At 41.5% G+C, this 122,889-nt stretch overlaps 4 protein-coding genes across 6 annotated transcripts; 1 reads left to right on the top strand and 3 right to left on the bottom strand.

The window, feature by feature from the left end:
• Nucleotides 1-25,849: 25,849 nt before the first annotated feature.
• Nucleotides 25,850-32,739, bottom strand: prdm14 (PR domain containing 14). The gene is made up of 9 exons (XM_061064760.1): nucleotides 31,637-32,739; nucleotides 30,010-30,676; nucleotides 29,749-29,802; nucleotides 29,483-29,643; nucleotides 29,126-29,396; nucleotides 28,821-29,023; nucleotides 28,316-28,417; nucleotides 27,043-27,265; nucleotides 25,850-26,620 (listed from the first exon to the last, which is right to left on the bottom strand). The coding sequence occupies exons 2-9, from the start codon at nucleotides 30,626-30,628 to the stop codon at nucleotides 26,469-26,471; spliced, it is 1,785 nt and encodes a 594-aa protein (XP_060920743.1). The 5' UTR covers nucleotides 30,629-30,676; nucleotides 31,637-32,739; the 3' UTR covers nucleotides 25,850-26,468.
• A 125-nt stretch (nucleotides 32,740-32,864) lies between these two features.
• On the bottom strand, nucleotides 32,865-94,690 carry ncoa2 (nuclear receptor coactivator 2). 3 transcript variants are annotated; one of them, XM_061064757.1, is made up of 22 exons: nucleotides 94,492-94,690; nucleotides 81,337-81,422; nucleotides 69,616-69,723; nucleotides 68,204-68,376; nucleotides 64,612-64,715; nucleotides 61,009-61,186; nucleotides 59,357-59,545; nucleotides 56,982-57,083; nucleotides 55,730-55,870; nucleotides 55,161-55,308; nucleotides 53,544-54,897; nucleotides 48,119-48,317; nucleotides 47,809-48,015; nucleotides 46,110-46,313; nucleotides 45,506-45,635; nucleotides 45,192-45,357; nucleotides 44,764-45,057; nucleotides 43,543-43,620; nucleotides 42,853-43,318; nucleotides 41,801-41,978; nucleotides 38,594-38,798; nucleotides 32,865-36,200 (listed from the first exon to the last, which is right to left on the bottom strand). In XM_061064757.1, exons 3-22 carry the CDS (start codon nucleotides 69,702-69,704, stop codon nucleotides 36,189-36,191), a joined length of 4,617 nt encoding a protein of 1,538 aa, XP_060920740.1. In that variant the 5' UTR covers nucleotides 69,705-69,723; nucleotides 81,337-81,422; nucleotides 94,492-94,690; the 3' UTR covers nucleotides 32,865-36,188. The 3 variants fall into 3 exon arrangements, with proteins under 3 accessions (XP_060920740.1, XP_060920742.1, XP_060920741.1); XM_061064759.1 differs by having other exon boundaries at nucleotides 43,096-43,318; XM_061064758.1 differs by having other exon boundaries at nucleotides 81,337-81,419.
• Nucleotides 94,691-96,226: 1,536 nt separating this feature from the next.
• On the bottom strand, nucleotides 96,227-102,744 carry tram1 (translocation associated membrane protein 1). Its single transcript, XM_061064194.1, has 11 exons — nucleotides 102,536-102,744; nucleotides 100,950-101,013; nucleotides 99,898-100,019; nucleotides 99,690-99,806; nucleotides 99,532-99,590; nucleotides 99,113-99,197; nucleotides 98,833-98,903; nucleotides 98,610-98,714; nucleotides 98,370-98,513; nucleotides 97,775-97,926; nucleotides 96,227-97,507 (listed from the first exon to the last, which is right to left on the bottom strand). The coding sequence occupies exons 1-11, from the start codon at nucleotides 102,656-102,658 to the stop codon at nucleotides 97,437-97,439; spliced, it is 1,113 nt and encodes a 370-aa protein (XP_060920177.1). The 5' UTR covers nucleotides 102,659-102,744; the 3' UTR covers nucleotides 96,227-97,436.
• Nucleotides 102,745-104,265: 1,521 nt separating this feature from the next.
• On the top strand, nucleotides 104,266-107,206 carry xkr9 (XK, Kell blood group complex subunit-related family, member 9). Its single transcript, XM_061064608.1, has 5 exons — nucleotides 104,266-104,399; nucleotides 104,771-104,871; nucleotides 104,957-105,404; nucleotides 106,236-106,450; nucleotides 106,535-107,206. Exons 3-5 carry the CDS (start codon nucleotides 105,088-105,090, stop codon nucleotides 107,161-107,163), a joined length of 1,161 nt encoding a protein of 386 aa, XP_060920591.1. The 5' UTR covers nucleotides 104,266-104,399; nucleotides 104,771-104,871; nucleotides 104,957-105,087; the 3' UTR covers nucleotides 107,164-107,206.
• Nucleotides 107,207-122,889: the final 15,683 nt, after the last annotated feature.

Raw genomic sequence — 122,889 nt, 5'->3', positions numbered from 1 at the left:
CACGTTGAACTCCTCTGGGAACACTAATATGTTCACATTTCATTTCAGTTAATTTCGCTTTCTCGTTACCCAAGGACTTCATGTACCAGCATGCTTGTCAGTTTATATGGTCGCTTGTTCAGTGCCCTACGTCATCCTGACAGCTGGGACCCTTGCTGACCCAGCAGTGATTGACTGGTCACAGGCTCACATAGACAATGGGCTCTGTGCCTAGTAGGCTCTCAGACGCAATAAATAGAAAACATAAATGTCTTAAACGTGTATTCATTTCAAAGAACACTATACCACTCAGCCATTGCTAAACAATTAAATCAAGTGGTACATAACAAGTAGAAACCCTGCTGAATCAACCCTATCTAAGAGTGATAGCCTATAGTAAGGTCTACTCATTTCTAAAACTATGAAATAAAATCGCATTATATGTCAACATGACTTAATCTAAACTATATAAAGACTTGTCATCTTGTCCATTCTTTTTTCTAATGGCTATCGCAACACCCCAGAAGACACAAGATTTTAAAAAAAAACTACAAATATGTAAAAAGGTCAATTGTATTTTAACTCTGTACATGTTCACTTAAATGAGAACAACTGGAAGACATCATCTCTGACAGAGAATACCATGTAGGCTACCTATTGTGTGAGGGTTGACTCCCAGTGCCTGTCATAGGGATGGATGACTTTCCCCAAGGTCATTAATTCATTTCCTGGACTACGAAGGCTTGGTGATCAATCCCGCTCCTCCTCCTCCTCTTCCTATTCATTCTAGTTCCTCCTTGGAGAAACATCATCTGAATGAAGCCTGAATGTCAATTCTCAGCTTCACTGCCCAAGAACATTTGTGCGAAGTCTATTAAATACATTTTTTTAAGGCAACACACAGACTGTGCTTTAACCCGCACAGTGCAGCCTGAATCACGCCCATCATCTCTTCTGTGTCTAAAAGAGAATGTCTGTATCTCAATTAATCAGAGGGACCAATGAGAAGCATCCCGGTCCATCATATTGGCCTCTGTGGCCTCTGTTTAGGACTCTTTTTTAAAATCTCTCTCTGACTATCAGCAAAGTGCTGGCTGATCAATAGCACAAACCACCATGAGTACACAGCAGCATAGAGTGGGGAGAGGTATTATGAAGCGGATAGTGGAACTGAATCATAATGGCAGGGATTTCATGGTACCTCTGCAAGTAGGAATTGTATATCATAACATCAACATTTTAGCTTTGATTTATTCTAAGATTTCAATGTATTTTGTTAATATTGTAAAACACAATATTATGTATGTAATAGATGTATGTCCCCTTAGCCTACAGTATATAATACAATATATATATTTTCATTTACAAATCAGAACCCCTTAATACCCTTTCAATCATTTTATGAAAGATATTTTGCAAATTTTTATATTCACAGAACAGCTTTGCATCATCCAGTTCATGTGATCTTATAGTAGAAATATTCACATCAATCAGTCATTGCAAACATTTAAATATGACACATGTCAGACATAATAAATAGAAATCGTGTAACAGATATGTGTCTATCTATTTCCTATTCTGTATTCCTAGATGGTTTGTTTTTCTGAGTTGAGGAGCTAGTGACAGAAGTTATCACAAAATTTCAGAAAATGGTTCACTCTCAGAATAATTGAACCTCGTAAAAGTCAACCACATATTGACTTTTACACTATAGGATCCAAAAAAAGACAAGACATTGGAGTGGTGCCTTATTTAAGAGACAATTCCATTATTGGAGGTTTAATAATACACAGACATTGAGGTAAAAATGTGCTTTGTTCTTCAATTTGTAGACTAAATCTGTGATAGGTTTCATGTGAATGACAGTATGGTGCATATTACCAAACACTGCATTTTCAGCCAGGATCGACCCATCCTACACTGATGTAATTAGTGAACTGTGGCGCTGTGTGACACAAATAAATATACATCTGAAAGTTGATTTAGAAGTTACTGAGTAAGCACATGATGTCCGCCCATGACCTTCTTGAAACCGAGAGAGAGTTTGTGGGGCCATAGACCTCACAGAAGACAAGAGCAGATATGTCCAAAGTTTATTTTTTAATGCCCCCTCTGATACAATTTCAATGGAGTACAATGCAGCTTTAGAAGTCTCTGCAATTGCACAAACAAAAAACAAGTGTTGGTAGAGCAGAAAAAACACTCTGAGAACCTCCCATGTGAACGATTGAACCAGTACAATAGAGACTGAACAAGCATGCCTGCATTTTTAAAAGAGGGGGTTGCTACAGAGCCTTGCTTCAGATTTTCCCACAACCACTGCCTGCCGTCATTGCTGTATTGTATTTCTCATATACACAGCAATAAAAATACACAGTCTTATTAGAACAACTGTAAAAATATGTTTATCACTCACAGGGGTGCAGAAATCAAAGCCATTTAAAAATATCAATACTTGTGGGTAATATACTGAGAATACAGTGCTCTGCAGATAACAGTGATAACTGTGCCAATAACAATGAAACTGTAAACTCCATTGAATAGCGGGATACACTTTGTTTAATGTTACCCTGTAAGTGATATAATTATAGTGATGGAGCAATTTACTGATTTAAAAGTTGATTCCAAAAAGGGGAGACATACAACAACGCCCTCTAGTGCACAATCAATTGCAATAACATCAGTGTCTGCAGTGGGCATGTGGTTCTTAAGATGACCACTAGATGGTGCGTTCGACTTATTAATGTGTGCAATTAACAGGAGAGCTGTGTAAAAACACTTCGTGCAGGTCAGTGGGAGTAATTGATCTTTATCTGATCATACAGAGAGAGACTGCACTAAAGGATTCCTATTAAACCTTGCAAATTGCTGAAGTTTCTATACATTTTAAGTTGTTCTATCGTTTTATTTCTGATTTTTTATCTATCATATAACATTTCATGAAGCTGTATTATCTGATTGTAAACCCAGTGATCAGTTTATTGTACTTGGAGTGCTGGTATTTGGCTCTGGAGAGAGCTGTCTTTAAAAAAAAAAAAGCTGAATGATTTCTCGGTCATATTGAAGCTTGAGTTCATATTTTATATTGAAGATTAAGGCTTTTATTTTCTATAAAAAAAAGCACTGCAATAGAATTTGATGGAAAGAAGTCGAAATTACATGTATAACCAAGGTTTTTGCTTGATTATTTATTTAGCTTTTGGAGCTTTTATCCTACTAGAGATTGAGTGGATTGGCTCTGCAATACAAATGTCAATTGTGACCTTTGATTTGAAAGTCTGTCTATAACATGTTATGACAATTTGTATGAATTATTTTGGTTATATTTTTTAGGAGGATTTTCTAATTTCAGGTGGATTTAGAGTGCAATCACATCCAAAAAAACTGCTTTGTGCTTTTGTACCACTTTTTTTTATTGTTTAAACATATTAGAAGTATAGACATAGTTGAACTACTTGTTTCATTTTTGCCCTTGATTCTGGCTTTCAATTCGTCTTCTTTTGTCTTTCTTTTCCTGCAATCCACATCAGGTATAATCTTCGGTATAAAAAGACGCCAGTGAGTTCTCCTCCTGTCAGCTCATGAGTGATGACATCATCCTCATCATCTGCAGCCTGCTCCAACACTTCCCATGGCCTTGAGTCTGTCTCCCCCTGCTCCATCCCTCCCACACTCTTCCTGTTAACCATCCCGACCTTATTGACATTACAGGAATCACTAATGAAACGGCGTCTGTTTCTCAGTACACGGTAGAGCTGTTAAAGGGACTTACATACAAAATCACACAGACATGCATGTTCATAAATAAACTGTCTGTTCCCATCCCCCACTGTGTACATTTAGCAGCTTTTTTTTTCTATGTAGCCTTGGCTTTCAGTATCCACCAAGTTACATACGGGAAATTGCAATAATGACAGCTGCTGAGGTGTTGGCATCTGTAACTGGAAGTCAGGAGTGCTGCTTGGACTTCCAGGATACCTGCTTCATGAGAAAGCAACATTATCATTATCATCGGTTACATTATCAGGGGACTCTTTATTTCAGGGGAATTTTTTGTGTCTTAAAAAAGATGAAGGAAACAAGTCAATCGTCTCTGACCGTTGCGCAATTTCATCAGCTAATGGTTTTACAGCAGCACTCAGACATATAGAAGGACTCTATGCTTGAACTATAACCCTCTGTGGTACAAATTTACCACATTCGGCTTCTTGGACAGGCATCCTTTTAAATTAGTGGCCCTCTTTGTGCTGCTTTCTAAGGTCAACATTCCTGTGTTGCAGACAGCCTCCGTGCTCTGTAGTCAGGACTACTCCCCAAATTAGTTTAACCATTCAGAAGGAGCCTGCAACTGGAAACTGCAGCCCAGTGAGCGACTGATACATATGAATACGAGCAGCAGATCAGGACAGAAGGGTGGTGTTGTAATTGTGTTAAAAAGTGCAAGGCCCCCCCTCCCCAAAATAAAGACCCCCAGTATAAGCCTGTGGAGGGCCCCTCACCGGGCAGAGCAATCCCAGCAGATTGGGGCCCATGCTTATGCAAAAGTCCTAACCCCCTTTCGCTCTATAGATCCCTCACCCTCGGCCCTAGCATCACCAGGACAGGTCACCCAGTGAGTATACTACACAGGTCCCTCCATGACAAAAGCTCGCTGAATGGTCCTTCCCTAATAAATCACAAGGACATTAACAAATATGTTGCTAGCTAAGAAAAGCACAACAGCTCCCTTCCCTGTAGGGATCTTTAACGCTGATAACACACAGATTCGATTGGCAGAGATCTTCCCTGCTGAGGGACCATTGGAAAACATTTGACTGATTATGGATTACTGTTATGCTAATAATTTACAACATTAATATTTACATCAGGAAAAGCTTAAATAATCATGAAAAGCAATGTCAGAAAATTAAGCCCCTGAAATTCTCTGAGACAATTGTCAAGAAACAATCTTAGGTTTACTGTTTGTCTATATGTAGGAACATTTTTGACGCAGTTCCTAGAAATGACTGATTCATTCATTTATTGATTGATATCATTATTTAGAAGACGTAATAAAAAGAGGAGTAGATATCAAAAATGAACAAGGAATGTGAAATCAAAATGAAGAATAAACTTCTATAGCATACGCAATGGCACATGTCTCAATTGAAACAGCATTCAAAGCATGCAACACACATCTGCTAACTGATAGAATTCCATATATATAATAATTTTAACAAATACAAACCTATACGAACCTTGATTGAGAAGATATGGTCGTCTGTAGTACCTTAAACATAATATTGAAAACAATAAGGCTTTTTTTTTCGGTGTAAAACTTTTTGTCAGAAAATAATAACATCAGCAATGATAGCTTAACTTAACACTAATTAATGGTCAAAGGTACTCCTTTTGAATCAAAGCATCATTTCATTAACCAAAATAAGTCAATATTAGAATGAAATATACACCAGAAACACATATATCAAGCATTTATTTGAGTTAAACAGGACTATGCATGCTGTTACATAATAAGATCAACACATGCTGTTTAATAGACAATCGAGCTGATGAGTGAATGTGTGGGACAGGGCTTCAGGTTTGAGTAGGAAAAGGCAGAAGGGACCCTGAGTTTACTGTAAACAGGAGGGCTGTTTCAAGCCCTCCTCAGTCCCCCCTAACACAAATGGAAATGGGCCATACCTTCAGGGCTTTGTCCTCCTCCAAGAGTATCCACACAGGACTCACAATGTTAAAGGAGGGACTGGCAAACATTTCATATTCATGGAGCACAATTACCTCCATATGAATGGAATAATTGGCTCTTTAGAGGCTTAACTGAAGTATGTGTGCATTTTTCAGGCCCTTAGGCTAAGGTTATCAGCAATCTAAGCACGCAGGGTCTGCTCTATCAGCTGTTAGGAGAGAGGATAATGTACCTGCTGTGTGAATAAGAACATAACATGGGTCCTATAGGCTAATATACCGTGTGTGCATGTGTGAAGGATTCCTCTATCTCTGCATACAGATAATAAGATTGATCAGATTCAACTCAGTGCTAACTTAAATACATGCTAAATTTAAACTGATAATTTGTTTGTTTTTGTTTTTAAAGGGAAGCATGATTGCCAAAGATAGCAGCTAAAGAAGTTAATTTCCATTATCGACTGATATAAGCTGCAACAAGGACTTTTAGGATGCAGGAACAGGACTCATCTGTTTTCAGGAACTTAATTTATAAAATCTAGCATGTTTTTATGAAGAATAGCAAATACAACTTTAAGAGAAAATCTAGGTTTTGGGACTGCTTTTCATTATGAAATGCTGTATGCACTCTAACATAAATCATTAAGTTTCGGTGCCCCTCTTCTCCTCAACATTTAGTCCCTGCATGCATAAATCTAAAGGGAAATCCCATCTTTGCTGTTGTCATACCACCCTGACACACAGCAGCCCTTCAGAAGCCAGAGGTAGGCCTACTTGAGCGTGTGCCTATCCCCTGAAGAGGATCCTTCTGCACGGTTCATCCCACTAATTACCTTCCAGCCATACTGTAAAAGGGCCACTCCGGATAATCAGCCTAAGCTGGGAGGAAGGCTGGGTAGAACGCAGACAGAAGGAGACATAGGTGGATAAGGGATGAAAGGAACAGGGACTGTTCAATGAAATTGATTGGCTTGTGCCAGAGGGTTTAGTTTGACAAGTTGTAAAGTTTTGATGATGTCATCACTGATGTATATGCTGGCTTTAGATCAACTCCGCAAGCAGCAAGTTCAGGTTTTTTTTTTTTTTCCGATTAAAGAGTCAGAAAATTAACTTCTGCATGTCTTGACATGTACTTCCCCCTCTCCAGAGAGACATATTTTAAAATTTCACAGAAACTTCAAGCATTAATTTCAGGTGCAATCATAGGGAGATTTGTCTGTAGTTGGAACTGTGTGGCGCTGAAGGTTTTCCAAAACCTACATTAAATGTATGTTATCAACTGTGACTGTGAATATCAAGCCATATCCGTCCTTTTCCTTTGTTCCATAGAGCATTACCCATTCAAAGTCCAACACGATGAACATGGGTCCTGCCATTTATTTTGCCATAGTTCATGTACTGTAAAGACTCACTTTTTATGCCAAATCTGCAGTAAATAAATAGTTCCCAACTAAAACACTATTTACCCCTATTTGACAATTACTACAATTTACAATGGACAACTCTTATAGTTGTTTTGGGTTTGTTTAGCCATTTTAAAGAATTAATCAGGGAATTTATTTTCTTTTTTAACAAAACAATGATAAGGATTTGGTTGCTTGGTTTTGTTTTTGTTTGTGACAATTAAACTGGTGTAGAACATCACCTGTTGTATCTTTCTTTTAGTCTCTATTATTCTGTATAGTCTTAATTTTCTGGGGTTCTTTTTATAGTAAGCAAAAAACCTGCAGGTCTGACCCCACACACACATCCTCCTCTTACAGTAGTCAGGCCCTTGAAACACAGCTGCTAATAGAGCAATGCCTTCGGCCCCCGATCCTCACTTCACCTCAGCACACACACACACACACACACACACACACACACACACACACACACACACACACACACACACACACGCGCATACACAATACAGCGGTGTTTGCACTGTAATTACTGCAACACTGTCTTTGTCTGCACGATAATCCCTAGGATCCATTGTTGGCCATACGTGCTTGCTCCTTCATTATAACCAACACTCACCCTCCTACTCGCCCCCCAAACTAACCCCATATACCCTCCAAAAGGCCGTTTCTCTTTCACCCCTCCGCCCCACACACAACAGAAGTGTGCTGCACCACAAAGGGGACTAAAAAGAAGCACAATTAGCCCTGTGACAGTGAGCCTCGGTGTGGGCCAGGAAGCATGCCACACAATGGGCACAAACTTTTATACGACACTTTAATGCAAACAGTGAAGAGTGCTGTCTCGTGCCGGGCCACTCCAATCTCAGGCCTTTGTGAGCGAGAAACAGGCGGTGATTTGTTTCATTTATTAGTTAGTCATTAATCGGAGGGGCACATGGCTGCTAAAGAGAAAAAATCAGTGGGCTGGGCCTTTAATTGAATCCCATGGTAGTCAGTGATTGCCCTGTCAATGATTACATGAGAGTCAGTACACTGAGGGCAATTTGTATTTGATATGATTGTTTTATTCTTCTCGATACTGGTTCTGATACCCAGGCTGATATGGAGTACCATTCCAAAATCAGAATGAATACACATATTACGCATGGAAAAAACAGTTGAAAGCCTGCACCCTGCTGTTTTGAAAGCTTCTACTCAAATTAGACTCCTTACTAGCACAGCTTGTTATTTAAGGTCATATAAGATCATCTTTATTGATCCCCCATTGGGGGAAATTAGCATGTTACAACAGCTTGATTTTAACGACCACAAGATCATTGACCATTATTAGGCCAGATCTTGGTATCAGCTTTGGTATCTGTATCTTTTTCAGTATCATTACTGGTAAAGGTATAGGTTTAGGTATTGTATCAGTGGTGGTATTGCTATAAGTATTGGTATTGGTATAAGTAAGGGTATAATTTGTATCTGTATTGTATTGTCTTGGTGTTGTTTGGGTATTAATATCGGGCTTGGTATCAATAATGGAAGCATATCAAATGATGCTACTTGAATCAGTATTATGACACACTAGAACAAAGCTCCCTTGTTTGCAGCGTAGAGCACACACAGCTGTAAAGATATTGTTTGCAAAGCTTGCAATCATGAAGCACACACACACACACACACACACACACAAACACCTTGTTTGTGCTGCTAAGCTGTGCTGGAGCACTTCAACAGGTTTCCACTACTGCTGCAGGACTCACTTTAATGATCAGCGGAGTTAAAGAAACCCTCCGAGGTTGTTCTTTATCGATCAGCTGATCTGGCTATCAGATATGCTAACAGATCTATGAAGGACTTGTGCTGTAATTGAGTTGCTCTAGGGGAGTGTGTGCCTCTGTTTAAGAACATGTGTTTGGTACATTGTATATGGTAAGCTCCTAGAGGATTATCAGCACACTTTAGGCACATGGTGTTGCTTTTTTATTTTGTGGTGTTTTTTATACCAATGACCCAACTGGGAGATGTGATCCCTGTGCTAATTATGAGTTGTAAAGCAGATCGTGATTGCGGTTGTGGGTTTGAGTCCCTGAGGGGGATCAGTATTCAGTCTGTCCAGTGTGCTGCGTGATTAGAGAGACAGAGGGAGAGCAGAAGGGTTAAGTTTAGGTTATGCCACATTTTTTATTGTAACAACTAAAATATCAGGAGTAAAATATCTTAATACATTTTTTTACTTGACTGTAGAACATATACGCTTCCTCATATAAGCCTTACAATAAATGTGACTTGTGTCTCTATGATGTCATTGATTTTATACAGATAATTTATAATCAATTGAAAAAATGACAAAAGAAATAAAAGAAAAGATATGTTTTTGGGGCAATTCCTATACTAATAAGAAACTGAACAAGTAAACTGATTACCTAAATCTTGGTCAAGTGAAAATGAGAGCATAAAAAGTTGTACTAGTCTGAGTACGACATGAAAAAAGTTTGCTTTGTAAAAGGTTGTCTTGGCTGCCAGACTTGTTTAAATCTTAACAAAACTGAAGACAGAAAAGCAAAGGAATAAAAGTGGAAAGGACTTTCTGGGTGAACAAACTGATATAAACAACAGAAATGTGTGCTGACATCGGAGGGAACACTAATACAGCTGAAAAGAAGCGGTGACTGCCATAAACAGTTTTAATATGTGTGTCGTGTCTGTATGCCATGCCTCTGTGATCACCTGTGATGTTAATGTTACCTGTCAGCTCCCTCACCACAGCAGCCGTACAAGAGACATACTGTACACGGACAAACTCATTTATTTCAGGGGAGTTGAGGGGACAGGCTAATGGTCAGGTTTAAGGCTAATAGGACACTCGGGGATACGAGCACCATTCAGAGCTGCACATTACAGACACACACACAATTACATGGAGAGACATTAAGTGACTGTTTTATTGAAACAGAAAAGAATATCTGGCTATAAGGTAAACATACTCTAAAGACTCAGTCCGTTATACTGTACATAGAGGTATTTACAATGCATGGCTTGGTTTTTATCTCTAAGTGTTTTATTATTTTTTGGTAGGAGGCAGTAGTCCTCCAATTTAAAAAAAAAAAAGCCTACTGAGATTTCTTTGAATGGATCTGTTAAATAAAACTCCAAACAACAAATAGTATATTCAGTCTTAAGGGGGGGCTATAGGATGGTCTGTAGATATGTAATTTTGGGCAAACTGGCCCTTTAAATAATTTTTTTAAGCTATGTATGGGCCTTTTGACTTTAATTGATATGACCGCTGAGAGAGACCAGAAATGTTGGCAGGAGAGAGTTGGGGATGACATTCAGCGAAGAGCTGAAGTTGGATTCCAACCCACGGCCACTGCGATGAGGACTATTGCCTCTGTACATGGGGCGCCCGACATAACCACGAGGCTATCCAGCGCCTCCTGGCACTTGAAATTCAAAATATGAGAATCCCATCCCATAACAGTTGCTACGGTCCTCAACACAGCTTGGACAAGGTCGCCCACTTGCTGCATGTAATTTCTTACAATGACTCACGATGAGAAAGGAGCTCTTAATGACCACTTTATTTTGTAGGAACTAATGTATGAAATAAAAACGGTAAAAAGTAGAACATTTCCCTCAGACAAACTTAAAAAAGAAAACACATTAAATCACTTTCAAAAGCAGGATGCCTTTAACATTTACATGACCCTGACCTTACAGAGACTCTCCAGTTTGCATAACTCACAACCACAGTTAGATCTGTGGCAAAAATGAGAATCCACATCTCAACCTCTAAATCAGGCCATGTTGCCCTTTATGTTTCCCCGTACAGCCAGCCTCCCCTCTGCTGCTGACAGGACTGATGGCTTTTGTTTGCAGAGGAGCATCATCGCTCACAGCTGCTGCTGTAAATCTGCACTCATCCATCCACCAAGAAAGCCAAATGAGCTCATCCCTTTGGCCTGTGTTACAGTGGTGAAATATTGAAGATGATGATGATGATGATGATGATGATGGTGGTGATTATTGGTGATTTCCTCAGCTGTGCGTGTGATTATAGAGTGGTTGTTGTTCTTTGTCTTGTTTATGTGTAAGGGGTCTCCTCGTGGTGGGACAAATTGTCTGTCCTCAGGTCACTGTTTGGATCACCTGGCTGATTGTATTTCAGCTGTTCATTAACTAAGAATAGATTAATGTGAGCTACAAATTTGTAAAAGAGTTATTGCTTTTCTTACGTCATTCCTCTGTGCTTTATAAATGGAGCTGAGAGGTTCTCTATCTCTTTCCAAGGCGAGCCCTATAGACCCCCCGCTCTTCCTCTCTCCACTTCTCCTTGTTCCCTCTTCCTTTAATTACTGTCTTCATGCTTGACGGGCACTGATGACTTGATTAAGCCTGCCGTGTGCAGTTCCAGTCTCTACCCTGCTGATGAATGAGGCTAAAGCTTATTAACTTACTCATTCTGATCAATAAGGCGCTGGGCCTGAACACTGCAAGGACAGAGAGGAAGCTGCGGTGCTGCTGGACTCAGTGAAGACAGAAGGGCTGAAACCTGCACACATGATTAGTCTGTGTAACGAATCCTGCTGCTCTGAGGAGAGAGGAGCACAGGTGGATTGATTTTCTGGATTACTTTCAGTGGCAGAGGCTTTGGAGCTTTCTCTCAGCAACTTTCATGACAAAGAGTCCTGTTTTCATTCCAATTGGTTTTTGATAACTGACCATAAGATATATTTTTTCCACTTCACATTGAGCGAAACTGATGAGGAATCAAAAATCGCACTGACCTAAACTAGATTTAAGGCAATATATGACAAAAAAAACCAAAACTATTTCAGGTGCCAATTTGGCTCTGACTTAACCTTGGAATCCTTCCTGATAACAAACAAGTTCATAAATTGATTTATCTTTTAAGCTTTTTTCTTCTAATCCCTGCAAAAACTTTGTTTGGTATCCTGAAAAAGCTAGTTGTGAAAGCTAAATCCTCATATTGTGAGCAATAGAGAGTGAGTGTTAAGTTATTATTGCAAAACTTAGACTTATTACAGAAAGAAATATGAGAAAATTGACATTATTTGCAAGAAATTTAAATTTTCTTTATATAGATTATAGTGTGTTTCAAAGTGTGTATGTTCATATGTTGTGTAGATTGAAATAAACAGCTAGAGGTCTGTGAAGTCAATCCCTGTTGAAAGGATAATTTAAGTTAAATAAATCAAAGCACATTATGCTTCTTTAGTCTTGGGGATTTTTCTTCGTACCAGGTAGTTTCAAGTAAGAGCACATTTTTCACAATGAAAAAATAAACTTTAAGTGAAGTTTTATCTCTGGTTCGAGGTAACTTAGTTTTTAAAACTTGAATTATTAAATTGTCATCAGCACTGACAAACTGCTTTGTCAAATTCCAAATGTATTCTTCCAAGCCTTATCCCATTTTCATTGGAATTTTATTAAAAAAAAACATCTTTTTAATGATATATCATTTATTTCTTTTAAAATACAGATCAAAGATGATATATTTTTACTATCTCGGGAGCACAGAGTAAACCTGTAAAAAATGTTCAACATTTTGAGGAAAGATGTTGTGATTGTTGGTAATTTTTTCTGTGACTCACTCAAATGTCTGTCCGCACTAGATTTAAAACGATTTAAAACGATTTTTAAGGTTACTTGACAAAGATATTAAAAAATAAGTATAACATTTCTTCCTAGTTTATTCTATTTGACTTTGTGCAGGAAGCTCTGCATGTTGCAAAACCTGAACAGCCAACAAAGCCCATCATGCACTGATTCTATCACTGTTGATATCACCTGCAGAGAATATGTCTAATAGATTAGTCGGTCTGCCACTACTCCTTTATCCTCAGGAGGCCTTCTGACACCATCCAGGAGGCAGAGGATGAAGGAGAGTTACATCTTAACCTTATTCCCCTGAGGAGGCCTTTCAGCTCCACCAGGGCCTTTGAAACAAGAGGCTCATCATTGAAGCTAATGTGACCTCCAATGGAAGCAGTCAGCGTGTGTGTGGCCTATACAGAGATTGTTGGAAGGTGACATCTTAACTGTTAATCCTTGAAATGGGAGATTATGAGAAAATGAGGAAGGTGCCATGTGTCTGTCTGCAGCCCGGAGCCCCAGGAAAAAAAACTTTCCTCTTTTAAAATTCCTGATATCGATCATTTTTTGTGTGCTGCAGATTCAGTCTTTATGGTTAAAGGTGCCAGTATTGATGTATTGTGGTCACTGATACACACGCAAGCCCACACACACAGACACACACACACACACACCACAAGAGCTGAAAGGTGTTTGATTCATTTTTCATGTCCGGAAAGCAGAGACTTCCTGTTTCAGAGAAGAAGCTGATCCCATATCCCTCCCCTACACACCCTAGTGTCTGAGGACTGTTTCTTGTCTGCCGGGTCCTTAATGAACTAGACTTTGTAATATTAGCCTTTAGCTATTAGCAGCCCTGGCTAGGCTAAACAAGTCTTGGTGCAGGATAGTGTGTATTGACCTTTGTTTCCCCTCTCCTGGCTGCTCTATTTGGAGCATGTGTGCATGTTAAGGACTTCTGGGAACAGCCCTTTAAGAAGCTGCACACCGTTAATGTGACTGTAGGTCGGCTCCATTTCAGAGGCATTGATCTGCTGCTGGAGCTCAAACACTGGAGCGCTGTGGCAGCAAAGCAGAGAAGGACTCTGTGGATCTAAAAAAAGAGAATTTTAGTGACTTTAACCTCTTGTTCAGTTGTTCTAAAGAAAAAAAGAGTTTTGCATTCCCAGAAGATAAAATGACAATCTCATTGTGTTTTGGTTCTGAACATGGGGTAATTAATTGGCTCTATTTCTTTATGCTGTTGAGGATCTACACTAGTAAGTTATCTGGTCCACTTGAAGTTAATATTCAATGGAAACATTCAACATTAGAGGCTGTACTACATGTCATGTTTTTTTTTAAAGTAAGTTACATATTTTAACATAAAATATTTTGCTTTTTTATTCCCACAACTGCTCTACTTACTGTGCTTTCTTCACAGTTAGCATGTCTGGTATTGATGTTTGACAAGTGGACTTGGCACAAAGTGCGAAAATGTTTGATGCAGATGCAGATGCTTTCGAAGACCAGCGGCATTGATTTGTAAAATAAATTTAAGAGGAAAATAACAGACAGATGTAGCATCTAATCAAAAACTTGTTTTAACATAACAAATGTAGGGTGTGTAGCTGAGGCTTATTTTTGAACAGAATCCTCGGGGAGGCTTTAAAACTTATGCAAAAGCAAATTAAATGTGCAGTAATTCTTCACCACAAAAAAATACTTGTATTTATTTATATTGGTTTAGATGCTTAAGGAATCACTTAACATGTTGTGAAAAGTTAAAGAGAAGGAGATTGGCATCTATTTGATGAAATCCATTAAAAAAGCTAAGGATATATAATAGACATAGACCCAGACTCCAGGCACTCAGCAGGAACCAATAATTCCTGAAGTGAAGAAAATTCTTGCCAAGGTCAGCAGTTTTCCTCTGATGAATCTGTACATTATCACAAATATAGACTGACTCTTACCGTATCTTGAGTCTGAGCCATCTACTGTGACTTCTATTACCCCAGCACATTAGACCGTAGTCAATAAAGCAGTCTGGGAAGTATAGTTTGTAATAATTGAGGGTTAGTGTTTTTTTTCCCAGTATGGCATAATTAGTTAAAATAAGAGAAACTGCTCTATTGTATCAGGCTGTAATCATGAGGTTGAATTATTGAAATTACAACTACCACAGGTTTACTGATATCGCTTCCATAATGGTTGACTGCAAAAAAGAATGATTGCCACCACTAATTAATAGCTCTGGTGTTACCAGATGAATCAATGGCCATCAGAAGATTGTCTGCGGCTGAGATGAATCTCATGTGTTGGAGATTGTTAAAAAAGCACAAACAGATCAATGGAGCTCCACTTTTAAGGCTTGGATATGGCTTTAGATATCTGTTCCGCTGCATGTTGTAGTGTGTGAGTGTGTGAGTGTGTGTGTGTGGTGTGTGTAACGGCCCGCCTGGTAACCAGAGTCGTAACACAAGCCCATTTAGCATATGGCTTCTTTTTTTTCATTTTACCACGGAGAGGTAAACACAGTGGGGAGGCCAGAGGAATAGAAAAACACCCTGCTCAGGACGGATCTCCCTGTGGACACACACAGGGTGGACACACACAGAGGGCACAGTGTCCAGTTCCAATGACAAACTGAGGTCACTCTGCTCAATACAGGAAACACTTTGTGTCTTTCTTTAAATTCAGCCTTTTTTTGTGACTTTAATTTGCATAAACTCTCTATAAAAGTTTATACTTTAACTATTGTAACATTGACTGAAAAATCAATTTGGGTCTCCTGCCTGGCTCTTGCTTTGTCAAAGATTTATGTTTTCAAAAGAACAAAGCACGTGGTCCCTATAATTATACAATATGTTAGTTTTAATGTGAGATATGGTGTACCTCAGAGCTCTTATCTTGGTCCGCCTGTTTTTTTCTCTGTATTTTTTTTTCCTGTTTAAGTTCTCTGCACTTTGTCCAAAAGTTTTTCATCAGCAGTCCTTCCCTTCGATCAAACAACCTTTTTTTTTACATTTGCCCTTTGGGTCATTTGAACGTGTCACAACACCGAAGGATGTTGATATCAACTGTCAAACCTTAAACCCTAATGGGGCTTTTTTAAAGTGACAATCTTAACAGATCAATGCACATGCATTGGAGTCAGATTACAAAGGCTGTCAATGACCACACGTGAAGAAAAGAAGGAGACAAAAAGACACTGGAAACACAGGACAAAGTCAGCCATTCTAAAAGACAGCAGAGATACATGTTCATCAGTGTGACCACATACCTGCAACTTTGTTTGAAGCATGTCTTAAGGTTGTGGTTCTGCAGCCATCCTTTGTCTGTGTGACCAGTCGACTTCTGCCTTGTGTTGGTCAAATGATGCCTTGACAATAGGATCTCTTTATGGATGATCAGAGTTGATTCTGATTGAGGCAGAGAAAGAGAAACTCTGTGTTAGTTTACTGTTACTCCTCATCCATAGGAAAATCATAGAAAAGGGTGAATTTGGCCAGACAAACCCTAAATTGCATTTGCAGTAAAGGATACCTAATTACTTGATTAGTCTGATTGTATTTCACTGTAGGCATTGTTTTTAGTTTCTAAAGAAATAGAACTGAGAGATAATCTTTATGATTTTTTTTGTAAAGATTTTTTGGGGGCTTTTTGTGCATTTAATGGACAGTGGATAGAGTCAGAAATCATGGAGAGGGAGAGAGAGTGGGGAATGACATGCGGGAAAGAAGCCACAGGCTGGATTCGAACCTGGGCCGCCTACATGGAAGACTATAGCCTCCATACATGGGGCACGCGCCCCTACCTTTATGATTTTTAATAGGTTCATCTCTGTCTTCTTGTAATTTTGGCTGTTATTGTGTTGCTATCAGAACTGTTGGTTAATTGTTATTTCCGTTATTAACTTTTTCAATTTTGCCTTTGTACCCCAGGAAGAGTGGTTACTGCTTTGGTTTTATAGCTATTTGGGATCTAAATAAATAAATAATGACCACAGCGTGAAACACAACTTTCATTGTTATTCCGCAGCTAACTCCAGGTCCTAAAGAAATGGAATAAGCGAACACAATGTTACTTATCCTAGCTCGCCATACCATCGTTTGCAAAAAAACATAATCAAAAGATTATGAAAAAATAAGAGGATGGACTCAGATAATTATTTTTCCTTGCAGTGAAATGCACCATTAGCAGGTAGAGGTGTTTCATTAATACCAAAAAATACAGTAAAAGATAAAGATACATTTAACACTGTTACATCCGCACAGAAAAACTCACCAGGGCGTTGCCTCTCCAACGAAACTGCTGAAAGGGCTTAAAAAAAAGGGGAGATGCAGGCGGGGTGTTAGGAAGTTAGATGCCGGGAAGAAGCACTAAGGTGGTGCTAGGCTAGAGACAAGCCATAAAGAAAGGCCTGTTAGGGTACATTAGGTGGAGGAGAGGGTCATAAGGCTTCATGAATGTTTCAGCAGGAGAGGGGGCATTTGTCTTCCAGCTCTGCTGTCAAAAAGCCATCATGACTCAGTGTTGGGGGTGGAGTGGGGGGGTTGCTGCTGGAGGACCAAGACACTCTATTTTCCTGCGGCAGAGCACTTGTACACAATCACAGACCTGGATGGCCAATACACCAAGAAACACTCATGACAAACCAACAGAAGTACATATACTCTTAGCTGTGGTAGTGCACTCACTGCCCGCCTCATCTGTCACTCTTTTCATCTCCATCACTGTCAGCACACTTGAAGTTGAATCACTGCCTCCCGTCTCCTGGATGAGCAGGTTTAAGACCTCTCAGCTTCTACCCTTGCTAATGTTTGGCACCATTGCAAAGCATCAGGTGCTTAAACAGTCATCCAGGCCTCAGGCATAACTGCTAAACATCCACACCCTAGGGTCTTTCAGCCTTTGCTCCCCTTTGACCCTGCAGGCCTCTGGGAGCTGCCTGAGGTCACGGTCAATTGTCCCGTTAACAATAGAAATGTAGCAGTGATAGCATCAGAGAGTAGATAACTGGGTGGTTAACCTGTTTTTTTTTTAAGCGGTGGAAGGAAAGAGTGGACCCTGAGAGAGGAGGATGTTGACTCTTACATTAAAGTTTTGTAGATAAAAGTGACACAACTACCTTCATCATGAGCCGCGGGTGTGTTCCTTTGTCCTTCCATGCAGGACAAAAGCAACGTTTTGAAACCAAGTAACCTCTGAGCTGCATCATCAAATTTATATAGCATACGATATTAGCCACAATTAAGCTGATGCGGACAGGAGGTTAATTAACGTCAAGACATCTTCATGTCTTAAGAAATGGTTCTCTGTCGCAAAACAGTGGATTACTCCCTCCAGTGCAGCAGTGGTTTGGGCATGGTACAGGGAGCTGAGCATTTTTAAGGAGGCTTTCTGGGCATACAGTATTTAACTGGAGGAAACTATACCATAGACCCTGCACGAGCCTGAGGGACCATCAAGAACCCCAAGGAGTAACCTAAATACATCTTACTTATTTATTTGATCAATTCGTATTTATATTTGCATATACCTACTTGCCAATTTTTGCCTACTTGCTTATTGTGTTAGTGTTGCTGAAACACCTCTGAGGATCATCTTATATTAAAAGTTACTAAAGAGAGAGAGATGTTTTGAGATGATTGCGCTCGCGACTGATCTGCAGACAGCCGATTCTTCCTTTATGAGGATGTTTTGCCTTAGTTTTCAAAATGATTATTTAAACTACTTTAAAACTTTGTGGTCTCCCTCTTTGTCCAGCTCACTGAGCTTCAGTTGTGACAGTAGAAAGCAACAGTAGACATCAGCATATCTGAGGTTTTAGGCATGTTCTGAGAGGTTCAATCCAATGTTTTCAGACTAAAAAAACAGCTTCCAGGCTTAATCCTCTGCAGACTCAGACACCTACTACTCTTATATGCTGTTGGCTCACAAAAATCGACAGTGATTAGCGCAGTGATTAGAGGACGTGAGGAGGAGCAGAGGAGGTGATAAGAGGAGGAGAAGGAGGAGGAGGAGGAGGAGGAGGAAGAGGGGTGAAGTAACTGATAAAGAAGTTGTCCTCCCTTGTCTCTGTGCTGTGATCTTTGTTAAATGTGACTGACAGGTATTGATGGATATGTAGCTGACCTGCCCCCTCTGTCCATCTCTTCCTGTGCGTGTGTGTTTCTACACATGGAGCTTTGTTTTTCTGAGTGTGTGTAGATTTTTGTGCATTTGCTCCACTTAATGAACACTTGTTGTATACTCATAAAATGTTTTTTGTGTGCATGTTATGGCTTGGTTTGCAGGACTATAGTGCAGTGTGTGGCTCGCTTGTGTACCCTCATGATGATCCATGGGGAAATCAATCATCAGTTGTCCAGTGTGGCTGGTGACCATACATTCTCCAGGTTGAAGAGATGACATGAACAAAGTGAAAAAAAAAGTCTTGAGTGCCAATTAGCTTCTCCACTTTGAAAAGGTTGAAATAAGCCTCTCCCTTCATTATAATTACTTGTTCTCAAAGTGTTCATACCAGAGTAATAAAACATACAATACAAGTAGAAAAAATATTTTCATAAGAATAACTGAAAAAAAAACCTTTCCTGTCCCTCTACAACAGTAACCGAGAAGGCAAACAGATCCTTATTTGTCAAGATGGTGCAGAGTCGATGTCTGCCATACGTGTGTTGTGTTCGTCTAAATGGACAGCTTAGTTAGGATTAGTTGGACCAACAGCAAACGTCTTTAGAGGCAGGGAGGTCACCTCATCTGTGCGTGTGGAAGGAGTACAGTGTCCATATGTTGTAAATCCTTCCCTTAGGCACAACACATGCAGCCCTTTCTTATACCAGCAGACACCAAATGTTTTTTGAAATACAAATCTGGAAACCACAACTATTTCGACTGCTCTACTGAACTCTTCCTGAGGTACTTGACATGTTCCCCACAGTGGGAGGTTTTCCCTGTCGAACGGGTGGTGTTGGTGGAGCTGGGGTCTCAGAAGAATACATGACCTAAAAAAGACCAAAAAGAGTCCACTATGATGACAGTTTATGCCTTAATATCAATGTACTACATACTGGCAAGGAGAAAATGCAGGATGTGCAGGATATTAACATCATCACCCATGCAGTGAATATTCTTGGGCTTACATTTCATGAATTATCACCTAAACCTAAACTGACTGCAGAAAACTGCCACTAGATTTGAAATGTTTAATTTTAAGCTCTTGGAGATACTTCCTGAACTGTAACATCAGTGGATGTACAGCATGCTTTTCTCTGGCCAATAGAGTCCTATCAGTAAGTGCTCATATGGTACTAAGGTATCTCGGGGACTATTACCGCCATTACCCCCTATGAGGACCATCGCTTGAGAAAAGACCCTGACCCAACAGGGGGGGGGGGGGGGGGGGGAACCAAAACCATGAGGCAACTGTCACATGGGAATGACATGGTCGCAGTCTATCAGACCACAACATGTTAAGAATTTGCATTTGGTTGGTAAGGCAGCAACTTCTGGTAATTCATTAAACAATTTACAAACACACACACACACACACACACACACACACACACACACACACACACACACACACAGATGGAGAAATGATTGTGGGGTGAAACAGAAGTGTGGGTTAGAGGGAGGGAGGTAGAGAGTACTGTAACAGTAGCCTCTCCACTCACTGCTAGCTTCACATTACCCACAGGAATAACAGTTTGGGTACATACAAAAGCCTCGCGAATAAAGACACACAGCTAGCACACAGAGAACTATTGTAAAGCGTGACGCATGGGGAGAAGAACCCTATCGCACTTTCTAACATCCCGAATGACAAAGCTAGATGTCAACCTACAAGCAGCTTTACTCCATTCAGCACTGTTACATATGAATTGGTCCAAGAGAAGAGCCCTGCAGTCCATCTGGGCTTAAATATTTCAAATTCAGCAAGGAAACATATTTTTACAAGATAGATATAGCTAGCTTACTGTAATAGCGGGGTGATAACGAGATAGCTACAAGATTCATAGCAAGATTTTCAGAAAGCTAGCTATATCAAAGCTATAGTTAGCTATAAACCGATCTGATAATAGTTCAGTTTTAAATATATAGATATTTTAGTGCTGTTTTTGGGTACCATGTGGGTGTGTGTGTGTGTGTTGGGGGGCAGTAGGACAAAATATGTTGCCCCACGGGACACAGTGGATCCTCACACCAGCCCCCACAGAGAAGGATAAGGCCATCTGCCTCCTCACACATCAATCCTACCTAAAAGACACACACACACACACACACACACACACACACACACACACACACACACACACACTGAGTGCAGGGCAGGGCAACAATATGGAGAGGCTTTGCAGACAGTGTTTGATCTGCCTTTCATCCATCCAGCAGCAAGCAGGCTGCTGAGCCTCTGTGTGTTTGTCTCCTGCTGTACTGTCCACTGTCCCTGTGGAAATCAGCAGCCGATAACAACAGATCCAACCTGAGGACTGAATGGCAGAACACAAGCTGATCAGCCTCATCTCTGAACACAGGGAACAGGAGGGGGCACAGCACAGTGGACCCATTCAAACCTAAATGACTTAACAGGAATGATTCTTTAAAGGCAGAAGTCACACATATCACATGCCAATGTGACGTCAGGGACTTTAACTTAAATCAAAAGTAAAAGCAGGCCTTCAAAAACAGCAGAGCTGCACCAGAAGAAAAGATGTTGTAAAAGCAATTCTGCCTTTAGAATGACTTTATTTTTAGTCTCCTTTACTGTAAACAAGTTGAAATCTAAAAAATATAGGAAATAAAGGAGAAAGAAATTCATACCAGCATCTCTGAAAACAAGGTAAAAGTGAAAATTACAGAGTAAATTACAATCGCAATTTAATTAATTGTTTAGCAATTAAATCAAACATTTTACAAATGAGCAGATATCAAAAGTTCCAGTTATTTTTCTCCAATTTAGTGAATGAAATTAAAATCTGAGCTCTAATCGAAGAAAATAATAATGAAATATGTAACAATAATAAACCAAAATGACAAAGATGGTATATTCAACATAATTCTTTTGGGTGAAAAAAGTGTTAGATCATTAATTTGGAGAAAGGGCATTATTACTAACTCCCGTTTAGAATTTTTAACATTCCTGCATAGTTCTCATTTAGGTTATTCATAGACAACTACATTGAAGAAGTGATTGGAAAGTGCTTTTAGTGGATAAGAGGTAAATTACAAAAACAAATATGAGGGAATAAAACGATGAAAAACTCAGGACCTGAGCCCCGAAACATTAATAGACTATGTTTAAAGAGGGTATGTCAAATGACGTCAAGCCTAATGCACCAAAACTGCTTCTATGTATGAAAAGAGGAAGAGTTAATTTCAGAAAAAGTGTTTCATCATCGTCATCATCACTGAGTTGTTAATGTGGTCTGAGGCAGACTGAGGTCCAGATGGACAGAGAGCTGCTGGGGTTTGACTTTATGAGTCCACTCAGCTGAGAGTCTGAGGCCAGTCTGAAAACAGAGGCTAGCCTCAACATCAGCCAGACAACAGTACACACACACACACACACACACGCACACACACACACACACACACACACACACGCGCACACACACACACACACACACGCACACACACACACACACACACACACACACACACACACACACACACACACACACACACACACACACACACACACACACACACACACACACACCGCTGACAGCTATTAGGCAATCAATAGCAGCTAATACATGAGAGTATTTGACCACTCAGCTCGACTAGCTTAGCAGATAGAGAGTAAGAGAAAGGGAGGAGAGTGGAAATAAGAAAAAAAAAAGGGTTAAGGGAAGTGAAGAAAATAAGAGTAGAAGAAAAAGTGGAAGAGAATAGAAGAAAGGACAGAAGAAAGGAGAAAGAATGGAAGATAAGATGAGATATGGAGAGTAAAAAGACAAAAAAAAGAGCAAAGAAGAGAAAATGTTAAATTAAAAGAAGAGGAGAGTTTAGAAGAGAAAAAGGGAAGACAAGAAGAGAAATGATAGAGAAGACGGGAAGAGAAGAGAAGAGGAGAGGAGAGGAGAGGAGAAGAAGAGAAGAGAAGAGGAGAGGAGAAGAGAAGAGAAGAGAAGAGGAGAGAAGAGAAGAGAAGAGACGAGGAGAGAAGAGAAGAGAAGAGACGAGGAGAGGAGAGAAGAGAAGAGGAGAAGAGAAGAGAAAATAAGAGAAGAGAAGAGGAGAGAGAAGAGAGAAGAGAAGAGAAAATAAGAGAAGAGGAGAGGAGAGGAGAGGAGAAGAGAAGAGAAGAGAGAAGAGAAAATAAGAGAAGAGGAGAGGAGAAGAGAAGAGAGCAGAGAAGAGAAGAGAAAATAAGAGAAGAGAAAATAAGAGAAGAGAAAATAAGAGAAGAGAAAATAAGAGAAGAGAAGAAAAAATAGGAAGAGAGGGTTGAAAAAAGGAAAGAGAACTCTATTAATCATGCCATATTGGTGTATTATATCCATGCATCTGATCGTCTTTATATCAATAAACATTTCTTAATAATCACATCGTCTAATCCAGTTGTGGCTGAATTCATAATGTGAGTGTTATAAAACATACAACAACATCAATTGTTTGGAGAGAGTTATGGTCTTGTGCTTCAACCTCAGAGGGAATAAACCTCAGCACAGCAATAAAACCCCAGCACTCTTATCATTAATATCACATTAATAAATAGATTATTCTGATGGATCGCCCTCCAGAGGCCCGGTTAAGTCATCAGGAGGTTAAGTGTGAAATCAATCCCTATAACGACCCGGATAAAAGTTCTCCCATGCCGGAGAGTTTGAGTCTTAAATCAACCAATCACAGAGGTGCTAGTAAAACCAGTCTTATAGCGCGGCTCGCTAACAATCTCAGTATTTCAGCTCTGGCAGCTCATTCTCCTTGTTTCTCCTTCTGTCTTTCTTTTCCGCCTTTTGTGTCTTGTCCTACCCCTCTCCTCCGCCTCCTCCACCCCTCTGCTCCTCGAAGGCCACGGAGGGGAGTATCCTCTCCATTCACTGCAGAGCCCCGGTGGAGGATCGGGGGTTGTATACATGGGAGGTGAGGGTGATCTACACTTGTTCAAGTATCTATATTTCAGCTGTTTGAAGGGAAAGGGAGGTTGTTAAACAGTCAGTAAGGAGGCGACCCCTGACCCTGAAGGCTGCTGTCCATCCGGTGCACAAGATGAAAAAGAGAGTCTGGACAGTGATACTGACTTCACTGCTCTTTTCTTTGCAGACATATCTGAAAAAAGAAATACCAATGAGAGGAGATCCTACACCCTTAATGTGATGGAAAAAAGTTTCAGATCTGCATCATGTTGGTCATGCCTCTTCAAACAGGCCTGCAGTTCAGATACAGCCCTTTTAAATTTTTCAGTATTCAGAAAGAGGCTGCATACATATGAGACTATAATCTGTCTGCCTGCTGTATGATAGATATTGCAAAGTGCTGAGCTATTTGGATGAGTCTCGACTGTCGAATTTGATGAAGAAGCGTAATACAAATGTCCTATATGCTGCGATTGGCTCCAACAGGATTCCCCCTGCACCTGCCATTTCCTTGGAAAGGCTTCACTTTTATATATGGCTGGAAGCAGCAGCAGTACCATAGCACCCAAGTGGCAACTTTTTTTGTTGAAAAATTAAGCCAATTTTGCCACGTAAGGTATCCATCAGTATGAACTAATCCCATACATGCACGTTTACATGCTGCGGGAGCAACTTGGTGTTAAGTGTCTTGCTCAAGGACACATTGACATGTGGCTGCAGAAGCTGGGGATCAAACTCCTGATTTAGCTTACTTTAGCTTACATGTTTTCCATTTGGTAATACTACCATCAGGACCTCACGGTGGGTTATTTCTGTTACAAAGTCTTTGACCTGACAAGGAAGGCCCCAGATGCCAAATGGCAATTCCAGTCATCTACACAGTAATAAGCTAGAAATATGTAACTGTAAAATGAAGGCCATCAAGTACTGTTACTTGTACTTTTTAATTAATGTCATGTTTACAGTTTGTGTTACCTACAAACCAAAGTGATATTAGTTAAAAAAAAAAGATGCCGCTATAATTGCTATAAAAGATGAATGATCCTGATGTAACCTGAAAAATCTTTTCTATTTCTCCACTCCCAATGCTTGAATTTGTGGCACCCACTTAGCGCTGTTGCAGTGTTGTTGTGTCTGCCTGCATGCCCTCAGTGTGAAGATTGGTGACCCAGAGGTTAAAGGTGACATAACAGAGCAGTGGGACAAAGACAGAAGACTGTGTCATCTGTCAGACCCCATGCTGCAGCCACCATCAGTGCCAGTGGGGCTCTTTGAATTAACCATAAAACACACATACATGCACCCATGCACATCTCTCTCTCTCTCTATATATATATATATATATATCGCTCTATCTTTCTATCTCTCTCTCTATCCATCCATCTATCTCTCTATCTATCTATCCCTCTATCTATCTATCCATCTTTGAGGACAACATGTGGCACAGTTGGAGACAGTGTGAGGGCAGATGTCATTCTTTGTGTGAGGAGCAATAGACCACCTTACTGCTGCACTCTATTGTCATTCATTTGGTCCTCTGGGGTTTGTTCACTTTTTACTGTGAGCAGGACTACGGTCTCCAATTCATCACTGCTATAAATGAAGAAACAGGACAGTGGATGCACACAAAGGGATGCTTGCACTGTAAAATGCAGGTCAATACAAAAACACATCAACATAAACATGTGTGCAAGAGTCTCCAAAATGATGCCCATCGATGTAGCTTATCTGAGTGATTTGATAACTTTAAACTGTGTTTCAAAGGAAATAAAAATAGATAAAGGTAGAAGTAGCTGTTCTAGTAGAGTGTTGAAACATCTCAATTTCAGTCTTTTCTTGTTTCTCTTGTATTTAAATTTATATTCTCACATTTCTTTTAAAATAAGTGATATCTTAATTATTAACACTTTTTCTTTTACCTAAATCAGTGAATGTAGATATTTTAAAGTATTTTTTCATGCTAAAGTTGAGTACTGGAATTTTGTGTATTTTAGTGTGCTATGTTAAATACTGTTTGCCCAATATAATTATGCTTCTAAACTGAGATTTTGATGGATAAGTAGCTGAATATAAAAAAACAAATACAAATTAGCCATATTGCTTCCATGCGCTGATTTTTTATTATTTGTGAAAAAGGCATGATGCACATAGAGGACAAACCAAGGCAATTTTGATTGCTATGCAGCCTTACATTACAGTAGAAAATATGATAATAAATTAAGAGAATGTATAACATTTATTTGTACACAAACAGGCTCCAATCTACAATGATAAAACACAGGCTACCTTTGCTTTCCAAGCATTAGTCGATGCAAGAAAACCCAATGTAAAAATAATTATAATAATATAATAATAATAATAATAATAACAATAATAATAATTAATTACAGTAGGTTAAGACAATTGTTGCAGAGAGAAAGCTTTAAGCCACAAAACAACAGACAATGTATTCAAACACATTATAAATAGATGTAGACATATTTTTGTCAACAATTTAAATAAAGATGAGCCTATTTAAATAGATCCATAGAACAACCCTTTATCAAGCAGCATTTACATGAAGAAAAAAAACACAAGATCCTTGTAGCTCCTTGTTATATGTCTTCGATGACTTTACCACAGTGTTCCAGCTTTGAGTCTTTTTGAGATATTTGTTCCATACAATCTGCAGACCATTATACACGACTATACAGAATTTTCTGAGAACAGTTTAGCTCATAAAAGATTAGTTCCAGGGCCGATATTCCGGATTCAAAACTGTTAACCCGGAGTAAGGGCAGTTTTTCTGTGCTTTGGGATTGTCCTTCACTGCGAACACAGATCCCTCCTGTAATCCACTGCCCGCTGTAGACTGGAGAACGGTACTGTCCTGGATCTCTGCAGAGCGAGAAAAGACCCATATAAATGAACAGTCTTCAAGGCCGAGGCATGCCACATTTTTTTTTCATGGAATCAACAGAGAAAATCAAAGACTGCTAGAAAATAACACAGGCTATGAAAAAACAATGACAGAGTCTGTAGGCTATCAAATGGCACAACGAAACAGGCTATGCTGTCAAGAAACTGTTGTCATATCTGGACTAGACTATAACGCTTTGCACATATTTTAATAATTTTAATTGTGTGCTAGTAGGCCTATTTATTTAGACCTACATAGCGAAGCTCATTCCATTACAACATAATACATATTATTTACTCTAGGCGATATTATTAATCAATGTTGATAGGTAGCTTAGGCCTATACAAATAACAGGCCTGTAACATAGCCTATCATTTTTTTAAATGGCCACATTGCTTACTTTTGTGGTGGTTTTTCATGTGGTTCTGAAGCTCCTGCTCCTCTTGAAAACCAACCCCGCACAGCTCGCAGGGATGCGGCTTGTCCTTGGCGTGAGTCCGGCGGACGTGGCTGTCGTGGGCGGCGTGAGAGGCGAAGGCCTTCCCGCAGTGCTTACACTTGAAGGGCCGCTCTCCTGAGTGCTGCCGGATGTGTGTGCGGAGTATACTGGAGGCAGTGAAGGCCTGGAGGAAAAACAGCCAGTTATTAAGATATTTTCGTTTTTCCCCACAGTAGACATTTGTTAAATAAAAATTATTAATAAAGTTGTTTTAAACTGTAATAAAAATAACCTGCATTTTTAAAACTAGTCGCACCTGTTAGGCCTACAGTTTGTCCTACATCTCTTTTGTATGCGTAGGCATGTAACTGTTAATTGATAGTTATAAAGACTATTAATAAAATGAAATTGGTCAAACATATGTGTATAAGTCTTATTCGCCCTGAAAGTCGTTTTCCTCCAGCGTCCATTTAAAAGACTGTAAACCTCTGGTCTCGTGCCGTATCTTTAAGTGTCCAGATAAGGAGAAAGGGGATTATCTTCAACAAAACCCTCTCCGGGTGCATAAAAAGGGGAGGATATTGAGAGAAGAAAAGAACAAAAAAAAAAAACTTCTGCCCATTCCAGGACCGTAAATTAAAAGTAGAATCTCGGCAGACAAAAGGGTGGGCGTGCATCTGGCGATAATTAGCATGTAAGTGTCTCCGTGGAGCGTGCCCGGCTACAGAGACAATAATGAGGGGCTCATGCACCATGAAACGAGGAAGCAGTTAATGGATCCGGAATGCTGCAGGTTCAAAGCATGGAGGTACTCGTTTTAGGCAGAGAAGTGAGGAATACAAAGCAGACAGGTGTGGTACTTTTAGAAAACTAATTATATCCTGAAATATTTTAAAGCCTTTTCATATTTTCATCAGGGGGGATGTGAATGGAAAACCGAGAACATGCTTTCTAGAAATGGAAAATGCTCTTATCTTATTTCAAAAAACTTTATAAGGCTGTAGCCTATATTATGTAAGGTATCAAATAAAAACAATGGGTTAAATAAACATAATCTCCCTATTAAACTATAACAGTGAAGTATAACTCCTTGCTCCCCATAACTTCTGATGTTATACAAAGCCCCGGATGTTTAATAACCCACTACGCACTGTAGTTTATACATTGAGTCCATGCTTTGATATTTGTTAGTGGTAAGGTAGAAATAAAGTTTCAGGCAAAGAAGTCTTCTTACCTTATTACAGTAGACACACTTATACGGTCTCTCTCCAGAGTGCACACGCATGTGTTTGTTGAGACTAGAAGACTGGGAGAAACTCTTTCCACACACTGAGCACTGCAGACAAATAAAACACCATTCAGTCATTTTTTTGGGCCAATTTTAAATGTAACCTTTAACCATTTTAAGCCTATAATTTACCTAACACAACTTATTTCACAGAGACATTTTGCAGACTAATTTGGTGTTGCTGATAAAAAAAAAGACACAAGGTTTGTTTTCATTTTTTCTTTCGTTAATTTGTTCACTTCTAGCTGATACACTTTGCTTTTAACCAACTAGAGGTCTTACGGTAATTTGCCTTTTTTACAAGGCCCAATAAAAACCTCAAGCATCTGTTTGTAAGTGACGCTGCAGGGAGCTGTTCTATCAGCACCACGCACACTTCTGCACACACCATGTGCCTGAAACTCAAAGAATCCAAGCACAAAATACACGTGCATGCGCACTGTTTTTCTACCTTGTGAGGTCGGTGTTTCTCGTGCACATGTAAAATGTGGATCCTCAATCTGTCTCTCTTCTCGAAGGATCTGTTGCAGAGGTGACAGGGGAACTTCCTGTCGCCTTGGTCCACGCAGCGCGTGTACTTCAGGTGCTTGTCTCTGTAGTACTTGTAAGCAAACACTTTCCCACATCTGTCGCACTTGAAACCCTCACCAGAATCTGGGGAAAACATGGTGAAAATAGACATACATTATTAATATTTTCTTAAAAAAAAGGCGTGAAGTGACATTAAAGGTAAAAAGAAGAGGTTCAGATTCTGACCTTCAGCAGAAGAAACCACACTGTTCTCCTCTCTGGAGTCTTTCAGAGTAAGAGGGATGCCGAGGAACTGCATGTAGCAATCCCCATACCACACCAGCAGCTCCTGCCCGGGCCTGATCTCTTTGCAGGCCTCATAGAAGATCTGACCCTGCACCTGCACGGCGATCAGGTTCTGCTCGTCCGGAAAGCGAGCACACTTCACCAAAGACATCCAGTTTCCTGATCCTCCTCTGCCGTCAACAAAGTGACTCAACCGGCCGTTTTCAAACACCTTTAGAGGCAGAATGTTTAGAATTAAATCAGAGCTAAAACACCACAATTCATATGGTCATTTAAAGTGCAATTCCCACACATTACCTCCCACATTAAGGTGTTGTCGTCGTAGGTCTTAATCTCGCTGGTGTTGACCAGCTTCCCCTGGAAAGGTCCGAAGCGCGTGCCTTTTGGGATGCTGCTTTTATCCGTAAATATTCCACGACGCGTCACGTTTCCCCACGCTGCCTGGAGGATGGTTAACCCTAAAAAAAAAAAAAAATAGAAACAAACAAAGTTTAGGATCTTAGCCAAATTAAAGAAGTGGCAGAAGAACTTTTTTTTTAGGCTAATAGAAACTTGGCAGTTACCTTCTGGAAGTTCGAGCGCAACTTTATCCAGGGCGATAATGTGAGAGTCAGAAACTGGAACAGAAAACACACACATGATTAAATGACATTAGGAATAGGCCTATAACTCTGGTACGGGTTAAGTTATTATTATGCTACATTATCCTGATGAACAATGTCATATTGGACCAATCACATTTTGGACTTTTCGCTTGCAGGATTCTTGCAGAACAAACTCAGTCTTATCTTTCATACAAAAACAACCACAATCTGAAGTCTTACCTGACTTTTCCGGTAGAGCCAATCCGGATATGGCGTGACCCACGTTCCGATCATGGTTGCCAGAGTAACCGTACAGAACCATGAACAAGTCGTCCTCGCTGAAATTATAACACGTGCGCGTTTTTTCTGGCGACTTCTCTGCGCCCCGGAGCCGAAACAAAGTGTCTTTAGGCGGCGAGGCCGAGGGCACAGAGGAGGGGACAGAGGAGGACCTCTCGCTGGACGGGCTGCCGAAGTCTGAGGACAGCGGGCCGGCCGCGTGCTCCGTCACCACCGCGGCCAGCTCCTCCGGTTTGGAGTGCAGCGGGTGACCCGGTAACATCTGGCTCAGGTAGGGGATCCCGGAGGCGTTCAACATGTGCTCGTGCAGGACCGAGGCGTGGTAGGGGAACTGGGGGGCTCCGCCGTGCAGGCCGAGCGGCAAGGAACCCTGGGCGTCAGACACGAGGCGTCCGAGGGACTTGAGCGGGTGGAGGAGGCTGTGAGTCCGAGGGAAGAAGTCTATGTAAGGGTGGTGGGGGCTGTGGAAGAAGCCTCGGGCCGGACTGCCTTTAAGCATGCCGGCGTGGTGGCTCGAGTCCTTTAGCACTACAGGGATGCTGGACAGGGACACAGACATGATGGTGCGAGGGACGAGCAGAGGGTGAAATGGAAACGGTGGGGTTTCCTGTGGAAAGAGAGAGAGGGGAGAGGGAGAGAGTTAGAAAAGTTTAATGCAAGAAATCTAAAAAGGGAAACGTTAGGCTACATCAGGAAAGGTTGACCTAAGTAGACCTATGCCTCTATTTACTCCTAAATCAAGTAGTGTGTCTTCCCCTTAAAAAAACAGACTAGAAAAATTGTTGCGGTGAACTTGCCTTCAGTCCACATGAAAAAACTGATCCAAAAAATTCCGTAATTTGGCCGAAACCAGGGACAAGTCACATTTTCTCCAGGTAGGCCTATAAGAATATTTTAATGTTGCAGCCTAGCCTATAGAAAAGACAGAATTTCCCATTTATACCCGACCTTAATGTGGACTGTAGATGGGCAATTATTGTATTGTAATAAAAGCATTGCACAGTGAAATTGGACGGCCGAGTTTGCAATATTTCCAGCTGAGAGCACACACACAAGCAGACACACATCAACTGTTCATCAGCTGCTTTAAACGAGCAGCAGGAACACGGTGTGTTCTTTTAGTGGGAGCGTTCAGCAATCAGCCAGTAAATAGAGAGACAAATCAGGGTCATGACACTCATTACGGAACAGTCGGCCGGAGCAGAGGTCAACATTAATGAAGCTTTTTACGGACTTTACCGTAAGGCTAATCGTTGAAAATAAAGAGACATCAGCAGGAGAATTGTTGAGAGGAAAATGCTGAGGTAAAGAAAATATTGTCCTCATCATGAAACGAAAGTAACGATTTGTAAAAAAAAGAGTAGGTTTAGTAAAAGCACTAAAGATAGGTTGAAACGTTTCGTGCGTAATTTCAAACTAATGGAAAACTTGGAGCATCCAAATTATATAAAATAAGCCTACTCATATTAACATAAAATACATAATTATTTCAGTAAGTATACAATTCCCTTTCTATGAGAGGCAGCAATGTTGAGCTGCAGTGATTTTTGAAGATAAAAAAACTTACTTTGGTAGATGAAATTGGATGTTTCACAGTAAAGTTGTCTCTGTCATGTCCACGGGCTTCAGTTTGAACAACAACATCAAAAAACAGCACGCAAAATCTCCACAAAGTGTGCCGGGGGTGAAAAAAAAAAGCCCAAGCAGGTCTAAACTTCAGACTGAGCTGCAGGGACCTTTCTCTCTCTGTGTTGTTCTGTGGTCATCTGAGGGCAACCTTCACTGAACACGGTGGGGTCTGCAGGAGATGCTTCCTCGCTCCTTCTTCCTATTGGTCAGGAGTCAGCTCGTGTGCCTCATGCATCTCAATGCCCCTCAGGAATACATCTTCCCTGGGACAACCCACACCCTTAACTTCTCCACAGCAATCTGCTTTCTCTGCTATGAGGCGGATGGAGAGAGGGTTTCCCCTGCACAGCAAAACACTTGAAGCGATTTTATCTGACGGACCCTTGAAATAAAGATAATATCCTACTGATATGACCTGGATGTTGTGAGGAAGAGTTCTCTCTCACTGCAACAACAAGTCATTTAGAAAATGAATAACACTGAAGCGAGTCATTTCCATGAGTTCGTAAATGGGATCGTGCATGAAACAGCTTGTTTTGTTAAGTTATTAAATTCTTAGACCCACTAGCCGTATCTGCTGACATTTGTATTTTTTTCTGTGTGGTTTTGTGAAGCAGCAGTCACGGCCTTCAGCTGAAGGAGGTAATAAACTAGCTTTTATGTAGGCCTACCACTGGTAGCCTAAACATATATGTCAATATAAACATCAAATAAATAAATAAATACATTATAAAATGCATTAGTAGGCCTATGGCTCATTAATAGGGTATTGGCCTTTAAATGAAGTAGGCCTACATTTCCGCGTGTAGCCTATCCAAAAGGAAAGCTAAATGTAGCATTTAATCTGAAGGGATTAGTTTAATATTCATTTATACAATTTCTAAAACACTATTTTCACCTATAGCTTACTTTCGTGGTAATTATTTTAATAAAATGTTGGCTACTATTTATTAAGTGTATATAGACCATTTGTTACGTGTATGGGTAAATTAATTGAAAAGATCAGTGGAAAATTTAGCACTTCGTTATCGAGTATAAAGTATGCTAAACACTTTTCGTTGTTTATTCTTTTATATGTTAGAAAAATAAAGGAAGAACACTAAGGCCTTTTTATGCTCAGAAGAACTCTTCATTTCTTTGTATGAAATAAGACTCACCCGATTAAATACTGCAATAACAGAATTCTTTATTTACAAGGCAAATAGCATCAGCGAAGCCATATTAGTTCACAACTTGCATAACTGTGGTTTTAACTTCTCTTGTATATCTAATTTTGCATAAAACGCTCACACACACTTGGGATACAAAGATGGATGCGGGTATACAGTGTGATTCATGTGAACAATGCAGAAACAAATATCTCGGGAAAAACACAACGGTAGGCTTTCTATAGAAAGTCCATATAGTATTTTACATATTGCTTCAATATCCCTATGTATCATCTTTTCCATACAAACGGGGTGGGTTTGTGTGTGTGTGTGTGTGGGGGGGGGGGGTTGGGGGGGGGGGGGGGTTGGGGGGGAGGATAGCAAGAGTCTTCAACCCAACACAAAACAGCGAGCAATGATGAGGGACAGAGTCTCCAGCAACTGCGAAAAAAGTTGAACAATGATGCACCCATTCAATATTGTACACGAGTTATACAAATTTATACAGACAGCGGTGTAATGTACAAGAACGAGAAAGGACGAAATCTAAGGCATTATGCTAGGGTTTTTAGCATTTCAAGGTTGCATCTTAGCTCTAAGAAATTGGCAGACAATACAAAAGGGCATTTTCAGTTCTTCAAAACAATTGATTAAAGAGGAAAAACAAATGTTTAGTGGGTCCAAAAGCCTGGATATCTGTACGGGGCAAAATCATTGATTTGCTCCTGTCCTCATTATAAATGCTAAAAAATGCATTGCTACCACATGGCTTTAAATCTTTTTTTAAATGTTGACAATCTTTGGAAATTTTGCAAAGGGCTGTGAATCATTCTTCAAAATGGCTCAAAAAGTCTTGTTCTGCACGACTGTATGACACAATCAAAACAGCATTTATTTAAAAAAAAATGTGATATTCTGTCGGCCTGCAGCCAAACAGCTGCAGGACCTCTGAAATCATGTCAAATAAAAGCTGAATGCAGACTATCTTTGTCAAAAAGTTCACTTGCTACAGCTTCAATTTTCAAATAGAACTTAATGATAAAAAAAACTAAACAAAAAGAGAAGCAGCAATGGGCAACATCCTACCTAAATGCTGAGAAGAGCATGGTGTAACTGCACATCACCATGTTGTCAACAGGTTGACAAAACACACCATCAGTCACATGCTTAGGCCTTAAATGACAATACATTCAGAATGATTCTCTTCCTCTTAATGCTGCAACATCTACATTTGACCCTGATAAGTGACATCAAAAATGTATATATCTTTTTTTTTTCTTTGTGGGCCTATGAACATGCTAACCAACAGGTCTTCTCTCACTATGAAAATAAAAGCTGGTAGAATTCAGAAATCCAATTGAAAGGTGAGGATTATTTGGCTTGCTCCAAGTTTGTCCTGGGTTAAAATAGTCGATATAAAAAAGTTTTGTTTGAGGAAAAATGTATTTTTGAGGTTAGAGAGGATGACTTGCTTTGGATCTTGTGAAGGTCAAACCAAACCCCCTCCTGGGGCACAAGAATAGCAAGTCATTACCGAACACTTTATTCTGCCTGAGGTCATAAAATATGGCTAAGTGTCTGTCAGAGCAGGTCTGGTGAACCGTGCAGTCTTAACTCTGACCTCTGCGATAGAACAGTGGCTGCATAATCGAAACAGGAACGCTGTGTGTGGCTGCAGACTTTCTTGGTACAAACTGCAATAAAAAACGGTGTTTAATACTGCATCCAAACGTGGAGCAAAAATGTGTCCTTTTGTTTTCAGGAAACTGTACAAAAACAACAAAAACAAAAAAGACAAGAAAAGAAACAAACAACCCAAAGTGATTCTCAAGTAATCGTTATTGCTTGTTTACATCACACCAGAACAGTTTGCACCTAGCAGCTTGTATGAAGCACTTTTCACTCCAGACAACATAGAAAGCACACTTCTGTTAATTTTTTTTTTAATAATTGTATGGCTGTGTTGAAGTTGTCCTTATTTATTTTTTTTTTTTTCTGTGACGTTCTATGCTAAAGGCAGAGAAGCAAGCGATAATCTGTACACTGTATACACAGCACACCCCCTTACAAACCTTCCCTATACCTCCCACCCACACCCATTTCTGCATCGTACCAGAACGTGAAGGCTCCCACTCCACCACCCAAAAAGTAATAAAAGAAAAGAAAAAAACAAAAAGAAATACCTGCTCTGCTTCAAGAGGCAGTTGTGACCAGACAGGGAGGGGGAACCAAACCCTAAGGAATAAAATAAATAGGAAAGAAAATGTTTTTTCTTATCGGTATGTACAATCTCTGTAGTTCATTTTGAAACCATATATGATTTTGACATCTTCTTCTGAAACTCCAGGACCAAAGTATAATCCATAATTCAGGCTTAAAGAAGAATCTTCTCAGAAAGAATACAACCATTACTGTTAAAATGATAAAAAAGTGCCTCTTTCACACTTTGAGAAATCTTTTTTCTTGTTGCTACTAGGATAAAGAATCATCTACAATATTTAAAATGAATCTATACAGAAAAATAAAACTTAATTTAATACACTATATAAACCTCTTGACTAAATTAGTCTAATCATACAAATCTCCATTCCACTCAAACCATTCTTCTGCAGTGTTTTTCAAGATCAGTTTTTTCAACCATATCTTCATTCTACATCTTATTTCTCACAACAAGAAAAATAAAATAAACAACTAAAATAATAATAAAATAAAGATCAGCAAAAAGGCAAAACCGGCTAAGTGTTCCAGCTCCGTCCGTAGATTTGAACACAACTTGGGAGTCTTTGCTGCCATTTTGGAATTATGGGCAAATGTCCCAAATGAGTGAGAAAAAAGAAAATCAGTGTACGTCATTTTCTGAGATGAGATTGTAAATGGCCGCTGTCCACTGAGAGGAATACATTCATCAGAACAAGGGATCCCACCCACTGCTGCCCCCTTTAGGTCAGTGTCCCCCCCTGTTGAGGAGGCTTACAGTAAGTCACACTACGGTGAATGCAGCTGGACAGGCAGACAGACTGGCTCATCACAAGGCTCTCCTCCAGGAGGGTTAGGCAGGTTAGGACATAGATCCACAATCCCTCCCCCCCCCAGCCCTCTGCACACACTCTGGTGTCTGTTCGGGGGGCCGGGCTCCTCCGGGGGTCCGCCGAAGACACCCGGCCTGGGGGACAGACAGCAAACTCGGAGCTGGGGGTGACATCCGGGGGGCCGGGGTCCGGGGTCCGGGCCTGGCTGGTTCAAGGGGCCGTCAGATGGTTACATGTTTGTACAATTTTAAAGGGCCGACGTGCTCCTTGGACCAGCTGATCACTGAGGTTCAGGGTAAGAGCTCCATGAGGGTCAACAGTATTTCTGCAGAGAAACAACACATTGTAAGTCACAGCAATCTAATGAAAACACACATTGAGCAGCACAAGTGTTTCTGAACCCGCAGATCTTCTCCGCAGCAAACCAGCAGACTTAAACAATTAGAAACCGTCTTGGAGCACACCATAGAGGCTAAAAGAAATCCGTAAATCACAAAAGTGTGCACTAATGGCCAAACGGTAAATAATTGAAATTATCTAAGTGCCAATATATTTCTGTAATCCTGGAAGGAGGATAAATCTAGTGACAGATATACTGGTGTGTTACAACAGTCTGAAGTGCAGACAATCAAACAGCAGCTCCTTGGTTAAATATTCATGGGCCTTTATTGGGCTTAAAAGCATCACGGACATCAACAGTATATTCTACATACCAGGCTAACAATACCAGGGAGACAAAGGAAGAAGGATTAACTCCGTTATCACTTCATAATCACCAGAAATAAAGTGCTCAAAGTCTGACTTGTTTTCTCCGACTTGTTAAAGGCTGAATATGCGACTTTTCACACTTCAATGTAGCAGAAATCAAGTCTATCCTCTGAAAATAACTCTGTGAGTCATGACTGTCTACAGTGAGTGTGACACCCGAGTCCCACTGTCTGTGATGTTTTCCTAGCCGTAGCTTCACTTTGTTTACGTCGCCGGGACGGCCGGCTCCTCCCCTCGCGTATAAAAGTTGTTTAATTGAGGGACTAGAGAAAAGAAGAATAACATAAACCCTTTTCACCCATACGGAAATCTCCTTAAAAACTCCGGAGATTTCCAGGAGGAGCTGTATGTGTGAACGCAACAGCCGATATTTTTTACTCCGATATTACCCGGAGTTTATCCTGCCAGACCCCTAGTATTTTTTGCGCAGATAATCCGCAGGAGCTGATGTCTGAACGCGGCCGAATATACTCCGGAGATTTAAAATTGGAGCCAATGGGAAGAGAATGACATTTATATACAGTGACCGGCTAAAGTGTCTGCCCGCGACCACTACGATCTCCGTGCACGTAATTAAACGTCTGCATTATGTTTTCTGTTCGTCAGTATGTTGTTCTCCTCTCTTTTGTGGATGTTGTCATTCCATTGGATTACACATAGCATTGATATAAAGGCAAATATTCTCATTATAACGTCGTGTAGTGGACTCTGCTGCTTCCGCGTTGTTTATTTACGTCACGTCTTACGTCGGGAAATCCCCCGCCCCCCCCTCCCCTCTGACAGGTATAGTCCCCCGCTGTGAGGAGCATATGTGAACGGCTAGTTCGGGAGAATCTCCGGAGAAGTCCTCCTGTAAATATCTAGATATTATCCGGAGTGCATATGTGAAAACGGCAATACTGTACTCACTGCTTATTTGAATGTCACGTAAGCGTTTCTAGATCACGGTCACTTCGGGTAAATTTACATGCAGCGTGAAGATACGAGCATAATAAAGATTGGTAGCATTGCTAACACAACAATGCAGCGCAAGTTGTTTTGGTTTCATGCTGGTGCTCAAGGGCGACATCTGCTGGATCAAAATTTTTTTGCATATTCTGCCTTTAATGTCCGTTGAGAGTGTGTAAGTTTGACCCATCAGGTTTTTGTTGTTCAGTCAAGCAGCTGACTCGTCTTGAATCCAGACAGTAACATCATACAGTAACATCTATATAGTCTAAATGGTCTGGCTCTAAAGTGCCCGCTGCTAATTACATCATTGTCCAAGTTCAAGTGAAGCATCAGAACTCCAGCTGGAGGCCTGACGTAAACTGAGTAAATTATTCACTAGCACGCCGGTTCAATAAGTGTACCCAAACACTTAGGGTCTTACCATAACACAAACACAGAAGATAAGCAGCCCGGTGTGAGGAGAAAGAACGACGAACCTTTTAGTTTTTCTTGGTCCCTTGACTGCTTTGTAAAACTGGAAGGGGTCTGAGCTCCAAGGTTTAAACTCTAAAAGTGTCTGACTTCCTACAGAGTGCTTATTGAAAGGCACACACTGAGGATATTACCTTTTATTAGGCTAATTCTCGCTGCTACCATTCCAAAACTGTCTTATTTTCCATGTTCTTCAGACCAGTGGTTCTCAACCGGTGGGTCGGGACCCAAAAGTGGGTCGCAGAGCTTTTTTCAGTGGGTCGCAAATGTGTGCCTGGAAGAAAAATGCTGTCAAAAAGTCTATGAAGCCCTTTGTTTTTTTTTTAACAAGTTTGTTCCATTCAGTGTCTTTGTTCACGCTTTCTACCTTCTGAGGTCCAAACTATACAACTTTTCTTTAAATAAATTGGATTGATTGGAAAATATGAGAAATGTGGGTTGCGATTTTTCATGTAGTTGGTGGATCCTGAGGCTCGACCAGGTAAGAACCACTGATTTAGACTGTTGACGTTTCTGTCTTGTGTTTACCTGTTCTGTTCCCATGGAGGGCAAGCCGGGCGAGGGCCCCGAGGCCATGGACGTGACGCTCATCTGCCCGCCCATCTGGCCCATGCTGCTGGTAGCCATGTTGGCGGCCATGGAGACGTTGTTAAGGTTCATGCCATTGCCGTTGTACATGTTGCTGTTGTTCTGCTGAGTGAACTGCGGTGATGCCTGCTGCTGTGAGAACATACTGTGGAGAGGAGGAAGGGTAGAAAAATCATGAGGTTTTGGAGAAAACATTTAGCTCATCACCGTTCGATCAATGTACCGGTATAAACTGCTTACAAACGCGCTGGCATTACTGCGAGTGCAGCCACCGCATCACACATTGCAGGCGACCTGAAATAATTCCCCTTCATTCATTGTTGCTTGCGAGCTGTGAAGATACATAGCGAGGCAGAGCGCGCTGGCAGAACCACTTTTACTCCTTCATTACCTCAAAATTATTCATTTAACAAAAACGGTGTCATATTCTTGAGTAAACAAAGCCTGTGGAGTGCTGGACTGATTGAAAGACTCCTCAATTAAAGTCAATGAGCGACCAGTGAAGGTGGGCAGTGCGACTCGCGGGCTGATGGTACTTCAGAACGTTCACTGTAGGCTGAGAGCTCAGCTACCGTACTGCAGCTAGTAGGAAACTCCACAAAGCAAAAAACGATGGTACTAAAAGAGCCACAGAGCTGCACATAATATTCACTTTGTAGACTTTGCTGAGCGTAGTGTAAATTAGCACACAGGAAAACAGTTTAAACTTTTTTTCTCGCCGAGAGACCTCAAAGACAGACTCCGTCTTGTATACTGGTACGACTTATAGAACGTATTTTACGGTAAAATACTTTGATACTTTCTCATACCACATGTTTTTAAAACGATAAACTCTCTGTTCTTTAAATGTTTGATAGTATCGAAAAGTTCCAAAGCTTATAAAAACTAAAGATCTTCAGTATTATTTTGAATCCACAGCTGCTGAAATAGAGAAAAAGAGAGAGCAAGAGAGAGAGAGACACAGAGAGAGCAAGAGAGAGAGAGAGACACAGAGAGAGAGACACAGAGAGAGCAAGAGAGAGAGAGAGAGACAGAGAGAGACACAGAGAGACACAGAGAGAGAGAGAGAGAGAGAGAGACACAGAGAGAGAGACACAGAGAGACACAGAGAGAGCAAGAGAGAGAGAGAGAGACACAGAGAGAGCAAGAGAGAGAGAGAGAGAGACAGAGAGAGCCAGAGAGAGAGAGAGACACAGAGAGAGCAAGAGAGAGAGACACAGAGAGAGCAAGAGAGAGAGAGAGAGACACAGAGAGAGCGAGAGAGAGACACAGAGAGAGCAAGAGAGAGAGAGACAGAGAGAGTGAGAGACACAGAGAGCGAGAGAGAGACAGAGAGAGAGACACAGAGAGAGCGAGAGAGAGACACAGAGAGAGCAAGAGAGAGAGAGCAAGAGAGAGAGAGAGAGACACAGAGAGAGAGAGAGAGACAGAGAGAGCCAGAGAGAGAGAGACACAGAGAGAGCAAGAGAGAGAGAGAGAGACACAGAGAGAGCGAGAGAGAGACACAGAGAGAGACAGAGAGAGAGACACAGAGAGAGCAAGAGAGACAGAGAGAGCGAGAGAGACACAGAGAGAGCGAGAGAGAGACCGAGAGAGAGAGAGACAGAGAGAGCGAGCGAGAGAGAGACACACAGAGAGAGACACAGAGAGAGAGAGAGACACAGAGAGAGACACAGAGAGAGAGAGAGAGAGACACAGAGAGAGACACAGAGAGACACAGAGAGACACAGAGAGCGAGAGAGACACAGAGAGAGACACAGACAGAGAGAGAGAGAGACACAGAGAGAGACACAGAGAGAGAGCGAGAGAGACACAGAGAGAGCAAGAGAGAGAGAGACAGAGAGAGCGAGAGAGAGACACAGAGAGAGCGAGAGAGACACAGAGAGAGCGAGAGAGAGAGAGACACAGAGAGAGCAAGAGAGAGACAGAGAGAGAGCGAGAGAGAGAGAGACACAGAGAGAGCAAGAGAGATACAGAGAGAGAGAGACACAGAGAGAGCAAGAGAGCGAGACACAGAGAGAGACAGAGAGAGCGAGACACAGAGAGACACAGAGAGACACAGAGAGACACAGAGAGACACAGAGAGACACAGAGAGAGAGAGACACAGAGAGAGCAAGAGAGAGACAGAGAGAGAGCGAGAGAGAGAGAGACACAGAGAGAGCAAGAGAGCGAGACACAGAGAGAGACAGAGAGAGCGAGAGAGAGACAGAGAGAGCGAGACACAGAGAGACACAGAGAGACAGAGAGAGACAGAGAGAGCGAGAGCGAGCAGTGATCTGTATTAATTCACAAATCTTTATATCTTTATATCTTGATTATGATTGGCACTAAATGCATTGGCAACCTTTTGGTATCAAAACGTCATAACCATAAAACCAATAAACGGAGTCCAGGACTTCTATTTTTGTGGCCGTGGTATTAAACAGGTATTTACATAGTTTGAGTTTTAGAAGTATAGTATTGCAGTTCAGAATTCGGTGATTGTGACAACCTTAGTTGGAACATGGTCTTATACATGTTTTAAAATACAGCAGAAGTTTAGAGTTTAACTTAGAGTAACTGCTGGTGTAGCTTCAGCAGCAGTGATGGGCATTCAAAATAACTGCACAGAAAAACTCCATTTCCTAACATATGGATTGGTTTACTTTTCATAGCACATAGAGGCAAAAGTATTCTAGGAAATCTTTTTCATAACCAGTTTCATAACCTCCTCACAAAAAGCTTTATAGCAGTCAAGAAGAAAAAAGCAATTTGACCAAGCGTTAGCATAACTTTCTTTCCCCAAAATGTTCATTTCATGACCTGCTTGAGCCGTCACTTCAGTTTGGTTTCGTAAACAGGAAGTAAATATTTCAATGGAATCGATGGATAAGCTGCAGCTACATGAAGACTTCTTTATTATTGTGCCTATTTTTGATAACATTCTAGCAGATAAGGACTTCTTTATACACACAGTTCCTGTTGGCACTGACTTAACCAAGAGATAAAAAGTGGAAGGAGTATTGGGCAGGCTGTCCTGAGTCGTTTTTCTCATATAAATGAATGTACATTTATGACAACATCAGTGAAGTGTTATCTTTGCAAAGTGTAGTCATGACGTTTAAGAAATATATATCGAAGTTCTATATCTATCTATCTATGTCTACCTGTTTCCTCCAATGTTGCCTTGTGGCCAGCCGTTCATGTCAGGAGAGCCCTGGAAAGCAGCGTTTCCTTGGCCCTGCTGCATCATGGGGGACTGTGTGTGGGCCATGCGGGGAGAGAGCATGGGGCTCTGTGGCGTGCCAGGGCCTCCAAATCCTCCCTCTGCTTGTTGGTTCATACCTGTGATGGAGGCATTGAGACAGGTCAACCACAGTGGACCCGCAGAGGCTCCACAATGTAATTATTGAAGGCGTAAATGTGTGCATTCCATGTCTTTTTATACAATCATGCAACATGAAGACCGACAGTTTAGCAGAGAGTGAGCTACAGTGCAAGCATGATGATTAGCATGACAAATCCTGTTTGCATTCAGGATTATTCACAGGCAGTTCATTTTTCCTACATGCAGTAAACAGGCAAGGAATTAGGAAGACAGGGAATAAGGATAACAGGAAAGGAATTCAGAAAATAACAGGGAGAGGGAAGTAATGTCTAGTGGAAGTTATTGCTTTGTACAAACCCACGGGCCAGATTCAGATTAATGACTGGAAGTTAAATCAAATATGTCATTATACACAGTAAACCATTAGATTATCAGATCATTCTCAGATTACAAGCCGCGCCGTTACACTGACAGGTGGAGCTGTAATTATTGCTCCGCCTGCTCACAATCTTTGGAGTCCGGTGTCTCCAGAGTTAAATTTAAATAACTGAAGTTCTGGTGCCCTCTGGTGGAGAAACAGCGCATAGCTGGGAAACCATTTTGACAATACACAGAACAGAGATTATTCGACCACGTCCTGTTTACATCTCATTTGTTACGGAACTTGAAGGTCAATTATGAAGCAGGATTTGGATCATTCAATGTCAGCTGATCAATGCCGTCATCAGATGATTGTAGCTACTGAGAGCGTATGATGCTGTGCAACTAGAGTCACATTGACACATACACACAATGGCGAGCACATACACACACACAGGTTGTAGGGTGGAGTGTGTGTGAGGCTTGGGGGGTGGGGGTGGGGGGGGGGGGGGGGGATCATGGGAGTGGTACCTGAGTTGGGAAACTGAAAGGCACTGTGCTGCAATTGGGGGCTGAGTACGGCCCCGTACTGTCCGCCCATCATGTTTGTGTTTCCCATCATCATCTGTGAGGAGGAGGAGGAGGTGGAGGAAGAGGAGGAGGTGCCATGCAGGTGGAGCTGGGGGTTGGGAGGGAGAGAGGGCAGGCTGGGGGAGAGAGGGGAGGAGAAGGGGCTGGTGGAGGGAGGTGGCGAGGCCAGGCCTGTACTGGTACCGTAGCTGGGTGGGTAGGGGAACTGCTGGGGGTTGGCCTGGGGTATCCTGGGGTTACTCATGCCTCCGGCAGCCATGTTTGGAGGAAGGTTGAGGCCCTGGGCCCTCATGGCCATGCTGCGCTGCTGCTGGACCTGCTGGGCCTGCTGCTGCTGCCGCTGCCTCAGGTGATTACTCAGCAGCTCTCGCTGACGCTGCGCCAACATCTGAGCGTTGATGGTCCCCTGGGAGCGGGAGGAGAAACGTGTGAGAAAAGAACAACACAAAAAGAAAGGAAAAGCGTCAGTGATACTTATTATGCAAGTCTACCTGTGTGTCAGCAACTTAACAAACGCTGAAATTAAAGCCTTAAATAATAGCCGTCAGTCAAACTAAACACTACCTACACTCATACGCACATAAGAACATGTTTGAGCAGACAAATAGTGTGACGGAGGAGGTGACGTACCTGGTTTGGAGCACTGGCTCGAAGAGGTAGGTTCACATTCGACACACTACTCATCTGAGTCATCATTGGTTGACGGTTCTGGTGGGACAAGATGTAGAAAAATAGGTTTAGACAAACACTTCTTCAACACTTATATATATATAAAACACTTATATACTGTACATATATATGTTATATGTACAGTATATACAGATACATATAAAACTGTATATGTAAATATATAAAGAGAGAGTTATGAAAAAAATACAGAAAATGTTACCAGATAGAGGCTACATGCTATTTATATAAAAATATACATAAAAAATAAATAAAAATGAATAAATAAATAAAACAAATAAATAATTTGTCCACTTGAACCAATCAAATACTTGTGTTTGTGAGTTGCACTTGTACTATCCAAATATAATCTACCATTTCCAGAATGTTAAAAAAATGTGATCGTTTTTGCTAATTAGAAAATAAACACTTCTGGGCAAAGCTGAGGTCGTAAAAAAAAACTCTCCAAGCCAACAAACAAATAAATGTATCTATGTGCAGTTAGACCTGGATACTGTACATGTGTGTGCAGTTTACTGTGTGCTCTGGTGAAGGGCTGCACTAATGTATGTTTCACATATTGTTGAAGATGAGTAATGGAAAATGAGAATCTATGAAGTTTTCCTTTATATCAAGCAGCGTAAAACTGAAATATCGACGTGTTTCTTTAATTAGACATTGAACGTTCTGCAGTGTGATTATTGCACCAAATAAATCTTTCTTGTTGCCTTCACTTTTAAGCCTGTAAACTCAAAAGGAGCTATAAACTCCCTGAACAGCACATCAGTTTCATTCTTTGAATTGTTAAATGAAATGTTAAATTGTCCCTATTATAACAAAATAAATACAAAAACCTATCTAAAGGGTTAATATTGTCCACGGGACAAAAATGATTAAATTGTTTTTGATAAAAATAAATTAAACGACATTAACAACTATGATAAATCTTTTCCTTTTCAATGCAACTTTATGAGCTTTATTCAAGTTATTGAAATGACCAGCAGGTGGCAGGTAGACTTAATGTCCAGGCTGCTAGATGTTAATGTCCTCACCTGCTAAAAAGTTAACCTAAAGACAATCATGACAATCACAATATGTGTGTCCAATCACACAGTCGCTGATCAAATAAAGCAATGTTACATAATAAACACCAAAGAATCAGTACACAGTCTGTATCCTGTGTACCTGCTGTGACTGGAGCCGGTGCTGCAGCTGCAGCCGTAGTGTGTTGGGCTGGTTGGGGACGACTGCGGGCCTGAGTCCGGGCCTGGCCTGCATCCTCATCATGGGGTACCCAGGCCGTGGACCCATCTGGCCTGACATGGGGTGGAAGCCTTGCTCCTGCATGGGGGCACCAGGGTAGCCCCTCTGTGCCATGTGGGAAGGTGGGGGACCAAACTGCTGCGTGTACATGGGGGGCTTTTGGTCTAACATAATAGAGGGGTCCTGGGGGAACTGGTCCGGCTCCAGTGTTTGGCTCTGAAACAGGAAGTGGCAGAAACAAATGAAAGACATATCCAGTCCTAAAAAAATAATTGGAAAAAGTCTTAATGAAAAAATAACATTTTAGTATGAAAATGAGATTTAGGTCAGATAAATCTCACTTGTTTTACCAGAGCAGGGATCCCCAGAGCACGATCAATCTCCTCAAGGCCATCGAAATCTTTTAGTGCCGTGTACAGCTGGGACATCAGAGCTCCCTCATCTACTCCACTGCCTTCACCAGAGCTGTGCCCTGTACTGCACAGCAAATCATCCGGAGGAGCTGAGTGCACCGGCCTGGGAAGGGAGGAGACCGAGACGGCAATTAACATATTTTCTCGATCAGAACATTTTGTTCAGTATAAACTATAAATTACTCACAGACCATAGAGGCCATGTTTTGCATTATATTATATATAAAAGTTATTTTATTTGCAAGTCTTACCTGCTCTGGTTTACAAAAGCAGTCTGATCGATGGGCATCATGCTATCGGGCCAGGGTGCTGTCTGATTGGGTGGAGCCTGTTGTTGGGAGAAATGGTGTCCGGCTATGCCAATATCCATATCAGGTTGTGCTAAATACAGAAAAGAAGGAAAGCCGATGAAGTCAGGCTGCAGTTCTGGTTATCATGAAGAAAAAAACAATAGAAATCTAGCTATTGTTTTTTTTTCTCAAACCCAAACAACCAGGACACAGAGTCCTTAGTAAAATATTACATTCACTTCTTGAGTGTTATACCTCAGCAAACCACTAGGTGGCAACTTTTTACAGTTAATATTGTATGAGTGAGAGGAGGTCTTTTCATTTAGGTCTCACCACTCCCCATATCAGTGCAAGTTCTAAAAGACTGTGGCTGACAGTTCAGCAAAGGTGGCCTGCTTTATACTGACAGGTATTTATAATGTATGCCACCTTACTGAACGGCTTGAATGCACTTTTTATTATTAAAAGAGAAGGGGTTTCATTGTCAAGGGGAGCTACTTTATGTTGTCATACATCTGCATGTTAACTGTGTACCCAATGTGTGAAGGAAGCACTGAGCTCTCACCATTGGCCATCATCGGGGACTGGAGCATCTGTCGAGGCCCTGGTTGGCTGATGGGCCTCATTGGCGCTCCGTTGGGTCCCAACCTGCCCTGCATGGCGCCTTGCTGCCCAGGGCCGGATGCTCCCAGAGGGGGGGCAGAGGCCGAGCCCGCCCATCCCTCCTGCTGCTGCATGCCTGGCCGTGGACCCCCTGGAGCCATCAGTCCTGCAAGAGGCAACGCAGGTAAGAGAGAGGAGTTAGAAAAGCCCCAGTGGATCACCACTGTACCCATAATGCAATAGTGCTATAAAGGGTAAAAGCTAGGAATGCAACAATTCTCAACATAATATTGAACAGTTCGATTCGGCATCCACAGTTTAATATGCACTTGCGAATTAAGTTCATTTAGGGTTTTGCGTACAACGAGCTTCCATGCATTATATTTCTCTCTGACTTGGCTCTGTTTGTGTGTGCCTGTGAGTCCACGCGCTGGGATGAGGAAACTCCATTAATTTATCATGGTGAGGAGAGGCTGCAGAATGAGGAAACACCGCCGTCTTTTTAATTCAGTGGTGTGGGGACATTTCGGTTTCAGCATCGAGTATAATGACAAGGAAGAGAAAGTGGTAAACAAGAAAATGATGTCTGCAAACATGGCTCTTAACGCGTTACCTACTCAAATGTAACACTTATGGAGTTTGGCAAAAAAATTCACAGCAACAGCGTACATCAGGCTGTAACGTTAGCAGGTTGTCACGCAGACACCAGCTGATCCCTGCATGATGCAGACGAGTTGAGAGTGAAAATACTGAAATGTCTTCCCATGTGTACATTTCTTAATGGCACTACCGCCTTCTATTTGCTGAGATTTCACATCCTACACTAGGAATGTGGGTAAATGGAAACATCTATTTGCTTAAATAAATAGTTTGGGGAAAATAAAAAGAATGATTTTTTCCTTAACCCCTTGCTGTTTCCCTAAAATTTGCCAAAAACTCCAAAGAATGGAACACACGCCAATAACTGAACTGAAAACCAAAAACTGCGGTACATATTGAACCATGTGCTGACTGTATTTTTGCATCCCTACTCAATGCCATCTTTGTAGTGCAGGGGGGCTGTTAGAGGAATTCTAATATGTGGGAGTGACAGTGAGCAAAACTTTGTGCCAGAGTGACTAAATATTTCCTGTCACAGGAAGTGAGTCACTGTGCCATGACATGATATGTCACAGGCCGAGGCGACACAGCTAGAGTAAAAAAAAGGTTGTTCATTAGAATGTTGAGCGCAGCAACATGTGATATAACAAGGATGCAGAGATATGGTGTTTGCTCGAATATTTGTCAAAAAAAGTCAAAAATCAGAACTTGAGATTCCTTCTCTTTTGTGTCCTGTGAACGATCATCGGGAAGAAAAGAGGCTGGTAAAATCAGATTCAACTTTTAATCACTTAGAAAACCAAACTTTAATAAAAAGGCTTTAAAGGTAACTATCTTTGAGCATCCTTTACTCTGATGTATTTTAACATTTGAGCTCAAACATTATGTTTTAAGTTTTACTTTGCACATATTATTCTCTTTATTCAATCTTATTCAGAGATTGCGTGTAATTGTTTCAAACAGACTCGGGCTCAATTATTTATTTTTCTAATGGACAAGACATACAGTGCAACTAACTCACTACCATCCAAGATAAAAAATAATAAACCCTGAACACACACCTGTGCTAACCATACCAGACTGATTAGCCATCATGCCGTGATTTCCCACCAAGCCTTGCTGCTGTTGCTGCTGCATGAGAGTGTACGGGCTGTTGGCTCTTATGGGGTACTGTAATGAGGGCTGCTGGGGTGACACATTCATATCCAGGGACACACTCCTCACAGGCAGACCCCGGCCTGGCTGGCCTGGTCGGACACCCCCAAAATCTAAAAGAGAGGAATCAGCAAGTTTAGCCAATGATAAGTTAAGAAATAATACAATTACATCTGCTTCATAGCTTCATAAAAAGGATGATTTTGTGGGACTAACTTGTTGGGGCCATGTTAGCCCCCATGGCTCTGTGTTGCTGCTGTGCGGCCATGGCAGGATTGTTTTCAGACATCTGCAGGATGTCGTTGATAATGTTCTGTTTGTCCATGGGACTGGGCAACGAAACGGGCCGGGGTTCACAGAAGAGCTGCGGCTGAGCGTTCTGCAGGTCGTTCAGGATGTCGTCGAGCTCCGACGACTGGAGAGAACATCCAAAAGGAAAAAAAAAAAAGTGTGAATAACAAGAAACAGATGAGCCAACTTGGAAAACAATGTTGTCTCACCTGCACACATTTAGAGAGCAGACTTGACACTGTAAACACAACAACACGTGTAAGATCTAAGAGATGGTAACAGCAGGCTTGGCCTTGCTTATAATACAGCAGTAACCCCGGGATAAAACAGACCAATTTCATTGAATCTAGGCCACGCTTCACATTGACTTAGCTCGTCTGACACATACTCCTCTGTGCCTACTGGCTGGTGTTTTAAAAAAAAAAACCCAGACAATTGGGTCTGGTCTGCTTTTGAAAGTCCACAATTTTTAAGCACATTTTTAAGAATGTCATTAACTTCTTATGACTGTTTTTGTCCCCATTGAGAGAAAACATGTGGCTACAGAAGCTGCTTTCTGCTGAGTAACACGGGAGAGCGGTGTGCGGTGGCAGGAGTTTGGTTGGTGCCAAAGTTTGAACTGAATATATAAAACATAAACAAAAGTGACTGTAGAGCTTCTCTGTGAGGCCTGGGGGACTTCAGGTAAATAAGTTGCACTGTCTGGAAGTGGCCACAAGAGTGCAGCACACTTGGACAACACTGGCGGCTCCTGATCGTGACATACTGTACTGTACAGCAGGAAAACAGACACAGCGTTGTACCCTTAATGTTCCAGACAGTGACATGTATTAGTTTAGCAAGAAAATGATGCTAGAGATAGCCAGAAGCCTGCATTCTACTGTAAGACCTTTAATCCTCCACCTTAAGATACTCTGTAACATCTCCACACACACGCACAGCAGCAAACAGATAACCTCCCAATGCCGATCGCTACAAGCATACAGGATATGTAGGAGAGCTAGAGAGAGCAGCAGAGTGAGGGTGGGGGGCGGTGGTGGGAGAGAGAGAAAAGCCCTAATGAGGTCAGGAATGATGTAATGCTCCTGTACGCTCTCAGTTTGCTCTTTCCTCCTCCTCTCCAATTCTCTCTCTCCTCCCACTTTCTACTCTCTCGTCTTCTCTGGTTGCTTTTACCCTTAATGGGTCCTATTTCTATCAATCCCCGTTACTCTCTTTTCCCTCAATGCGTATCAGTGCATGTAGAGCAATCCACGTCCTTCCTCTCCGCATTACCGGAGGACACGCTGTAACTGAGACTCAAACTGCACAGATTTGTAAAGACAAAAATCACTCCTGAGCAATGCTACATTTGAGGATCATTTTTCAGGGTTTTGGTGTAAGAGTGTTAGTAACAATGGAGGAGCTGCAAGACAGACAATATATTACAAGATCCAGTTTGTTTCAGGGCAAACATGCATATTTAAAAGTCCTGTATGTTTTTTTGCCTCAGGCACTTGCTCTTTGTGAAACCCCACACCCAACGGACGAATGTAAATATCTGCAGAGTAAAGTAAAACTTAACTGTGTTTGGGTCTTTGTAATTGTGGTTACTTACTAGATATAAACAGTTATTAACAGTAAAATGTTCATGTTCTTTGACAACATATATATGTAGACACGTCGGATACAAAATAGGTACAACTTTACAAATGCTGTGTGCTTTGGAACAGTACAGGTTGACTGTCTCACACCAGGGAGGCAAAGAGGCGGAGCCAAATGTGTATTCTTACATTTTTTATATTGTTCTCAGTTTAAATTGATCAAAACTCTCAAAAAGAAAGTGTTGAAACACGTTGTATTTGATCCAAATGTTATGTATAGTACCCGCCCCGATGTCAAAGTGGAGCTAAGGTTAGGGAACAGTGTGCCACTCTGACCTGACGCAGGCTATTTCAAGGAAAGGGAACTGAGAAAAAGGGTGGGTAGAGCAAAACTGCTGCTGTTAAGTAAAGCAAAAAGGAAAAGTAATTTCACTTTGGTATTAGAATTAAATTTTGTCAGCAAAAACATTTTAATTAAAAAAAAACATGCTTTTGTAAAAATGTGTTCACTGACTGAAAAGCACTGCAATAATTTAAGTTTTACGTCCGGGTTGGGAGTGTTAGAAAGTGGGGAGTAAAACTGCTACCGATACTTAGTTTTCTGTGTTACATACAAAGGAGCAATATGTAAGGTATTAACTGAACTGAATCTAAAATGACCTTACTATATTATCAGACATTAAGGAAACATGCTACGTTAAAGTGCTGGCTTCTCTGACAACAGCGCAGCAGCCTGTATGTTCTCCTTCTAAGTTTAGGTTCTGGTTCGCTGTGGTTTGTATTTCTTTTGACCAGAGAAGATAAACAGTTTTAAGGCACCCCCACATGGTTGTTTTGGACGTCCCTTGGTTTGTCAGATATGACATTAGTTATCACGCAAACCAACAGGTGTTGCAGCGTTCAGATATAACTGATTCTACCCGACCTAAAAAGAGATTTTTCAAATAATCTCAAAGAGCAGAAACGTGGTAAAACTAGGATAAATACTAGAGATGCTTTGCTGATGCAGGGGTGGCTGAACACTGAAGCTTCCATGTCTATGACATGGCAACCTACGTGCACATTGACTGAAGGAAGGAGCGGGCCGAGGGAGACAGCTCTATCCAATGTTTTGAATTTAAACTGAAGTACGCAATTTAAACACTAGGTGCTCCTTTAAGGCTTTGAAGTACATTTAGAGTCACTTCAAACAGAATAGAACTTCACTTGCAACACTTTTTAGGATTATTTTTTAATGCAGGACAGGTAATAAGAATGAAAAAATATATATATTTAAACAATTAATTTTTTTTTGTGATGGCAGCAAAAACTTTCAAAGTTATGATGGAGGATCAATTATCCCAATAATATGTGTAATAATAAGTGATTCAGATGATAAATGGCTCACTGGTTTTGGAAAACTTTAACCTTTTTTTTTTTTCTTTTGTCCTGGGTGTTTCTGAAAATGTAGGTTATATTTGCCTGCGAGTGAGCACCAATGGAAACAGCAAGTATTGACATGCAGTCTGACATCATGCACTCTCTTAAAGTATATTAAGAAATGAGATACATTTCTGTATTTTCTTTAATGACTTTAGTTTTTCCGGTCATAGAGGGGAATATAGCCATTGTGTTAAATATCCAACACAATTCTTGTCAAACAAATACAATATATTTATAAGGTGAACTGCAGTGGTTTCCACATGGCGATGCAATGACCAACATACTACTGATGATTGCGTACTTCATTTGACAACATTACAAAAGGAAGATGTTTCGTAAAGGAGGATAGAAAGAGGATTATGCAGCCTCAGAAGGCGGTATGTTTCCATGGCACTGTTTGCGAATGAACACACACACACACACACACACACACACACACACACACACACACACACACACATATAAAACAGCGATCATCTTGCCTGCCATAGGGTCATGCGACTAAATGACCAAACCTGTACTTCCTTTAGCCATCAGCAAAGCCACTATTACTGTTGCTGTGCTCTGATTTCTCATTTAGCTCTGCTCCAGGCATCAATAATTCAGCCCTCAAACAATCATGAGGAGGAGAAAGACGGAGGGAGGGAGGGAGGGAGGGAGGGAGATACAGCGAGAACACAGTGGGTGAGGTTAGTACAGAGAGAAGGATGAGTGGACTTTTTAACTAGTACAGTCAGCTTTCACACATGGCTGAGCAGCAATTCACCAGTGGGGAAGAGAAATCCACTCACACACATGTAATGGCTCTAATGAAGTCATGGCTTTAGTACATCTAATAAATGCCCTTGTCCTGGCTTGGAAACCATAGGCACTGAAATGTGTAATCACCATCACTGTTAAACGCTCCGAGGGCTTTAATCACCACCTCTCTGTGAAGCGGATTTTCATTTTGCTTCGAACACTACTACTGCTGCTGCTTCCCTTAAAATGAAACATCCAGCGTCCAGACATACATATAAAGTCTCTCAATTTCTTCCTCCCTCTATTGTTTCTTGTGCGTTCCTTGTTCTGCAAACACACCACTCCCTCTCCCCCTCTATCTCCATGGTAGCAGAGAGGACATGCAGGAGCATATGGCTCATCATTTTCACTCCGCCTGCCGAGGCTGGGCTCTCCTGGGGGTATCTACACCTCTCTCATCTCTCCTTCTTTGTTCAGTTTCAACAGCAGCTCTTATTATCCGTCCAATCACCTTTTTCCCTCTTCTTAAAATGTACCTGAGCACACGCTGTACGTTATACACAGCTAGCAACATTGCCGTGCTAGCTGACATTGTGTACCACTGCACATCTGTCTGAACACTTAGGAATGTGCAACACAGAAGGTGGAAAACAATAAGACAGCAATGCCTTGAACATGCATCGCAACAGAAGATGTGACTTTTAATTTATGTTACTGACATTTAAATGGCGTGTATGTCATATGCAGACTTCTCTTTAAAAGAGAGGTTATGGGAGGACAAGGGACACTGAAGGTTGAAAGAGCATGTACGTAATTCTGTGTTTTGCCATTTTTGTGTGTGATAAATATGACATTTGCCAGACTTCTGTCATTAATATGTGTTAAGTAGAATGAATTGTACATGTTCTTGGTTATTCTTGTCCTTAAAATATACATTTCATTTCCAGTTTGAGCTAAAAATCCTGCTATGCTGAAATCTGTAGTTTTACCAGCAACACTCGCTCTGCTTTTTTCCTATTTTACTTTCTTCCTCTTCTCTCTTTCAGCGCCAGGCCTGACCCGAGCGCTGTGCCAAACCTGAGGACTCGGGCCAAATGCAACCAGGATCAAATAGCTGGAGAACCACAGGGGCTCCTTCCAAATGTCACAGTTGTTTGAAGCTGGGCAGACAGCTTCACTCAGATTGTGCTGCCAACACATCAGCAGTGAAAGGCCCAGATGTTTATATATGTGATTAAAAAAAAAAAGATGTCTTTAGAGCGTACAACAAAACTGTAAAAATGTGCATGTGACTGTATGTATGCCACAAATGCTACCTGACCTCTACTCTGCAGGACTGCGTTTAGCTGTAGCGTCCTGTGTGGACATGGGACTTGGGAGGAGACAACATCTGCCACCTAACCCAGATTAATACTCAGACAGAGAGAGAGAGGAGGCAAGTAGAGCAGTACAGGGCAGAAAAGTTTTGGATTTTTTGTTTGGCTACATGGAATGAGGTAAGAAAATAAGTTTTACAGCAGTTCTTTAGTCTTTTCATCGTTCAAAACACAGCAATGATGCAGTAAAAAAAAAAAAAAAAGGACAAAGAGGGTACTGAAACTGACCTGTTCTGCGCGGTCGTATCCTGCGTCTTGTTTCTCTGCCTTGACAAGCGGGTGTTTTCCACCTTCCACCTTCACCTCCCCAGGCTCCAGTTTAGGCACCTTGTCCTTAAGTACAGTGTCATCTTTATCCAGCAGGTAGCGTAGCAGGGCATTGTCTTTCTTCTTGGGGCTCAGGGGCTCCTGCTTCGGAGTAATTTCTGTCCCAGCAGCTGCACCGCCAGCCCCCGGGTTTTGGTCTTGGCCCAGCTCTTTGCCCGTGGCCTCTGCTGTGAGTTTGGCCAGGTCTACAGGAGACGTGCTGTTCTGAAGCAGCTGGTGGAGGATCTTGTGTTTTTCTTTAAGGGAAGTGGCATGCGTGTTCCCCCCAGCTTGGCCGGCCCGGACCCCCGTCCCGACCAGGTCCTTGCCCTCGCCTCCTGCGCCTGGAGAAAGGGGCATCTCCAGAGGCTCGGGCTTGGTGGTGAGCAGTTGCAGCAGCTTAGTGTTGCCCTTGTTGTCATGGGAACGGTTGTGAGCATCATGGCCATCAGTGGGCCCGTCTCTCTCCTCCTTGGGCTCAGCTAGGTTTCTCTCTGTCTGGCCCTGCGTGGGCCCCTGACCCCCCTCTGAATGAGGTCCAAATGAGTCTCCTGAACCACCAACAGGCCCCCCACTGCCTCCAAGTTTTGACATGAGATGAGAGTTCACCCCTGACCCGGTTGTTACCCCAGCTGGGGAGCCTATCTTTCGGTCCGGAGACCCGAGAGTGTGTGCGTGGGGGGGCCCGTGTCCCACGCCGTGACACTCGCTAAGAGCCTGCAGTGCTGACAGAGAGTTGCTAGTGTAGCTGTTAGCATGGGTGCTAGTTGTGTTGCTATTACCTGCACTCCCAGGTCCTCCTCCACACATCCCCACTGGAGAGGGGGAGTGCATGCCTCCTGCTACACGAGGACTGCCGGCCCCCCCAGGACTCCCTCGGTGTCTGGGCGACAGCATAGAGTTCTGCTGAGGTGGATGTGGTCCACCGGCAGGGCTGGGGCTAGCGCGAGATGGGCTGTTCATCCTCCAGTTAGTGCCCTGCTGTGGAGGCTGCATGCCCCCAGTGTGGTTGTGTGGTGGGGGGCAGCCGAAACGGTAGCCCTGCATATGGCCCCCCATTGCTGCAGGCTCTCTTGGGCCAGCTGGGCCTGGAGGGGAGAAAGGCGTGCTGTTGCTGCTGATGGTAGTGTCTTGGCCCTGAGGCCCCGAGCCTGGCAAAGAGCCTGGGGTTGGAGGAGTCATGGAGGGAGTGGAGGGGTTTATAAGTTTGGGAGCCATCCCTGTGGCCTGACCGCCAGGACCCATGTCCTGACCCATTCCACAAACTGTCTGCTCCCTGGAGATGTAAACACACAAGAACAGAAAGCACACTTAAACAGTTGAATAATAAAGTTCACGAGAAATTAGAAAGTAGTGAACATTAGTCAATTTGAAAAATAAGCGCAACTCAAACCATGAGCACATCTTAACCCACTGACACAGAACACATGAAGCCAGCGTGGTGTGCTGCAGGGCACTAACAGGCTAAAACACGAAACCATGTTCACGCTGCAAATGTGCCTCTGTCTTCCTGACACAGGTGTAGGTAGAGAGACATACCTCTGGAGAATGTGCAGGGACATGTAGAGCTGGGGTTCGTTGGTGGCAGGTGAGCGCACCAGTTTACTCTTGGTGTGGGCTGACACGATGGTTCCATCAGAGAGGGAGAAACGATAGATGGGGCTGAAAGCCTGTCCGTGGCGGAGCACTAAGGACACATACGTACTTATATTAGACGATGCAAACACAAAACGTGTCATAAAATTAATTAATTTGCAAACAAAAATGGATGACTCATGCTTGGCCGGCTATTTAGCTTTTGTACTAAGCCCTGTATTTACTTACATTGACACATATTGCTGATAGGTTGATTAATGCGCAACTTCCTAATACAATAAATTCAATTCAATTAATTTTTAATTAAGATTCTGTTTGCAGTTTTTATTTAGGGTCTAAAGTAGCAGCCTGTGAATCCATAAGCCTTTTTTTTTTTTTTTTTTTTTAAGAGGGGGCAAATTATCAAACCACCATTCTATAAATATGCAATTTTCTGTAAGCATTAAAAGGACCAAATTAAGTAACTCTCCATGAATCAAACATGATAGCCAATAGAAGGTAATTAGGATTACCTTCCTGCTGATGTCTCTTGGCAAAAGACATTTCCCCGTCGTTCTGCAGGTGGAACCTCTGGATGCAGCGCCTCACTAGATCCTCCCAGCCCGGCTTCATGGACGCCCGCAGGAGACTGGTATCCAGGGACGTTATCTTACCTAAACACAGAGGAGGGGGTTAAGTGGTCTTAGTCAGACATAGAGGTGAGCTTTTATAAACACATACACAAGCAAACACCAGCAGGGCTGCCGGGGATTCAATGTCTCTCAAACATAATTATGTAGAGCACCTTGTTGATAAGAAGATGCCCTTTACTTTGCCACTCTGCTGCATGACAGCTCTGTGGTATGATGTCTGTAGAAGTAGTAACCAGGATTTACTGGTTTAAACACACACGCACGCACGCACGCACGAGTGTAACAGTTGTTCCTCAGTGGGTTGTGATTTAAATGGAGGCAATGATGCATTTAACAGGCTGAAAGCAGACTGCTGCTTGAATGACAGCCAGAGGGACTGACTCAAGACTTGTCACAAACATTTACAACAGAAGCCATGATGATGCATAACATCATTATCATCTGATGAGCAAGTGAGGATCACAGAGGCAATATTTATTAACCATGAATATTTTCATAGAATAACGAGACCTAAATTAAAACTCTTACTCTCAAACAAGAAACAAAAAGCACAACCCTTAATATATCCAGGGACCTACAAAAAATGTAGCGAGATGAAGGCATGATTCTTGCTAGGTGGGGAAGTAAATTACTATACGCCAGTGAGTTAATGGGTGTGCTTTTGTGTGTTGTGTCTTTGTGTGTATGCCAAACACAAATGTTACAAGCACATCAAAGACCAGGTGAAATCCAGACATTTGTGTGCATCAAGGCAACGGAGTTCACAGATTTCTTTTTACCTCCCAGCGTGCAGACAGAGGTGGGCAGCAGGTTGAACTACCATGTTTCATCCTAAGGGCCTTTACTGAGGCTATAAAAATCTTTTAATACCTTAACCTGGTGTGAAGTGATTTATAGGCCGGTGACATGGGATGAAGAGTCAATGAGCGTGTGTCTGAGTAGAGACATGTTGTTTTGCAGAGCTTGGGAGAGGTATCTGTTTAGAGAATGTATTCGGAGTAAGTTATTATCATTCACTGGTCATTGTTTCTCTGAGGAACATGTGTCTATTGAAGAGAGTGGACTACGTTTTAGAGCTGTTCTATGCTTTATTAGTTTGTAAATCCAGGCTGGGTGAGCGGTTTGAGTGTACCTTGCAGGTCCTGGCGCGTTGTAAAGCTCTCATGCGTGGGAAGCATGGGTCTTTCCTTCATGGGCACCCTTCGTGCCACGCAGATCAGGCACGACTGAAAGTCTAAAAGGGGAGAGAGGAGAAGAGAGAGGGAGCAGAGGGGAGGTGTGCAGGAAAGAAGAGAGGAGGTAGAGGATGCAACAAAGAAGACGAGAGATGGAGGGGGAGGGGAGGGGAGGAAGAAGGCGTGAATGATGGAGACAGAGGGAGGGAAAGAAAATGAAATGCATGTTATTCCCAGGCAGCATAATTAATACAGTTATTAATGAGCATGGGGATCAGAGCTCCGCTGCTTTCATGAGGAGGAGCAGCGATCTCTGGCAAGGGAAATGATGAAGTGTGACCTTTGAAGGTGTGTGTGCACGTGTGCCTGCTGGATTGCGTTTCCGGTTAGTCTCCCCTACAGTGCCATCTAGCACCGGCGACACCTCCCCTGGCCCGACTTTAAAGATTGCCATCGCTCAATAATGACAGTAGCACACCGTTGATGACACTGCCAAGTTCAGGACTGGGGTGACCCCGAAAAGTCTGCCATCTGACTTCCCTGAGCCAGTAATACCCACAATCCCACATGTTTCAAGCAAAGGAATGCATGCCAGAGCGCGCACACACACACACACACACACACACACACACACACACACACACACACACACACACAGAGAGAGAGAGAGAGAGCTTCTTGGGTGGTCGGGCCCTGAGATCTGTGAATCTCTCCAAACTCTCTTGCTTTCCCTTCTCTTCCTTCTCAGTCTACGGCTGGACAAACTCCTCCTGCAACTTTACCCACTGATCCAGGTTTACCGCTAACACGAAGACACACACACACACACACACACTCTCACACACCTCTGGCCTGCGTCCTAGTCGGTGCATTTGCCAAAGTATGGCTGGCAAGCAGCTGGTGCACAAAGAAACCCGGAGAGGGGTGAAGTCAGGTTGGAGGAAAACATTTGCATTTTCACTCATTGTTCTAATCAACCACTGATCTAGACTTTTTATTCAGTTATGTTGGGAAATTAAGGTTGCTCATTTATGCAGTAGAGGTAATTGATTTGTTTTGAAAGCATTACGCAACTCCTTTTTCTTTGTGCAAAGTTCTTAATATCTTTCAAAAAAGGAAAGTCACTTGTGATGGAAATTTCCTTCAAACTACGGGATCTCGGGTTTCTTGCAGCTCTGCAATCCACAGGAAAAGTGCACTGCCCTCTCTGTGACTTACTGTAAGAAGAACAGAAGTAACACACAATTCAAATCATTTCCCAGGAAAGGTGAGCAGATGTCGACACCAGGAATGCAGCGCCTCACAGTTTTCTGCACACACAAGCTCTGATAAATGTTTTAAAATAGTTGATATGCTGTTGTTTTGAGACTTATTTGAAGGTTATCCAAAAAGGTTTTACTGATGCAATACACTTGTTCTAAACAGCTACATCCTGTACTTGCAGCCATAAGCTAGGGTTTGTGAGGGATGTACATGAATTATAGATGGGCTTTAATGACAGCTGCCCAGCCTCACGTCTCCCTCGTGTCACTTAACTTTTCATGGATGCAGGTTGAGTGGCACCGGCTTTGCTCTTCATCTGCTGCTTAAAGGACTTTTTTTTTTTTAAATGCCAGTAACAGGACTTAAAAAAAATTACTAAACCTTCTCTATTCAGAATCAGTCTAAATGCACACCATTAACCATTCTGCTGCGGTCAAATTCGGAGATTTCTTCGAACAAAGAAAGCCCATTAATTCCTGTTTTGTCTTGATCAAGGTTTTTGAGCTTCAACATGAGCAATCAACTCAGCTAGCAGACACCCTCTTCAAGCTCTTTAAGAAATCTGAATCAGCTGACTTTCATTCATTCACTGAACACAGAAGCAACCAGCCTGGTGTCACTTCAGGTAGAAATGCAAACGTTTTCTTCTTCTTCTAATTTAGTAGTTTAACTTGGAGTTTGTCCTCATTTATTTACATGTTAGACTTCAGCGTCACAGATGATCTTAGGCTAATTAATTTCTCCCTAAGGCAACCTTTCGTTCCTCAGTCATAAAAGTGTGCCTCTGTTCTGTCATGAGCTCACTCGTCATAATGAGCGCAGTGTTTAAGAAACTGTTCCACTAATGGCTTGTTTTTTCATCATTCATCATTCACAAGCTCAGAGAACCTTATCCTGTGAAATCCTACTTTTCTTGTCGTTTATTCACAAGTTTCCTAATCAGAAATGTATCCAACATGAGTCAAAATCTAATCATAAGAGAAATTCTGAGAAGTTCAAAAAAACTAATCTTGTCCAAGGTTGTTTTGATATCAAATAACACTCTTTCTCCCCCTCTCCCCCCGCGTACCGTCTCCTTCCTCCTTGATTGACTTGGGCTCGGAAACTGCGAAACACTGCATGGTCTCATATTTCTGTGGCTGGGGCTCGTGCTCGTGCTGCTCGTCCTGGTTCTCGCCGTGCGGGTTGACCAGCATTCGGCAGTTGAATGTGTGGCTGTTCCTCCTCGGACCCTCGCTGGACCACGGGACTCCGTTAACTGCGGAGAAGGGGCGAGAAGCAGCATTCTTCAGAGATTTACAATGTGGCTTCCATAGGGGAATACTTATTGGATGATTTTTTTTTTTTTTTTCACTGCAGCCAAAATAAGGGGAGACAGAGAGCCAAGAGAAGCTACCACACTGCGAGTGAAAGACATAATGAGAGCAAGACAGTCAGAATGAAGGCGGAAAAAAGTGTAAAAAAGGAGAGAGCAGTTGCTGGGTAGAGATCAGTCATGATAAGCAGTTGGAAGCCTGAGCCCTGTGCCATCTATCCACAGCAATGCATCACAGCCAGGCCTCCATATGCATGTCCTCTAAAACATCTCTGCCAATCTTTTTTTCTGCTCTCCAACACTTGCACAGGCGCGAGCAAACACGCATGTACACACACTTATAAAAGAACAGGAGAGATGTTCAGTCACATACACGCGCACACACACACAACTCATTTAACTCTAGCAAACTCCCATCACACTCCATCTGGTTTGTGATCTCATTCGGTGCATTGATAATCTCCCAGTATCTGGGACACAGCCCACTGATCGTTTCCAGGGTGCTCGGCTCTGCGCTGCTCCCCCACCCAGATGGCTGGGCACTCAGACCTCAATCCGAAGCACCAGGAGAGGAGAGGAGAGGAAGAGCAGAAGAGACTTAGAAAGAGCTCCTGACATACAATGCAAATCAGCTTTTATGAAGAGGAGATGGAGAGGGCGAGAAAAGGAAGAAGAGGGCAAAAAAAAAAAACGACAGAGAGAAAGAGAAACTCAAATGTCTGTCTTGCAAAAAATCCAACTGTTTTCATGATATGAGCAATGCTAGGAAGAAAAAAAAAAGAACATTGCTCTTCAGGGAGGATTCATAAAATGGATAAGTGAGAGAATTACAATGGGAACTTGACGAGGGTGAGAATAACACACAAAACGAAGAGAAGGGGAAGGAAGGGCATGAGAGGAGAATATAGGAAGGGAGCGATGCTGCTGACAGGGGAGAGATGCCGAAAAAGGAAGTTAATTAGCTGAAAAGGGAGGGAGGAGGAAGACGAAGAAGAGCGAGAGCTACTGTCTGAGCTGAGCATCAGCAAAAGAGAAAATGAAGAACTGATAGGTCTTACACACAAGACCAACCCTGTAGATTAACCATACCCAATTTTCCTTTGCAGCAGTTGAGACAAACATTTCATTTAAGCTCCATTATTATTAAAAACAGCCTCCTACAACATCGCCGTCTGAACATGGGGAAGAAAAGAGGTGAACAAAAGCAGACTGTGTAAAACACAGGAGTTGAGGTCAGGGTGTAGATGACAGAGAGTTATGAGCGGAGGTGGGATGATGCAACATGTAGGACATACATGCAGCATTAAGAAAACATAGCGAGAGAGAGACGTGGAGCACCGGAAACTGACAGGCGGGACAAAAAGCTGTGGAGCAAAGCGGGGAGAAAAGTAAGGCTGGAGGCTAACCCAGGGATTTGGGCAGCAGGTTCTTGATGAACTCCGCGTGATCCCCGACGTGCAGCACGCTGTAGACGCTGGTGTTCATCAGCTCCTCCTGGTTGTAGCGCAGGTACTGGGTTACGTTCTCAGACACGAACACGATGTTACCCTCCATGTTTACCACAAAGAAGAAGCCGTCCAGGGCCTGGAGAGGTGAGAGGGAGAAAGAAATAACAGGAAGTCAGAACAGATATTTGCTTTTTTTTTTACATTCTTGATGGAGCTATTGTCTTTGCACAAATCCGAACACATTTCCACAAATGGCAGATGGATTCACAAACGTGTACGCAGACCTGTGCAAGCATTTGTAGATCTGTTTGTGCATTTGCAAATAGTTTTGTACTGAAAATGACGTCTTAATTCAGCTGAAAGCAAATCTCAGCCGTGAAATCAATGCAGAATTAGGAGGGTAAGAATCTGTTTGACCACCTTCATTTCGCACTAATACCAGCTGCAAATTTTGGTGAGGTACTTTTGTGGGGTTGTGTAACACGCAGCACATCTACACCGTTTCTAAAGACAGTGGATCGGCACACTGAGTGCTGGATACATCAATCTCTGCTGCTGATGTTCAACATCGGCGTGGCTGATAGAAGACAGGATAAAAGCGTGTGCCTGCAGAGATTGGAGGATGTGCGAGAGGAGGGGCGCTTAATTGAAAGAATACAGCCCCAGGTCAGCCATTTACACACAAGATGGTGTCAATTAGGCCATCAAATCACATCTAGCTCTTTAAAAGGGGATTTCTGCTGGTTGTAAAGCTGCAAAATCTCGTGCCAAGAGAAGAAAGAACTGCCAAGGTATCTGCTCATCGCTTCTGCTAAAATAATCATACACACAGTTTACATTACATTCATGACACAAATCATGTGCTGTTTTTTTTTTTCTTTCTTAACAGTCCATGAATCAAAGTCTTGATACTGCATACCCATCTCGCGTTGCAACCGCTCTTGATAGAATACCTGTGTTCAACCAGCAGGCTTAATTTTCTGGGTGTAGCAACCTTCTCCATCCCACATCACACATGATCAAACTGAGAAGCTTTCCCTCGCCTGCATTACCACAGCACAAGCTGAAAATAGACTTTAAGGAGATCTCATCTATCACTGCATGAAGCCAAGCAGGTTTCCAAAATGCAACATGGGTTGTGCAAGTCTACCCCTGTGTGGAGAAAGACCATGTACTGGACAAGTAGGGCAAACAGAAAGAGAGCAAACACTCTTTTGGTGCCAACTATTGCCTTCTTGCAGACAATCTTGCGTAATACAGTTAGCCAATAGTTTCATTTACAATGCCCTGATTAAACATACACTGCTGCAGAGGGGAATACGAATGGCACAAATGAATATACTCTGAAATCAAATGTGCCATACTTTCCATCTTCAGGTTCCACTTTGCAGCTAGCCTGTTGTGTTAATATATGACTCTATATGGTTTTACCTCCACGGTAATAAATACACAGAAGGTAGTGAGTTGTGAAAGGAGGGAGTGAGCTCTGGGTCAGCTCTCCTCTTCCCTCACGGTGTTACTGTTATTTACGACAAGAGAGGGCTGCTCTGCACACAGGGTCTCTCCTCACATATATTTTATGCTAAACATGCTGCATAAACAGCACGACAGAGCATTGCTGTCCAGTTCAAACTGGCCACAGCGCAGGCCCATGTTGATTACAAATACTTACAATACTTTGTTGGTATTTCCAAATGTTTCCGTTTATATCTGGCTTCAAATGTTCAGTTGGATTTACACTCTTATTTTTTATGACAAGACTGCTGGTTGAATAACAAGTTGTTTAACGACTGAAGACTGTTTTCCATTATCTTAATGATATATTTTAGGATTGTGATGATTACTTTGCAAGGTTAAGGCAGTTTCATATTTTATTTATTACATCTAGCTAAATAAGTGAAAGATTTTTTAAACAAATTCAGACAGTTTTTCTATTTCTATTTTTAAGTCATATTAAGAGTTTAAAATATGATTTGAGTGTTTTATTTCTATTCTTGGGATAAATCGAGTGATTCAAATGATATTTTTGCTCATTGAAGAGAACTTTACTTTTTTTTTTTAAGATTCATTGTTATTTAAATAATAACTTTAGCCAGAATAATAAAGTTTGTCAATTTTGGTTGACATTTCTAATTCTTTCTGATTTCTGATTCTCAAATCATTTTGTCACCATTAGACAATTTTAATGTACATATGATTGATTTATTACCAGTGATTGACTGGTACTATTATATAATAATATAATAATGGAGATAATGGATGGATGATATAACATTGTTATTGAAATCATTAGACAAGACAATTTTTCATTTTTTTAAAGACAAATAAATATGTTGCCTTATTTAGAACGATTTAAGATTTTTGTTAAATTTAAGAGACTGTTTTTCCAAGACTTTATTATGATATATCTAATCAGCTAAACAATTATTTTCCCACTTTAAGACAGTTTAAATGTTGTAAATTAAATGTAATAATTAAAACAATAATTGTGTCAACTTAAGATAGTTTTACTGGTTTGTATCTGATCTTATTATTGAAATAAAAACTTGCCAATTTCTGACCGTTTTATACAAACAGATGATCAACAGGGTTTGTATAATGAAACAGGGGTTTAAAAGTTGAAGATAGTTATCAGGATTCAGATATCACTTGGTACTACACTAGATAAATTCCCAAACACACTCTGCCTTAGCCTCCAATTGATTCACTGATGATGTCATCATACCACACAGCAGAACCATACAGTGCAGTAATCCAGGAATGCAAACTGTACCACAGTCATGTGACAGAACAAGACTCGTTCCCAGGAGGTTATAACAACAGCATGCTAATGTTTTTTCATGGCCTTCTCTGCCTTCCTGCGCTTCAGGACAGTGAGCAGCAGGCAGCAGAGCAGCAGGGGGTCACAGGGCACGCGTGGGTGCATTTCCTGCTGATGGCCATTCTTCTCATAGCATCCTGTAATGAGCCCTTAGTGGCGGACGGGGACGTGGCCATTGCCGAGTGGGTGCGAATGGCCGATTGCTGTGTTTTGGGGCCGCTGACAGACGGGGCAGCATGCAGGCCGGGCTGGGCTATATTTAGCCGTGAGTTAGTATGTCGATTCGGTGACGCTGGACCAGGAGAGCTATAAATATTCCATGACAGGACAGATCTAGAGGCAAATGAAAAGAGGATAGGGAGGGAGAGAGAACTGAACAAGAAAAGAGAGAGAGAAAGGGAGGGAGGAACTGAGCGAGTGAGAGGACGGGCTCAATGGAGTGATTCATCGGCCAGGCTGTTGCTTTCTTTCCCATTATACGTAAGCACTTCAGTAGCCCTCCGCAGGACAACGAGGCCATTGCTCCGCTCGGTGATTTACAGCCAATCGGGGGCAGATACAAGACGCTGGCAGCTTAAACTCCACGCAGCGACACTCTCACACACAACTGTTCTCCGAGGATGGCACTCTTCATCATAGCAATCGTGATTTAAAGAGAGGAGTTGATCGTATGTGAGTGGGGATGTGAGTGTTCAGTGTGGGAAACTTGAGTGGGGCTATGATTAAGCAAGGAAACCCACCTCCAGCATCATTGGTCCCAAGGCATCTTTGTCAATCACACTTTGGCCTGTCGATGAGACATCAGCCTTCTGTACCTCCTCTTGATTTGCTGCTGCTGCTTTTTCTGTTAACAAGAAAGTCAAGACAAAAGTTTAGAGGTACAAATAACAAACAATGCTTCTACAAAGTAATGATCTTTTCTTTACAATTTCAACCCAAGTAGCCCATGTTGTACTTAAAAGTTGTTTTGTTGTCATGGAGAACAAAAAACATAACACCAAAACTTGAACATCGCAGTGGTTAGCAGAGAAAAATGATCCCCCCCCCCCCTCCTCCTTAAATTGACCCACATACTATAAGAGGTTGCTTGTTGACAAGACTTTAACAAGTTATTTTTCTGGCTACAAAGCAAACACATTTGTCCTTTTGTCAAAACATGTTGCCATGGCTCAAGCCAAAAGCAGTGAGCAGCAATCGGAGTGAAAGGTTGTTGTAAATGAGAGTGTCAGAGCACGCAGCTGCCACGCTGGTGGCAGCCACTGGATGGTTTGCATTGTCATCTGCAAAAAAAAAAAGAAAAAAAAAGGGGGGGCTATTATGGAAACACTGACAGTATGTAAACAACTTGTGCTCACACATAGAGAAACCAGTTGTAGATTTATGGTCAAGCAGCAAAACATTAACCATATTCCTCTTTTGTTTTAAACATTGAACATGTATCAACATGGTCGCTTGTTCATTCTCCCGTTTTTAAAGGTATTAATCAAATACCTTAATACAATTATAGTGAGCCAATTTTGAAAGCATTCATGAGAATAAAGAACACTAAATACCATCAAACTGAACTGGTACCTCTTAAAGCTGGTCTTATATTTGGTTACAGAACTTAAAGGATAGAGTAAACCTTTCATAATCTTGATTTTTCATCTCTTTTTATTTTGGAAAGCTCCTCAACATTGATACTCTTTAGCAGGGGTTGTCTCCCTTTTCATATGGATGCTTTTCTCATAACTTCTCTGGCACTGTCTCCTCCTCTTGAGCTTATATTCAAATTGGATTTCCCAGCATGGATATAGACAGTACAGCTTGTTACAGCTATATACCGTTCATATTTCCAAACTGGATCTTTGCAAAACAAACAATTTGACAGGTTTCAGACTGATGTTTCAAAATGAAAAACATAGCTTCTTTAGATCCACAGCTGAATTAAGTGCTCTAAATGTTATGCTCGTGCTTCTGGTTAACTAAGGAGTGGAAATCAGAGTATCCTGTATGCTTCTGTACCTGCACTATGGTGCTGTTCATTTGTCCATGTGAGTGATTGGGTTAATAATCATGCAGAGAAGCCTTATGTTCAGCGCGTAGGCTGCCCTACTTTTAGAGACGATGATGAGAGGCGGAATATGAGTGGGCTGTTGGGGGGGACACATTTAACTGTCGCACCATGCCAAAAAGAGGACTGACCATATGGTGAGAGAATGTTGTGGTGAAAAGCTTACAAAACCATGTCCTTCTTTTTTTTTTTTTTAGTTATTATTTTATTTTTATTTTGGGGTGGAGACGTGTAAAAACTGACACAACTGCAGCCCCCCCCCCCCCGCTCTGTGGGCTCGTGCAACACCTCACAGACGCACATTCATCTCTTTCAGCATTAATGATGTGTGCATCAGCAGGACCTCTGCAGGCCCAGCGGGCCCCAGTATACTAGCACAGCTGCCCTGGGTGCAGACCCATCACTCAATGTCAGAACAGCCCTCAGCGGCTCTCCCTCTGTCTGCAGAGCAGTGCCACAGATAGAGGGAGGATCTGCTTATTTAGAGAGGAGGAGTCTTAGAATAACTGCTACATAATCTGTAACCCTAAGAAGTATACTTAGACTTTCTTACTTATAATGAATGAAAACCTATGTATTAGAGGCTACTGTACATTACAGCCTCCACCAATAAGAGCGAGTCTCTGCTGTGTTGGCAGAAGTGAGCAGTTAAAGAGTGTAAAGGAAGCTATAAAACTCATGGCTATGCTATATTTTATAGACACTATAATAAAAGTCATCATTACTAAACATATGTCTATTTACATGCAACAAGCTGCAAAACTGAAGAAAAAAAAGCCAAGCTGTTCTGAGCACACCACTATTTCAATTAGCAGAATGTATGCAGACAGCATGAGAGGAGCAAACGAGGATAATTAAAAGCTTTTTGGTAGGAGGCCACTTTTTCACAGGCAATCATCACTGCATTGCTCTTCTCTGCACAGCTAGGAGACCAATCAGTGAGAATGATGAAGTCACATTAGTGTCATGCAATACATCGCAAATGTCAACATAAACTGAGAACATCTGAAAACAATAAAAAGCCTATAGATAGAGATTGTGCACAATAACCAACCCTTGATATGACAGGTGAGGGGCAATTAAATCAACAAAAGTCTGTGGTAGAATGATGCAACCTGTACCATGAAAACATCGGAATGAGCTTTCGGTGGATCTGTGACTCGACAACAAGTGCAACCAGAAAAACCAAAAAGCAGCTGAAATCCTCTGTGATGAGGTGCAGCAGCTTTTTCTACGTCAGTTGAAAAAGGTGTTGGCTATTGAGGTCTGAAGAACAAAGCAGGAGAGTGAGCAGCCTTGTTTAGCCCTGCCTTGTTGTTGCTGTACAAACACTATGTTACTCCTTCAGAGGAGGGCTTGGTATGTCACTGTAGCCCAGTGTAAAGAAATGAGATCAAGGAAAAGGAGGGAGGGAGAGAGGGGAGGAAGACAGTAAAGAGGGAGAGCAGCCAGAGTTTTTTTTTGGTGCCAATTTTGCATCACATTGTTCACTATTACATAACTCGTGGCTCAGTGAGTCATCATGTGTGACATCATCAGACGATCTGAATCATGTACACCTCGAGTGGTTCACTCTTTGTCTACAAGTCACTCAGCTGCTCTTTTTATGGTCCAAGCTCAATCACAATTCAGCTTTTACAACTTTTTAAGCTATTTTTGGATCTTTAAGAAGGAAATAAAAAAAAAAAAAAACTTACTTGCATTGGTCTGGTAATTTAAACATGAAAAAAGTAGAAAAGCAGAAAAGCAGACCTCAACTAGCTGCGAAAGACTGCTAAAAAAGGAGAAGCTGGCAACTAAAACCGAGCACACTGATCCATTTGCCTGATGTTCTGGCTCAGAGAGGAAGTGGGGAAGGTCTGCAGCCAACAGGAAACTGCTCTGGTTCCTCCACATTATATGATGAAGTGATGGAGGGAACATTAAATCAATGGTGCTGCCCTTTAATAGCCGCATCAATTACTGTGTATGGAGCAGATCCCACACCATAATATTTATGCAATTGTGTCGGATGCTTCTGCCAACAAGAGTGCCACCTGTGGCGATTGTGGTTACGTTGGAGTTTAAAAACCAAAACATCTTTAAAATATTCATGATAATGTAACACCTGAATCACAGAGTGTTGCGTGTATTTGTACCCTTTCATTTAGGCTAGGCTTGTTACAAGACCGCCTTATAAAAAGAACTTAAGGCAAGTATTTTTTTACTGTTTCCTTACTTTGGGAATTAATATCTTGGACTTTACTTCTACAGACATAAAACGTGTCAAAAAGATTTACCTTGCTCCTTTATCTGTCTGATCTGTTTCACAGTTTCCTTCAGGATTGCACATTTGTCAGGCTTGACATTGAAGTTGTCCATGTCGTTGAAGTTGGCAAAGATCAACTCGGCGAGCTCCTCGATGTATTTGTTCTCGTGCTCGCGGTTGCGCTTCTCGTTGCTCCGCTTCGGACTACAGATAAGAGAGAGAGAGAGAGAGAGAACGAGAGACATCACCAAGGTGAGAATTAGAAATGAAGATGACAGCAGCAGCAGGGGGGTTAAATAGTATGGCAACATCGGCATGAGAGAGAGAGAGAGAGAGAGAGTCAGAAGAGGGATGAGTCTAGGGTCAACTATTCTCCATCAGGCTCGTTGAAACCTATCAGCAGGCCTCTTTATTGTGCCAACATGGAGCACCACATCAATAAAAGAAAAGCCTCATTCTTAAGTGCTTATCTGCTGATGAATTATGCAGATTGATCGTACAGACTTCAACAGTTCACCAGAGTTAGATGTGACATACCGCAGCATACAGTCACTCATGGTGCAGCTGTATATAAAATACTGCAGGATATATATGAGCTTTAGATCTTTGTTTCAGTCTTAAAACATGTGGCGGATGGAGCAGGAGGGGAGGGAAGTATTTTCAAGGCAGTGGGCAAAGTTGTTCACTAAACACATGAGTTACGAAAGACTGGATAAGAGCCTGAGTGATATGGAAATATGAGACTAATTATGATTTTAGTGGTATAAATTATACTGATTACAGATATGGCAGCCAATATGGTAAATTTTCAGCTTGATTAAAAATACACATTTTGCATCAATATGATGAATCTAAAAGTTCTCAGAAGGCTATATTCTAAAACAAATTACTTCATTAAAGAATTCCTCACATTTTTATTTTCAATCATGGAGCCCATCTGCTCTCGTCTCACAAAGAAAAATATGTCTCTTGAAGCCATGGACAACCTTTTGGGGCTTCTGTTGTTGTAAGGGGTTATGAAGGACTTACAGCCCCAGACTTCCTTTTCCCTTTTTTTTAAGAAGCAAGAATAGTTTGGATCAAATCTCGAAGGCCAGTAGCAGAGTGTTAGCTGCACTCGCATGCAGAGGTCAGTTTAAAGACAGTGATTAAAGCTAAATGGTCCTTAGTTCGCGGCTCATGGCTTCTGGGATGTGTCTCCACATGGACATTCTCAATGTATACAGCTGAAGCCCACTGCAACTCAAGTGAAGGAGTGGATCGTACAATAAAAACAAAACAAAAAAAACAGCACTTCTGATTTAAAAAAAAAAAAACAATCCAGATTCTGCATTCATGGAGAATCAGAAGATATATATTTACAGGGTTGGTAGGAAATTCTTAATGTGAAAGAAGTTGTTTTTAAGAAGATATCTGCCTTTGGTCCAGAGGAACAAGTCTTACCTGGGGCCTAGAAGTTCGGTTGAACATTCTTTGCGTTTCCGTGACTCTGCCCTGGCAGGGTCAGACGAGTTTTCACCGACTCCACTCATCCTCAATGCATATCAGCGTCTGGAAAATCAGCACAAAGAGAGAAAAACAGGTTTTCATGATATGTAAATTCATGTATGACACTTGACGGATCAGCTATGAACACAAACAGCAGTCTTATGTGGACGCACTTAGTATTCTGTAGGTGTTCAAGGATGCCAACATGGGCATCTGCATACAACACACACACACACACACACATAATCCAACGCTGGGGGCACAGGTTGATCCACTCCGGGAGTGAAATGAGTGAAAATGGAGCGGAGAGAGATTCAATCATTTCTCTGTGATGGTGCGGCTCTCCCCAGAGAGGCTGAAATGAGAACACGGCGCTTTGCCCACAGCACCAGACTGCGCACTCAACCATGTACCAAGAAAAAGCCATTCGTTACACGATACCGAGCGAAGCCAGCTCACAGTGAGAGCCGAGAGGGTTTATGATCACAACATGTGTCCGTGTTTACTGAGCACCACAGAGGATCCTAAACCTGAAGTGGTCTGTAAGTGTCACTCAAAAATTAAATGCACGACTGTCTCTTGTCTGTTCTTTTTTAAATCAAAGCCACAGAGCTAAGATCTAAGCACGTAAGAAACCAAACTGTGAATGTTCTTTTTTTATATTCAAAGTGACAATCTGTCTGAGGGCAACCTGCACACTGCTATATTGGGCTTCCAGGCCATTAGGTCACAAATATGTTGCGTACTTAATCTAAATCAACAGAGTCATAAAAATAAGTCGGGAGCTCTTAGAGACGTTCCCTTGCAGATGTTGAGCATCAACCTCGACATATCTCACATTCCTCTCCTCGTCTTACCCTGGGAGTCAGCACAGGCTGAACTTCATGCCACTAAATGAACGACTATCAATTATTGATCAAAGTAATGCCTTATTAATTAGCACCATCATCTGCACCAAAATGTCATGGTTACTAATGGACTTGGGTTTTGATAGAAGACAAAATTTCCTGCATAGTAGATGTGACACTTGCAAAAAAAACAGGGTGATATTTAAAAACTATATGCATGAACATAACTTCTTGGTCTTTTAGTTTGAAAGGGTTATCAAGAGAGGGGAGGAGAAGGAAAAATCCCCCCCCCCCCCCCCCAAACAAACAAAAAAAAAATACAGTTTTTAACCCTGCACAGTGCCCATGATCAGGGCATGATTTGTTGTGAGACACTCTTCGGCACCCTTGCCATGGAAACGGCTGTGACACACACTGCTCAGCCATCCATTACATAAGGCTGGGAGCAGAGTACAGCACAACACAATGTAGAGCAGAGAGCATAGCTTAGCACAGGCAGGCTACACTAAGAAAGGGAGCTAGTGACCATGCAAACTTGAGTCTGGCTCCCTCCTGGCCTGAAGTGACCTACTTTAAGCTAATGGTAGGGTCTGCACTTAAATGGAAGCTGTCAAAGCGGTGGGGACTGGCCAGAGAAACAGAGGCGAGTCTAAAAGGGAGAAACCTGTTTCTAACGTTCTATTGACAAGTTATTTGAGTACCATTGCCCTTAACAGTGTACGGACAGGAAATTAACACAAATGTCACTCCTGTGTCCTTGCTTTACACTCCTCTGAATGCGATAGAGGTGTCTTTATGCGGTGACCCAGTGCCGTCCACCTAAATGATAACAGTCTCCATAGCAGAGGTTATGTGCTTTTATTAATGACAACAGAAACAGGCCATTAAATTCTCAAAGCTAAGTGCCACTCTCTGTTCCGATTGGTTGTGCCTGCGCTTTCCAAGCACAAGTTACCATGGGGACTCCAGACCTGATTGGTCTTTCCTTGTACTGGCGGGCCGGATGTGATTGGTTGCCTTCGTCTCCTTGACATGGCAGTAATGATGGGTCAGTGTACGTTTGAGACAAATAAGAAAGACTGGAAGCAGCGGGCACGTCTCAATGACACCAGCACAGTTGGCCAGACAGCTCGGCCAGCAGGAAGGTTTTGTTGCTGGGGGATTCTATGTTCACGTGGGCAGACTAGTGTGGGATTTGTAATCCTAGAGAACGCCCTGGATCTGTGTGAAGCTATAAACAGCTGGGCACTGGTGTTAGCACTTACTGTAAAGAGCTGTGTCACTAAGTTAATTATCAACATCGGCCACTAGGGGGGAGTTTCTCTTTCATGCCAAAAATCTTAAAAGACCAAAGTAAGCCTGAAACAAAGTGGATTGAGGCATGTAGCTTGTGTTTCAGTAATGAGGACATTAAAGCTCCTGCGAGGAGTTTATAGATGATTATGACGCAGACAGAAATGAATACTGATGGTTCTTTATGAACGACAAAAGCAAACAAAGATCATCAGCGAAAAGATTTCCATTTCTAGTAAAACTATTTTAATGCCTGAAACTGTTGCCACGGGGTGGGTGTCAGGAGAAGTGATTAACAGAACTCTGAAGAAACAACCTTTTGTTCCTGTTCCAGATTCTTGATGAGTGAAACATTTGAATGTTAAAAGAAGGCTGGACACGATTCTACTGCTCGATAACACTACTTACACGTGTTGAGGATAAGAAATGCAAAGAACCATGTTTTCTTCCACACACACACAACTGGAACACAAATGATGTCACTTAGTGATCATAATAAAAATGGCACAACAACCAATTTGACCTCATTAAAAGGGAATCCTTTAAAAGTAAAGCCAATGGCGACCACAAGCGTTGACTTGATACAGCTAAGAGCCTGTGTAGACAACAGGATAACACAGTTCAATCTTGAGTTTACAGCTGTGTTCTTCACAGCAACTTAACCCTCATCAAAACAAACAGGGTTATTCTCAATATTTTAAGATTCCTTAACTGCAGTTGAAAAAATGTTTTTTTTTAGATAAAAAAGGTTTATAATTTATAGTCCAGTATAGTGCAGTGTAAACCAAACAGTGATGAAGAAGAAGAGTTAAGGAGAAAAAAAAAAAACTTAAGTAGTTTAAGGGCATTTAAAGGCCAAACATTTTTTAAAAGTCTTACCTCAGCTAGAGCTAAAGACATGTAAAAGCTGTTTAATTTTGCTGATGAATGTGTAGATCCATGCGTGCAAAAAGGAAGAGCCATGTGTAGGTACACCTGAGCTGAGTGCAGATACTATGTCGGATGTATGTGGGAGTAGGTGGGATAAGTCACCTCATTGTGTTCAGGACTGATTGACAGATTCTGGAAGGCGTCACCTACATTTGCAGTTCTTCAAGCTGTCAGCTCATTTAGTGCATTAGTAGTGCAAGTTGAGACATATGGCCAGTCACTGCGAGTTGCCTTATGTCAGTCATATGTGATCATGTGATGTGATGTACTGTGTCAGGAACTACTCACGTACATTTGGAGAAAGGGGTTTTTTTTTTGGACTAAAGGAGGCAAGCACCATATGAGAAAAAAGTGCGATATGTGATAACATTGTTCAATATTTCAATAATATTATGAACTGGGATAAATAAACAAAGGTTAAAATGTACATATTAGCTGTAACTCACAGCTTTGATATCTAATTTCTATTTGTGTTTTACACAATACTTATGTTTGCAATATGCTTCTCCTAAATCTAAAATAAATCTTAAATGTTTTTCTGCCACCACTAAATTGGCACCAAGTAATGTGAGGGTAGCTGACAGCCAGCTTGAGGCTCATATGATGCATCAAAATGGTGTGAAAGCATGGAAACAATGCCAAGGCCTCCATCCAATAGGTAAAATGTATGCAAGCTGAGTGAGAAAGCATTGTTTACTTGAAGCTCATTTCACATATGCACTCCCGAAAATTTCGAGAAAATTTCAGACAGGCTGCCCCTGAACTCTTCCTGAGTTGGATTTTCACACGGGTAGACTACCCATGATGAGCGAAAGGGTGATGTGTGTGTGTGTGTGTGTGTGTGTGTGTGTGTGTGTGTCTCAGGAGATAATAACTGGCATAAAAAGAATGAGGCAGAACTAAATAGCTGATGAGGCCGCCGAGTCTGACACTAAAATGACAAGTTTTTTTTTGCTTTTGTATCAGTGCTATATGTAGCTCAATACATTAATGATAACAAAAAAGCGGAGAAGAACAAACTGGCAAACAGAAAAACAAATGAAGCGTGCTATACAGTCTATCGTGCGCCAGTGGCAAAATGTAACCGTCATCAGTCCCTTCCTCTCGTTTATTCAGGCTTCTCACATCAGCCTGTGTACCCCGACTTCCCCGAGGGCGAGGGGTGGCGACGTACCAGCAGACTTCTATCTATCTCTTGATTATTTGGATAAAGAAGGTCGGCAAATATAATAATCATGCAATAATACACTTGGGAGGCCGTATACATATTGTTATTGTCTCAATATTATGTTGACATTATGCCGACTTTATAAATAAGTAACTCAGGCGGCTCCTCTGAAGCCCTACAATGTGATTTTTAATTAGTCTTGGTAATACTGTATACCCCGGGAAAATGTGGAGGAGGTTTAACAATGTGAAAATTTTGGATCTCACCCAACTCCAGAGATAAATTCAGAACTTGGTGATGTGTTTATTTTGAAAGCTCAAACTGCGATAACAATGAATTTGCGATTAATAGTGCAGTCCTACTCTGAAGAAGACTTTTCAATTCAGCATGCACATCTATTTTTTAATCACTTAATACAAAGAGATCGCACTGGTTTCAGAAAAGGTACTGAAAACCCTCCAATATTCTAGTCCAGATATTGGGGGTGTTTTGTGTAGAAGAAAACAGTGAAGGCACAGCTCTTGTTGCTCCAGCAAGTTATTTAATTTTCTTGTATAAATATTTTGTTACAAAAGAAGTGTTGCAAAATCATGAAAATATTTTGTGTCTTCACATCTGCTATTGCTATTAGTTGGATAAAAATGGATTAAAGATAACCTAGAAGAGTGTGTCCACACCTTTTACAGAACCCATGGCATTCAGACCCACCGCACATTCACAGTGTGAGTTCTTAAATCATACAAATTCAGCAGTTTCACAGATTTTGAAATAGTTTGGACATTAACCAATCAAACATAACCCAGTTCATAAATGTCAGTTTGAAGGTGCACTACGGCGTTTTGGTAGAGAAATTTGGAGAAGTGTACAGATTCTGTGGTAGATGTTCATAACTCTTTACACAAACTATCCTCAGAGGAAAGTTTGGTCCCTGGAACAAAAAAATAAAATGGAAAACAAAATGCAACGAGAGAAGTTATGATGGTGGGCCCGCAACAGTGAAACCGTAACTCTCCTGGTAGCGTTTCAGCTCCAAACAGTGTTCCAGGGACCGATTCTTTACTAAGAATAAAGTTTGGTATTTAGTTCAGAAAATATATCAGAATTGTTTCACTTCTCCATCTTTCAAATTTCACCACCAAATCTACATAGTGAACCTTTAAAGGCGGGATACATCTGACACTTGAAGTGCCATCTATAGTTTTGGCTAACTGCTTGCTGCTGCTTGTAAAGTGCTGGCAGGCTGACGATCACTGGGAAAGTACAAACTGCAGATCTGACTGGAAATGAAGCAGGGGTCACAAGGTTTACTGGAGCACAGTCTCCATGTAGTCTTTTTGATACTTTGATGTTGTGATGAGCTTAGGTTTCCTCTTACATAAGTGTAGTAAACACGACAGACCGAGCTCTCCTCCTCTTCCCACCTCTCACACACAAACACACACACACACACACACTTTGAAGACAGCAAACATAATTGTATATTTGTGTGCAGACAGGTCGGCACTGCCAGTGTGAACTCAACGCTTCATAACAGGTTTTCATCTTCATCTTGGTCCATCTGTGCGCCTGACTCACGAGGATAAATTAAGCAACAGCCACAACCACTGCCTCACAAACACAACACTGATGATTTCCAAATAATCTAATGTTTATTAGGGCGAATGGCCACATATCTAAGTCTATGACTGAGGTTTGAATAGTGTGATAAGACACATGCAAAAGGTTCACCTGAATAAAAACTTTACACACAGCCGAAGACACAAGTTGAAGTTTGCTAAATCAATTGACTTTGAAAGTCCTAGGTGCACTTGAGGGAGGTGATCATAGGTGTGTGTGTCATTGCTTATGTCTTAGGTGTCACAGGACAGACTCTCTAGGTCTGAGCTGGAGCCAACCAGTCTGGAGGGGGAGGAATGAAGAGACAACAAGGGGGCTGCTGCTGCAGCCCGGAGTGAGGGGACGACAACGTTTGCTCTTGTCAAACTCAGCTGGTACAAGCTGTACGTGCCATCCTGGGTCAGAGGCAAACATCTCCGCAGCAAAACAAAGTTTACCTGGAAGGCCGTCAGAATGATATGATATGATAAAGTCAGCCTCAGACTGAAAGGTAGAGCTGCATTAAAGATGCAATGTGCAGAATTTGTTAAATTAATTCAAAATGGACTTCTCCTATGTTATATATTTGTTGTTGTTGAGTACTTACATTACCATGTATATTTCCAACAGTGACCAAAGCCAGGGAAATCCTTCATTTTATAGTTGTAACAGTCTGTGTCTTTAGAGGCGCCTGCCATGATGGAGTGGAGTAGAGAGAATCACTCCCATGATTCCCTGCCAGCCTCCACATCATATTTGTTATTGTTTTGACTGAGAGCCCCGTGGCAGCAGAATTGAAATACTTTTTGTTTAATGCGATATCATTTAATACTTCCAACTATACAAGTTTTACAGGTTTGATGGTAAAGGGGAAACGGTTTGAATATCATATATTTGATATCTTTTCATCACATGGTTGAAGGGAGAGATAGGCTGTGGAAGAATATTTGTACAATATAGTTAGAAAGAACTTTTGACTTTAAATAAATAATAATGAACAATACTCTGCTGGGGACTTTTCATTCATTGGAGTATCACAGTAACCGGACGACAGTTAAGTTAAGTTGAGGGAGAGCTGTCTGTATTTGTGTGTGTGTGTTAAGTAATGCTGTTCAGTATGCTTATGTATTACTTTGTATTTGTGTTGGGACCCCATTGAAAGTGAGATGCTGCATGTCGAGGAGCTATCCTTTAATAAATTCAAATTTCATCCAGATTTCTGTTAAGTTTACATTTGGGAAACCTAAAATGTGCTTTGGCCACGGCTGTGTGTTTTCACTCGCTGCTCTCTTTATTAGGTGCACAATATAATGCACTACTAGGTGCACTACATCTTAGCCCAATATTCTTCCTTTGTGGAGCTTTTAATAGTTGGTTTACAAGTGTATAAGTGTTCAGGAGGTGAAATGTAATTAAACTACAACTATACATTCAACGATGTAACCGTTTATTACTGAGCGTGCAAGTCGTATTGTTGTTGTGCTGATTGCATTACATTGAAATGTGTTTCTAATACCCCTCCTCTGTTTGGTTTTCAATATGGCTTGGCAAGACATTCTAAACACCTGTCAATATAAAGCAGGCCAGTCCCACAACACTACAAACTACAAGCTCAATTATTCAACCTTCTCTGAGTGTGTTGATCCAAACTGAATATCTAAGAATTTATAGATTTTGCATCACACTGTGTGAGATTATACAGGGGATCCTAATATAGCTAAATTAAACTATTTGCATGACATTCTTTTGTTATATTTCAAATGTATTTCTTAAACAACAAAATAATGTATAGCTGTGGCGCCGCCTTACAACAAGCAGGGTTAGCTGCTCCTACTGGATGTTTTTTCCTTAATGAAATTCAGCTGCACAAAGTGAGCCAGGCTGCATGCACATCACCAGAGGGGGGAGGGGAGGGGAGGGGGGGGGGGGGGGGGGCATAAAAAACACTGAATCACTCATTCCAGTCATAGTATAATCAAGGGGGGAAAACGGATGCAGAGGGAGAAAAAAAGAAAATCAGTGTCTGATTGCCAAGGGGAGAGGGCATGTGCCATTCCTGTAATCATGTGGGTTAGCAGGGCTTTGATTATGAAGACACACCCAGTGCTTGTGGAGCTCAGAGAGTGCTGAGCATGACTGTGCATTAAACTGCATCAAAAACTAGCGGGGGAGTGTTTGAAGTCTCCTGCACTGTAATAATGAGGGCCCTTCCAGAAAGTGCAGAACCACCGTAGGGCACCGAACAATATCTTGCTGGTGTGTAATCTGTCCTCACACGGCTTCTTGGCACAACAAGCCCCCCGAGAGAGAATCGGAGAACAAGAGTGCACCAATAAAAAGCTGCTTCTGGAGGGCTGCAGCACGGGCCATTTGTTTCCCCAAAACTGAAGAGGAAATCATGACATGGGAGGGGCCCAGAGGACCCGTGTCTTCTCATTTTACATCTCAATATTTGCAAGGGTGAGAAGAAGTGCTGAGAGAGCCAAAGCACACAGGGAAATGTTGGAACTATGTCAGAAGGTATTAAAGACAAACACATATTTAAAAACAATATCAATTTCAACAGAAATTGATGGGGGTCTGCGGTGGACCCTGGACCTGCTGACAGCCGCTGTTACCTTGAACCAGATGTTCTGATATTAGGTTAGGGTCATGGGAGGAGCAAAGAGAGACGGAGGGAGGAACGTGACGATGGATTGAATAAGATTAAGAGCAATGTGAATTGGAAACGTTAAATCTTGGGGTGAAATAAGGAGATTTGATTGACAGGTGCGTCATTCTCAAGAGCCGAATGAGATCGATGACAGCGAGCGAGGCAGGGGGGGGGGGAATGAGGGATCAGAGTGTAAAGGCAGTAAAGGAAGATGGGGAAACAAAGAGAACAAAAATAGGTCATGGGCATTTTTCACGGAGGCGTGTATGACGCTGCTGTGCGCTCTAGGCCCTGGGTGTCACGCTTTAGAGAGTCCAAGCTCTGTTATATTTCCATATACGTACATCACTGCTGAGGCACAGTAAGGGTAAGGGATAATGTATAGTAGGCAGGTTGTTATCCTGAAAGGAACTCTGACAGGGTGAGCAGGACCATGACGCAAAGCACTGGATAATTCTACAACTTGGCAGGATAAATACCACAAGCGGTATTATGTCAGGTACCATGCATGGACATTCTGAAACTTTGGATTCAAAAGGCATGAACCGACTGACACAGGTCGATCAAGTGTTGCTTAAAAAAAACATTTAAAAACCTGGATTAAAGAATACATGTCAGAGAAAATGATTTGAGTGAAGCTTTTAATGAGGTTATTTCTACTGCTGAAAAAGAAAGCTGTGCACCTGATTACTTTGACAATTTCCCACAGTCTGCATTTTTTAGAAATACTTGGCAGATACACTTTTAATCAGAGTATTACCAGAAAGGTCAACACAGCTTCTTTCACGGCTACTTATTCGGGAGATGAAAAATTTGAAATCAAAGATTTATTTGGAAATGAATGTATTGATCTATAAAGGATTTGTTTCTTCCACTTAACAAGTCGTCCACTGTAATCTAGAGTTAGCTGTGTCAGTAGCAACTGTTACCTCTAAAGCCTTCTTAAAACGAGCTCACCTAGCCTTTATTACTCCAATTAAACTCAACATTTCTGAAAACGAGCTATCCTAGCCGTTATTACATTAAACTTAACGCTCTGCCTTAAACAGAGCGAGGCCTATTTGAGTTATCTGCCTTGTCACGTTTGAGTCTGTTGGCGTGTTCTTTATCATTCAGCAGCCTTTACACACCATCATATACCTTATCCCATTCCGTAAGGCGTTTACTTCATGAGCCATCTTCACTTTTGGAGATTTTTCTGTCAAAGCCTACAGCTTTTACATCTTTTAGCCTCGTTTCAATGCTGTTACCGTCTCCTTCTCCTCTTTCCACAGTAAACCGTCCGATGTCAAACTAGCCTGACTTCTTTCTGCAGATTTAAATGATTACAGTTACTCCTCTAGAGTTTGTGATTAGAGTTGCTTCCCTAGCAACCGTGTGCTTTTCTTAGCAACGGTGTGGGTTTTTTGGACAATGGTGATATATCGAGGGATAGCAGACCGTTGTTATGCGTAATTGGTCAATCAGAAGCAAGTATTTGACACAGCCGTGTAAAAAACGTCCTTTGTAAGTTCTCTCCTGAGCTCACCTTCCAACACTAAAATTTGTATTCTTGCTGTCGAGTTCCCTTTTTTTTTTTTTTTTTTTTTTTTTTTTTTTTAGAGTGACCAGATTTCTTGCCTGCTCCCAAGTCTTTCTCCAGAGCTCATCCACTCAAGAATCACTGCAAAGTAATGTCTCTAAAGAGCAACCCCGCCATTTACTGAAAGCTGATCAGGCTCATGAATCTTTAACAATGTCAGTCACTTCAGGATGTCGCAGGATGCGGACGGGGAGGGCTTTCTGTATAATAAGCACAGAGCGCTGGGCTCTGGCTGTCAGAGAGAAACAGAGGAGAGAGAGAGAGAGAGAGAGACAGAGAGAGACAAAGAGGCGAGGTATAACAAAATTGATTAACTGGTATAAATAAGCACCTCTCAGCAACAATCTAGTCAACAATTCATCTGTGGCCCGAGAGCAGCGCCTGAGGGGAGATTCAGATGTCACTGTGGGAATCTGATTATTGTATACAGTTAAATATATGGACACTGAGCTGATCTCTGTTTGATCTCGGTGAGTTTCTGTTGACTTAAAGCTTAATTTGAACATCTTTGTTCACATGACTCAACTTTCAACAGATATTACAATAAACACAGCAGGACACCACAGGAAATTGAATCGGTTTCACTATTCTTTTCTGCAGGTCATTGTGACGCTGCATCAGATATATAATGAAGGAAAATGTAAACACTGAATTAAGCCTCTGCTCTAACAAAACAGTGTGGCTCATGACAAAGCATATTCTGATAGCTTGGTCCAAAAACATGCTGCAACCAATCACATCAATGCAAACTATTGTTTAAGCCCCTTTTACACAGGCACTGCATTCCTGAACAAAAACAACAACCCCAAAAGACAATAAATAGTTCACATGAGCTGCATCTGTAAACAGAAACTGACAAAAGTTTTCATCAAAACTTAATCTGGAATTGTTCCTGAGTGTTATTTTATCATGCTACTGTTGGACCTTCCTGCATGTAAAAAAAAGCTGCTCCCAAATCTTTCAATCTTCTTTCTCATTTATTTGTTTATACTATGCAGCGTCCTTTTAACTTCATGTCTTGCCTGCTGGATCTGTGTCCGAAAACTACGTCAACATCGAGTGGGCTCAAGTCAAATTTGCATGCTTGGATGTAGACTGGCAACTCATTCACAAGTTTCAAACTGAACCGGCATTCTGGAAATGTATTTCTGAACTGGCTGAACAGGACAGTGAAACGCTTACGAGACATTCACGCTGTGCCGAAATACAACAAATGACATGAAATCTATAAAATCATTTTGTGCCTTTCTTTTGCTGGGGTGGGAGGTTGCGTTTGGATGGTGGGCCTCCAACCCAAATGAATGTAAGGGAAACACTGTTACCTGATGCAGCCCTTAATTTTACAAAACGGTTTCATCTGCACACTACCAGGGAGACCTTCAGATAACGACATTCTTCAAAAAGGTGAACTCTGACCTGTAAAAGTTCTCACCATGTGCCTCATCCGATAGCAAATATTTATTTTGAATAACAGAAACCCAATCAACCCTTGTTACTAATGCTACTCAGACTGAAACAGATTTAATGAAGATGTTTGCATTGTCTGTAAAACTGCTTATTTCTATTATTTGACATTTTACAGTCCAGCTACGTCTACGCTTCTCACCTTGATTTCAGTCCAGAGAGTCCCTCAGGCCATTGCTGCAAGACGGTAAAGGAAGGAAACCTTTAAGCATCGTCCACGTCTACCTGCTGGAAGAAATAACAGCTAAATTATGAGGATACAGAACGCAGTGTGACCCAGCACAACTCTTCCCACTAGAAGTGGAGCAGTGCATAATAAAGAGATGTTTGAAGCAATGTACTGTGCCACTGTGTACTACGATATTACATGAGGACAACTGAAGATGTTGGATTAAAGTAGTAACTTTCCATTCTTTTCCAGCATATCGATACTTATTAAAAGGAGCATTTTGAAAGCAATATGATCCCACAGTGTTAGCATTCCTCACAAACAGAGCGTCAATGGCAAAGAGGGACAGGTGCTTTGGAGAAACACAAGGGTCAAGTTTGAGAGATGGAGAAAAAGTATGCTTCAGTGTGCTGTCCATCTTTCAGTGTTTAACTCCACAAAAAGCCGAACGACACTGAACTCATACAGTGACCGCTGCGCTGTATTTTTCGTGGAACAAAGAAAAGCAAACAAAGCCGTTCTTCTGTGGTGGAAGTCCAAGGCGACAGAAGTCAAAACCTCAAGTGCACGCATCAAAAAGATATCAAAAGGTGTTTTTTTGACGAGCATCCTCAAGCGACTTTGACAGCCACAGTCATTCAGTTAACCGTTTAAGTGCTTCGAACTCATTAAACACATCTTATCTAGTGCTGTTTGCAGGAAGTTAGCAGTGAGCTGAAAGTTTAGTGTCCACAGGGTCTTTTCATGTCCGCTGAGACCTTGAAGCCTATTACAGGGTAGAACAAAGTGTGCCTTTTTAATCACGGCACACGATTAATTAGACAGGAGAAAAGTTTCAATTTTAAACCATATTCCCTTTTGGATAATTAGAAAATGCAACTTGTAACTGCAAAAAGGGGACTCTGCTGGGCTATTTGGCTTTGTTGAAAAAAAAAAAAGCTCTTTTACTACATGAAGGCTGATTTAGGGAGAAGCAGCTGGGTGGCCCTCTCTTGGCCAGGGCGATTTCTCCTCAAATACCTGCCAAGTGAGCCAGCTGAGGAATGCACTCACGTGATGTCATGTGCTGACATAACTGGAGAGTAAACCGATTCCCCTATTGAACCCTGCGCGAGTCCATAGAAGTCTTTAGGGGGATGATATTAAGTAGGGTGAAGTGCTGCATGCCACTTTTATACATCAGAAATCTGTGCTGTGAGGAGCAGTCACAAAATGCTCCATTTAACCAAATAAACTTTTTTTTTTTTTTTTTTTGACTGCACATAGGATAATAAAATCAAGCCAACAGGAAAAACACGAATTACTCCAATTCTGTCGATTACATTTCATAACCCTGGATTTCCTAACTCCACCTTCCTCTTTTCCTTTTCCCTTTCCTGCATGGCTCCTGGTTCTCATCCTCTGGAGGAATTTCCTCTGAGCTCTAATGCTGTCACATGCTAAATCTCAGTCAGGCCCTTGATCTGCAAACTGAGTGACAGAATTAGGCAGAGTGTGAAAACACTCTTATTGTATTCTATTTCAATGGCTATCATTTTTTAAAAGTACATAAAGTGGATCAAAAAACATTGTCAATTGATTTAATTAGACAAGCCTTTTTTTTATTATTTTTTTTTTTAAATCAGCCATTGTTGAGCCTTTGTTTATCAATGCAAGTCAATTGGATAGAGAATTCAGTACTTGATAATAGAGCTATCCATCAGCAGCACAATAGTAAAAAAAATGATTTTGAATGTTGTTGCGGGAACAGAAAAACACTGTTTGAGTATCCAGTTACATCCATCACACTAACTGACTGACGACACCCAGGACCCTGCAGTGTCATCAATTCAAATACTTTTATAAGTGAGTTTAAAGCCCCTTGTGGGTCAGCAGGGGCAATATTTTCTGTCCAATCATGAAATTATCTCATTTGCTAAACACTCTCAGTCCAACCATCTGTTGGCATTTAACAGGAGGTCAAAGATCACAGGGTTAGAAGTTCAAGCTCCCCTTAAACAGACTGCGGCTGATTAAACCATAACTGATGAGGGACGGTTTCATTACGTGGTGAAAAACCACACATTAGACTTAATGCTGGTGACAAATCAAAACTTTCCCAGAAGAATGAAAGTGAAAACAGAAGTGTGTGTGAAATGAAACTGAGCGGAAACACACGGTAACAGAGTGACCCGAAAGACAGATTTCACCTCCAAGTTCATCTGGTTCTAAACATTCATGCATACAGTTATGACCTGTTTCAACAGACTGATCATGGCGGTGATTTTGACTTAAATTTGAAAGGAGTTGTAATCCAGTCTTTCTCCAAGACTCTGCAACAGGATCCTCAAGAGTGAACGTTCTGTCACATAGGCTGGGTTAACAATGCTAATGAGTCATCCTATCAGGTTCAGTTAGTACAAAGGGCAGATAGTTCATGTGCTAGAAATTGACTATAATGGCTAGGTCACAGAGGGGGTAAACGCCAATGGAGCCCCTACTGGGTGACTTTCGAATGGCCCACTAATGGCTTTCAATTCAATAAGAATCACCACTGATGGCTACCATAATGAAAACACCTGGCCTTTTAGCTCTAAGGTTTGGTCAAGATGCTCTTCTTATCCAATAATCAATTGATTTTGGTCCATTTTATGGGGGCTGCAGTGGAGCAACTGCAAGGTTTAGTAAGCCAGAAAATCAGATCATTAAGCCAAACAAAGATTAGATCAGTCGTATAAGTCGCAGGGTCACAAAGGTATACACATTTCGCCACAAAGCAGGCTTGTAACAGCTTATAGGTTAAGAAGACATCTTTGTTTATAAGCACAGACTGACGATGCAACTTGCTGTAAAAATAAAAAACTTAACTGCCTCAGCTGTGTGTTGGGAGTCCCTAGAACAAGGCCAAGATACCCATATACGTAAATAGAGCTGCTCGGCAGCAAACATTACAGGAATGTGGTCGTACGGGGTTTCTCTAGGGAGAAGTTAAACTGTAAAGTTTAAAGGCACAATGCAGATGAGGAAGTTCACATGGGAGGGATTGTTTTAAAAATATCTGGAAATTTTTGTAAATGTTTGAAAAAAAATCACACGAATGGGCTAATATAACTCACACCATGCACACAAATGCTTAATGAAAGAATCTTGCAATAACAGAGTGACCCGAAAGACAGATTTCACCTCCAAGTTCATCTGGTTCTAAACATTCATGCAGACAGTTATGACTTGTTTCAGATCATGGCGGTGATTTTGACTAAAAATTTAGTAAAGTAGTTGTAATCCAGTCTTTCTCCAAGACTCTGCAACAGGATCCTCCAGAGTGAACGCTCTGTCACATAGGCTGGGTTAACAATGCTAATGAGTCATCCTATCAGGTTCAGTCCTACAAGGTTTAGTTTAAACACTAAAAATCCACATCCAACCTATCTTGATGACTGCCCATACAAGTCCTGTCCTTTTAAGCCATCGTCATGCGCAGAGTTCCTCAAACAAACACTTATTTATTACACTACACACTGTCATCTGGAATATCATCGGGCTGCTCTGATGCAGGTGCATCAAATGCCCTTACATCTGCTGCTCAAAAAGCAACAGCCAGCTCCTTCAGCTGAGACCTCAGGGACAGCAAACACAAACATGTCAGTACCATAATAAGACTGATAAGATGTGCTTTAAAAGTTGAATCATTATGACAAGAGTGTGTGTAACAAAGTGAGGGTGTGGGCAGAAAGAACAATTTGTGTGCACAGCTGATTATATCACACTTTGTATATGATGTAGAGCTTGTCTTGTGACTTGTCAGCATGTAAACTGTGTATCTCTTTTCTGTGTGTGTGTGTATGTGTGTGCCTGCGTGAGGGACCACCATCTTTTATTGCCTGTCACAGTTTGTAAGGAATTAGTTCCCGTGGAGGCCTGAGGCTGTACAGTGGAAGTGCTCTCAGGATAAGGAGGTTCCATAGTTAGCGTGGAGGGGGGGAGGGAGATCAGCTGACACAACTATGTCACTTTATCAGCCAGAGACTGAGACAATGTGACAGGCCAGACTCCCCAGCAACAGCAGATATACAGTGTCTACAAATCTGCAGGACACATCTTAATACAAGTAGTTCTATTTAGATTCAAATGATGTAGAAGTGAGGAGACGAGGCAGAGGTTCACAATGTTAGTGTGCTCTATTAAAGCTACGTGTGAGCGGGGTAATAATCTGTGGAGCATGTTTAGGGGGATGCCTTTAAACCCTGGCATTACCTGATTAAGAGCGCATCTGCTCTGACAGTGGAACATGTAATTGGACGAGACAAGGCAAAGAGCAAAGTGAAGCAGCATCTATACAGTCTTCTGCCTAAACAGCGTCAGCCAGGTGAGGTAGAGTCTACTACTGTGGCTATTTGACTCTTGAGCGAGTGGAAATGCTAGCTTTTATGTCAGATGTCTTGTGAAACACCTAATTATAAAGCACGGTACCTATAAAAGGGTCAAAGAGCTCCTTCCTTAGATCGCAAGTTTAAATGAATATATTGTTATGTCATGTTGTGCAGCAGGGCCATTCGTGTAACATCACGGCTCTGCCTCTGCGGTGTAATTTCCTCTCTGACGAATCCCTTTGTTTTGCACGCCTCTGCTGCCAGATGAGATGGGAGGCGGTTTTGTTTTGACGGCCCACATCTTCAGGTGCCAAAACCACAAATCTCTGGAGTAAAGGTATGAATGGGAACACTTTAACATGCAAACAAACACACAAGCAGATCCTGCATGAGGGACAAATATAGGTCGTGTGGATGTTTTGCCGAGGGGATATGTAGTTTCATAATCTAGAACTGCAGTGCTTGCATTTATGAATTAGTAGTATAAATGCAAATTGTACTGTTTGCATAAATTGCATACAAACAAACATTTTTTTTTAAGTTAATCGAAGTCTTTTTAAGAACACAGAGGTGCTTACAGTAAGCTCCAGGGATAAATACCACAATTCTTGTGCGTTTTACCCCGCAACCCACATTAAAAATGATCAATTATCCAATTACTATTAAGCCCAACCCTAAATAAATTACACAGGAGCGCCTCAGCACGATGCAAAAAGAGACAAAAGTGCATCAAAGTTGTGGTAAAACATAATCATGAGTTTGAAATAAAGTAAAGGCATTGGCTGAGCAGCTGCAGCAACATCAGGTAGTGCAGTCAGCAGTCAGAGTCTTGACAATCACTGCAGTCTTTTGAACATCAATGTCAAACTGATTTCATTGCTATAACTGGTGTGGGAGTACTACTGACATCAGTCCTATGAATGGAAAAAATGGGCAGAACTTTGCCTTTGCGTTTATTTTTTTTATGTGTGAGGTTTGCTGAAACTTTTCCACAGAAATGTGTGATTAAGTTGAAATATTTTACTCTGCATTGGCTATTTAGTAAAAAAAACAACTTTGGGGTTTAAATCCCTGAGGATGCAAATATTTTGCCAGTGCAAGCTGGCTGCTACTTGTGATAACGGTCAGTTGTGTTCCTAAATTCATCCCACAGCTTAATGTAGTCTTTGGATGCTAATTTACATACCATACACTATAAAAACTACGTTTTACAGAGCCAAAAACTGAAGACAAATTACTAATATAAAAAAGCATCTCATGTTGTTTTTGCTGTGACTTGCTGTAGGTGGAGATAAACACATTCAATATGGTCAGCAAATGAATAACATGTAGAAAAAGAAGCTAAATGGAACCTTATTTTTGTAGGTGAAAGCACTCTTGTGTTTATTACAGAAGGATTTATGTTTTGGTATTTTATTTTTATGTTACATAAGGCTATTGAAAATATGAGTCTGATTTGAAGGCACTCTAAACCGAAGGGAGTTGTTTTAACTGATTGTACTATCTGATGAAATAGTTGAAATATGATGTAACAAGTGTAAATAATAATTTATAATGCAACAAAAATGGGGATGTTAAATATTTAGATACAGCATAATGAATTGGCAATGACGCTGTTAAGATGCACAGTAACAGTCATTGATAACGGGGGAGGAGAAGAACTTGAACATCACATGCTTGTTGGCAAATTACAAACAAACGTTCTGTTTTATGTTATTACTGAAATGAAAGGGATGTTCCCTGTTAAATGACCTGTAAGATTTGGCTGCATGTCCATCAGGCATCTTAATGTCGAGCTGATTCACATACAAACCGTGTCCGTATATCCAGACCGGTCATTTCACTCACCATTTACGCTACATTGTTGGAGTTAACGGGGCGTGACACGACGCACATGAACCTGAGCTTCAGTTTATGTTCTCAGTGATTAATACAAGGAAAACAAGGACTTCCGCTAAATGGTTGGTGCTTAATAACTACAGTACACATGAACTGAGCAGTATGTATGGAGAACACAGGTCAAGTAAGGAGATTCCCTCCCTGCTGAAAACAGTAAAGATAAAGCAAGCAAAACCACATTATAGGTCACTGCAGGAACACTGCTGAGTCAGCAGAGAGCGATAGACAGAGGAAGAGTGAACGAGAGACAGAGCGAGAGACAGAGTGAGAGAGAGAGAGAGAGAGAGAGAGAGGAGGGGAGAGAGAGAGGAATCATGCTGGTCAGAGTTTGACCCTCACAATGTGTACAGAAATGAAAAGCCTGAAACTGAATCCCCCACATTCCTCTGGCTTTATGACAAGCGAGTGAGAAATGCTGCTGCTCTGCACATGTCATTCCATACAATCTTACTTCCACCTGTGCTGTTTACCTCCTCTTTAGAATCTTGTGAAAGATTTTCCTTGGGACTGCAATTTTTGGGCCACCCACCCTACTCCGACAACAGCTTGCTCAATACAAGGTTTCTCTCCCTCCCTCGGTGCCAACAATTCCACCCTGGGCAGCGGGAAAGGCGCCAACCACATGCTAGCACCCAAACGTATTGTGGCAGAGGGGAATACAATTCACCCACTCACACCAAATTAAGACTTCAACGCACAATCCACTCGCCCTCACCACAACATGGTCATCCTTGTCAATTTGGAGAATAGAATCCTACACTTCCATTGAATGGGTGTTTTAATGCCTCTGCATAAAGATCTTTAAAAAGGTCTACATTTAGAGAAGTCATTTTAAATTGCACATTTTATTAACAGTATCTGAGCAGCTGGACTAAGGCAAGCTCCTCCTAAAAAGAAAATGAGGCACTTCCTTACAGTGCACATTCAAACAGCAACAGTTATTAGATCTACGATTACAGTTAAGCAATACCAGCCTCACATCACAAGGGAAAACAGCTGCAGAAGCACTGTCACACAGTCATGTGACCTCTGCTGCCTCCTCTGTTATAGCCGAGCAGGCGGAGGGAGGGCACCTTCTTCTAAGCAATGAGTGGTAGACACCACAATATCATTTAGCTCAAAGATCAATATGCACTTTGCAGTAGCTGACCTACATAAGTGGAGGAGCGTGCGGAGTCGAAGCCATTGGATTGCCCGTGAGCCTTAAGATCCTTGGAGCCCCGCTGGAGTCTCCAAGGTAGAAGAGCATGAGGAAAGCTGACGGTGTGATGTTACAAAGCTCAGATTTAAAAACACAGATCGTGATTTCAATCTGCGTTACAGTCTAACAAGTACAGGGAACTACTGTACATGGAATATGACCACAGACAATTTAAGGAGATATTCTACGAACACAAAGCTTCGGGCTGGATGAAAAGGCAAAGATATTATAATGATTGTCTTTTTAACATTGATTAATATTTAGATTTATCAAGACATATTTTTGATATGCTGCTGATGTTACAAATATTCTGAAGTGATGGTATCCTAAGAAACGAGGGGTTCTAGGGAAAAAAGTAATGTAAATGTATTTCTATACTTCATTAATAAAGATATATAACAACTTAAAACACTGAGGAAAGCAGGCCACAACAAGCAGAGTCTCTCTTCGCCCGACAAAGCTTTAAAAGGGGGCTGTAAGCTGAGCTGACACTTACATATTTTAAATCTCTGAACCCATCGGCAGTCATCGTCTCATACACGATATGTGTCTCTGGGAACTAGATGTTAATTTTACAACAAACCCATCAATTCTATTGGTATTTATCCTCTGCAAGATAAGAGTTTTAGTGTTCATGAATGTTACTTGCGTAAGATGCGTACTCTTCCATCGCCCCTCATCACAGATAGGGCCTTTGATAACTAAATGTGTGTCAACTAAAGCTGCAAAGAGTCAATTTGGGGTCAATTAATGGGATCAACTTAATAAGAAAATAACGTCACTGTCTTGGAAATGCCTCATTTGGATTGCCGGCAGCAAACAAAACATCTCCTAATTGTCAACTTTTTAATAACTGCTAATGTTATTTGTGGATAACACAATCAGTTAAATCCAAAAAGTTCCAGTGCAGATTGTTGTTAACCAAGACAGGACCTACTTTCAGCACAGATAGATGGGATGTCTGATTTGAGGTCAGCTAAACAACACAATAACAACATGCCTGGAAGCAGGGAGGGAGTAAATACTCCCGCTCCTCCTCTTCCATGTCAAAGCCCTCTCGGCTTTTCATCAACCATCTCTGCCTTCACTTTAGACGTCTCCCCTCCGCCGCCCCTCCTTCCTCCCTCTGCTGTAAAAACCTGGCCGTTTCCCCACCGCTCATCCCTCACGCCCACCCAGGACCTGTCACACTGCTGTTTCCATGACAACACAAACGCAGAGATAGCGGGGTGAGATGCCCAGCGAGACAAGGCAAGCGGATACCAAGAGGAGCGCGATCTATGTCAAGAATACGCTGTAGACCTTACATAGCGTGGGATGGATAGAAAACACTATGTAGCAGGATCTGTTACATCTAAGTTTGAGTTACAGCTGTGTGTATGTTTGACTTGTTTTATCAATCAAAGTCCATCTTGGTCAAATATTTGGGGTAAGTGTATTGAATTTGAAAATTGTAAAAACAGGGAAAATGCCAACTCTGATGTTCTTTACCTGGCAGTACAGTCTTTCTTTAAGAGGAGACTTACGCAAGTATTTGCTCCTGATATTTGCTCCTTAATGAAACGTACAGGCTTGAGCAAGGCCAGTAATTCTTTGCAACAACCATATGAAATCCCTGATTCCTGCCAGCCTTGCGTGCTGTGGATGCTGTCACTTGACCCTTCTTATAGAAAAGGAGTCCAGGAGTCCACATTCAAGAGCCAGTGAGAGAAGGAGGGGGCATGTTGTTGTTCAGGAGCTGACCGCACTAAGAGGCAATGACAGGGATGTCATTTTCCAGCCTGGCTCAAATGAGTCAACTTAATTTTGTTAGCAAAGACAAGTGCATGGAAACAAGGAGCAGTGGAGTTAACTAGTACAATGAACCATGTGTAAGAAGGGATCTATGTCATACTTCAAAAAGACACACATTTAGCATCTTTAGCTAGAAAAAGTAGTGACATTTCTTTATCACAGCATACCCTAAAGGCAGATCAATTTATTAGTATTTTCAAAAAATAGTAACATAGAACGGCCCAGGCATAAATCAAGGGATGAAACCAATACACAGCTTAATCCTTGACATATTTTTGGCCAACTGCTTCAACCCCTAGATAGAGATGGGACTGATCCGATCTAATATCGGGTCCGATGTTGAAGCAAGTCACGAACTGGATATCGGACTAACGGCGCCAATCCACGTCCTTGTTCAAGAAATATGGGTGGCACTTTAAACATTCTCAACTCGCACAGTCTCACTTTGACGGAATTCAGAATGAACTATAAGAGCTCACAAATCATCTCCATGACGACGTTCAGAGGGAGATGGAACCGCTCCTGCTATATGACCAAAAATACAATTCTTACACTTCCATTTAAAACATCTAATTTGAAAATCCTGACAGTTGTAGCTGCTTCCAGCAATGCAATGCTGGGTTTACTACAGCTTTGTGAAGCCTTACACATAATACCAAAAACAACAATACACTAGTTATGACAATACAAATATCAGAGTCAGTATCCGTATCAGTACATGTGTATTGTATAGGATCGGATCTTGAAAACACATTGATCGGTGCATCTCTACCCCTAGTATGTTCAATGTTTGATCATTGAATACTAAAAGAAGCAACTTGCAATCAGAAATTCTTTGTGTTTTACAAAATACTACGTCTGAAAAGCACCAAGAATAGTTTCTAAAAATTGCGACTCCATCTGATTCATTATCTCTAGACTAAATTTAAACGCATTAAAAAGTTTTAATGCTCAGACATGAGTTTTGAAGACAGATTTTTTTTTTTGTTCTAAAAGTGATGTTGGTTTAAACTGAGCTTTTTGTTACAAGTTCAGTTAAGATCAACTTGAAGCCAAAAACAATGCAGGCCACAATCACCTATGGAATAATTGTGATTCATGTGTATTTGTTTACCAGTGAATCAATCTGCAAGCGTTTTAGTTTTCACAACACTCACCCACAAAAGTTCAATTACATAATACAAATAAAATACTCAATTGCAGATTCACAGATGACCTCAAGTCAAAACCCTGTTTCATTTTGGTTTTTTTCTCCCCACATTTTATCAGAACGGCCATTTTTTTCACAGGTTAGTTGCGGTAATGGTTATGGTTGTTGTTCACTAATGGTAAGGCTGCAGAACAACTTGGACGTCATTAGACTATCAGTGACAGACGTCTATCGAAGACCTGGCAGCTATGCTACAGAACAAGGGTCAAATGATTATAGTATCTCTCAGGTGATGCAACATAGTAACCTATCACAGGGCAAAAGTCAGTGATTATGAGCGATGAGACACTTCTCTTTAAGAGAAGTGTGTACAGTTAACTTCTAGAATGGCTATTTTTTCAGCTTAGTCCTTAACTTTCAAAATAAAATCCACAAAAATGGACATCAAATCTGTACATAGATTTTCTCATAACAAATGAAAAAATAAATACAGCTTGATTTATATGGAATGATGAAGACACATTCAACATCGGGTGGGCGAGCAACAAGGGCGAAACAAAACTATATAGAAAGCTGTGTTTGTGTGACAGATTCAACAGGGCCGAGTGGAGCCAAGGCAACAACCAAGTAAGAGATGGATGAAGAGATTGTTTCCAAATCATGTGACAAGCTGGGCTTTACTTTGCCACACAAACACACCTGCCGCAGTTCACCATGTGTTCAGGCAGAGAGCTACTTCTAAGTAACACCCATTACATTAAAAGAGACTACGCCAAGTCAGTGTGAGAAAACCTCCAGCCGATTATCCTTGTATAAACAGCCACATACTTGTGGATACAAACTTGCGCGAATTCCTGAAATGTCATCATCATCATCCAACACAGTGGTTCTTCTGCACTGTTACATCGAAAATGACAAACCGTATAACACTACATAATGTAGGAATGCATGATTACATCTGTTCACAACTGCATTCCTTGTAACCAGGGGAATGCTTTTAACAGATGTCTATGAATCTACTCAAAGACACTCGCGCTCAAATTTAAAGCCAGTTTCAGATTAAGAGGAAATTTCCCTTCATCTTGCCCCATCTTCCAAGGCTGAGCAGCTTCTTCTGCCACTTTCCACGAAAATAAATTCCTCAAGAGGGCAAGTTGTGTGTCACTGCAAGTTTTAAAAAGTAAATAACTCCAGGCACAATGCTTTTGAGATGTAACACTGCTAAGGTTGGCAGGAGAAGCATTTTTTCAACAAAAAAAAAAAAGTGGTTAACAGACAACACATGCACACAGGCGGAAGGAATAAACACATTATCTTTAAACTCATCAAGTTATACACTCCAGACCTTTTCAATTTGTGTTAATGAAGAATATGGCTGAGGAGCCAACATTTTTTCCTTGAAACTTCTGAAGAGTCGGGCTTTGCATAGGACCACTTGTAGATCTGACTGAAACCCTTCACATCACATGAGCAGCCCTGAAGCTGCGCAGCTGGACAACATGTCCTGTTAAGTCTCCTGTCAGTGATGTGACCGGAGTACTGTGCACCATCAGGTGGGCAGAGTGATGTAACAGAAACCGCTCAACTGGTTCCACAGGATGCATTCCTCCAGCATTACTGACAGACGAAACGTTGACAGTCATTGAAAAAGGCACAAGTTGTCTGCCTGTGTAGTCCTGAGTAAGTCAAGCAGGAGACCCATTAGAAAAAAGGAGACCCTCAACACCCAGGGCACAACAAAGCAGCATTCCCCCATACTGCAAGACATCTTAAGCTTACTCTGTGCTCAATTAGTTGTCCTGCCTCTATAGTGCTTAATTATTGTGTTAGGACATAAATATTGTAAACATATTTTTTTGGAAAGATGTGTCAGAAGAAACTGCAAAACTGTACACACTTTTACTCTTTAAATCTTGTGTAGTCTATCTGAGACAACTTCTAAAAAAAAAAAAATAATTTAACACAATATTTGAAGCTACTGGAGCAGATCCATTATAGCCTGACTGCTAACTAGCATTTCAACAGAGCACCTCCACTATGCACAGTCAAAACTGAGCCAAAACACAAACAAAACATTAATTCAGCAACAACAAAAAGAAAACATGAGAGTGGCCCCTTCCTTCTGAACACACGCAGAAATTTCCTCAACTTACCCCCAACGCAGCAAATCGAGCAGAGGCATGGTTAATACCACAACAAACCATTTTAACAGCCCGCTCAAACACATGGTGGTGAGAACTGTCCTGACTCACTCGCATATTCTGACAACGACGTTCAACCAGCCAGACTAGCCCGCAGCTAAAGAGTTAGCATGCTAACTACGTTCCTGCTGTACTGGCTGAACTTAGTCCGGCTGTTGTGTGCACGGTCACCCCGCTCACTCAGCACAAAAACAATGACATATTAAAGTATTGTGCACGCCACATTTCACGTCGCATGTACAATCGAGCGCACCACTAACACGCACAAATAGATGACAGACATTGCAGCAACTCGCTTGCAAGCTCGTCGCCTTGATCCGTCTTAATTGAGTTTGCTGCAGAAAACACTATTGACACAGGCAGCGGGCTTAGCCAAGAAGCTAACACTTGCTAATAAGCTAGCGCCGAAGCGAGAGCCTGTGCCAGACAAGACACACAACCGAGATTTGAAGCCCTCGCATTGGATCTTGGATTTCACAACGAAAACACCACGTCCGGTCTCAACAAGCAGCACCAACACGCGTGGCTACTTACGATTAAAGACTTTCGGCTGTGTCCTCGTTGTTAAATTCCGTTTATCAGATGCAGCTCTGACCTTCGCGGTAGTGAAACAACATTTCTGCTGGCTAACTGTGCCGCCATGTTACTCCTGCTGTGCAAACCAATGCTGAGTGTTTATCTGGCTGGTAGCTGCTATCCTCCCCCACACCAAACCACATCACGGGGCTCCGGCAGTATCAACTCAGTTACCGCCGGGGCTCGTAAAGCAACACCGCGCGATTTTACCTGTTAAAGATGACACGGTTTGCAAACAGAAATGTGTCATTTATTTAATCTAATAAACAGTGGCTGTTACTTTAAAAACACCACCGTCACCAATGTCAAGAGTTAAGGCGGTGATTTAAAAGGTGGGCAAAGTGTGAACCCTCCTACCAACTTGTGTCTCAATGTAGTAAAAAAATAAATAAGTGTATCTCACAGAATATTGTTTAATATGGCTACACCTGTGGGACTGCTACATGCAAAATTAATTTACATTTAAGGTCATAAAGATTTATGTCAGCCATTAAAATGTATGTGTATCAAATAAAAACGACTGTTGTTTAAGTTTCCCTCTTTCAAAAAACTAAAAGTTAAATACCAGTGTAGCCGAGTTATTACACCACAATAAGAAAAAAAAAACCTTTAAGAGTTGTAATAACAATACTGATTTGAAAACTGTAACTGTATTCATATATCAAACTGTATTGTGGGCTCATGTTTTTTTTTTGTATGGGTGGGATATGTATGTATATATGTGTTGTGTTGTGTGTTTGTATGCTGGCTGCTGGAACACCTACATTTCCCTGCTGGGATGAATAAAGTATCTTATCTTTATCTTATCTTAATACACACACACGCGTCATTGTATGTGTGTTTTTAAAGAAATGGGCAAAAATATAATAAATATTTACCTCACAAACATGACTACCAAAATAAATATAATGCGCCTGTCCTACTTTTTAGCCACCTTGATTTACCAGGTGGTCAACTATTCACAGATCACACTGGGCAAGCAGGCGTTTTCTCTCAACTAAATCCTATACAACACCGCCGCCAAGTGGCCAACAGCTAAAACAACAACAGTATGGTTTCCATATGTTTTCATTAACTAAAAGAAAAACAGTAAATAGCAGACAAACTTGGGAAAAAAAACACAAAAAACATTCCACTATTTGTAGGTTATTAACGCAGTTTGTCCACCATGGCAGGTATTTTGTTCACAGCAGTAAAGCATTTATTGGGCTAAGGACAATTTTCCTCATAAAGTCTTACTAAATGAAGATGTGGCAAGGAAGGATGTACCAACCAACAAGTGTAATTTCACCCTACTATTAGCCATTGAAGAGTTTCTTGTTGGACAAGAGTAAAATAAAAATGGTTAAAGGATTCCTGTTTCACTCTTTCCTTACAACACTGATTCACACATGAAACAGAGAATGAGCTGTATACTGTATGAATTGAAAATGTGGTACTTTTGTAATGAAAATTCAAATGAAATTCAAAATGGACTATTAGCACTGAAAAATTATAATGCAAAAAGCTCCTCTTTCAATAAAATATTGTATTGAATTGTGAACTAGATTACCCCTCAGGAGATGTTGATTTAAGCACTTACTGCTGCTACACTGTCATGACTCACTGCTGTGTAACTTAATGCAGTTCATGGGTTTATTCTTTAGAAAAAGCCGGTGTTTCCTTGGTGATTGATGCTCACGACTGCACCTCATAGCTTTGTAAATTCATTTTATGGCATGTAAGTAAAAGGCAGACATCAACTGTCAATCAATCAGGTTCATTCGGCACAGTCCAAAGTGAGCAGGGAGGAAACAAAGATCTTTTTTTTCATCATCAGTCCGTGCTTTTACATCAAAATATTCTTGCGGACATTTTTTAAGGGAAACAATGATATGCAAGGCCTGAACAAATACAGAAAACTAATTCTACTTGAAAAAGAAACGATGAGGGTTCACACAAGACAGTAAATGAATCAAACAAACAAAAGGGATGATTGTGTCCTTATTAATGGTTATAGGCAGAATGGCAATAGATTCAAATTTCCCTGTGATGAAACTGGTCTTTAGTAATTATAAAAGCTGCTCTGAACTCCAAAAATGAAATGCTACATCAGGTTACAGGGCAGTTTTACAGAACACTAGCCTTTGAATTTACTTAGAGCATTACAGTGTGATGTCTCTTGTTTTCCTGGGTTACTTTGATACATGTTTTCTATCCAGTCCATGAGCTGACGCCTTTTTTTTTTTTACTCTTTGCTTTTTTTCCCCATTTAGAAAAACATTGTAACAATTTCTTGCAGCATGATTTTTTTTTAACAGTCTGGGGTGTGAACCCAGTCATGTCTTAAAGATTGAGATTATGACATGATGTTATGTCACGCATGGGAAATTAAGAGATGTATGGAAATTCATAAAATCCACATGATGTCCTCAAAAATCAGAAAAGACTAGCAGGTACAATATCAAGGGGAATTCATGAAAAATAAAACAAGCTGGAATACACAGTGTTTAGGAAAAAAGCATGAATGACCTGACTTGGGAGAAATATTAAACACTGATATCATCATTCCTGAAATTCTTAAAATTACACACCCTGTACAAAACAATCCGTATCAATAGGCACTTCTTAAATAAGGTCTTTTTTTTTTCATAGTTTATTTATGAATTCTTTTGAAATGGCACAGCAGAGCAATGATTCTTTAATCAAGGCGTGCTGGACGAGTGGCGACAAGTAAAGCTAAATGCATTCTGGGCCTTGTAGTCCAGCTGGGAGGAGGTCCATTAGTTCTGTGTGGGGCGCTTGAAATGCATATCATGGTGGAGGAGCAGGAGGTGGAGGCAGAGCTGTTGGGTGGATGCAGCCAAGGAGGCATGTGAGGGAGTCCAATGTTTGAGGAAAGAGGGTGAGGGGAATAAACGTGTTTAAGACGACTTCTCCTTTCTTGCTCTTGGTGAATCAGCGCCATGAGAGTTTACTCCATTTACGCCGTTGGCTGTAAAAAGGGACACATCTCCATTAGTTTCATTTAATTCCAGTGTGACGTGAAGTGTGTGTGCACATGTCAATTATTCATTTAAAGTGACAATTCTATCAGCAGAAACATGTGTGTGGATTATTTTCCAACAAAAGTTGTCCTCAAGTTATCAAGTCTCTATTGGATATTCTGTTAGCTTTTTATCTGCTACTTTTTTTTATGTTCATTCGTTTTTTTTATCCGGGGAAGTTACAGGATTTGTCAGAGAATCTAATTCATAATCACCTTTGTCTTTCTTTGATTTGCTCTTGGAAGGGACCTGTTTCTTTTTCAAGCTCTGAGCCTGTGCGTGCTCTCTCCACCGGCGCAGCTGGAAGTTGATGAATTTCCACATCATGAAGGCCTGAGTGAGGCAGATGGCAGCCAGGACCGTTATCCTAATGGAGAGGGGAAACAGTCAGTCAGTCAAAACGATTCAAGAACATGTGAGGGGATGCTGCAAAAAAAAAAAAAAAGGAGACATTTTGATCTCTCTAAAGCCGAAGTCGAAAATACTCTCATCTTCTTCTTTCTTTATCAGTGGACTTCCTGTATGATTGATAAACTCAGAATGCTTAATTAGGCTCTTGCGCCTTTATTTCAAGTGACCAAACTGATGTAAATATTTTCTATTTTTTTAAGAAGGACTTAAGTGTTCATCCTACTAAGCAACTCTTACAACATTACCAATGCATTACAGAGTGGACCTTTATGTAAGTTAGGAATTAAAAGAGTCCGATTCTCATTTCATAACAGAATAAATCCAGTTTAGTTCTTTCAGCAGATTGGACACATTATTGGACGTTGAAGGTGTCCTGATTTCCCCCTCAGACTCTCTTACCGAATGAAAAGAACATTAAAGTTTCCTGCAGCCAAATCAAAGCCTTGATTCTCAGCGTTGGCGAGGCCAAAGCCCACAGTGAGGACAGACAGGGACAGAGTGAGCAGCCGTCCAAGGACAAACAATACCGCCCATATGGTGAAACTGGAAGACAAGAGGGGACAACCATGATGCCACATTCAACAGAAATATGATTTTTTTCTTTTTACTAGAGGGCTGACTCTGCACATGAGAACTCACCCCGTCTGTCTGTTCTCATTGCTGAAGTAGATGAGGCGGGAAACGTGGAAGAGGAGCTCGACAAAGTAGTGCAACACGAGCAGGACCAGACCCAGACGGTTCAGACTGAAAGACACAAGAAGACAGGATTCCCCTTTATTACAACTGACAGGAACAGCACAGTGGGACACCAGTCTCCAGAAAGTCTTTATTTTTTTTTTCTTTCTAAAGTGGCAGTCCTTACTTCAGAATGTAGGCACCGGCGATGTGGACCAGGTAGAGGAATATGTACACAAGCTGGCGTGGAATATCCTCCTAAACAGTAAACAACAAAGAAAGGGAGGTGAAAAATATTTACAGCAGCGTGGCTCTGCATGTAGAATCAAGACAAGGAGAGATCTCTGAAACAATGCTGCATAACCAAGGAAGTCAAACAGGAAAAAGCCACAGGGTGCAAACAGGAGTAACACAATGTAATAATAGTACACACACGCACACACACGCACGCACGCACGCACGTTTACCTTCTTTGTCTTTTGGAAATACAGCTCGGGAAGAGAGTGCAACCAGTAGCCCAGCTGACAAATGTAGTAGAACTTCATCTGGAATCTGAGGGATTACCAAAATAAAAGTTTGAATGTTCAAAGTTACACGAAAGCTTTTAATGAATGTATAAAACTGAAACGTATGGGAGAGGTGTTCTTGCCTTTTTAACCAGAAAATATGAATCAAAGTTTTTTTTTTTTTTAGGAGGGCCACTCGTCAAGCCCCCTCTGGGTTTATTTGGCTCATCCAGCACATTTATTTCAAAATGCATATTTTGTTAATTGACTAATCATTATGTACTTTCTGTTTTTTCCATTGATCTATTATTGTTGTTTTTTTGTTTTGCTTTTAAGTGCAATCATTTTTTTTTTTTTTTTTTAAGTAGTTATCAACTTACGGCATCAGCGTGTGAGGATAACCCTCCCACAAGGTGACGGGATTGGACAGGAAGTTTTCCTGAAAGGAAGAAAAAAAAATGAACTTTGAGCAACTGCAACTTTGAGCTTAAGAAAGTGTGTGGACAAAATGAACTTAGAATGAGCTGTAGACACGTACAGATAAGAGGATGCTTGCGCCCCAGCCGAAGGAGAATAAGTAGAACGCGCTGAGCTGTCCCGATTCGTTGAACTTGCTGTGCTTAGTTTTGGAGAAATGCTTCTTCCTGTTGATTTTCTGCACAGATAAACAGCCGTATGAACAACACAGAACTGTTTGCAGATGTTACAGTGGGTGCACTCTAAAATAGCGTGCGTGTCTGACTTACATCCAGCACATACTCCTGGATTATGGCGTGCATGATGATGGCGACCAGCATGTAGAAGAAGATGGTGGCGAGGTCTTTGATGCCATGGTGGAAGTGGTTCACAGCGGTCTCCTCTGGGCCTTCTGTGGTTAGTATTTACAAGAGATATCATCATCTTCGAACTGAAAGCAGTTGATTTTCTGTCCAAGATATTGGATGCAAACATTTACAGCAGGTTTTTTTTTTTTTTGTGCTTCAAAATGAACCACAGAGGCATTTTAGTTCAGTTCAGTCAAGCGATTCACAGGTTTATTAACCTTAATTCCTTAGGTGAGGTGTCTGGATTAGTGTGTCTCGACTGTGCAGTGTTACACAACTTTCTAAATCCCAGAGTCATTGACAATCTTCAGCTCAGTAACACACAAACACATGAAGCTCCTCTGTCCATCTGGAGTTACATTCGATCCAGGATAATTTGTAAATGTCAGCACAGGCAGCGAAAATACCATTCTGTTATTGAATTTGTCTCACTACAGAGAGCTTCAGGTGCTGTTTTTTATTTGCCTGATTTGATTCGTGCTGTAAATAAGTTACAGAGCGAGGAAAGCAGTGAGGTCTCTCAGATAAGAACTGAATCACCAGTTGGCAGCCTGGAAACCTCCAGCCTGGACGACAGAGTAAAATAAAAACCTCTGAGGTCAAACTTGCTTTTAACAGTGTGTGAAGTTGTCAAAGGAATAGTTCACCTTGATGTGAGCGGAACTTGAATTGAGAGGGGCCAATATTACACCTCAGCCCAAATTCTCCCAGCACAACCTTGCCACAAGAGAACTTTATAAATCAGGCGGACTAAATTTAGCTCCACAGAGTGGAAGAAAAAAAAAAAAAAAAAGCAGCTCTCAAATGGGTTTTGTGTGTTAGGCCATGCAAGTGCCGCTCTAGAATTCCAATGAACGACTTTCAGACTGACAACACCAAGATAACACAGCTATTACAGGCTGGAGCCCAAACACACAGTACTCATTAAAGCTGATTCACAGAGCATCATCATCTCATTTGAAGTCGCAACCTACCGTTTGTTGATATGGTGACGTTGTACTGGACAGTTATGAATAACACGGCAAACTTCGAGGTGACCTGCAGAAGTGAAAAAGGAAGAAGTGGTAAGAGCCTGCACTAAGAAGAAGCAAAAACACTTCTAATGTCAAATCAAACATGTACATACAGAGATCACCTGCAGAACCTCAGAGTATGTAACAAATCAGTTTTAAAGCCACGTCATGATCTATTTTAGCAATATGTCATACCAGTTTAAGACTTATTACATGTTAAGAGCAGCAAAATCTAAAAAGAAAAACTACAAATAAAAGACGCTGAATTAGTGCAACAACAGAAAAAGCAAACCAATAACACCTTCTCCAATGTTCTCATGCAAACAAATGTCGAATGGATTTCCCAGAAGAAATGAACTGCGATGGTCACAATTAAAAGTCATTATTATGATTTAAAAAAAAGGTAATGCTGATGAAGTGACTGTGAAAAATGTTTGTAAAAATAATCCAAGCAAGACAGTATTCCAGGAGCAACAAACATCAAAAAAAAAAAAAAGAGCCGGATAGTAAGGTTCAAATGAGAAGTTGAATTTGACTCCTTCACAACAAAAGAGCAAGGTGAGCTAAACATTTAACCTACACACACACACAATAGAAAATCTACTGTTTGCTCAATGTGTCTTAACCAGACATGTGTTTACTCTGCGTTTGCTGCCTTTAATAAAAAAAATACATGCGTGGATTAATCGCTTCTCTTGCAGGTATTTTACTCAGTAAGACAAAAGGAGGAAGTAGTTCAAAGTATGACGTGCTTGACGCAAATGGCGCTGCTTTGCGCTGAGGATAAAACACGTACGAGATGAAACACGAAAGTAGGAAGCAGCACAGAGAGAGAGGGTGACACTGAATAAAATGTTGTCGTCAGCCCGGCAGCACTGAGTTACATTTAAATTGCGGCTTCAGTCCGAGGACAAACTTAAAAAAGATTTTGGGGGGTAAGCGGGTTTCTGTGATGATGGTGGTGGTGATGATGATGACAGCCCTCTCAGTCGCTCTATGATTGCCACGTCTACGCAGAAACTAACCAAGCGGAGGGTTGCTCAATTTTGTAGCCACATAGATCAATGCAGTTTTGCATACAATGTACCTACTTTAGTGTTTTCATAGATGTTGTTGCATGTGGAAAAAAAACAACTTTGTTCTTTGTATGTGGGCCTGCGGATTGGCGATTTGAAATATCGATTTCAACATGGGAAGCAGCCATATGGAGAGCAGACACTAGTTCCCACGTCACTTCAATGAAGACAAAGTTCATATTGATCGTTATGGAGAGCGACCAGACAGAGAAGATAACCGTGTGGATTAAAAAAAAAAACACAAAGCGAGGCCATCGTTAATGCAAAAACTTTCGATCCAGGAGGAAGTGGAGTGAAGAATAGATCAGACAGCCATGTCAGTTTCCAGGAACCCCCAGATGGAGAGTTACTCGGCATCCTTTCAGCCACAAGTCTTGTCCCCCATATCCCGGCCGAGCAGCCCTGCCTGATCTGCAATAATAATAATTAAAAAAAAAAAAAAAACCCAGTCAGTGTGTGGACGGGACTCACCTCAAAAATGAGCCCGAGGAGGAACACCATAGCAACACAGGAAACAATATCTGCATGGTTCTGGATGACAAACTCATGGCTCAGCACCGGCGGGTTCTTGTTGGTCTTTTTTCGGATCCCCATGTCGATGACGATTAGACCCGACTTTGCCTTCGCGACGTCGGCTGTGGTCGGTTTGAATCAGATCGGAATATTATCCCGCTGTGCGAGAAACGATCAAAAGCTTCCCTCCTGCTTGCTACAAGCAAAGGGCCAGGCAGCAATTGAATGGCGTGTCACTCTTCTACTAGTGGGAGGATCCACGGAGAGAGAGCCGCTGCGTCTGACCAACGAGATGCTTTACGCACAGGAGACAAACATCTGGACTCTCCATCTCCACCTAGAGGTGTGGAGGAGAAACGTTTACAATGGACTAAATCTTTTACCATATAGATTTTTTTTTTTTAAATGTCTGTCCAAGGTAGCCTACATTTATTTAATCTCAAAAGCTACAGAGAATGTCGTTTACAATAAATGCACATTTTAGAATATTTAAACAATGTTTGACAAAGAGTCCCACCATTTCAGGGAAGCTAGAAGCTTCTAGCTACAGACAGCTGTCTGTATAGACAACAGAGGTCACAAGTAACTTTTGTAAGAATTTGCCCAATAATGTATTTAAATGTTATGTCTCATGTTTAATTCAAAGTAAAGATTTGGAGTATAAAACTGGCTGAAAGGAGGATATGTAGGCCTACAGCAGTGATTCTCAACTGGGTTAGCCTCAGGACTCACCATCGAGACCCACATTTCTGATATTGTTCAACTAATCTCATTTATCTAATCAAAAATTGGGCAGTTTGGCCCTCAGGTCATTCAAAACATGTGACAGAACAAAGAAACGGAGCGAAACAAACGTGTTTGTAAAGCGCTTCACGTACTTTTTGGACACACTTTTCTTCCAGGCACACATTTGCAACCTACAGAAAACGTCTTTGCGACCATTTTGGGTCCCGAGCCACCACTTGAGAACCGCTGGCCTACAGGACAGGCTCTCAGCCATGACAATGTAACTCCAGGAAGTTACTGTGTCATGCCATGAAAAGAGTCCAGCACATATTTTCTGGTACTTTACATGTGCTTCATTATCACCGTTCAGGAACGCAGTTTGTATCTGTTTTGTTTTTTCATTTCACCATTAAAACCATTAGTATGCATATTATCCAAAATGATTAAGTATTCCTTTAATCAAAATAACTCCAACTAATTGAAGACACAGTAAGTGAGGGTGGTATTTTAGCTTGACTTGGTTAGACGGTAGTATTATGCACACAGTGGTTGCAGGTAGGGCATTTTTGTAATTTCTTGTTAATCAAACAAAAACCTAAAGAGGAAGAATGCTTTCTTTTAAATTATTCTAAAATTTAAATTGAATTTCCTGTCTAATAAAACTCATTGGCTTGTACTATCTTTGTATTAGAATATTTAAGTTATCATGTTGTGGTTTTGGAAACACGTCCAGGTTTGAGGTGGAGATCCCCGAGTTAACTGTAAATGGTTTGATTAAAGGGAAACCACTCTGAGAGGTTTCAAAGCATTCAAACACTACACCCGTCCTGTGGAATGAAGCAATACATCTGAAGGATATTCTAAATGATGGAAGACTATGACAGGGAATTCAAAGTATGAACTGTCACCCAGTCCTACACACCTATGCACGCAGACACATGATCTATTATGTAAACATGATTTCCTCTCTGACCATATTAGTTCAGTATTGTCAATGGGTGGAGCTTGTCAGCTCAAGGGAAAACATAACTGCTGTGTGCAGAAGTCTTCTCCTCTGTGACTCGACGCCGCTGTCCAGCAGGAGCAAACTCTTCTAGTAAGTATAATAATGATCATATGTACATATATCTGTTATTAAAGGATCAAATTGTGATTTATAAGATACTTCATAATACTTGATGAAAATTGAATAATTTAACATTTTTGATGTCTTGAAATAATGATGATATGAGTGTCATGTTTCACACAGTAGCCTACCAACTATTTTGAAGCTAGAGGATGTAAAGAGGCTTTATATGTTGTTTATTCTCTTATTCCATTTGTTGGTCTCATTTTAAAAATATCGCAGTTGTGTATGTTATGTAAGACGTTTGGGATGTGCAAGGCAGCATGTGTTATCATGTTGTAATTCCTGCTGATAGCATCCTTGATTATTTTTCTGTCATAACTGTAACTGTTATTTATCAGGACTGCAGGTGGCAAAGTGGTTATTATGCAGACCAAAGGGCAGGAGACTGTGACACAACAGCTGACTGCAGTTACATTCAAAACACATGTTTCATAATAAGGTAAATCGGCACAAATATTAAAGAGCACAGTCTTTTTAAAAAAAATCTTTCTCATGGTTTTTAACTCTCTGTTATAATTTCACAGATTGGACAGAATGTCTTCTCAACTGCTGGATTGCAACATAAAAGTTTCCACAGCGGATTTACCTCACAGCCTTCAAAAAGCAACACGACTTCTGCCTCCTTTTGAGAGTTAAGCCTTTGATTGAGGACAAAATGCTCCAGTCAGACAGTCAGTACACCAAACTGCGATGGTTATTAACCATTGCCGGGCTGTTCTTGTATGTGGTGGATATTTGGACGGACATTGTTCTGGCACTGAAATACTTCCAAGAGAAGCATTTTGTATGGAGTGCACTGACTGTAGTGTTTGTTCTGACCGGGCTGCTTGTGACAAACATCTTTAGCTATGCCTGGTACAGGGACGACTTGAGGGATGTTACGCTAAACCCTGAGGGGAAAACAACCATACTTGGATTGTCTAAAGGTGGACTTGCTGCTCTACACCTGTGCGGCATGGGCATCTTCACCAGGTATGGATACAACAGTGATGAGCAATGTTATGACACGACACTACTATTATCTCTGCAGGAGAACACGTGCAGACAGTAAGCACTGTAATGAGGAGGGTTTGCATGCTGTGAAACGAAAGGTGCAGTATGCTAATTGTGCACTGTGCTGTTAAGGAATCTGCAAACTGGAATAACCACTTTTAAACTGTAGTGTGACGTCTGACGTGAAGCTTGCAGAGCCATCGTCAGTGCAGAAGCAAAAGACAAACTCCAGTTTAAAATCAATCCATCAATTTTTCTTTACAAAGTGCACAAATCACAATAAAAGTCATCTCTTGACACTCAACATCTAGGCCGTTATACAACCCACATTTAATCCGTCATGAGTAAGCACTTGTCAACAGTAGCAAGCAATAAAGTCCACTTATCAGGCAGCAACCATGAGCATAACCAGGTCCTTTGGTGGGCAGCCATCTGCCTTGGCCGTCTGGGGGAGAGAGATTAAAACAGAAAAAGAGAGACAGACAGAAAGATGGACAGACAAACAAATGTATTGTATCTTTGTAACAAGTGAAAACTTTATTCTAACAGGTAGAAACTTTAAGCAGAACCAGACTCATTGGTTGAGAATTATCTGCCACAACCAGCAGGGCAAAAGAGAGAGAGGGGGACAGAAAGAGAGAGATGGATAGAAACAAACAAAAAGACATACAGGACAACAGGGAGACATTCAGACAGACAGACAGATGGACAAACGAACAGGGAGAAACTCAGTCACACAGACGACAGGCAGACACTACAACGTCGTCGTAACCACCTGTCTGACTTTGTTCGTGTTTGATATGCTGCTAGGTTTTATCACCTGCTAAAAAAAGGCTTCAGAGTCGTTTGGACAACAGCCAATTTCTACACAGAGGAAGAGAGGAGAGAAGAGAACCACGGTCTGTTTTGCCTGGCGACTGATCTGAGCATGCTCAAACTGTTCGAGGCTTTTCTGGAGAGCGTTCCCCAGCTGCTTCTCCAACTTTACATAGCGCTGAGTCAGGATGAGTGCTCAGTCATGCAATGTGAGTATAGAGGAAGAAAACTTGTGCACAATCACGAGTTTACCGAGTGATTATTGAAACCACCTGACTGTGCATTTCTTTCAGATTTATCTATGGCCTTCTCCTTCTTCAACGTCGCCTGGTCCCTGGTCGATTATCGCCGATGCTTGCGGAGGTCTCTCCCCCACGTCAGCGAGATGCCCTCTGGCCTCCCCACAGCAATCTACCTCCTCTACAAACTGTGCACCATCATCAGCCACATCCTCAGTTACACCCTCCTCCTCATACTGAGCACCTACAGCACAGTAGCCCTCACCGTCCTGTGGCTGTTTTGGACAACCTGGGCGCACCTGCTTCAGACCAACTTCTGCTCCTCCAGAGGCCTGGAGCTTGTGTACCGAGCAGTCGTCGGAGTCATTCTTACGTTCACCTTTTTCAACGTCAAAGGACAGGACACCAGAGTAGCCATGACACTTTACTACTCGTTCTATTCACTCGTAAACATTTCGGCGCCTTTCCTCGTGGGCTTGCTGAGTCCAGAGCTTCAGAGAGTCACGTTCTTGCTCACAGTCAGTGGTTTGATCTTCGGAGGTTTGGTGCTGGGGCTGCTGTGCCTCGTCCTCTACTACCTCCTCCTGCATCCAAGGGAGAAGTGGCCAGAGGCAGATGAGGTGGACGGCCTGGGAGCAGAAACAGAGAGCACAAGGAGAATAAGGAACTTTTTACAGCCTTAAGGGAAGATTGTTAACAGAGAATGCTTCTTAAAGCCTGGTCACTGCAGTATTATTATATAGTATATTATAGTATAGTATATTGTAGTTTGTATTCTTTACATGACAATGCTGCTATAAGTTATCTTAACATATTCTGAGTTGAAGTTTGCCGTCATTGTTGATAAAATAAGTTGTGTCTTACAGTTGAATGTATCAATTCCTCCATATTTATTATGTTTAAATAAAAATGTCATTAAATTACATAATTATTCTTATCATTTTACGTCAACTTTTTGATTCGCTAACCCTGGAGGAGAGCATGCACTTAATTTGTTTATTTGCTTTACTGATGGATTTCACTAGCTGGATTCTTCTGTGGGTATGGACAGATATTTTCTCAAAGCACGTAATGCACATATTAAACACAGGATGGCGCTGCTGTCTAGGTTAACTTTTCTAGTCTAAGTCTTTGTGGAGCCACTTTATGAAATACTCATAGAGTTAGAGCCATAGTAAGGAAACACGCAGCAGAATGTCAACACCAAGACAAACGTTTTCAAACCAGTCAAGTGACTTCTTAGTTGATATTTTCAACGCCAAATTGGGGCGAGTCAGCAATACTTTAGTCGTTTTAGTCATTATTGAATCGGATGTTAATTCCTTTGGACCTCGAGCATCTCTTTTAAAAATCTGTTTTTCAGCCTTTCAGTTATTTCCCCCCTTGACATTGTCTCATTTGCAAATGAAAAATGAAAAATAATATATTAGCTTTTCTGATGAATCCCAACAGCTACATTGAAGTGTCAGGAATAGTTGAATTAGAGGATTCCAGATCCTGCTCAGCTTCAGTGCAGCAGAAAACAGGTAAATATCAGTGGTGCTGGTTGCGCAGTGGTTAGTGCACGCCTTCCATGTACGGCATCTGTAGTAGTCTTCCAAGCGGGCGGCCCAGGTTCAAATCCGAAATGTCATTCCCCACTCTATCTCTCTCCCTGAATTCCGACTCTATCCACTTTCCTATCTCCAATAATCCTATCCAATAAAGGGACAAAATGCCCCAAAAATTAAATAAAAAACAAAACAAAAAAGTAAATGTCTTCTCCCATCATTCACTTGAACCACAAGAATCGTCTCTCCCCTTATCCTTTTAAAGGTGGCAACTAAACATTCCCCTCTCATCAGAAATGAGGAACACAGGGGTCATGGAGGAGATAAATAGAAATAACAAACCAAAGGCTAATTTTGTTTTGACTACCAGGAAAAATATTGGGTGAGCCAAGCCGGGCTTCAGCTGACTCTTCCTGGCCAGGACGGGGGGTAGGACGGCTGGTCCAGTGTGAGCTCACCTGAGAGGAACGCTGACAAACCACAGGGTCAAGGGTAGAGGATTCCTGTAAGCTCCAACCGCCCCCCTCTTTCTTCCTTTAAGTCGGGGTTTTCTGACTTGTTTACTCCAAGGGGCCACTTTAACCGTCATCTGTCGGTTGTGCTCTGTCAGAAGCACTCCATAAAATGACGAAGTTAAGTAAGGAGGTTATGTTGAGGAGGAAATGATTCACTGTAATTTAGTTACCGCACATAATTCAGCTTTCTGAGGACATAATCAAACTGTGTGACTTTTGATAGCTTACCTTTGGAACTACCAGGAGGTTATTGCACCGCTGCATCTGTAGGAACGACATCATCATTAGAGAGAAAATAAAATGACTTCATCCTTCACATTTCACATCATGGATGCTCCTCTCTCTCCTTCTTCTACTGTATATTTTCTTTGGTTGGGTGAACTAATGCGATGTAAACCTGCCAGCAGGACTTTTATTGGGAGAAGATGCATGTGTCCAGGCCTGGCTCCCTCATTCTCTCTCTTACTCTTTCTGTCTTGCGTTGCTTTTGTGGAGCTACTCATACTTTTGGCTGTGACTCACTATTCACAGCGCTTCCAAGGACCAGTCACAAGTTATTGGGATGAAACGTGTTGAGTAAAGCATTACCTCTCTCTTTCTCTCCAGGAGAAAACAAGCAGAGAGAAGTCTGGCGTTGACAACCTTTTGGTAATTTCCACTTCTGGCACTGAGAGCTTTAATACGTAGTAATCTCTCACTCTGATCTCGCTGTAATGCACCTCCAAAAGAGGCTGGAGAGTATGGTGAGAATTGGGGGAACAAATAACAAATCAAAGATGATGATACGTGACAGTGCAAGATGAAGCTCCATAGCAGCACAGGCCTTTGTTTTCGTTTGGCCAAGGCCAGAAACTCTTTTCCTAAACCCTAACCAGAGTACATTTTATCGAACATACCTGAGTGAAAATATAAAAACACAAAAACGCGAAGTTCACACTTCTGTCAGAAGCTCAGTCGTGACTGAAAGTGCACTCAGCGTCAACACTAACAAAATTGTCCCCTGACCTCTCTATCACCATCACTAGCTTTTCACCAAACCTTATCTTTTTGTTTTCCATCACCACATCCTGTAACAGCCGGTCAGGAGTGGGGCACTCCCGGCATACGCCATCCCCACAATTTGTACAGACACAATAAACTCAGTGAGACAGGCTGTTTTTCATTAGGGCTTCAAAGTCCATATAAACCATGATTAATGAAGTCTTGAGATGTTGTATGTCTTTAATTATTATGACTTGACCGCCGCGCCAGTGCCGCAGATGCATTAGCAATGTTGGCAATCTGTACACATCTGCCTGGCGCGTTTTTGACATGGCAGCTTCGCCTCATTCTTGGAGAATTCCCCCAATGTTGAAGAAGGCGGGAGGAAGGGGGAGCGATGGGAGCCCCCTCTTTTTTTGTGTGTGTGCAATGGCACAGGAGTTTCTTTAATCACTGTACATGCACACTTACAAATGAGTTTGGGCAGTGACAGATTGGAAAGCAGGCTGAGGATAATTACATGCAGTGGGCTGGTGTGTATGATCAGAGCGTGGCATTGCGTTACTCAGAGAGCTCTGTAAATAAAGTTCTTCTGCCATGAACACGAATTTAGTTGAGGTGCATTATGTTGGGTACACTAGCCTCACCATTGTTACTTTTTGGAATTCTGCACCAGAGTAGTTGTTAGTGGGGTATGTACAGAAATGCAATGTGATGATGATGAGGTCAGTTGTTACCATGAATCTGACATAAGGTACCAATTACCCCTCCAACTATTCAAACACTATGGGGAATTTGCTTAAGCCATTCCTCAAGGCTCCAAAGAAATACAATCAATAATATATTTGACCTTTTTGTGAACATCTATCAAGCTAAAATAAAACTAGTGCACTGGATTTGTCTCATAATTATTGTCCAGCATGAGCTGGACTTCAAATCAATAAACCCCTTTTCAGAGAAAACATGTCAATTTCATTTGTGATGTTGTTGGTTTTTGTTTGTAGTGAGCCCGTATGTCCAAAATGTATGTGAAATAAAAACAATTAAATTCCAAAATGGAAATGTTTTTAAGAAAAATGACTGTCATTTTTGCATGACCCACTTCTACAGCTACTGCTGCTACTACTACTACAACTATTACTACTACTACTACTACTACTACTACTAAAAATAATTGTGGGAAAGAAGAGGTGCATCGTGAGTTTACTGTGTCCTTTTAGATTTCAAACATCACTGAGTTATTATATGTTAAATAAGCCCTATGTTAAATTGAATCCAAATGACCTCAGTGGTATTAGTTATGATACATATAAATATAAACAGTTGACGACCATGCAAGCAGCCCTGTGAGTCTATATCGAGACATTATGGCACTTTACTGAATGCTAACATTCTGGAGGTAACCACTTTTACTGTGTGCATCCCAGAATGATCATACTAATGTAACGACAATGCAAACATGCTCTTGTTTATCATGTGATACATGATACCGTCTGCTAATTAGGACTAATTATGAGGAACAGTGACACTGATAAGAATTGTATACATTTATTCTCCTAAAGTCACAGATGTCTGAATGATATTTTTTGACACTTCACGCAGAGTTTTTACACTGGCACCAGAAAAAATGGAATGATTAACACGCCTCCATATATCCCTCCAAATAGTACTTTCAACTTGTAAGTGGCTCTGTGTTTGGTTTGGATTAGGTCATGTACAATAACTGCATGATGAGAACAGGTAACTGGAGCAGTCAGTGCACACCACTCTTACCTGGGAGCCGCTCCATTTGGGCAGTTGGTGTTTAGTGCTCTTTGGGAATTTGACTAATAACAATGCATGTCGAGGAAGGAAGGAGTTCTAGTTAATCACCTCCTGCGTTCACATTTTCCCAGCCTGTCAATGGATTCTGCTTCAAACTCAGTAGTCAATTTAATACCCCCGTTGTTTGACATATCTTGTAAATAATTATTTGATTGGCCAGTTTGATTCACAAAGACTTTGTCATGGCTAAGCTAATGTAAAATAAATGCATAAAAGTAAAGACAAGCTGAAAGCCATGTTTGTTTCCAACTCCGATGAGTGACATGTTGAAAGGACTTCAAAGAATCATGAGTGTAATCACACTGAGTGTTCTCTCTATTCTGCATCATGTCCAGACGATGAGGCGCAGAAACAAAGAGCAGAGAGGAAGCTCATTTGTATAATCCTCATTTAGAACAGGCGGTGTATGTTTCACAGTCATGGACTGAGAGCAATAACATAATAGTGCTACCCATCCCAGCCCTCACACACAGTCTGCCTCACACAGACGTACATACAGATAGAAAACAGGAGCCGTGTTTGTGTTGGGCACGCTCCCACAGCACACAAGATGATGGATTATAGAGTGTGCTTGTTTATTTATGCTGCGCTGGGTAGAGGAATATGGGTAAAGACTTTGTGAATACAGCGTATGGATAGCAAATACAATCAGCCCTAAAATAAGATTGCATATTATGAATGAGAAATGGGTTCACTTACACAAAGAGCAACAAGCTCCAATCAAACACACACCCACACACTCTTCTTTTTGCAGGGGGAGGCTTGTCTTGATTAACCTGGCCGGGGGAACCCAACATGTTTTTCCTTTTACGTCATGGCCCGTTCCCTGAGTGGCTCAGTGGAAGCCATCAATTCTAGTTTGTCTGCAGTTTGTCTGTTTGAATTTTTTGCTAATCTGTATTATTCATCGATGGCCTGTTGGACTTTCAGAGGAAGTGCTGAGTGAAGACTTTTGCGGCGTTTTCTGCTCAGACATCATACATCAAGGGTTTACTTTCTTTAGACAGAAAAGCCGCATCTCTGCCATGTGCTTTAAGGATGAAGCTTTCTGTTATCTTAAAGGGGACATGTTTTATGATGCCAAATCTTTTGATAAGAGCAGTAGAAGGAGAGGATAATCAGCATGACCCACGAAAACAATGAGGAGTAGAAAAAAAGCATCTGTAACTGTGTGACTCTGGGGGACAAACGGTTTTCTCTCATACAGCTACTCTGTGAGCTGCGTTCACTACAACTTATCACCCCCTTGATAATTTTTGGTTTCTGCCACCATAAGAAGGTCTATACATCTTGAGTGGAGGAAAAGATGCTATGCCTGATTATAACAAGAGGTCAGGTCTTTGATGCTGGTACGCTGAAATTTGTTATATGTTAAGCCAGTGCTAATGTGATTATGGACATTGATCCATTAAATCTACTGTAAAAATGCAGCCTGCACTAGTTTTGAACTTGATACTGGGGAGAAATGTGAGAGGTACTGTGAAACATTAAAGACGCTTTGATGTAATATTTAACCCATCTGCAGCGAACAGGGGGAAATGTCCGTAAAACGCATTTTGGGCCTGAGTAAGAGGGACAGGCCGGTGTGAGAAATGGGATGTGTGATTTTCTCCCTGGTCTCTTGCAGTGTCGTTGCAGTGTGGGCATGAAAAGGGGCAACTGCCTGTCACGATTACCCAAAGGACGTTTTATCAGGGCAATAAAATCAGGGTCTGTGTGGCTGGAGCAAAATGTGGAACCCCCCCCCCCCCCCCCCCCCAACACACACACACACACACACACACACACACACCTACAAAGACCAGTCAGAGTCTCACACTGTCACCTAAGCCCTCACTCCTGCCATGGCAAATAAGGATGAAGTTTACCCCAAATTTGCCTTTGAAGCAGAAAGCATTAAATCAGAGAAGCTCAGAAGAAAGTGTTCAGATTTTTTTTTTTTGCTTTATTTGAGAATTCAGTGTATCTCAGTTTTTGTATGCATGTCTATCTTCTGTGTATCATTTATATCTATATCACTTAAACAGGTTCATTCATGATTTTAGTCATTCAGATATGTGTTCAAGGTAGCTTAAAACCAAACAATTTAGTGACTTCGAGAAATCACAGACTAATATCTGTATAGCTAGTGTAACCGCGCTCAGTTGCACTCCACAGCAGCTTGCTGGGTCAATAAACCCCTCGTTTCTGCGTTTGTGTAGAGTGATGAGAGGGAGGCTTGTTTGTCTGTTTATGCTGCCATTTATCACCTGAACAGGAACAGAATATGACCTGGTAAGTCACACACAGGGGCGTGTCCAGTCTTTTTTGGAATGGGGTGACCTAACTGGGGCCCTGACTCATGCAGGGGTGGCATATATGTTCCCACAAACTGTTTAATTTTAAGTTATTTACCGTTCCTGTTTCTACTATCTCATTTTAAGAAACAAAAAAGGACGGTGACATATGAATCCTTATAGCTTAAATCTTTGAAATCTCAAAACAATGTTGTCCAAAGTAACAAAAAATACTGCATGCAAACTCCTGCAAACTGTCCAGGAGACTGAACGATTGCTTGCTTACTTTTGTTACTTGTGGATTTGTTCCTTTCCTCTGTGCCTGCATAATGAAAGAGAAGTGCAAAGTATTTATTAACAATTTAAAATACAAGAAGGCAAATTGCCAATCACATTTTAGGATTTCTTTGCGGCACTTGGGGTGGCCATTAAGTGTAGCTACAAACATTGATACATGGTATTTGTAGACTGCTGCACTCTGCAACTCACCTTGTCCAAGTCTCTCATACGTCTCAACCAGCAAAGCATTATGGCTCTTCATTTAGTACAGTCTATATGTACTGTACTTCCCCTAAGGGAGGGCGCCCTTGAGCTACAGATTCAAATAAATCGCTGGGTGGCCACTGTTGGCTTCCCAAGTCTAGAGATACTGACTCTGTTGTGTAGTAACTGCAGAAATGGGCAGCTGTAAAGCCACAAAGCTATCATTTAACTTGTTTCTGTGGCTCTCTTTTGCAGGCTGTTTACTGCAAATTTAAAAAGGAAATCATGCCAAAAATATATATATTTTCAACATCATATTTGTAATGCTACAAAAAGTTTGACTCTGGACTCAAGTTTCAACAAATCTGGGAAAAGCTGTCTTTTGCCTCCAGTTGGAATCAACATTGTGTGCTAAAGTGATTACTTTATACAACTAACTACTTGGATGCAGAGTGTTACTGAAGACTTTATCTCTTTACCAGACCATAAGGAAATGACTTAATTTAATTGTGGTTTGGCAATCATGTCTAAGAGGGTAATTCACTTTTTTAAGTGCGTTTTTCTCATTTTGTAATTGTAATTTGTTCATTACATTCAGTCTGATAACATATGCTCGATAATACCACCACCAATTGACTGTATGAGGTAGTCTTTAGATTTATCTGATTTTACATGCCTGCCATGAACTGTTAATGCTGTATAATGTTTCAAACGCGCTGCCATACTGTGTGTGATCAAGTATTTTGAGATTGATTGACAATTAACCAGAATCAGTGACTTACTATAATATAAAAGTATTTGCCAATGACTGTCAAACTGGACATTTTTTAAATAATCACATGGACAGATATTTACATTATTTCCTGATCGATGGAGACAGAAACCAAGAGCTGGACTGATGTCCGTCCTCGTTCTTTAAGGTGTCAAAAAGCCGTCAATATGGCGTCTCTTTGGGAAGTCCACAGTGCACGGCCTCTTCACTCCAGCCGGTAATGCAACAAAGGTGTGGTGACTGAGTAATCTCTTTAAACAGGCTCCTTGGCAAAGCCTAGGGTTCAACTCCTGGGCCCCAGAGTCTCTACCAGAGGAAACTGCACCCCCCTCAGATCCCGAGTCGGATAAAGCACACTGATGACATCAAAATCTCCCCTGTCTTCTTTTTTTATTTTTTTTTAAGAAACATCCCAGTGGTCTTTCCTTATTAGCATGTGCAGTGTAGCGGGCAGGAGCAATAACAACGTATCCCCCCTCTCTCACACCGTCTGAACTATTTGGGTTTGAACCACAAAGCCTCAGGCAGCAGCCAAGCCAAACAACAGTCAGAGGGAAGATGGTCACAGCGTCACAATTAGAGGCGGTTTATTTTCTATTCTGCCCATGCCAGAAGGATCGCAGACTGTAATTTGTGCAAAAGATGCATGAGAGTTTATGCAGTTGGAGAATTCTTTGGAAAGTCTGTGAAGCTTTCAGAAAGAAAAGTGTGGTCAGAGGTGATGCTAGTTTAAAGTTGACCAGTAAAGTGGAAATGATGCAAATCGTCTCAAGTGGGTTTGTTTGCAGTTCAAGGAACATACAAAAGTGCAAAGAATGAATGAAGTGCTTTTTCTTAAAGGGGCAATGGGGAACACCCCTAAACACTCCCCAGCGTCCAAATATTAACAAATTATTCAGAGGTAGGAGCTCTAACTTTGACTTATGATTATTATTGATCATTTTATGAACCATGTAAAGCTATAGTATACTTTATGCCACCCAAGGGTCCTGTCCAAGCTAGGCTCAACCATATATACCCAGAGAGGGTTTTGAGTTCAGGCAGTCACATGTGGGATTTCCCCCACAAACACACACACACACACACACACACACACACACACACACACACACACACACACACACACACACACACACACACACACACACACACACACACACACACACACACACACACACACACACACACACACACACACACACACACACACACAGTTTCAGCATCATTATAAAGCTCTGTTCAGGCTTTTTGGCTTGTGTACAGTATGTTGCTTATAAAGCCCGTTGCTGCTTTCTTGACCCACAGGGTGAAGTGAGGCTGTCAGGGCTGTCATGCAAAAATAAAGGTTTAGTTTCAAACATGTGTTTCACAAGAGGGCTCTGAATGGAGCCTTCAGATTCATTATGACAACAGAGAGATTGTCTTTCCCTGTGCTTGCAGTGATTTTTTCCTGTTGTTTCACAAACACAATGCCAATATAAGATTCATCACACTTCCCTAATGCTTGCAGACTGAATAGGAGAGAATTACAATACCTCTTTAACTCATTTCCCATCACAAATAGACACGTGTAACATATTGCCTCATTAGCTTGTAAAATGTCAACATTTTCTACAATTTTTATGTTTAAAATTCAAAATTATTCTGATTGGTCACCAAACTCGACCTGAAATACTTTAAGAATGAGGTCAAAGCTAAAATCTCAGCATTAATACACAGTCATAAATAATGCTAATAAACACAGGCTATATAAAGCTGCCAATATTTTCTGAATTTAAATCAATAAAATTGTGTTCCTATTTAAACATCCCTATGCTGTAATAAAACTGGGATGTGTACATTTGTTTTCTCTGTATGTTTAAAACACCATTCTGAATCTATTCTGATGTTTTTTTATGTGTCATTTCATACAGAGTGAATCTCTTTTCAGTGAATGTCACTGTCTGATATCTGGCCAGTAGATGGTGCTAGAAACACATGCAAGTCCTATCCACTTGTGCGATTGAAGGCCCCGGCCTTCCCGTCACCGTGTGCCCGTGTGTGAGCAGAGGCCAGCGGTCAGAGAGACACCTGATCAGTCCCTCTCCTTCATCAGCACTCCGCGCTAATTGACCTGAGTCACAGATAAACTGTCTTACATTTAACGATTTTTATAAAAACCCTTTCGGTGCTTTAGGACAATAAGCCTGTAATTTGTGATAGCCTACTTTTATGGTAAATAATATAAACGAATTATCAGGCTATAAAAAAAAAAAAACATTTTCTTTTGGTTTAATGACAATAAGTGGAAACAGGGAAATTACACACTCAGCGTCAAATTATTGCAGAACAAACGGACTGCAATTAAATATTTGATAGCCTAAATAAAGTTTTAAGAATTATTTAAGAACCATAGCTGAAGATTATAAAAGTGAAAAAAAGTTATTTGTTTATTTATTTTGCAGGAATGATTGTACAATTTTTATAGGGATTTGTTTTTCTTCAAAAGTTTCTTTATTGGTTTTTTTCCCCTCGTCAGTTGTCGTACTTATTATAGAAACGTTTTTATTTGTAACACTACAATGTGAGGTAAAATGTCAAAAGGATTTTGATTATTGCTGTTGGAATTAGACTTGAATTGTATGAAATAATCCACGGTACATATGACATAAAATATTAATTTTATCTGCAAATAATTTGGCCTATTGTTTTCATTCTAAACTAGTTGTATTTCAAAACTCTTTTTGATTATTATTTCATTATTTTAATTCAGGGCAACATTAAGTTGAAATATTGGGCTAGATCTGCTGGTCTGTGCGCAATTTTATTCTAGATGTCATATTTATCACTATAGCTAAAATGTATTATTGATATTTAAACTCTGTCCCTGAATAATTTACCAAAGTTTTATCTATCGATCGACTGTACAAAAAGAAGTGATCCGTGCGCTGCATGATACAGTAAATGTCTCACTCACAGCAGCGAGGGATCGATAATCTCCGCGGTTTGGGACAACGGGGGAAGGTCACGTGACGGCAGATTCCATGAGAGAGGCAGCAGGACAGGCCCAACCTTGACACTGAAAGGACTATTAAGTTTCAAGACAGCAAGAAGATTCAGGTTTCATATAGGTAAAATGAAGTGCTCACAATTAATGAAACCGAAAAATTACTGTTAGTCACTGCATGTCCAATAAAAATCCAAAAAGCTGCTCAGATATAGAAAATCATTATGGATACGAAGATATATGCAAATCTAAAGGTCTAGACAAGACATAGTTTGTATATACATTGATGTTCATTTTGCTATTTTTTAAGGTAAAAAAAAAGAAAAAAAAAAGTTTAAACCATTTTTAAATTTCAAACATTCTCAAAAATGCACCAACCCTAATCTCCAAACAGCTACAAATATTAATTGAAAATGACACCTCACTGATCACTGTCCTGACTCTAATAATGCTCCCACCTGTCCTGGAAAGTGATAAAGCTCCACATCTCGCTTGCATGCTTTGCCAGGAAGTGACGGCCTACTGCTTCTACTTAATGATTTCCACAGGATAGGCTGCGCATGACAGACGCCAGAGAATCAGCCCTCATCACAACACACACACACATATGGACATATCCTATCTATCAGAGGGATACTACACTTGGTCCAACACGTCTCAGCCTTGCCTGTGTTTGTATAAGCTTGATTTTCACAACTGGAAAGTAATAGCCATCTGCCCAAGCAGGCTGGAGGGGTATCATATGTGAGCAGGTAACCGATGGCTATTAAAATCACACACACTTGGTCCTCAGCTCCTCTCTCTTAGCAACACATGCACACACACACACACACACACACACACACACACACACACACACACACACACACACACACACACACACACACACACACACACACACACACACACACACACACACACACACACACACACACACACACACACACACACACACACACACTTAAAGTTGCTGCAAGGGACTAAAAGAGAAGAGGAGAGCAAAGGGTGAAAAAAAGTTAAAAACAGACACTTGCAGAACCAGGCAGAGCAACATGGTTGATGGTGATTTATGTAATATTTTATAAATATACAATACAAAAGGTTTGTTACCTCTAAAAAGAGGAAGACCTGAAGATAAAATGGTATATGATGTTGAAAAAAAAAAGTCAGGAAAGGATTTTTTAAAAACCACAAAGCAGTTTAAGATAGACAGTCTGGTTCTGCTCAAGGTTTCTGCCTGTTAAAACAGAATTTACTTGCCATTGTTGCTAAGTGATTTCTCATTGGTGGATTAATGTGTGGTCTCTGTAAATAATATCACAGAGAGTCCATACCTGCTCTATATGTAAAATGTCATGAAATGACTTTTTGACTTGGCGTTACATAAATAAAAAACGAATGCTTCATAGAAGAACCGAGTAAGCCAAACTGTCATCATTAACCCAGGACAGTGTTATTAACAAACCGACAGGTGAGTGGTGTCACTCGGGTCCAGGTTAATTCTATTCCCAGGCCTCGCCTCACCAGGTAGTGTGAGAAGACGATTCCGCCCCCCCCCGAGTCGTCCCCTGCTCAAAGGGCGTGTGCGACCCCGTGATGACATATGACCTCTTCAATGGCCCTCCCGAGCCGCATCTGTCATTTCCCACAATCCCCAGCTCCCATTTTCATCTCAGGGTAAGCTGTAAATTACAGGAAAGGAACAGTGGAAGCTTCCTCTTGCCACCAGACTATTGTACAACCTGAGTCCAGTCAATTTCACCAGTGAACCTATGATAGGAAAAAGCAAGACATTGAAGATATAGATCCTCCCTCATATAAAGTTGATAAAAATGTTGATTTTCACCCCATTATTGCAAACAAGCATACGTTTTGGATACGTTTGTTAACATTTCACAGATTTCAACAAGAAAAGGAAACTTTCCCAAAGGTATACTTACTGAAAAAAAATAGCTGCACATTTTAACAACTCATTTATTCAGAGAACATAAGGAGCGCTCATTTATTCCCCTGGCTATCTGTAATGGTCTAATTACCCTCTAAAAGCTTCTCCATTGGCGTCTGTGTAATGAGGCCCCTGTAGACTACAGGTTGACATAAGACTGCCTTCAGCTCAACCCCGCTGCACCCACAGCCCCTCCCTCTCTCGCCCCATCCGGCCTCAAGGGCCTACACAGCGAACTGAGCAGCAGCGGCGGCGGTCCATCTGCACAGGACGGGGGCTAGCGCAGACGGAAGCCATTGAGGTGGAACGTACAGGAGAGGTCCTGACAAGATAAAGATATCAGGAGCAGACAAGGGCAAAGGAACATATTGATGGAGAGAGCCTCTCTCAGGGCCCGCTGACACCAGATACCTGCTATTTAAAACAGTGGTTTCGCTTGCTCATGGATTTGTCCATGCTGCAGTGCCATAACCTAACTTGGAGGGCCATGAACTCTCTCGTTCTCTATCTCTCTTCCCGTCCACCCCCTCCTCCCTCCTCATACTCTCTGCATTAACCCTCTTTTACACGGTGTCAAGCAGGCAAACACAGTCACCCCTATAACTGCTAATGCCGCCGACATAAGTCTCCATCTTTGGCCCCTAATGAAACCAGAATATGTGTTACGCACTTCCAAACTGGATCATATTAAAAAGATCTTTTCCCCCGTCTCTCCCCCGCAGACTCTTCCTTAGGTCTCGATTCAGACTTAACCATTAGCGTTGCTCTGGTCTTTCAGTGGGACAGGGGCCCCATGAAGCTCAGGCTCGCCTGGCTGAGGGCCAATGCCCCTCTGAGGACGGATGCTAGGATCCAGTCTAGCCATTGGCCGTGCATTGTATGGAGCCAAGTGACAGTGAGTCCTGGGCAACAGCTGAAAGACGCTGGCCGTTTGAGCCCCTATGGGGGGAGGGTTAATGTGGCTTTGAGCTCTGCCTAAATCTCACAAAGTGGAAACAGTAACACAAAAAAGTAGTTGTTGTCTCGAGCAGAAGTTAGCTATCTAGTTCCAGTTGACAAGTTTTACATTGTAGAGCTTCCAAGTTGGTGAATGCAAGGGTTTGATTAGGTTTCTGTTCTCTTGCTCATTTTTAGTTCCCATCAGCAGTGTACAATCCTCAGAATCAACCCAAAATTATGTTGTTTTAAAAAAATATATTTTTTTCCCCCCAACAAACTTTACTTTCATTATAGTTCATTCTTTCCATGACGGTTATTTTTGTTTTATATTTTTATTTTTTATAATTTGTATTGAACTGGAAGCCATGCAGTGTCCTAAAGATGAACTGTGTCAGCTCTTTCTGATTAAACGTGTTTCAATTATCAGAGCTCGTTATTTTAAAAGCCTCCATGAGGTCAAAAACTATTTCAACCAAAAACATGATTTTAAAATAAGGATGACCTAAATATGAATATTTTGGTGCCTATTGTTAAACTTAAGTTGGTTTGATAATAAAGAAAATAGGCTTCGGTTTTAAAAATGTGTATTTTTACAAGGGAGAGCACCTATTTTATATTTATTTGCCAGTACTTACACACACCTGATTCATTGATTCATCAACCAGCTAAAGATCTTTTCCCCTCTCTCACCCATTAACAAACTCCGTTCTTCTACAGTACACTAGCTTTTACTCTCCTTGCCCCGCTTCCCCAGTGACTGGCCCCTCCCATGTCCCAAAGCCCATTATAGCCCCTCAGTCCCTTCGCCCCTCCAGTCACCAGCTCTCCTGTCACATACCCCTGCCTCTGCCTTGTCACACCCCTGCACTGATGGATGGTCAGGGTCAGTGGTTCAGCTGTGGAGTTCAGGCCTGCGGGCTCCATGGACTCCCCCCCACCCGCACCCACACCCCCATCCCTAAACCCACCCCACCTTTTACTACTCCTGCTCCCTCCTCCCTCTCGGACGAAAACAATGTCAGAAACCCAAAGCTTGTTGCTCAGCTGAGAAAACTCATAACTCTCCCCTCAGCGCCTACCGTCCCCAACACTCACTGTTAACACTTTCATTCCTTGCTGGGCCCTCAAATAGACACGGCTTTCTGGGCCCACATAAATCACAGGTTGGGGTCAGGCCGGGCCTAAAGTCAGGTCTCACCTCATGTTGAATGGGTGGAGTCAGGTCGTTCACTGTCATTGCAATGTGAGTTATCTCTTTATAATGACGCCTGTTGCCTGTCTGTGAATGTGTGTGAATGGGAGTGCATGTTTTTCAGCTTTTACAACAACTAATCGGCTGTTATTTTTGGTAATTGAGGCAAATACAATTTTAGCTAAGCGTTATATTAGCTTATATTGTGTTTTGTTAATGATGTTTACTGTCTGATTTAAGTCACAGAGCTCCTGATCAACCAAATCTGTACAACTCCATTCAGAGGGGGTATCTGGAGTGTCTCAGATCCTAGACTTGAATCAGTACTGACACACACTCAGCTCATATGCTAATCACAATGTTTAGGAACCGACAAGGGGGTCGTAACAGGGGCGGACAAGGTTTTGGGTGGGAGGCCTGACGGATTCCAGTAGTTTTGAAATGTTGCAATTATCAGCATTAGCCTGCACCCCCCTCGACTCAAACTGCCAAAGTGAGCGGAAATGGCAGCAATCAGGCCCGATTTCCCTCGGAGATGCTGGACGGGCTGGACACACACATCCCAGAGAGCCCTCAGACAAGGAGGGAGAGCAGCACCAGAGCCTCCTGCAAACCTCCTGACAGATGGGAGCAGAGCAGGGCAGGTCCCGGGGCTGACAGCAATGTTGCCAAAATTGCTCTTGGATTGACTAACAATTAAGATATCAAAAGAGATCACGGCAGCTCACTGACAGCTGCGTCAATTGTTTGCACCTGCTCCACTGGTGTTCTGCACATGTCTGGCATGGATTAGGCCGACTCGTGCTGGCCACATTTCACCTTTCCACAAGTGATTTACTCCAGAATCATCCTCCTCCTGCCTCGCTGGCTTGTTGAGTGCACCCTGTAGCTGCTCAGCCGTTAGGAAGACGAGGGCAGGTAGGTAGGAAGGTTGGATTGCTTAATG

The sequence above is a fragment of the Labrus mixtus genome, chromosome 19, assembly GCF_963584025.1.
Source record: "Labrus mixtus chromosome 19, fLabMix1.1, whole genome shotgun sequence".
NCBI classification, from domain to species: domain Eukaryota; kingdom Metazoa; phylum Chordata; class Actinopteri; order Labriformes; family Labridae; genus Labrus; species Labrus mixtus.
The sequence above is the reverse complement of the archived record's forward strand: the minus strand, read 5'-3'. Positions and strand labels throughout refer to the sequence as shown.

Coding starts and splice junctions, on each gene's coding strand:
- ncoa2 (XM_061064757.1), bottom strand. CDS start 69,704: ATGAGTGGAGTCGGTGAAAACTCGTCTGACCCTGCCAGGGCAGAGTCA. Junction 48,318..53,543: donor GATACGACCGCGCAGAACAG/GTCAGTTTCAGT, acceptor TGTTCTCTCCAG/TCGTCGGAGCTCGACGACAT. Junction 38,799..41,800: donor GGCAACATTGGAGGAAACAG/GTAGACATAGAT, acceptor TCCTCTCCACAG/TATGTTCTCACAGCAGCAGG.
- prdm14 (XM_061064760.1), bottom strand. CDS start 30,628: ATGTCTGTGTCCCTGTCCAGCATCCCTGTAGTGCTAAAGGACTCGAGC. Junction 29,803..30,009: donor GGCTCTACCGGAAAAGTCAG/GTAAGACTTCAG, acceptor TTTCTGTTCCAG/TTTCTGACTCTCACATTATC. Junction 26,621..27,042: donor CATGAAAAACCACCACAAAA/GTAAGCAATGTG, acceptor CTCGCTCTGCAG/AGATCCAGGACAGTACCGTT.
- xkr9 (XM_061064608.1), top strand. CDS start 105,088: ATGCTCCAGTCAGACAGTCAGTACACCAAACTGCGATGGTTATTAACC. Junction 105,405..106,235: donor GGCATGGGCATCTTCACCAG/GTATGGATACAA, acceptor ATATGCTGCTAG/GTTTTATCACCTGCTAAAAA. Junction 106,451..106,534: donor TGAGTGCTCAGTCATGCAAT/GTGAGTATAGAG, acceptor CATTTCTTTCAG/ATTTATCTATGGCCTTCTCC.
- tram1 (XM_061064194.1), bottom strand. CDS start 102,658: ATGGGGATCCGAAAAAAGACCAACAAGAACCCGCCGGTGCTGAGCCAT. Junction 100,020..100,949: donor CGTCACCATATCAACAAACG/GTAGGTTGCGAC, acceptor TACTAACCACAG/AAGGCCCAGAGGAGACCGCT. Junction 99,198..99,531: donor TATCCTCACACGCTGATGCC/GTAAGTTGATAA, acceptor GTAATCCCTCAG/ATTCCAGATGAAGTTCTACT.